Source organism: Oncorhynchus gorbuscha, linkage group LG24 (genome assembly GCF_021184085.1).
Source record: "Oncorhynchus gorbuscha isolate QuinsamMale2020 ecotype Even-year linkage group LG24, OgorEven_v1.0, whole genome shotgun sequence".
Classification (NCBI taxonomy): Eukaryota; Metazoa; Chordata; class Actinopteri; order Salmoniformes; family Salmonidae; genus Oncorhynchus; species Oncorhynchus gorbuscha.
The window spans coordinates 19,072,352-19,183,845 of NC_060196.1; the positions used below are offsets into that span (position 1 = coordinate 19,072,352).

Consider the following 111,494-nt stretch of genomic DNA (forward strand, 5'->3'; position numbering starts at 1 on the left):
AGTGCTACGGGTCGGTAGTCATTTAGGCAGGTTACCTTAGTGTTCTTGGGCACAGGAACTATGGTGGTCTGCTTGAAACATGTTGGTATTACAGACGCAGACAGGGAAAGGATGAAAATGTCAGTGAAGAATCTTGCCAGTTGGTCAGCGCATGCTCAGAGTACACATCCTGATTATCCGTCTGGCCCTGCGGCTTTGTGAATAATGACCTGTTTAAAGGTCTTAATCACATCGACTGCGGAGAACGTGATCACGCAGTCGTCCAGAACAGCTGATGCTCTCATGCATGTTTCAGTGTTATTTGCCTCGAAGTGAGCATAGAAGTAATTTAGCTCATCTGGTAGCCTTGTGTCACTGGGCAGCCCTTGGCTGTGCTTCCCTTTGTAGTCTCTAATAGTTGGCAGGCCCTGCCACATCCGACGAGCGATGGAGCCAGTGTAGTACGATTCGATCTTAGTCCTGTATTGATGCTTTGCCTGTTTGATGGTTCATCAGACGGCATAGCAGGGTTTCTTATAAGCTTCCAGGTTAGAGTCCCTCTCCTTGAAAGTGGCAGCTCTACCCTTTAGCTCAGTGTTAATGTTGCCAGTAAACAATGGCTTCTGGTTGGGGTATGTACGTACAGTCAATGTGGGGGCGACATCCTCCATGCTCTTATTGATAAAGCCAGTGACTGATGTAGTGTACTCTTCAATGCCATCGGAAGCATCCCAGAACATATTCCAGTCTGTGCTAGTGAAACAGTAGTTCAGCATCTGCTTCATCTGACCACTTTTTTATAGACCGAGTCACTGATGCTTCCTGCTTGAATTTTTTGCTTGTAAGCAGGAATTAGGAGGATAGAATTATGGTCAGATTTGTCAAATGGAGTGCGAGGGAGCATTTGTATGCCTCTCTGAGTGTGAAGTAAATGTGTTGTAGAATGTTTTCCCCTCTGGTTGCACATTTAACATGCTGATAGAAATTATCTCTAGGTAGATAGTGTGGTCTACAACTTATCATGAGATACCATACCTCAGGCTACTCTAACTCAGGCGAGCAAAACCTCAAGACTTCCTTAGATTTCGTGCACCAGCTGTTGTTTACATAAATGCGTAGGCCCCCACCCCGTGTCTTAGCAGAGGCTGCGGCACTTCTCCAGGTGTTCAATATTTTCTAATAATAATAATAATAATATATGCCATTTAGCAGACACTTTTATCCAAAGCGACTTACAGTCATGTGTGCATACATTCTACGTATGGGTGGTCCCGAAACCCACTACCCTGGCGTTACAAGCGCCATGCTCTACCAACTGAGCTACAGACTGTGTGGGAGAGCTTCAGAAAAGCAAAAAGCAAACTAAATCAAACTGAGTGCATATTCTATAGTCATAGTTGATGTGAAATGTCCTAAATATCAGTAGCTAATTTGAATCTGCCATGAATAAGAGAAAATGCCCTTTCCGAGAGCAGCACACGTATACACACTATAGCAAGAGAACAGGGAGGGGGCGAAAAAGTAGTCTGTGTGTCGTTTAGGATTGACATCACATTTATTGTAGCCTGTCACACAATGACTGTGTAATGCAAATGAATGATTACAAAGTGAAAGTTTGCATACTTTCAGCACTGCCAATTTCAGCGTTGCCTCAGAGCACAACCAATAGCCTGCATTGGTCATTGTCCCCAAAAATAACGCAAAGCTACAGTGGGGCAAAAAAGTATTTAGTCAGCCACCAATTGTGCAAGTTCTCCCACTTAAAAAGATGAGAGAGGCCTGTAATTTTTATGATAGGTACACTTCAACTATGACAGACAAAATGAGAAAAAAAATCCAGAAAATCACATTGTAGGATTTTTTATGAATTTATTTACAAATTATGGAGGAAACGTGACGCCATCCCTATAGGTGAAGCATGATGGTGGCAGCTTGTTTTTCAGCACCAGGGACTGGGAGACTAGTCAGGATCGTGGGAAAGATGAACGCAGCAAAGTACAGAGAGATCCTTGAGGAAAACTGCTCCAGAGCGCTCAGACTGGGGTGAAGGTTCACCTTCCAACAGGACAACAGCCCTAAGCACACATCCAAGACAGGATGTCTTTGGGACAAGTCTGTGATTGTCCTTTGGTGGCCCAGCCAGAGCCAGGACTGATCGAACGTCTCCGGGGAGACCTGAAAATAGCCTTGCAGCGACTCTCCCTATCCAACCTAACAGAGCTTGAGATGATCTGCAGGGAAGAATGAGAGAAACTCCCCAAATACAGGTGTGCCAAGCTTATAGCGTCATACCCAAGAAGTGTCGTGCCTGTAATCACTGCCAAAGGTGCATCAACAAAGTACTTAGTAAAGGGTCTGAATACTTATGTAATTGTGATATTTCCAGTTTTTTTTATACATTTGCTAAAATGTATTTAAAAAAAAAGGTTTTGCTTTGTCATTATGGGGAATTGTGTGTAGATTAATGAGGAAAAATATCAATTGAATCCATTTTAGAATAATGCTGTAAGGTAACGAAATGTGTAAAATGTCAAGAGGTCTGAATACTTTCCAAATGCACTGTATGTCTCAAATGTTAATCCATGTTTCAGTGCCAACACCATTTATTTGTTTTGCTCTTGGCAGTGCCCAGCCCTTTTCGGATATTCATGCTAATTAGCCATCTATAATTATTCAGCTCACCGCTTCCAAAAACTTAACAACGCTAAGTGGGTGTAGCCTATAGTGACACGGCAGAACTTTCTGTATTCTAAGAGGACTGGATTGAATTCTTGGACAGCCTCACAACTGACCATCACCCAATTCATACTGCAGATAAGAACCATGCGGGGTCCCGGTACACATCCCTGAGTAACTTCAACTGTTTGATCACTTGGCTTAAATCAGCACAGCAGTGCACTGGTTGCTGTTTTAGGGTTTTTCCCTACAGGAATTCTTCATTGATATTTCCAGGTACCTAAGGTAGGTCATATTAAATAAATAATAATGGATACTTCTAGTTGAAAAGAGTTGTTGTAAGTGTGAAAATTGTTTTGTGTTGATATTATCAGAAATAACAGGGCTGGAGTGACAATACATGGAGCAGTGTTATGTGGGGGAGAGGTAATAGTGCTAGTAGTGAAGTTTTTAGTTTTACAGTAGCAGTGTGATATTCTATTTGTCTATTTATTTATTTGGGTTTTCATTCAAGGTTGCTATGAAATTCAGACCTGTTCAGCTCAGGGCAGATATTATAAAGTAATTTTACCATTGGAAATGTAAATGTATAGATTAGTTATATGCATGGTCCGTGCAAGCAAAGTGTGTGCAGAGCCTATAGAGTATTTGGTATATACCTCAAGTACAATATGTGTAACATCATCAGAGACTTAAACGAGGAAATATGTACAATTACCTTTACACTATAAACTGAATCATAAGAGTTTTCAGCATGTTACTTGTATCTATGTGTATGTTTTGCATTTCACATTCATTTGGACCCCACATTGGGTTTTACATCAAATATTATATTATGTAATGAAGATAATGAGACATGATTTTTTAAAGTTTTGCGTAATATACTATCCCTTGCTGCTTTAATAAATTATATTTGAATGTAATATAAACATAACAAATCCATTCTCACCCCTTAATTTTATCTGAACGTTTGGACATCTTAGCCATGTACTGTTATAATCTCAACCCGACACAGCCAGAAGAGGACAGGCCACCCCTCTGAGCCTGGTTCCTCTCTAGGTTTCTTACTAGGTTCCTGCCTTTCTAGGGAGCTTTTCCAAGCCACTGTGCTTCTACACCTGCATTGCTTGTGGTTTGGAGTTTTAGGCTGGGTTTCTGTATAGCACTTTGTGACATCGGTTGATGTAAAAAGGGCTTTATAAATACATTTGATTGATTGATTGATCTTTAGAATCATACTGTAATTGTTAAATATCCACAAGTGTCTTAACAACTATGACATTTGAGATTTGTTGAGGACCTGTATGGTTCTCATTAGTGGGTGACATGAAGTGGTCTAATTGGCTGATGAGACCATGGAAATAGCTAATCCCCTGACTCCAAGCACAACCCCCCTCTAGGGGTCATACACCAGATTATGGGGTCACCACGGGGTCTCCACTGGTCACGGATGCTTATTTCACTTTGCCCTGGCAGGACGAGTCATGATACTGAGGGCATTGCCTTACTAGGTCAAAATTGAAGTCTTCTTACCGATGTAAGGAAGGAGTGCACCAACCTTGACCGTGGATCATGACAGTTAAGTGGTATCGCATTAATTACTGTTGAATGTGCTTGAAGGGACATTCCAGTCCAAAAACTATGCTTTTGAGAGATGATTTCAGACCTCCAAAGTGGTGTTCTCTAGAGATGTTGTATTTGAATGTATTAAGGATCCCCATTAGTTGCAGCTACTCTACCTGTGGTCCAGCAACATTAATGCAGTTATATACAATAAAAAATATTACATGACAAAATATTACATGACATTGCATTTCATAACACTTTTCACAACACATTAAGTGTCTGCCCCTCAGGCCACTACTTTGAAGATCTCACTCCAAAATCATGGGAAGGCTTTCCACTAGATGTTGGAACATAGTTACAGGGACTTGCTTCCGATCTGCCAATTTCTGTCTGTAGCGTCCGAAGAGTTTGGGCTACACATTAATGTGACCAGGTGAGACTCTCACGGACATGAACAGTAACAGTTAAAAGTTTGGACACACCTACTAATTCAAGGGTTTTTCTTTATTTTTACTATTGTAGAATAATTGTAGAATAATAGTGAAGACATCAAAACTATGAAATAACACATATGGAATCATGTAGTAACCACAAAAGTGTTCTTTAAATAACCACCCTTTGCTTTGAGGACATCTTTGCACACTCTTGGCATTATCTCAACCAGCTTCACCTGGAATGCTTTTCCAACAGTCTTGAAGGAGTTCCCACATATGCTGAGCTCTTGCTGGCTGCTTTTCTTTCACTCTGTGGTCCGACTCATTCCAAACCATCTCAATTTGGTTGAGGTTGGGGGATTGTGGAGGCTAGGTCATCTGATACAGCACTCCATCACTCTCCTTCTTGGTAAAATAGCCCTTACACAGCCTGGAGGTGTGTTGTGTCATTGTCCTGTTGAAAAACAAATGATAGTCCCACTAAGCCCAAACCAGATGGGATGGCGTATCACTGCAGAATGCTGTGGTAGCCATGCTGATTAAGTGTGCCTTGAATTCTAAATAAATCGCTGACAGTGTCACCAGCAAAGCACCCCCACACCATAACACCTCCTCCTCCATGGTTTACGGTGGGAAATACAAATGCGGATATCATCCATTCACCCACACCTCGTCTCACAAGAGACACGGTGGTTGGAACCAAAAATCTCCAATTTGAACTTCAGACCAAAGAACAAATATTCACCGGTCTCATGTTCATTGATTGTGTTTCTTGGCCCAAGCAGGTCTCTCCTTCTTATTGGTGTCCTTTAGTAAAACATTTTTTTCAGTAATTCAACCATGAAGACCTGAGTCACACAGTCTCCTGTGAACAGTTGATGTTGAGCTGTGTCTGTTCCTTGAACTCTGTGAAGCATTTATTTGGGCTGCAATTTCTGAGGCTGGTAACTCTAATGAACTTATCCTCTGCAGCAGAGGTAACTCTGGGTGTTCCATTCTTGTGGCGGTCCTCATGAGAACCAGTTTCCTCATAGCTCTTGATGGTTTTTGCGACTGCACTTGAAACTTTAAAGGTTCTTGAAATTTTCCGTATTGATATAATGTCTTAATATAATGATGGACTGTCGTTTCTCTTTGCTTATTTGAGCTGTTCTTGGCATAATATGGACTTGGTCTTTTACCAAATAGGGCTATCTTCTGTATACCTCCCTCTACCTTGTCACAACACAACTGATTGGCTCAAACGCATAAAGAAGGAAAGAAATTACACTAATGAACTTTTAACATGGCACACCTGTTAATTGAAATGCATTACAGGTGACTACCTCATGAAGCTGGTTGAGAGAATGCCAAGAGTGTGCAAAGCTGTCATCAAGACACTGGGTGGCAATTTTAAAAATCTCAAATATAAAATATATTTTGATTTGTTTAACACTTTTTTGGTTACTACATGATTCCATATGTGTTATTTTGTAGTTGTTATGTCCTCACTATTATTCTACAATGTAAAGAAAATCCCTTGAATGAGTAGGTCTTCTTAAACTTTTTACCGGTAGTGTATGTTCCCGAATGTATCTAAGCATGGCCAAAAAGATCATCAAGGACAACAACCACTCAAGCCACTGCCTGTTCACCCCGCTATCATCCAGAAGGCGAGATCAGTCCCAAAGCTGGGAACGAGAGACTGAAAAACAGCTTCTATCTCAAGGCCATCAGACTGTTAAACAGCCATCACTAACATTGAGTGGCTGCTGCCAACATACTGACTCAATCTCTAGCCACTTTAATAATTCATAATTGAATGTAATAATTGTATCACTAGTCCCTTTAAACTATGCCACTTTATATAATGTTACATACCCTACACTACTCATCTCCTATGTATATACTGTACTCTATACCATCTACTGCATCTTGCCTATGCCATTTGGCCATTGCTCATCCATATATATTGCACAAGCATTTCGCTACACTCGCATAAACATCTGCTAACCATTAACATCTGCTAACCATGTGTATGTGACAAATAAAATTTGGTTTGATTTGACAAAGGGAAGCATGATTTATGTCACTTTAGATCATGACCGCTAGAGGGAGCAAATGTAGAATGCTTTAAAAAATGTAAGGCAGTCAGTAAATTCGTATCACACATCATAGATACAAATTGTCATAAAAAACTGTAGCTTTACAAGGTATAACATGGTGTGTTACAGTATAATATCATAATAATAGTATCATTTATTTGTGTATTTGGATCCCCATTTACTGTTACGATCCCCCTTCCCCCCCAAAACATAACTAATCAAAACAACAATGAAACAATAACAATACACAGACAACAAAAAATGCTTTTTTTATAAACCCACGTGAGGACAAATTACTGATCAAAAAAAGGAAAACAATTATCATCAGGTCAACAGCTGAAATGAATGTTAATCAAATCTGTTTTGACATTGTTGTAGTAATGACACTGTGTGTACTGTGTCTAGGCCAAATTGTTGAAAGTAAATGAATGTGTTACTAGCCATGCCATAATTTTGAATTATTGGATAATTAGTGTGCCTGCAAACATGTTGTGTCATCTTCATAGCACAAAAGCAGTATGCATGAAAAGTGCTTCTTATTCCATTGAGCTGCCTTCTTTCTTTCACTGTTGTGGTCTTGGACTGTAGCCATGTGCCCCTAATTAGTTCCACGGTCCTGTTCAGTAGCAAAATGTTGTCGAATGTTCCAAATAGAAATACAATGATTCTTATTCTACATGTCAGAGAGGCATGTTTTTGCAACATGGCATATTTCTATTTGAATGTTCCAAAAAGTTGTGTCTTGCTGAACGTGCCCTTGTTCATCCCTATTTGAACATGGATCCCTTGCAAAACAACTCTCAACTCCATGGAAAAGAAAGACGGGTATCTTGACCTACTGAGAAACATTGTCATAGATCATATTAGAAATATGCTACTAGCTCGTGTCACAGACATCTCAGCGGCCAAGAGGTGGCTGCACAGTCGCGGCTTGAGGACTTAAATATCAAAGTATTGCAGTGAAGAGTAAGCACTTCTTAGGAAATACGAAAATATGCTTTATCTCAAAGTACCAGCTCTGTGGGGTGACTAATCTATCGCAAATTTTACTTCTGGGTAACTGAGATAAGAGGTGACATACTAGCTTTGGAGACCCTTAAATGTAGTCTACTGTATGTTAGTCCTAGTTAATGCTGATAGTGCAGTATATCTTAAACGGTTGGTGCAATGGTTTCTCTGTAAATCAAGGTTGATGCCATCAACTTTAGGCTTAAAGGTCCCTTACCATGGTAAAATGTGTAGCTATTGTTGCACCACTACGGCAATTGCGGACCATTCCACAAGGTGGGCTCAATGAGTTAAGTAAATAAACAAATAAAAATCCAACATAGAAGTTTTGCAGATGTTTTCAGACCTCCAGAGAAGTATTTTGTCTTGAAGAGTCCATGTCTCTGGCCATATGTCGTGCAGATCCATATTATGTCTCAACCCAAAATGTATGGAAAAGATAAGCACGTTTGGAAATGACATGGTACTTATATTTGCTATTTTGACATATAACTGGACATGGACTCATTTTGACATTAGAGTACTTTAAAGTGCTGAAAACATTTGACTAAATTAGAGTTTGGAGCATCATTTCCCTTTAAATCCTGAATAAGAACTGCCTTTCATGCTCTAGAAAGACAGCTCACACAATGTGTAGTTGCATCAGAATCTATAGCAACCTGGTGGAAAAAGTACCCAATTGTCATACTTGAGTAAAAGTGCAGATACTTTAATAGAAAATGACTCAGGTGAAAGTGAAACTTGCCCAGTAAAATACTACTTGAGTATAGGTCTTTAAGTATGGATAGCCAGGGGCACACTCCAACACTCAGACATCATTTCTGAGTCTGCCAGATCAGAGGCAGTAGGGATGACCATGTGTGTTCTCTTGATAAGCATGTGACTGGACCATTTCAAATCAAATGAAATGTTATTTGTCACATGCTCCGAATGCAACAGGTACAACCTTACAGTGAAATGCTTACTTACAAGCCCTTAACCAACAATGCTTTAAGAAGTTTTTTTTTTTTTAATTAAAAAATAAGTGTAAAGTCAAATATATATAAAGAAAAAATAGAAAATAAAAGTAACAAATAATTCAACAGCAGCAGCAAAATAACAAGAGAGGCTTTATACAGGGGTTACCAGTACAGAGTCAATGTGCGGGGGCAGTGGTTAGTCGAGGATTGAGGTGATATGTACATGCAGGTAGAGTTAAAGTGACTATGTATAGATTATAAACAGAGAGTAGCAGCAGTGTAAAAGAGGGGTCTGATTAGCTGTTCAGGAGTCTTATGGCTTGGGGGTAGAAGCTGTTGAGAAGCCTTGAGCTCAGTGAGGATGTTGCCTGTAATCCATGGCTTCTGGTTGGGGTATGTACGTACGGTCACTGTGGGGATGACGTCATTGATGCACTTATCGACAAAGCCAGTGACTGATGTGGTGTACTGCTCAATGCCATCGGAAGAATCCCAGGACATATTCCAGTCTGTGCTAGCAAAACATTCCTGTAGCTTAGCATCTGCTTCATCTGACCACTTTCTTATTGACTGAGTCACTGGTGCTTCCTGCTTTAGTTTTTGCTTGTAAGCAGGAATCATGAGGATATAATTATGGTCAGATTTGCCAAATGGAGGGCGAGGGAGAGCTTTGTATGCGTCTTTGTGTGTGGAGTAAAGGTGGTCTAGAGATTTTTTCTTCTGGTTGCACATTTAACATGCTGATAGAAATTTAGGTAAAACTGATTTGAGTTTCCCTACATAATGTCCCCGGCCACTAGGAGCACCACCTCTGGATGAGCTTTTTCCTTTTAGCTTATGGCTGTATACAGCTCATTGAGTGCAGCATTTGTCTGCAGTAGTAAATAGACAGAAAAATATAGATGTAAACTCCTGGTAAATAGGGTGGTCTACAGCTTATCATGAGATACTCTACCTCAGCCGAGCAAAACCTTCAGCCTTCCTTAGATTTCGTGCACCTGCTGTTGTTTACAAATATGAATAGGCGTCGCCTCTCATCTTACCGGAGGCCGCTGTTCTATCCTGCCGAAAAGCTTAATAACTGCTAGCAGTATGTTAATCATGTCTTCGTTCAGCCACGACTCAGTGAAACATTACAGTTTTTATTGCAGTTTTATTACAGTTTTTAATGTCCCGTTGGTAGGATATACATGCTCGTAGTTCGTCTATGCACATTGGCTAATAGGACTGATAATAAAGGTAGATTACCCTCTCGGCTACGGATCCTTAAAAGGCACACGGACCGTCGTTCACGATTCAGTTGAAGTCGGAAGTTTACATACACTTAGCTTGGTGTCATTAAAACTAGTTTTTCAACCACTCCACAAATGTCCTGATCACAAACTATTGTTTTGGCAAGTCGGTTAGGACATCTACTTTGTGGATGACACAAGTAATTTTTTCAACAATTGTTTACAAACAGATTATTTCACTTAATAATTAACTGTATCACAATTCCAGTGGGTCAGAAGTTAACATACACTAAGTTGACTGTACCTTTAAACAGCTTGCAAAATTCCAGAAAATTATGTCATGGCTTTAGAAGCTTCTGATAGGCTAATTGACATAATTTGAGTCAATCGACGGTGTTCCTGTGGATGTATTTCAAGGCCTACCTTCAAACTCAGTGCCTTTCAAAATAAATCATTCAAGATCTCAGAAAAATGTAGACCTCCACAAGTCTGGTTCATCCTTGGGAGCAATTTCCAAATGCCTGAAGGTACCACGTTCAGCTGTACAAACAATAGTACGCAAGTATAAACACCATGGGATCCATCATACCGCTCAGAATGGAGACGCGCTCTGTCTCCTAGAGATGAACATACTTTGGTGTGAAAAGTGCAAATCAATCCCAGAACATCAGCAAAGGACCTTGTGAAGATGCTGGAGGAAACTGGTACAAAAGTATCTATATCTACAGTAAAACGAATCCTATATTGACATAACCTGAAAGGCCGGTCACAAGGAAGAAGCCAGTACTCCAAAACCGCCATAAGAAAAGCCAGACTATGGTTTGCAACTGCACATGGGGACAAAGATCGTACATTTTGGAGAAATGTCCAGAGTCTGATGAAACAAAAATAGAACTGTTTGGCCATAATGACCATTGATATGTTTGGAGGATAAAGGGGGAAGCTTGCAAGCTGAAGAACAACATCCCAATCGTGAAGCATGGGGGTGTCAGCATCATGTTGTGGGGGTGCTTTGCTGCAGGAGGGACTGGTGCACTTCACAAATATATGGCATAATGAGGCAGGAAAATTATGTGGATATATTGAAGCAACATCTAAAGACAAGAAGTTAAAGCTTGGTCGCAAGTGGGTCTTCCAAGTGGACAATGACCCCAAGCCTATAGAAAATATGTGGGCAGAACTGAAAAATCATGTGCGAGCAAGGAGGCCTACAAACCAGACTCAAGTAACCCAGCTCTGACAGGAGGAAATGGGCCAAAATTCACCTTTATTGTGTTACGCTTGTGGAAGGCTACCCGAAACGTTTGACCCATGTTAAACCATTTTAAGCCAATGCTACCAAATACTAATTGAATGTAAACTTCTGACCCACTGGGAATGTGATGAAAGAAATAAAATCTGAAATAAATCATTCTCTCTACTGTTATCCTAACTGACCTAAGACAGGGACTATACTAGGATTAAATGTCAGGAATTGTTCATGTCAGGAATTGTTAAATGTATTTGGCTAAGGTGTATGTAAACTTCTGACTTCAACTGTATCTCTGTCTTTTCCTCCTGAAAATGACTGGGATAAGGGTTGGGTGTCTGCTGCCCTGATATCAAGAAGCTGTTTTTTCGGTCATAAGACATGGTGGCAGAAACATTTTGCACAAAATAAGTTACAAATAACGCGAATAAACATACACAATAACACAATTGGTTACGAGATCGTAAAATCGGCGGCCATCTCCTTAGGTAACATTATTTTCCTGTCCTGCTAAGCATTAAAAATGTAACGAGTATTATTGGGTGTCAGAGATTTGTATAGAGTAGAAAGTACATTATTTTCAATAGGAATGTGGTGAAGTAAAAGTCAAAGTTTTCAAAAATATAAATAGTAAAGTACAGATATCCCCCAAAATTACTTTAAAGTATTTTTACTTGTGTACTTTACACCACTGATAGCAACGTGTGCTCTACCTAGCCTCCTTACAGGGTAACTCAACTCACAACTCAATTCAAATGTTATCTCAACCAATCAAATCAAATACCCTCCCTCCTGTAAGAATTACATCACTCAAGATTTACTGAAACACAGGTCCTACTATTTACCCCATATTACCACAGATAACTACAAACAACCCCTGACAAGAAACTACCCAAAACAGCTTCCACAGAACTATGCAAAAACAAAAACTCAGCTTGGAGTAGCTGTTTGGGGTATTCTGGTATTTTTCGGATGTTTGAGGTAGTCTGGGGTGTCTGTTTGCTTTAGTTTCTAGTATTTTGGGGTCGTTTCTGGTATTGAAGATGTTTGCAGTAACTGTTTTGGGTAGTTTCTAATATATAGGGGTTGTTTTGGGGTAGTTTGTAGTACAACTGTTAGGGATTTTTTTGCATTTCTTACATATTACACTTCTACTGTGCCACAATATGAAAGAAAGTGCTCCCTTAATAAAACATTTTTAAAAAAGAGCTTCCTTAGCAACAGTACTATCAAATAAAGTGCTGCCCTTAACTGTAATTAAGTAGCAGTGGCTTTGTTGCTATTTAACTTTGAGACTTCTTTTTGGCAACACTTAATCAAACACATCTAGGATTTAGTTCTTAAATGGAAATGCCAGCAATCCAAATCCGCTCAGCCGAGTGATATGTTTGTATGGAGGAGTGGAAAAAAACTCCCTTTGTATAAATCATAGCTTGGAAAACCGCCTTGGATGTGAATGCTGTTTCCAGTGTGATATTGCATACCATTCCATTTAGAGTGGTGGCAGTGCTGAAGAAATTGCTGACGCAAGCCACTGCGCCTCCTATTAGGAATAAAGAATGCATTGATCACACAGTAGCTGAATTGCAAACTCAATTTCTTGTGAAACATGTGGCTAAACCAGCTGCACAAGTTAGAACTGTAGTTGCTCGTATTTGGTGTCATTGGCTAATTTAATTGAAACATCAAATATTAACTTGACTGCTTGAGATAGTTAAAGAAATACAGGCAGTTTTCTCTCATCAGAATTGACAATGATGGTGGTGTGTGTGTGTGTTATGTGCGTGTTTGTATGTACATGCATGCATGCTCATGTACGTTGATGCATGCACATGTGTGCATGTGTCTGTGTGCGTGTTCAAATCGTATCACATTGCTTTGCTGCTTTGTGTTTACAGCTGCAAGGAGATATTGTTGACATTGATAATGAATACTTAATACTGTACACGTGATCAATTTCTTAGTGGAAGGTCCCTGTCTTCTTATTTATCATGCTCTCTTGTCTTTTGTCTTGTTCTAAATGTTGCATTTGTTGCATTACATCCAGGACCCTGTCTGTGTCTGTAACATACTAGACATGGAGCCAGAAACAGAGGACCAGGAGAGCACTGTCATGGACTCTTGGTCAGTCTCTGATTACGGCCACTCCTCTGACGACCTTTACATCTCAGAGTCCCGGGATGGATCCTACTATGAAGAAAGGAAGAGTGATACAGAGCTCCCCATAGATCCGCAGCACACCCACATTAGACAGGCCGAGTCCCCCCATTCTGTGGAGTCCCCTGAACCATACACCAAGAAAGCCATGGTGGAACATCAGAGACCACCATCGAACTACAGCCCGGAAGAACGTAGCCTGGTCAGGGGACTGAGCCCCAGCAGAAGCCAGGAGATAGACACCTTATCACAGGGGCCAGGTAGCGTCTACCCTGGGGAATCCTTGAGCTCCGATGCCGAATCCTACCCAAGCACCCCTTCACCGATTCCCCCAAAGTCCCCACAAGCCCCCACCCCGAACCCCAACTTGTGTCAAATGTCAAGGCAACGGTCATCCTCCTCTTCCTCCGTTGGCCGGAGTGAGATGACCCTAACTCTGACCCATGGGCAACCCAGGGGGGACGGCAGGAGGCTGGGCTCTGGGACCGGGGCCAGGGGGAATGGGAGTGTTGAGTCTCTGGAGGAAGGAGGGCACAGCGAAGCACCTCCTGCTCATCTATCCTTTGGAATTTCAGCGCAGGGTGCTGAGCAGGCAGAGCAGTGGAACTCTGCGTCTGAGAGAGATCTCCCCAGTCCCAGCAGACACAGGGTGAGGCGCGCACGTAAGTAGCCACCCTCCTCCTCCCCCAACCCCCTCATTCATTTACTGTAGATCGTGTGCCAATGTAAGTCTGTGCAACTCAAAACTATGTGATAACTTTCTCTGTGTCGCATTCGGCTTATAATGAAATAAAACAATGTTAGAAATGTTATTTTCATACAACAATTTGAAAAGAAAAGGCATGTCAAAATGTAACTGGCTTGTTGTCACTTAAATCATGTTCTTTGTCACGTCAATGAACTGCTGTTATTGCTGCTACAAAGTACAGTGACGTTTATAAAGCAAAATAGATAATGATGCAATGTTTGAATTTGGACTAAAGGGCATGACTGCTAGGGTGTGTGTTTTATTTGAACTGGGCATATAGGCTGTCTCTCCTGTGCATTTAATAGTCTGAGTGGATCAGAATAAAATACGACCATGCCTCTGATGAGGCTGGCAGATGTTCATTTGACGGACACCAACATGTGTCATCCTGGCTTGACACCCGATCCCTTTCAAACCGTTAGCTTTGACTGTGTAATGGAAAGTTAGCTCCTCAATTTTCTTGCCTCATAGACCCCCCTAAGTTAGCTCTGAAATGACACTGGTGTTTTTATTGCATCTTGCAATGTGGACCTAAAAATAAAAGGACACCGTTGCAGAGTCGGCAGGTCCAGGTGATACTGAAAACACATTAAAAGTAGCAGTCCAACGTTGCTGAATGTTTACCCTCTTTGGATTTGCTGTCTGCTTGCTCTATGCACATGGCAAAAAACTTTGTTGCAAACACCGTGCAAACAATATATTTATTAAGTAGTCGATTTCGTTCTTTTTTCATTAAATGTGACGTTTTCAATGGGGCCACAGATGTTTTGATAAATATTATTAAATTAACACAAAGTGTCATTATGTGTTTATACATTGTTATTCTTTTTTAAAGTCTCAACTATATCAAATGCAATGAATAATTTGCGTTCATTCAGTCTACAACACTGGCAGATGGACAATAACAGAAAAACATGGATAAATCAGGTTGACCGAACATAAACTGGTGCTTCAAGACATTTCGCAATAACTTATTTGAAGTTTTTAAGTGAGAAGTTGAGTATTTTAAAATGTCATTTTAGATGGTTTTCTTTAAACCTCAGCTAAATTTAGCCACCACTAGCTAAAAACAATGGGAGTGATGGTGGCATGTGGTGCCTGTTAAAAAAAGCTGGATCACCTTCAAGTAACTTTAAACAAAATAACTTAGTTGATTTAAGTTGATTTGGCCATGAAAATTTAAAAAGGCACTGCATTACTTCCATAGATTTGTTGCTTCTGTATAGTATAATACTGAAACATCCCTTTTAAGATTTAAAGTGTTAATTTGACAACAATGTTGGAGTATAGTAGTTAACGTATTATTTTAATGTAAAGATTTGTAGTTGTAATATTGACAGGTTGTGTCTGTTGTCTAATGTTACATATCCTAGTATGCAAATTGGATGTATTTATCAGCAAAAATACATATCATATATTATCATACTCTAGTGAGCACTATAAAAACTTTATAGCTCTAAGATAAAATAAAATAAATTCAAAATGTCAACTGACTAAAATCTAACTTAAAAAGTATCATATTTCTATTATTTGTATTTGTTTGCTACTTATAAAATAACTATTTAAAAGTATTACTCGACTGCACAGGGTCTTTATATAAGCTACAGGTAATTGGCTAGGTAACTATAATGGGTTTAGCTAAAACTGTGCAGTCAGTTTATATGACATCCATCACGTCAATAGATGACAGTAGACCTTAGGGTGGAAGCTTCAAGTAAAGGGAAATGTTTGCTATAATACAATATGATAGGAAAGACATTTGTCAGGAGTCATCGTGACAAGATAATAAATAGAAGGTCTGGAATTACATTTCAAATCTCTAGCTCTCTATTTATTCCTTTATTTTGGAGATGTCTAAATGTTATGAAGAGAAAGGTTACTCTAAAATATTGGCCATTAATGTTCAAATGATTTGTAATACATTATGAAATAATAGAGCTTGTTGTTTCCAAAATTGTCTGCCTCCAAGAATTTTATTTATAATGTAGTAAACTAAGGTACTGTACATGATAAATTCCTTTCCTCATGAATCATGTCATGATATTAGCACTGTACATTCATAAACACTAACTGTTTTGCAGAAGGGCAAAGGATTAGATGTGAACCATACAAATTAAATTATATTCCAGACTAAGAAAGGCTAGATTTACCATAGGTGCTAGGATCAATAAGTCACAAGCAACTAAGTTGAACAATGTCAAAAGATTAACTACTTGACATTGTATAGTATTAATCAGATATTTCTATTCAATATCCATTATATTCTACAGCTATCACCATGCACAATGCATTCGGAAAGTATTCAGACCCCTTCACTTTGTTAACTTACAGCCTTATTCTAAAATGTATTCAATTGATGTTTTTCCTCGTCAATCTTCACACAATACCCCATTAGTTTTGCAAATGTATAACAAAAAAAACAGAAATAACTTATTTACATAAGTATTCAGACCGTTTGCTGTTTCCATTGATCATCCTTGAGATGTTTCTACAACTTGATTGGAGTCCACATGTGGTAAATCAAATTTGGAAAGGCACACACCTGTCTATGTAAGGTCCCACATTTGACAGTGCATGTCCGAGCAAAAACCAAGCCATGAGTTCGAAGGAACTGTCTGTAGAGCTCCGAGACAGGATTGTGTTGGAGGATTGGATCGGGGGAAGGGTATCAATAAATGTCTGCAGCATTGAAGGTCCCCAAGAAAACAGTGACCTCCATCATTCTTAAGTGGAAGAAGTTTGTAACCACCAGGACTCTTCCTAGAGCTGGCCGCCCAGCCTAACTGAGAAGGGCCTTGGTCAGGCAGGTGCCTAAGAACCCAATTGTCACTCTGACAGAGCTCCTCTGTGGAGATGGGAGAACCTTCCTGAAGGTCCACCATCTCTGCAGTACATCACCAATCAGGCCTTTCAAAAGCAAGGCACATGATAGCCTGCTTGAAGTTTGACACCTAAAGGACTCTCAGGCCATGAGAAACAAGATTCAAGATTGAACTCTTGGCCAAGCGTCACATCTGGAGAAAACCAGGCACCGCTTATCACCTGGCCAATACCATCCCTACGGTGAAGAATGGTGGTGGCAGCATCATGCTGTGGGGATGTTTTTCAGTGGCAGGGACTGGGAGACTGGTGAAGATTGAGGGAAAGATGAGCAGAGTAAAGTACAGAGAGATCCTTGATGAAAACTCCAGGGTGCTCAAGGCCTCAGGCTGGGGCGAAGGTTCACCTTCCAACAGGACAATGACCTTAAGCACACAACCAAAACAACGCAGGAGTGGCTTCGGGGCAAGTTTCTGAATGTTCTTGTGTGGCCCAGCCATAGCATGGACTTGAATCCAACATCTCTGGAGAGACCTGATAAAAGATGTGCCAAGATGTGACGTTTCCGCCGCCCGCCTGAAAGAGCTTGAGAGAATCTGCAGAGAAGAAATTGAGAAACTCTCCAAATACAGGTATGCCAAGCTTGTAGTATCATAGCCAAGAAGACTCGAGGCTGCCAAAGATGCTTCAACAAAGTGTTGCGTAAAGGGTCTGAATACTTATGTAAATGTTATATTCCGGGTTTTTTTTTTTATACATTTGCGAAAAAATCTAAAAACCTGTTTTTGCTTTGTCATTATGGGGTACTGTGTGTAAATTGACGAGGAGATAAAAGTGATGTATTGCCTTTTAGAATAAGGCTGTTACGTAACAAAATGTGGAAAAAGTGAAGGGCTCTGAATACTTTCCGAATGCATTTTAACTTAAATGGCAATTGAGAAAGCCACACCCTAAAATGAATCGGTTGATGACATTCTCAAGACACAGATCATTTGAAATGGGTAGACAGTTCTCTTGTAATGTACTGTATGTGGGCTACTTTTATGTGATACCTCCTCACATTACATATGCATCATTCTGAGGTAGCAAACAATTATAATTTATGTAATTACACTCTTTTTATCTCTGTCCTCTCTCCTCATCTCTCCCTCACAGGGCCCAGGCAGAGTGAGAGCCAGTCAGACAGGCAGGTGAAGGAAGCCAAGTCTAAATGTAAACGCATTGCTTTGCTGTTGACCGACGCACCAAATTCCAGAAACAGAGGGGTGTTAATGTTCAAGAAGCGTCGGCAAAGGGTTAAGAAGTATACACTTGTCAGCTACGGGACAGGTCAGCACCAGTTTGACGACCAAAGCGGCAAAGACGAAGAAAGTGAATACGGCAAAACGGTCAGGTTTACTTTGGCCACGAATGATTATTCAGAACTTGATGAAGACTACACAGTGAATGTACGAGACCGAGACGTCAATTTCAACTGGGAGAACCTTGGAATAGCCAACATATTTCACCGCCTGGAAGAGATGGAGCAACTGCCAGAGACAAAAGGCAAGGGCGTGGCAATGTTTGTGCAGCGCCGCCAGAGGATGGATGAGATTGCCCTAGAGCACGAGGAAATGAGACGCAAAGGCTTACCCATCAAAGGTATCGTAGAGCTTGAAGACACAGAAATGTACAAGTCTTACAAAACAGATGAAACTTATGTGAAATCCAATCACATTCAATACAGTGAAAGGCATGCTGATCAGATCTACATGGATGGTCATGGCAATCAACATCTGCAGTACAAAGACAACCAACAGGAGATGCAACAATATGCTCACATGATGAACAGTATGCCCAACCTCCTAGCTAGTGCCATACCAAAGCCTCTTGTGCCCAACAGAACAGCTAAGCCCTTCTTGGGATCCCAAAACAGAGTGCCTGTCCCATTTTCTCCTCTTAGTGGTGTCACTAGCCCAGTGAAGCACCATGAACTCAAATTCAAGGTATCAGTCCCTATACACACAGTTCCACTGGTCTGGTCCCCAACTGGGGACTTCATAGCTTCGCGTGACGAACGCATATCTGTACCAGCGATAAAGACGGGCATCCTACCAGACTCAAAAAGAAGAGGTGCTAATAGAGCGGCCTCTGATCAACCCTCCAACGCCTATATTCAAAACAGAGGGGAAAGAAGATCATATATTGAGTCAGGCGAAGAGGAAGACTACTTTAGTCTTGGTGCTGAGGCATGCAACTTTATGCAACCCCGAACAGTCAAGCACAAGAATCCCCCACCTGTTGCCCCAAAGCCTAGCATTAACCCAGTCTGTCCACCATGGTTGAAGGAGAGTCCCTCAAATGTGCTACTTCACCTGGCAAGGAGTCCAATCCCGGCATCTTTCCCAAATCCAGTGGGGTCTTCTCCTCAGCAATACTTCAAACAACAAGACTGGCTTTCGCCTCAGCAAACGGCGAACCCCCGGGAACCACCCCAAACTCAGTCACGACCACAGCCACCCATGAACACTGGGGCACCAGCCAACTCAACATCACCCTCTCAACTTCATCCAACCATAAATAGCTGGAGTCCACAGCCACCGCGGTCCCCAGTGAGTATTCAGGCCCCGAACCCAACTCACACGGCACCTCGCCAACCCACAGTCTCAAAGAATAAGTCCCCAAATCCTTCGGTGGCATCTTGCCCACCCCAACGAGGGAGCTCTTACAGCCACGCAGCCAAGGCACCACCTACTTCTTCAATGGGTCACATCTCTGAGGGCCATGTTAGTCCAGCCATAAATGGTCCAACTCTGAGGGGAAGAGGTGCCGAACTCTTTGCCAAGAGGCAGACCCGTATGGAGAAGTTTGTGGTGGATGCCGAAACAGTTCAGGCCAACAAAGCAAAGTGTCCTTCCCCCACCGCCTCCCTTCCAGGTGCTTGGAGATACTCTTCCAACATCCGAGCCCCACCTCCTTTGTCATACAATCCCCTTCATGCTCCTTTCTACCCCCCTGCAGCAGCTAAACAGCCCTATTCAACAAGTCCAAAAATCAAACCAAAGACCACTGTGAAAACCAAACCACAACCCTCCAAACACCTGGATGCCCTAGATGTCATGAAACATCAGCCCTATCAGCTGGACTCATCACTCTTTAGATATAACGTAGGCACTGAGGCTGAAGGCCTTAGCCCTAGCCTCAAAACGGCCCCCATCCCAACCCCTGAGTCAAACCCAACCTTGAGCACTAAACCTGCCCCTGTTGTCAGCCCTAGACCTGCCTTTACAATTTCTCCTTACTCTTACCCTGGCCATGACCTTCCCCCAGCAAAACAACAAAGCAAGCCCATAGCTCCTGCTAAGTCTACTCGATCGGTGAGTGTCCTATACCCTTTTGACTGTCAACCTACACAGTCAAGTGAACCACTCCCAGTTAGCAAGCAACTGGATTGGAAGCATAATGCTTCACCTGCTGTGCATGATAGCGCCAACAAAGCTCCCCAAGCTCCAAGCACCCACTGCCCTATACCCACAAGCACTCCCTGTCAGCTATCTCTCAGTGTCAACTCAGCATCTTTGTCTTCTATACCCTTTGATGCTGATGTCCTCTCTAGAGGTGCCATTCAAATGGCTCCTCGGCCTACATTTTCTGCCAAAAAACAAGCGGTAGCAACCAAACAGTGGAGGCATGTCGTTCTCCAACACTAGTTCCAACCCACTGCCCCATTTTGATGTTGCAGAAAATGCAGAGATTATACACTATTTCTTACCTTTTCTAAAGAACCATTTATTTTAGAAAATATATATAATTAGACGTGTCCTGCCAAGTATTTTTTTTAAATGGACTTGTTTTTGGTAATATCTTTGCATTGTTGCAGTGTCAAAATGTCACCCTATATCTTCTTACTTTCTGCTGTACATAGTATGCAAACCTAGCACAAAACATGTTAAATGACAACTTAGAACAACAAAACTAAACAATGAATTCAATCTTTAAAGAATGTGCAATATGCATGACAGGTCAACAAGGGAAAACAATGCTTTACCAAAATGTTGAAAGAAATAGCAGAACATTTACATTTATATGAAATTAACATAAGAAAACGAATGTCTCACTGAAGTCATTTTCCAGACCAACTATCTGGCTTATACCAGTGATTTTATACAGACAGAATATTTCAATAGATATCACTTCATATGGTTGTTATCATTAATTGGCCACCCCTCCTCGATCTACCTCTTTTGCTTGAGTTAACGCCCCACTTCAACTTGATAATGCTGTCTGTTTGCCTTATAGCTTGTAAAACAATGAAATTAGAGGCTATTGTAGCTGTACGTGAGTGTTTCTCAGCTGATTGAAAAACGATTGAGAATGAGAGACTATTGTAGGTGTTGTTAATGAAGATGTGAATGAAGCTAATGTTAGCTTCTGCTAATACCAATGAAGGTAATGGGTGCCAATGAAGATAGTTAGCTAATTTCGCTAGCTATTGATACACAGTTTAACAAGTCAATCCGTTAGGTAGCTGTTATTGTTTTCTGCAGCGCATGAGGATACAGATACTAGCAGGGGAAAGTGATATACACATTAGGCATAAGAGGCAGAATTCAACAAAAAAAGTCCCCTCCTTGGCTGAAGCTTTGGTCCCACTAGGGATACATCGTGTTGAGTAATTTCAGGAAAATGAGATCAGTTGTGTGTGCAGCTGAAAAGAGGAAACATTTCTCGTTTGTCTATGGTGCCTTGCCTCGCCTTTTTGTTGTTGTAAATTAATTTATGTTTAGGGTAGCCTGTATTCACCAGTGGTCTCATGACCACATGCAACATTACCATTATTGGAACAGTAATGTTCATACCCATAGGAAATGTAAAACAGTGTAGGTAGGTTGGATGCTACTCAAAATCATGTTTGCAATGTATGCAATGAGAGTGCATAGCATAAAAACAGGGGGGTTTGTCCATACTTTTATGATGACGATGATTGGAAGAGATATAATAATAGAAGAAGAATCATAGGCACTATATTTGGATGCAGACCTCTTAAAATTCCTTCAGTCTCATTCCAAACTATATTTAATAGTGTGATACAGCTCAACACTTTTGCTAATTGTGTTTTTAAAGTCCCCTCTACATCTTTGTGTTGTTGACAGTGTGGAATTTTGTATTTTATTGTCAATTATGGCCAGTTACTTAGTTGTTTTTATCAACATCTTCATTTTAACACTACATCAAACATGATTTATTTTCAGGTTAAACGCAATTGATATATATATATATATTACAAACAATCCTTCTTTAATTTCCAACCAGATTGCTGACTTTACCTTTCCTGTCCTTTGTTACATTTATTTTTCCTCTTTTATGTGTTCCACTGTATATTGCACTTCTTGTACTCGGCACAATCTTGCTATTAAATATCTTCCTTTAACTTTCCCTGTCTATGTTTTCATATTTCATTACTACTGCATGGACTCTTGCAATGTTTTCTTTTATGAATGCATCACGGTTTACTTATTGTACCACACTCTTTATTCATTTGTAATACCTCTTCTATTTTAATGTTGCTTATGTATTCATTAATGTTGCCAATTCTTAGTACCTTAAACATTATCTGGTTAAAAACAGTAATGATACAACAATGATTGCCTCACCGTGCATCATGCAGGTTAGATCACATCTTCTACTTTACAGCAAATTAAACTATATTTGAGTCATTTCCACCTGTATAAGATGTTTTGGTAAGTTTAAGTTTTCAATAAACCACAAGGCAATGTGTTACGTCCTCTAAACAGGTCTTTGTTGAAACCCAATGTTTGCATGGAGACCTGCTATGAGCACAGGGCTCATCTGTTTCCAAATATAGCTCAGACTCACCATCTTTAAAACCTGCTATCCCTTTCGAAATGTTAGCTCTGCTAAGCAGAGACCCGATAGGATCAACCCATGTCAAAGGTAAGTGCTGAAAACAAACTCTCTTCCCATCCATTGGTCTTAATTGGCCATGTATTTTAGGGATAAACGACCCCATTATGTCACCCAGATATGTTTGGAACATAAACACTGAACAAAATGTGCAGTAATGTTGCATCATTAGGTTTGAGGGCCGTTTACTACTGTGATTATTTATAGGTGTTAATCTCCAGGCAACAATGACACTGTATGAGAGAGTGATATGACTTCTATGTTGTGAAAAAATAGCAATAATTATGGGGAAATGTAATGGACGGTGATGAACACACAGTTGAGTAGAATTGGCCTGTGTCCATTTTGAAGAGTTTGAAAGGGGATAGCCTGCCCTTTCACGGGAGGCAATGCTCCCTGACACTGTGTGTGTTTCTGTGTGTGTTTTATTGGACCGCAAAATGAATAACCTAACTCCAGTGCACAGGATGAGAATCTTCTCCCCTTCTCGGCTCAATCCAGGCCAAACCAGGTTGTGGAGAACTACTGTTATTCTGTGTATTCTACCCCAAATTATTTGTTGGGAACAGAGGGTTACAATGTCATGAGCACATTTATTTAATGCCTCATAAATACATGTGCATTACAGTACATTTGGTATTTTATATTTTGACCCTGAGCCCCAGTGTGTACAGTATGCTTAATATTACCAGAATCACATCAATCCAGTACAATGTCCTTTTCTTCCAGGGACTTGGCAGAAGCTACTCTCTGTCCCTACCCAGACGGATGTGCTCCATGTCCTACATGCCCTCGCAGTCATCTATGTCCCCTGTGACCACCCCTGTGTTCCATCCATCTCTCGGGAGGCAGACCTCCTGGCAGGAAAAAGCTGCCCTCAAGCCCCCCAGCCCTTGGGAGGCTGCCTCCCGGAGCCCTCTGGGCCTGGTGGACGATGCCTTCCGATTCCAGAACTTCCCTCAGTCCATCGCCACTCACGTCAACTCCGCCGCCAACCGACGATCTCTTCCAGAACCTCCGGACGAATGGAAGCGCAAGGTGTCATTGGACGCCCCCAGTGTCAGTGGTGGTTACTATCAGGCTCCACCCCCAGCCATGCATACTAGGTCTATAAGCATGACCTCTGCCCCTGTCTATGGGCCTCCCTTCAGACAGGCCCAGCCTCTGTGGTCAGCGGTGAGTGCTAGCGCTGGACATATGGGTCGAGGCCCGGGCCACCCGTGTCAGTCCCTCTATGCTACCTTGCCACACACAGCTATGAGAAGGTAATCTCCTCAGCTAGAATTCAAACATATAAACAGTGCACTTCTAAGAACAAACGTAGAAAATAGAATTGGATGTACAGATGTAAACAATAGGGCCAGTATATTATAATTAACAATTTGATCAAGGTAGTGTTTATTTTTAAAGACAAATGTTTGGAATCAATGAGGAAATACTGACCCAGATAGTGATAACGGTCTACAGCAGCATGATAAGGTGAATTACACGTTTGAAGATGGATTCTGCAGGGAAACGGCGCGACTGTTTGCCCCACCACCATTGTTATTGTTTGAGGTGAGGAGCATTTCACAGTGTGAAAAAAACATTTGTAGTATTAAATCTGCTGTTCTATCATGCGTGCAATGATGTCAGAGGGGGGGGGGGACAGTATTAGTTGTTTTTAGTAACTTTGTTTCACCATTATGGAGTCCAGCTTTAAAGGTTTTCATTTCTGGGGGAAAGAAAGTACTGATGTTAATGGTCTTTGGTTTAAAATGGAGTTTGTTTTTCTATATGTGTGTGCATGTACAGTATTTTGGTTTGAGCATGGATTGTTTGTGCATTTTGTCCTGTGGCCACAGGGGGCAAAGAAGTGGTTTCTCGTTCTCCACTATAATTCTGATCAGTGAAGTGCATTCACACACATCTGTAGTATGTACTGCATCTTCCATTGAATGAATGATAGGCCTATTATTTATTTGCATGTGCATAAAAGTAAGAGGTTTGCAAGGTGATGAGTGAGACAATGACAGATGGAAGGGAAAAGAAAGTTAGATGTGTTGAACCTATAACTTGTTTTATTTTCCACATAATATGAAAACGAAATAGAAACATGGATTGAGTATTGTTATGTGATGTAAGCGGTAACATCTAAAATATCAATACAGTAGAGCGGATTTCAAATGTACTGCTATGGTTCCTTGATGGTTTGTGTAATATGTGCGATAGCATGTGTAGCAGGTTAGATAGTAAGTACCAAGTGCACATACGGATGAAAACAACCAATATTCAAGTTCACTTTCTGTTACTATGAAAATGAAGGACATTTACAAATGTCTTACATTTCTTAAAATAACAAATAAAATGTCAGATTTCATTGCTGAAATATAGAACATTAACAATGTTTTTGTTCATACCATTGTCAGTTTGCAAAACATAGGCACACACTATATTCTAGACCACGTCATTGAATACAGGTTGACGTTTCTGCGGTTGGTTTGGCACTTCCGTGAAAGGCATACGAAATGTGCCACACTTTTGAATGTGTTGAAGATATTGTCACTTTTATCACTTGATCGTGTTGTTCATTTGTTGCAGCACTGAAGATAAATATTGTACTCTTCCAATAAAAGGTTGTTGAGTACACCGTGCCTCTGATGTTTTACTTCACTAACATGTATGTAAGATTTGTCAAATGTTTTTTACACTTTGGAAATTGTTGGTTTACCTATTCAGAATGTGCGGTATGCTGAATTCGTTGAGAAACAAACAATTGCTGAATACCAATAAAACATGTAGTAATATATGAGATACATGTATATACATGGAGTGGAATGTGGAGTTAGGTAAGTAGAGAAAGTACTTTTCTAATGTTACACTCCACTGCAGCCAGTGTTTGTTTTGATAACATGTCAGGTTATTGCTCTGACATCCGTCACAAAACATCTCCACAAGTCCACCCAGGGACTAGTAACAAAAGAGACGGTTACATAATCACAGACTGAGCTATTGGGAGACGACTAGCGGGAGACTTTACACAGGAAGTTGAAAAGAGAAAGTTAAAATGTTAAGTATGAGAAAAAAACTCAAAATGAATCTCACTCATCTCATTGCCAAACATTTTTGTCGTTGTGAAGAGAGCCACATGACACCCCAACCAGTTAAATCTATAGTGAACAAAAATATAAACACAACATGCAACAATTTCAAAGATTTTTCAGTCTCAGCTCATTATAAGGAAATGTGTCAATTTAAATAAGTGAATTAGGCCCTAATCTATGGATTTCACATGACTGGGCAGGGGCACAGCCATGGGTGGGCCTGGGACGGCATATGCCCAGCCAATCAGAATGAGTTTTGCCCTACAAAAAGCCTTTATTACAACCAGAAATACTCCTCAGCACCCCCCTGTCCCCCACTGACAATCCCGCAGGTGAAGAAGCCGGACGTGGAGGTCCTCGGCAGGCGTGGTTACTCGGTCTACGGTTGTAAGACTGGCTGGACAGAAGCCGGACGTGGAGGTCCTCGGCAGGCGTGGTTTCTCGGTCTACGGTTGTAAGACTGGCTGGACAGAAGCCGGACGTGGAGGTCCTTGGCAGGCGTGGTTACTCGGTCTGCGGTTGTAAGACTGGTTGGACGTGCTGCCAAATTTCCTAAAACGACGTTGTAGGCTGCTTATGGTAGAGAAGTGAACATTCAATTCTCTGGCAAAAGCTCTGGTGGACATTCCTGCAGTCAGCATGCCAATTGCACGATCCCTCAACTTGAGACGTCTGTGGCATGTGTACAAGGTGCATGTGTAATGATCATGCTGTTTAATCAGCTTTTTGATATGCCACACCTGTGAAGTGGTTGGATTATCTTGACAAAGGATAAAATGCTCACTAACGGGGATGTAAACAAATTAGTGCACAACATCTTTTATTTTTGTACGTATTGAAAATTTCTGGAATCTTTTATTTCAGCTCATGAAACATGGGACCAACACTTTACATTTTGCGTTTATATTTTTGTTCAGTGTACTTTTGTAGTTTCATTTTTACTCTGAATGTTTTAATATTAAAATGTATTGACACAAATCTTCCAACAAGTCTTTGTATGAGGGTGGAATAACATGAGAAGAACCAGTCACTTCAGAAGTAGTTAGACAATTCAAGGCAGTAAGCTTGTTTCTTGGCAGCACTGTGAAAATAAATGATTTAGTATCTTGACAGCACTTATCTTAGAAGTCCTATGAACATACAGCTATTTCTATAACATTACCCCTGCAAAGTTGTTTGCTTGATTGCTACAACATAGTGTAAAAAATCAGTTCTATCTATGCAGTGGTAATTTTAGCATGTAAATCTTGGTGGGGAAAACTCCCCACTTTTTTTAGATGCATGCCAGCAAAGCCACAACACAACACTAAACAATACATTAATTGCACTATAACGGTGATAAACAGTGCCCACAAACTGTTAGTGCCAACATAAAGCTGTCCCAACAGCAGAGCTTTCTTTTCAACACCTTAGAGTGAATCGTTACCACAACAGTGAAACAGTTCAGCCTCATTTACTGACTTTAAAAAAAACATAACTGATATGGCTGACTTGCTTAAACAAATGTGGTTTCTACTGACAATTGAGATGTACACACTATGGCATAAGGAGAAGATGAGTGAATAAGAGGCAATCTGTAATTTCAATTAAGACAATGAGCGAGCTAGGATGGACTTAGTCAATAAACTATTTGTTCAGCACTTTTGAAATGTACAGCGACAGAATTCAGAACATGGGCCGTTCTTACAGTATTGTCCCTGTACAACAAGTCAGAACCGAAGGATATGTAAAGGGGGCATACAAGCAGACAATAAAAACTCTTACAATATTCAATGATGACATTTCTCTAAAACAGTATAGGCTACATGTTCACCATCAAGTCAGAACAGTAAGCTAAGTTATGAGGGGGATAGAGACTAAATAGTTAGGATGATGCACATGGACCACTAACAGCATACTATACAACATACACATAGTATTACTTTCTTAGCTACAGTATACATATCTCCCTGGCATATTACACGATTTATGCAGCAGCATACAATACATTTTTGGACTCACATTGTTGTGCTGTGATCTCTTGAACAGAGAGGTGGCGCGGCAGTCCTTGTGGGCAAATTTAGCCATTCCCTGGATTAATGTTGCTTTCAAGATAACCAGAAACTCTGAAAAAAACAAGGTTGAATCATGATGCCAGTGATATCCAGGTCAGAGCTTTAGAAAGAGGCCCAAATTCCCAACTTGGAATTTTCCCAGTCAGAGCTCTTTGTTTCCTTCCAGTTTCCAGTTGTCTTGAACTCACTGAAGTCTAAGGTTTCCCAGTTTTGACTTTCCAGTTGTTTTGAACGCTTCAGAAGTCATGCTGGATTGATAGCATGGCCAATGTATTCAACCTTTTCTGGCCCATGGTGTTGAATATTTATCCTTTTAAGATTGGAAAAGAGTCCCTTAAACACAGACTTGGACCACACACACCTTGCTTGGGCCAAGAAACACGAGCAATGGACATTAGACCGGTGGAAATGTGTCCTTCGTTCTGGTGTCCAAGTTTCAGATGTTTGATTCCAACCACTGTGTCTTTGTGAGACGCAGAGTAGGTGAACGGATGATCTCCGCATGTATGGTTCGCACCGTGAAGCATGGAGGAGGAGGTGTGATGATGTGGGGGTGTTTTGCAGGTGACACTGTCTGTGATTTATTTAGAATTCCAGGCACACTTAACCAGCATGGCTACCATAGCATTCTGCATCAATACTTCATCCCATCTGGTTTGCGCTTAGTGGGACTATAATTTGTTTTTCAACAGGACAATGACCCAACACACCTCTAGGCTGACCAAGAAGGAGAGTGATGGAGTTCTGCATCAGATGACTAGTACTCCACAATCACCCAAACTCAACCCATTTGAGATGGTTTGAGATGAGTTGGACTTCAGGGGGAAGGAAAATCAACCAACAAGTGCTCCGTACATGTGGGAACTCCTTCAAGACTGATGGAACTGCATTCCTCATGAAGCTGGTTGAGAGAATGCCAAGAGTGTGCAAAGCTTTGCAAGGCAAAGGATGGCAACTTCAAATAACACTTTTATGGTTACTACATGATTCCATATGTGTTATTTCATAGTTTTGATGTCTTCACTATTATTCTACAATGTAGAACATAAAGAAAAATCCGAACTTTTGACTGGTATTTCTTTTTCTTTTTTTTAGATCAGAGGAAAGAGTGCCTCCTACCGCCCCTCCAACACTACTTTCAGTGTCATGTCTTCCCTATACATACCTAGGGTTCAGGAAACACAAGGGCTCTTAAGGGGAGAGCCCTCCTTCGGTGTGGTTCCGGTGGCATAGGTCAGGTGCCCCATCCTCTCCCTCTCTCTGATAGCCTCCCCACGTCCCCATTGCTTTTGTGAGTGGTTTTGAGTGTTTGGCCTGCTAAATTTAGCCTATTGATGTAAGCTACATTCCATTGACAACAGACACAGAGACACCCCCCAACAGTTTGGCTTCAGTGGCCGGGAGTGTGAAGATCAGGTTGGATCAAAACTACCTAGGTCGACCCCTGAGCCTCCTTGCCTTCCAGTCAAGGATACAGGTCGTTTAAAAGACAGACAGGACACACACACACAGGTATGGACTAGTCCCATCAAGGTGTGCAGTTGTGATTCCGAGGTATGGCAAAATACTAGTGTCAATGTGTTGTTCTTTGACCATTCACAATAACTAACTCTGATTATGCTATTTTCTGTCGTATTCAGTCATAAAACCTTTGTATTAATCAATATCTCACATCCCTTACTAACAAACCTCTTTAATATTTTGTGAAGACAAAACAAGAAGCTACAAACAAAATACAATTACTAGGTTCTACTGTAATCACTCTGAAATAATGTTTCTATGTTTATGTTGTATGAAGAGCTGATTATGAACATTGTGTTCAATAACATCTCTATGTTCTAATTATATTTCTCAGGTTCAATACGTAATTTATTCTTGTAAATATTTAAAGCACTATAAATGATCTACATTTTAGTCATAACATTGAGAATAAAGATGTTGTACAACGTGTCTGAGAAACATAATGCAAATAGGAGAGGATATGAACATGATGGGGTAACATTGAGAGTTTAGTGAAAGTTGTGATGTGAATACAAAGGGCATTGTTGTTTCGTTTCATTTGTTTGCAAAGCAAAAACATCTACATTTTAGCGCGGTAACTTTTTTAGGACTGCTGCAATTAGATTTAGGGTAACTAGGCTATTATATTTGTCACGGAAATGTAATCTTTTTTTCTCTAAATGCCATTGTGCCCGAAGTAAAAATATGTATTTTGTCAAGATCACGTTAAGGATTTCCAGTGTCACATACTACACTGGGACACAATGTTCAGCCCTCACCCAACACTGATGATTCACAATGCTGAATGCCATGTGACACCTTAATGCGCATCAACTAGTATTCTTTACAAGGTTATTTTAAAGTAAGTGTTGACTTTGCTCTTCAAGCGCAAACAATGAATGACACCTGCCACCTGCCATGTAATGTTTTGGTTTGGGGTTGACAGAAACCCTGTCCTTGAAGTAAATGTCATAATGCTTACCTAATGCTATCATAAACCAGACATGAGGCCCATCATAATATTTTATGACCGTTAACTCACAGGACTTTAATGGCATAACATAATGTGGTCTAAACAACATGCAGTAGTTATCCGATAGGTCAACCAGTGTTGCACGTGCCATGTGAGCAATAACTCTTTACCACAAACCCTCACTAACAGTAATCTTATTTTATTTATAGCAGTACAGTCTCTAATGTTCAGTTCATATCAACACTATAACAAGGAAAACATTTTCTGCTGGGGTAGAACAGAAAATACATCCTGTGTCCTTTATGTGTTTCCAGTACCCAGGGGCAAATCGTGTGCCACCCTTCCCAAAGCCACAATGTCGCAATTCTGTACAATGCCAGCTGGAGAGAGGAAGATGCATGCAGCGGCTATTTCTCGAGAGGTCCACGGTGCCAATGGTATGATATGGGCCCGGGCTCAACAGCAAAGAGACAGCCTCAACAGCAAAGAGAATCAAACTTATTCTGGTGGAGGGCAGTTATTCAGATCCAGGTTGAACATGTCAGGGCCATTTCTCTAGCAGTTTCCATAAATAAGCTAATGAAGATTTTTTACTACCTATGGCGACAAATCCTTCTGTCGTTGTCCTTTTGAAAGTGCTATTTTGGGGCGGGTGAGGTGGGGAGTTGTGGAGGGCAGGGTAGGACAACTGTGTGTAGCCATTTAGGGGACCGTGAGTGTTTGCGACAGCTGAAGTACATTCTGTCTGGGTATAGCTCATCGAAGCAGCATCATGTTCAGCATACAATAAGTAAAAAGAACAATAACATAATAAAAATGGAATTCAATAAGAAATAATACATACAAAATTGCAAGACTGCATTTGTCTCAATCAGATTTGAAGAGTACAATCATAATCATAATTCACCTAGACTTTCTAGAACTTGCAAATAGTAAGTAGCATTAGCAGTGTTGAGTGCAAATCAATGGAAATTCACTAGGCTGTGGTTGCATTGTCCAAAGAGCATGCCTAAATCAACTCAATGCACAATTTTGTTTAATAACCATACAATGTAGAATTACTGAGAAACCAAATGATTACTAAACTATTCAGATCGAATCAATCAAATCACATTTATTTATAAATCCCTTCTTACATCAGCTGATGTCTCAAAGTGCTGTACAGAAACCCAGCCTAAAACCCCAAACAGCAAGCAATGCAGGTGTAGAAGCACGGTGGCTAGAGATTATAACAGAACATGGCCAAGATGTTCAAATGTTCATAAATGACCAGCATGTTCAAATAATAATAATCACAGTAGTTGTCGAGGGTGCAACAGGTCAGCACCTCAGGAGCAAATGTCAGTTGGCTTTTCATAGCCGATCATTAAGAGTATCTCTACCGCTCCTGCTGTCTAAAGAGTTGAAAACAGCAGATCTGGGACAGATAGCACGTCCGGTGAACAGGTCAGGGTTCCATAGCCGCAGGCAGAACAGTTGAAACTGGAGCAGCAGCATGGCCAGCTGGACTGGGGACAGCAATCATCTTCATGCCAGGTAGTCCTGAGGCATGGTCCTAGGGCTCTATTGCAGTATACTGTATATTGAGGCAACCAATCATTATTATATACATGCAACCTTTTATCACATTGTGATGCTTACTATACATCTTGTTTTGAAGCTACATTCATTGGATTTAGGCATGCTAATTGTCAGCAGAAAGGCATTTTGAAGGAACAAAATGTCGTTGATATTATCCCTTCAGATATCAGAATAATAATATGAATTAACTTCTCCTTTGATAAAGGTCTCGCTGTAATCATAAATGGTTAAAAATGCATGCTATGTACAGTATGTCTTAGGGAGAGTGTCAGAACAAAATATATACTGTATATCTTTAGGGAAACTATATATTTTGTGCAACTAAGACATACTAATAAAGTCTAGAGGGAATCTTGCACTATTAGCTCATCCTAATATGGACATATCTCAAAAGTGGGTACAAATTCCAAAGAACCAATAGTGGCAGATTTTGACAGATTTCAATTATGTTGTTATTTATGTCTGTCAACAGGAAGTTGTTCAACCGTGTTAGATGAAATCACATTGCTGAGTCTACCTTTAATGGAAAGTCAGTCAAAGGCATCTACTGAAACTTGTTTTGGTTCCTTTCCCAGGGGACACCATGGACCTGGGGATAAAGGTTAGCACTCCCAAAGACATCATGCTGGAGGAGCTGTCACTGCAATCCAACAGAGGCTCTCGTCTTTTCAAAATGCGCCAGCGAAGGTCGGAGAAATACACGTTTGAAAGTATCCAAAATGAGGCAAACGTGCAGCTGAGTGTAAGGACTTTTACATTTACATTCGTCTAATTTAGTCATCTACACGCTCCTATCCCAAAGACCAAACAATAAGTGGATGCAAATATGGAGACTCGAACCACCACAAAATACAACACACCTCACAACTCACATTCACCACCAATATCATACATCTGGGTGACGCCACAGCAGCCATCTTTGATAGACGGGTCAGATGGATAGTGCTGCAGGACGCTTGTTCCACCGCTGTGAGGCTGGGGCAGAAAGAGCTGTGACAGGCAGGGTCTTGTTTGTAGAGTTTCAGAAGACAGCTTCATTTTGGACTTACACTCAACTCCAGGACTGGCACTAGGACGAAATCCATGGGGTTGCACCTGAAATGAATGAAGGTCACAACTCGTATTACACTATAGCCCTTATAACACAAGGTAGATATTGGTCCCACTACGACATACAAGTGTATTCGAAATGTAGCCATAGGCTACACCTAAACCATACATCTTATTAAAGGACGACTGCAGTTCCTGATTTTGCCTCGTTTTAGACTTGGTGTTCATTAAGAATTGCTAACGACCATGACAGAATTCAAACGTGAGTTGGTTTCAGGGTGTGGTTTGATATCGGTGTCTCGTGTGTGTTCGCAAGTGGGAAGAGTAAGACAAGTTATTTTGCCAATTAGCTTCAGCCGGCTTGTTTTCAAGCCTAATTAGTTTGATTTTGGATAGCCTATTAAGGGGGTAGTTAGGGACCGGCAATACATGTAAATGAGAAAACATTTTCATGTTCCAAACCTTTTTTCTCATTAAATTATTTCAATATTTGTATATTCATTCGTACAATGTATTATTGGTCTGAGATTTTTAAGTCATTTAAATTTGGAGCTATTTTAAGGTATTGTCCCATGTAAATTGTGCCATTTACCGATAGTCCCTAATATCCAAAGGGATATCCAGAGTCAACCCACATTTACCACAGCCATTACAATCGGGTCATGTGCAGCTGCACTCCCAATTGATGATTAATTGTGCTGTTGGCATGTGCGCAGGATTGAAACAAACCCAAACTTAATTTACGTTGTAATGCAGTCACGATCAGTCTTATAAAACTCAGACTGACTTTATTACCAAAATCCTATTTACACATGCCCGGTTCTGCCACCCCCTAATGTCGGGCCTAATTATATCAGACACACAGTTATTATTGTATCTTGGACATTATGGGTTGAGGGCCCAAATCCTGGGATCATATTATTGGATCTCTGGACTTACGGATTTAAAAAGTATTTGCGATTCTTTTCATTTAGGGTACAGTAACATTATTTCATTGTTTACTTGGACCCAAAAGTGCTTTATTGCAACCAGATAACTGGATTTTAAATATGTTTCTGAGTGCCTAATGGTTGCATTAAGGATGTGTGCACCCCGACAAAAGTGTTAGAACACATGGGAGATATGGTGAAACATGTGCCTGGTGCCCTTTCCCTGCACCTACTCTGGCCAGAGGCTCCTGGAGCACTTTGCTCAAGAGTATCTATGCTGCTTATCAGTTGCTTGCTGATTGTGTGTGTGTGTGTGTGTGTGTGTGTGTGTGTGTGTGTGTGTGTGTGTGTGTGTGTGTGTGTGTGTGTGTGTGTGTGTGTGTGTGTGTGTGTGTGTGTGTGTGTGTGTGTGTGTGTGTGTGTGTGTGTGTGTGTGTGTGTGTGTGTGTGTGTGTGTGTGTGTGTGTGTGTGTGTGTGTGTGTGTGTGTGTGTGTGTGTGTGTGTGTGTGTGTGCAATAAGATTTCAACTCCTTCATTATGGCAAGCCTAAATAAGTTTAGGAGTAACATTTTGCTTAACACGTCACAAAATAAGTTACATGGACTCACTCTGTGTGCAATAATAGTGTTTAACATTACTTTTGAATGACTACCTCATCTCTGTACCCCACACATACAATTATCTGTAAGGTCCCACATTCGAGCAGTGAATTTCAAACACAGATTCAACCACAGAGACCAGAGAAGTTTTTCAAAAAATGACTATCCCTTTTTGCATGGTAAAGTTATTCATTTCACTTTGGATGGTGTAGCAATACACCCAGTCAGTACGAATATACAGGTGTCCTTCCTAACTCAGTTGCAGAGAGGAAGGAAACTGCTCATGAGCCAATGGTGACTTTAAAACATTTACAGAGTTTAATGGCTGTGATAGGAGACTGGATGGATCAACAATATTGTATTCACTCCACAATACTAACCTAAATGACATAATGAAAAGAAGGAAGCCTATACAGAATAAAAATATTCCAAAACATGCATTCTGTTTGCAATAAGGCATTTAAAGTAAATTTCTCAGTCAATGATTTTGCAGTTTAACCTGTCCTGAGTACAATGCATTATTGTATGTTTGGTGGCAAATCTAACACATCACTGAGTACCACTCTTCATATTTTCAAGCATGGTGGTGGCTGCATCATGTCATGTGTATGTTTGTCATAGGCATGGAATACAGAGTTTTCTTAGGATAAAATAAAAACGGAATAGAGCTAAGCACAGGAAAAATCTTAGAGGAAGACCTGGTTCAGTCTGCTTTCCAACAGATGCTGGGAGACAATAACCGAAAACACAAGGCCAAATATACACTGGAGTTGCTTACCAAGACGACATTGAATATTCCTGGCCTAGTTTTGGCCTAGTTACCGTTTGACTTTAATTAGCTTGAACATCTATGGCAAGACTTGAAAATGGTTGTCAAGCAATGACCAAAAACCAACTCGACAGAGCTTGAAGACTTTTTAAAAGAATAATGTGCAAATATTATACAATCCAGGTGTGCAAAGCTCTTAGAGACTTACCCAGAAAGACTCATAGTTGTAATTGCTGCCCAAGGAGATTTCATCATGTATTGACATAGGTGTGAATACTTAAAATGAGATATTTCTGAATTTTGTTTACAATAAATATGCAACAATGTCTACAAACATATTATCACATTGTCTTTATAGGGTATTGTGTGTAGATGTATGAGAAAAATATATATTTAATCAATTTAGAATTCAGGCTGTGACAAATGTGAAATAAGTCAAGAGGTATGAATAATTTCTGAAGGCATTATATGTTCATGCATTGGTTAGATGCCAGTCCACAGGGGGTATCTGTGGGGGGTCTGGTTGCAAATTACTGTTTTTACTTTTGGCAACTGTTCAAATGGGGCAACATTGCACATAAATTCTCAACAATGCAAACAAACATGAACTAGTTGCTATTTCAAGTCTTTTGATGGACATTTTGGCGGTAGCTGATCTTGCTTTGACGTTATGCCCAAGCTTTAGCTCAGTGTGCTAAGCTAACATGCTTGTAAAACCTGTGAGCGCCCTACCCATTTACCTAGTGGGCCTCATTTACGCAAAGTTAACAATTTGGTGCAGCTAATCCCCAAATGAATGAATTAGATAGGTTCAGAACTGCGCAAAAGGGGATAGTTTAGCTAATGACAAAATACTTTCTCATTTTTTCCAGAGCGATCTTCTAGCTGAGAATGCAGACAGTGCCGAAAACAAAGAGGGATCGAAAACACTTCCTTACACACCCACCCCAGGAAACCCAGAAAGCATTGCACCAGGTATGTAGCTACCACATCAAAACATACCTTCTGTTATTTTCAAAATGTATGAATGCCTATTAGGCAGAATAATACAGTTAAAGGGGATAATAAAGGCCTTATTGAAATATCTTTGTCATTATTACGTAGTATTATACATGAGTAATGCTTCACTTGAAGGGATACTACACAAGGACTTCATAACACAATCATAACTCGTACATACAGCATTCATAACTAAATGGTATTTTTCAACAACTACAAATTGATATGTACGCTATGTCTTGCAATTGTTGACTTTAGCATTTATGAACTGCTTATGTACTGCTTATGAATGGGTTGTGAATGTATTTTTAAGGCCTATGTAGATGCTCATGTTACCTCTAAGGACAAGTCTCATTCCCCATAGCGACTCAGCAGACCTCTGGCCTTTAAGCAGGATACATGAGAAGCATTTCCTTTCCCTGCGGTGCCTTGCTCTCTGTTAAATTGTCAGCAGGGGATCCCAACAGAACACTCTTGTAGAATCTGATATGAAGCAAGCATGGTGTCAACCCATGTCAAATGGACCAACCCGCTTTTCACACCAAGGATGAAAGCACACTTACGGTGTGCACTATTTTAAGACTTGAGATGATACAGATCGACAAATTGTGTTGAGTCTTCATCACTTTTTCCACTGCTCTAGTTAATACTGTTATTTAATGACAGTGGCTATTAATAAAACAGCACTGCCACAGTCATGTTGTCACCTATTTTGTTTCCCAAACAATAAAAACAGATAATACTAAACCAAAATGTATTTTTTGTTGTTGTTATGTCTTGATAAAATTAGCATGGATGAAAAAGTGGCAACAACTGAGGGACTAATTTGTTGTATTTGCTACCTTGCTCAGTCTACACCAGGGATCATCAACTAGATTCAGCCGCGAGACAGTTCTTTCTGGAGCGGATGGTCGGGGGGGCGGAACATAATTACAAATCATTTGTAGACTGCAAATTGACTGCATGAAGCTCAAGCAGATATAATGTTGGACTAAAACATAATAATTCAAACCTTGCTTACGTTTGTATACAATCCCGTGTTTCTCTATAATGCTTGAGAATACTTGGGAACAGATTTCTTAAATTAAAATCAGTTGGAGCTGAATACCTGTTGTTTTTACAGTCTTTTATGTCCAACAATGAAAATTCAACACAAAAAGGCCACCAGTTGGGGAACCCTGGTCTACGGGTTAAACCTCTCACAACAAGATACATTCTCAATGCCCTAGTACTTTCTTTATATTTCTTGTGAAAGGACAACAAGCAAGAAATTGCCAGTCATCATGTATCCCACCTAAGTCCAACCCCACAGATCTGCTAATGTGTTGATAGGATAAGTGAGTGTCTACACACTGCACTGTTGGTCTTATGATCCTGTCTTCTTGGTATGTGCCTCAGGATATGGAGGCCCCTTAAAGGATGTCCCTGCAGAGACATTCAACTCTACAGCTATACCCAAGTCCTACCATTCCCCTTGGGAGCAGGCTATCATTAACGACCCCAACCTGGCCGCGACCCTCAATATCAGGATGCCTGTCCCTGAGCCCAGACCAGAGGCTCCTGACTACAAGAGCTTTAACAGGTGAGGGTCATGTGAAAACAGGTGTTCTGAGGAGAGTTTTCAGACAACTGCTATTCAACAGCTCAAAATTTAAGCCATAGATTTGCGTGCTACTTGAACATAGTGCATCAGTCATGCACTTCTCTCATGGCAGATTTTGAGTTAATTAAGTATGCAAATCTGAAATCTGGGATAATACTCTCAGTAGAAATGATCATCAGTACATATAATGACATTGATATTGCAAACATTTCCATGGAATTAAATGGTTTTCTTATAACACAGTTCAGATTCACTGTTACATGGATGCACTACTATAACAGCCTATAAAAAGCCAGCTTTCTATATTCTACGTAACCGTCACATCTTTAGAGATTTTCTTTTTGATTTTGCATTCACCCTTGTATCACCACATCTGATTTACAGGGTGGCCACACCATTTGGTGGTTTCGACAAAGCCCCCCGGAGCAGCGGGATCACGTTCAAGCTGCCCGAGATCGACCTAAACCTCCACAACTACTCTGAGCTCCAAGACCCAGGGGTGAAAAGACCCACCTTCAACAGGGTCGCCCAGGGATGGATATCCGATGGCATCCCACTGATCCTGCCCACCGTGCCTCTGGAACCTATGCCCATCCCTGAGTCCGATGACCTCTAGATGACCTTTAGATGACCCATAATACCCTGGAAAGACAAGAGAGCACTCGTCTGACAAAATCCACTGCTGTCACCTCTAACCATACTGCCTGATCTGCGATGTAGGGGTTGGAGCTGAAGCCTAAATCATGATTTCTGATTATGTGCAACCGACGACAAACTGATGGTTTAAAATGGGGCTTCCATGCTGCCCTGTTTAAATTCTGTGCCATTTGCCTGAGTAATGATACTGATGGTTAGTTTTGCATTGTGTATTCAGAGAATAACATGTAAATAAATAGCACACATGGCTGAAATGTTATTTAAATGTCTAAGAGGAAAAAAAACATGAGCAATACATTGAAACTTCAATGCATCTGTTGGCTTATATTGGATATCAGATCCAAAAGTATCTTTGTCTTTTAATTATGTAGACATGTTGCCTATTAATCTTTTAGAATGGGCTTATCGATGTGCAAATAAAAAAGATCTATCTCTTTGTCATGACATTGTATAATGAATTGGCTTATGTAAATCAATGTGTGGTTTGGATATGTGGAACAAAGGAACCTGTACAGACTTGAAACACACAATCCTGCAAATGAAAAGAAAAGTAAGTGGGCTACTACATTTAAAGAAGGTAAACATAGCTTTGCAGCAGATGTACACCACCTCAAAAGAACTTCCAGAAATCATTTCACTTTTTTTACGACCAAAATCACAAATTCAAAGGAGAGGAAAATACCTAGAACCAATGTCATTATTGTAAGTCATTATGTTAAACAGTTGGGTTAAATTAGCCTATAGCTTTATCCATAGCAATGTTGTTAGTGTTAACTGTAGAATGTGACCTGCTCATTAGCCACAATGGCTGGCAAACAAATTATAGCAGGAAATATGGATCGAGCCATCAGTGTGAAAATTCTCTGTAGTCTGAGCAGTCTGAACACAGCACTGTAGGCCTATGTGTAATTTTGTAATATTTGAAAGTACATTCATTTTAAACAAGTATGCTGTTTTAACATTATAACAATAATAGTGTCTTGACAGTAGCAAGGTTTGTATCCAATTGGGGACAGATTTTTATTTGGATATTCCAGAATACACAGAATATATGTTCATTTTCCCACCAGTGGTACAGTATGTTTCTATCAAACAGACTTGTTGCAGATAAAAATCAGTGTGTGATGAGGTAGTGCACACAGAATTAGCTTTTTTGCTTAATTTTTCATGTACCAAATAAAAATCTAAAGTTCAATTTGTTTCCATTGCATTTTCAACAACAAGACCCTCTGTGCACTTTCACCACCCTGTGAAGTTCATCATAACTTATTTCATCTGTAGCCTAATAAACTGTGTGGTTTCCCTATTCGTAGTGTGAGGACCACAAACCATATCATCATGACTCCATATTTACTTTCATATATGAACGTAATTAAATCAATAGCTATCTATAAAGGCATTTCCACCACCATTTCCCGCATAATTAATTTTACCTACACAAAAAAAAGCCCATGTTTTATGTTGGCATTTATAAAATTACAACGAGACTTCCTGTTTCTGTACAAAGCTGTCATGATTAAAAAAAAATAAGATATGACTTTACTTGGATGACAAGGACCATGGTCTTCAGATAATTGCATTTTATAATTGCAAACGTCAAACATAGCTTAATATAGTAAACCCACAATATTGCCACGTTACATGCTGCAGTCAGCATTATTGTGAAACAGTTTTTTGAGTCATGTGATTTCTAGTCTCACCTCAAATGGGACAAACCAAACGGCGAATGCTTGTCTGCTCTGCGAGACAAGCAATTTGCCATCAAATGCGCCCATGCGGCCGAAATTTCTCTTTTGGAATTGCATTAGGCTACTGTACACTAGGGGCGGATTTTGACCTCGCAACTCTCAAAACATCACTAATCTGCGGATGACATTCAGGCATAGACCGCTGCTGGATTTATTTCCCGAAATTAATTCCGCTGTTGAACCGAAAACGTCAAAACAGCAAGATAATTGTCAGGCTAGAATAAGACAAGAGCTAAAAAGTCTTCGTGTATGACGGTTAAAATGCGGGTTGGAATTGTATCACTGCACTAACGTAGCAATTTATTGTAGCTATGCAGGCCTTAATACTGCATTTGCCCACAGATTCCATCCACCAGTACTACCTGACATCCACGAGCGTGCTGTCTGTGTAGTCTATTGCAGTCATTTTTGCTTATAGGATTTTTACGGGACAAAACGTGTGGCAATCTAATGTTGACAACTAAGCTGCTTTTGGAGATCTATTATATCGGCCAAATATTATCGACGAGATACGGTGAGTATTGCATGTGTGTTATGACATTTTGTATCGAACGGGTATGTTTTACTGTGATGCAGTGATGCGAGTTGCGGTAAATAAAGCGGTTCCCCCATAACACGCATGCGTCCTAACAGGTGTAAATTGCACGATATGCAATGGCATCTGAAGTAGCCCTATGCGTGGTAGAAAAGTCCCTCATGTTCGTGTAAACCCCTCGCTATTTCGATTAATACAGTGCATGCAAGGATGGAGAATTTTCGGCTAAATTAAATCATATGAAGGTTTAGGTTATAATTATAGGGCTTTGCTAAGCATCCTTTTTCTATTTGAAGAATATACCACATGTGCAGATAAACACATTGAATAATATTTGTTCATGTCTATTTGCTTGTGATTATTCAGGTTCATATGTATACTGTACCACTTTTTGGTCACAACATGGGCTGGATAACTAGCCTGGACACCAGGGTTGGGCTCAATTCGAATTGAAGGCAGTGTATCTAGTGTATCCAGTAAACATCTTGCACATTTTGTAAATATTTCATTCTTACAAGCAAAAACATATTATTTGCAAATAGCAAAAATATGGACAAACATGGGTCAACTACAGATGCAGTTAGATATTATGCTTAAGTCAGTGATGGCAAACAGAATGTGAAAGGATTAGTTCACAAAAAAAACACATCTAATTTCATGCATACCTAAAGGAATGTATCGATAGGTGGGATAATAATAATAATAAGATATGCCATTTAGCAGACGCTTTTATGCAAAGCGACTTACAGTCATGTGTGCATACATTCTACGTATGGGTGGTCCCGGGAATCGAACCCACTACCCTAGCGTTACAAGCGCCATGCTCTACCAACTGAGCTACAGAAGGATGTTCTGTCATGTTGCTTATTCTTATCCAAACCTTTCAGATCTGCATTAGTGCCTAACAGGTTGTTTCTGGACTGGGCTTATAGCTTTTTCAAACCAAGCTGCAGCCCTGTCCAGAAGCAAACATCCTCTAGCCCCTAACATCTAGGTAGTTATGAAACAATATCAGATGGAATGCTGGCGCTATTGCCTCTAGCTCTTGTATGATCCCTGAAGTAGGTTTGTAGAGCACTTTGGGTTGGGATTTATATGTCTTAATACAGGGCTTCTTGTTTAATACATGGCTATTAGTAGGAGCTATTGGCTGCATCCCAAATGGCACCCTATTCCCCATATAGTTCCGTATGGGTTCTGGTTAAAAGTAGAGAACTTCAAAGGGAATAGGGTGCCATTTGGGACACAGGTACAGTATTAATGGGAGGTATAATTCATCCTGCTCATTGTTTCCATGGCACATCTGAGATCTGACTACATTGTCAGACAGGAGGAGGATAACCATCTTTCAAGAAAAATGTGGCTGGTTGGACCCAGAAAATATTATAGAATATAAAATATTATGTGTTTTATAGCAGTGTCTTTATGGATTAGAAACATTAAAGTGATAGTCCATAGCCAACTCTTAGAGAAGAGGTTGAGAATAGCTTTACAGGTAACACTTCCATTATTTTTGCTCTTATACCTGTGTATTAACACTGTAATTACTACAATAACAACATTGTAATAACATATTATTTTAGTAATGCTTTACAATCACATAGTGATAGAGATGGAGTTCAATGTAGAATAAAGTGCAATTACAGTGTTAGTACACCCCTATAAGAGCAACCTAAGGTTTTGTAATGTGCTTCTGGGTTACCTACCTGTAGGCTATTAGGCTTATTACTTGGCCGAGGCCTAATCCTACTTCATATGGAATTAATTCTGTGGATTCCTGGAAAACATCATGACTCGGCAGCATCACAGCTCAGCAACAAGATCAACAACCTGTCCTGTCTGTAATGTTTGGGTGAATTTGAATTGAAGGCAGTCAATTCAGGAAGTGATTTAAATCAAATTAAATAAAAACAGTGATTTAAAAAAAATAATGTTTAAATACACTATATATACAAAAGTGTGTGGACACCCCTTCAAATTAGTGGATTCGGCTATTTCGTCCACAGATGTATAACATCGAGCAGACAGGAATGCAATCTCCATAGACAAACATTGGCAGAAGAATTTCTTGTCGTGATGTGTGTTTTGTCCTATATTTTTATTTAATTAATTTTATTATTAATCCCAGCCCCCGTCCCCGAATTTGTTCTTAACTGGCTTGCCTAGTTACATTAAGGTTAAATAAAAAATTGAAAAATGAATGGCCTTACTGAAGAGCTCAATGAGTTTCAACGTGGCACCGTCATAGGATGCCACCTTTCCAACAAGTCGGTTGGTCAAATTTCTTTCATGCTGGAGCTGCCCTGCTCAACTGTAAGTGTTGTTATTATGAAGTGGAAACATCTAGGAGCAGCAACGTCTCAGCAGCAAAGTGGTAGCGACACAAGCTCAAAGAATGGGACCTCCGAGTGCTGAAAGCATGTAAAAATCATCTGTCCTCCGTTGCAATTCTCACTACAGTGTTCCAAACTACCTCTGGAAGCAACGTCAGCACGATAACTGTTGAATCCGTCAGATTCGCCCAACATCAGTGCCCAACCTCACTAATGCTCTTGTGGCTGAATGGAATCAAGTCCCCGCAGCAATGTTCCAACATCTAGTTGAAAGCCTTTCCAGAAGAGTGGAGGCTGTTATAGCAGGAAAGAGGGGACCGACTCCATATTGATGCCCATGATTTTGGAATGACTTGTTCGACGAGCAGGTGTCCACATACTTTTGGCCATGTAGTGTATCTTCTGCTTTTCAGTTCATTGAGAAGTCATTGTAAATAGATGCCCTTTTTTCAATTATTCGCTTGGAATGTCAGTTTACTTCCAGAATCGACTGACTTCCATTCCATATTGACCCCAACCCTGCAGGGAGCCTCATTGGCCTAGTTAGCAAACTATATGTGCTGTTTTGGTATGGGGAGTATCCAGACCTTCACACAGTCCTAAAGTGATTAAATCATTTGATGAAATGCCAGGGTGAACTGTATTTTTCAGTGCTGTGACAACCCGTGACTTGAAAATGCAGCTACGGCCTGTGAACTGACTGTTGATTCAGTGTCCAAGTAAGCTATACAGTTCCAACATTGTCCACCCAGCTCACGTCAATCACAACACAGGGAAGCCATTGCAACTGTAGGCCTAGTCTCTATGGTCACTAGTATCTAGTATCTATAGTCACTCATATAACTATCATCATCAAGATTCTATTTAGGTGTATGCAAAATAAAATCATAAGACTTTGAGAAGGTCATAAACAATGTATTAAGGCATAGGATAAAACAATGGCAGTAACGCAACATAATAGCAGGGGCGATTAGTAGTGGGTTCGATCCCCGGGACCACCCATACGTAGAATGTATGCACACATGACTGTAAGTCGCTTTGGATAAAAGCGTCTGCTAAATGGCATATATTATTATTATTATATTAAGAAGTATTTTAATGGGGGGCCAGAGTGGGGACCAAGCACCAGTAAGGGGATCCATGGGAAATCAGGAAATTGTATCACAAATAGCATGGCTTAAACTATGATGTATTTTACTGAAGAACTGTTTCAACTGTTAATTTGTAGCTGTCCCTAATCTGTTCAAAAAATCTATTTGAAAATGAACACAGGGAAAATATTCAAGTTAGGTACATGAGAACTTAAGTGGTAACTCACTGCTATTAAATATTAGGGCAATGCAAAGGGTAACAGAGTGACATTGAGAACCAGATTTTTCACTTTAAAATGTATTTCAAACAAAAACCAATGACTACTACTTTTAACAATTCCTGCATGTTTATTTTTTATTTTTACAAAAGCACATTTACTTGTAGAACAGAGCAGATGCAAAGTTTGGTAACAGAATGATGCTTTGTGCTGTTTGTGCCGTCATTGCCTAAAGTTTCTTTCTTAAAGCCAACGATTTGTCCCATCTCTCTTTAGACTTGGTCCCATTGTCATTCAATGTACAATAGTGCTATTCCAAAGCTTCCCTATGGATGAGCCTGGGAATGACTTCAATGGATCTCTTTGGAAGTGCAAGGCAGGGATGTAATGGATTGGTCCCATGGCCTGCCAGCTCCCTCTTCCCAGTATGTCCAGCTGTGGCAAACCTCCCCCACTCTCCGGAGAAGGTAAACAACAGCTCCCATCACACAAGTCACTAAATCCTACCAAACCCAATGTATGATCATAACCAGTGGCCAAGTGCTATTTTGTCTCTAAGATTTGCATGGACACATAAGGACTTACCCCTCAGGATGTATTGTATGATTAAAGTGTTTTCTATGGATATATCTCATAACAGGGGTCTTAAACTCCTGGTCCAAGAGCCACATGTGTATATCCCATTGCTATTAGAACATAAAAACAACTGGTGACTACTCTCCCTCCAGGGTCAGGCTCTAACTCTCTGGCATGGGTCAAACTCTTCAAAAAGCCTGGAGGTGTTGGTGGTGGTGGGGGTCTGGGGAAGTCCTATCAGCCAGGGAGCATGTTGTCTCTGGCTCTCACCAAAGGCCTGCTGAACGAACCAGGCCAGAATAGCTGCTTCCTCAACAGTGCCGTACAGGTGAGTGCTAAACCTTGTCAATATGCAGGTTTATGCAATAGTTTAAACATAGCTTATTTCATAAGGAAGGCTAAGGGGCAAGATTACTACTGAATTAAGATGTATCCATGTTTTAAGTAAGACCTAGGTCTACGTTTCATGTAGAACTTCATGTAGGACTAAAACAGTAATAACATTTTATGTTACAGATTTTGTTTGATTAATACACATATAAATGTGATTTGAATATGACCTGTCTGTCATTTCACCGGAACAGGTGTTATGGCAGTTGGACATTTTCAGGAGGAGTTTGAGACAGCTTCCTGGTCATTTTTGTCTAGGGGATGCGTGCATTTTCTGCGCTTTAAAGGTTTGTATATAATATCATCATCACAATACATCTTCCACCTAGTTTGATGACTTATTCAAGAGATCACAAGATGTCCAAGTTCACCATACCACTCATTAAAATGTAGAATAGTTATTATGTTTCTATTTAAACAAAAATATCCATTGATATTTGTAGATATTTTAAACCCACCCACTGGGAACACACTGGTTGAATCAATATCGTTTCCACTTCATTTCAATAAAATAACGTTGATCCAACATGAAATAGATGTAAAATTGACGTCTGTGCCTAGTCGGCAGTGTTCCACATCTAGAATTAAGACTAATTCTGGACTGCATTGAACATTCTTTCTGGGTCCAGGAAACCGGCCCTTAGTGACTTGATAAGTAAGGCAACTTACAGTACTAAGTAATTCTCCACGATGCATTTTCCCCCTGCAGAGTATTTTCAGCCAGTTCCAGGAGAGCCGAGAGCGAGCGTTGCCTTCAGATAGCCTGCGCCACGCCCTTGCCGAAACCTTTAAGGACGAGCAACGCTTCCAACTAGGCCACATGGACGACGCTGCAGAGTGCTTTGTAAGTCAGAACTGTAGCGCTTTCTTTTTTAGCGGTCGCAATGTCATATCAGCTTTTTTTATTGAACTAAAGTAGTTTCCCAAAACTCTCCTTTGGTACCCCTTAAATTAGCTAAATTCCAGTAACTTTCCCCAAAGTAATTTTGCAACCCTAACCCAGCCTACTCTATGTATTCCAGTACAAATACACCTGATTCAACTAGTCACTTAACCAGTTAAGTCAGCGGTGATAGTTCTGGAATAAATCAAATAAGGGCAAACGGTTGGGGGTACTTTAAGGAGAGGTTTGGGAAACACTGAGCTAAAAGAACAGAAGCTAGGAGGTCAGAGGGTATTTTCTGCTTAGCTCCAACTGAGATATTTGGGGATTCTCCCAGAGCTGTCCAATGGTACCATCTTAGCTGAAGACCATAACAACCCAGGAAGACGCCAGGGGTAAGACAAGATGACATTTCTCCTATGCTGCAAAAAAAAATACATTTCAAATTTTGAGCAGTTGAGTTTCTTTTTGGTCAACTCTGTTAACATTGTTTCATTGATTACATAGTTGAAATGTGAATTCTTGCACAGTATATTAATAGTTCACCACTGAATCAGGATTGAAGTACTTGTTTAATATTTCTGTATGCTTACTTTGCATGTTAGCATTTTCAGGCTAACATCAGCATGGCCATTGATAGTCATTCAAATTCAACATAATATATCAGTGAACAGTCATTTTAAATGGATAGTGCCGAGATAAATTATTTAATATACACTGAGTGTACCAAACATTAGGAAAACCTGCTCTTTCCATGACATAGACTGAACAGGTGAAAACTATGATCCCTTATTGATGTCACCGCTTCAATCAGTGTAGATAAAGGGGAGGAGACAGGTTAAAGAAGCTTTGAGACAATTGGGACATGGATTGTGTATGTATTTGTATTTATTAGGATCCCCATTAGCTGCTGCAAACGGGTCTTCCTGGGGTCCAAGCACATTACAGCACTTACATTACACATAGATAAAACAGTACATCATATATACCACCACTACATATCTACAATACAAAATGTATAATACCACCATACAACAATATTAAAATGTACGTGTGTGGGGAGTGCGTGTGCTAGTGCCTGTGTGCATATGCGTGTGTCTGTACCTGTGTGTGTGTGTGTGTCTCTTCACACTCCCCGCTGTTCCATAAGATGTTTTGTTATCTTAAAAAAAAAATCTGATTATACTGCTTGCATCAGTTACCTAATGTGGAATATAGTTCAATGTAGTCATGGCTCTATGTAGTACTGTGCACCTCCCATAGTCTGTTCTGGTCTTGGGGATTGTGAAGACGTCTCTTGCGAGGTATTTTCCTAAGTCTCTCTTTGTGGCACCTGACCACACGACTGAACAGTAGTCCAGGTGCGACAAAACTATGGCCTGTAGGATCTGCCTTTAGTATTGTTAAGAAGGCAGAGCCTTGCTTCATTATGGGCAGATGTGTCCCATTCAGAGGGTGAATGGCCAAGAGGGAAGATTGAAGTGCCTTTGAACGGTGTGCGGTAGTTGGTGCCAGGCGCACCGGTTTGAGTGTGTCAATAACTACATCATGCTCAACAGTTTGCCGTGTGTATCGAGAATGGTCCACCACCCAAAGGACATCCAGCAAAATTGACACAACTGTGGGAAGAATTGGAGTCAACATGGACCATCATCCCTGTGGAATGCTTTCGACACCTTATAGTCCATGGTCTGACGAATTGAGGCATGGACTACAAGTGCAACTCAATATTATGAACGTGTTCTTAATGTTTTGTGTACTCAGTGTACACTGTTATGTTTTTACTCACAGATATGTGTATCAGGATAGTTTGGACTTCATATGCTAAGGATGTAATGGAAAACTCTTAACAGTAACTGACTTCAGATGTCTGACCTCATTTTGTTTCATTCTTGGTGCACAAGGAGAACATTCTGGAGAGAATTCACCTGCACATAGTTTCTGACACAGCGACTGAGGCCTGCACATCCAAGTCCTGCATTACCCACCAGAAGTTTGCCATGACACTTTATGAACAGGTAATGTGATGTATTTATTCCACTGTTGATTGGGAAGAGGGAAAAGGAGAGACATACAGACTATTGGATAACACTCTACTTAAGGGATATGGGTATAATGCATTATGATACGTATATAATGATTTATAAGTCTTGCCATCAGTATTTATGAAGTGTTTATAATGTGTTTTCATCATATAATGAAACTGCTATTTTCAGCCATTTTCAGTTGATACATTTCCACATGTAAAAAGATGTAGCATTTTATAAGTTCCTTTATAAAACAGTTATAAGGACTTATACATGCTTGTAACAAGTAATAATACTGTATGCCTTAAGTAAAGTGTTACCCAATAGTGAGATACTCACTAACAACAAAAAATATGATTAAACCAAGTCAATTCAATAGATCTTTATTGTCCCCGAAGGGCAATTCTTACGCCACTTAAGAAAGACATATACATGCATAAATAAAAGCATACCGGTACACACAGCAAACATACACAGATAAGGGAAGATGTTTTTTTTTTTAAAGCATAAATGAGATTTTGTCAAATATACTGTATATAGATGACCCGAAGGCCAATTTGATAAGGCCTATATACATATCGTCGGATTTCCAATTTCAACTTTCTCTATAGTTATTCTGTTATTTTAATTTGACATGAAACTTGTTTTTCTCCCCCTACAGTTTGTATGTCGTAGTTGTGGCGCCTCCTCGGACCCCCTGCCTTTCACAGAGCTAGTGCATTATGTTTCCACCACAGCCCTATGGTAAGTACTTCCTCTAAGAAACTTGTCAAACTGAACTGAATCTTTGCTCTAAGCCAAAATTGGATTCTCTGGTGAGATGGCGCTGCAGTGGATAGCTGCCGTCTTACGGGCTCCTAATATTTTGTGTTTTTTTACGCTGATCATAACTTATTTCCACCATCATTTCATGTGACCGAAAACAGCTTCTGAACATCAGAACAGCGATCACTAACCTCGATTTGGATGAAAATTTCTACTACAACGAGTCGGCAACTCTGGACATTATGCTTAGCCCGGACCATGCCCTGATCGCCAGGATTCGAAAGAGGAAGAGGTGGAGAAAGAGAGGCAAGCGAGGCAGAGTCATGATTAAGCTATGTCAGCGAGCAGCTTGTCAGGACCCAGTTACGAACCCGGGTCTCCAGAGTGAGAAACAGTCACTTAACCAACTGAGCCACGAATAGTCGGCAGAACCGAGAAGATGAGGCAGACACAGCAGTACTTGAGACGGTGTATTTAATGAAGTAAAAAGTGAAGTTCTTCAGGAAAACATGTAACTCCACAACCTCAAAAGGAATCCTACAAGAACAAAGGTAATCCTCCAAGACAAAAAGGTAAATCCACAAGGTGGAAGGAAAAGCACAAAAAGCCTCAAAACATTTACATTACATTTAAGTCATTTAGCAGACGCTCTTATCCAGAGCAACTTACAAATTGGAAAAGATACTCAAATAACAAACAAACAAGAACAAAAAACAGAATTCCACAAGAGAGTCCACCGGGATCAACAAGAGTTCTCAGAGTACTAGGGCTGGGTGCTAACATACAAACACAGAGCAAAGAACAGAGGAAAACAAAGGGTTTAAATACAATCAGGGGAAACGAGGCACAGGTGCAAATAATGGGGATCAAGGGAAAACAAAAGGTCAAAAGGCACAATGGGGGCATCTAGTGACCAAAAACCGGAACAACCCTGGCCAAATCCTGACACAGCTAGAACGTCATTGCCCTGTTTTGTAGGCGAACGTACAATCACTAGATAACAAACTGGACGAGCTCCGTTCGAGACTATCCTATCAATGGAACCTGAAGAACCGTAATATCCTATGTTTCTCGAAGTCGTGACTGAACAAGAACTTGGATAATATACACCTCGCTGGCTTTTCCATGCACCATCAAGATCAGACGGCAGCTTCGGGTAAGATGAGAGGGGGAGGGGTGTGTCTCTTTATTAACAACGGCTGGTAATCAATCTATAATGTTAAGAAAGTGGCAGATTTTTGCTCTCCTGAGTTAGAATACCTCATGATAAGCTGCACACCATACTATTTACCAAGAGTGTTATCATCTAGATTTTTGATAGCTGTCTATTTACCACCACAAACTGATGCTGGCACTAGACCACACTTAACGAGGTGTATAGGGCCATAAGCAAACAAGAAAATGCTCATCCAGAGGGGGCGTTTTTCCAGGGGGGGCACTTTTTTTTACCATCATGTCACCTGTGCAACTAGAGGCAACACAACTCTAGATCACATTTACTCTACACACAGAAATCCGTACAAGGCGTTTCCCTCATCTTCCCTTTGGCAAATCTGACCATAACTCTATCCTCCTGATTCCTGCTTACAAGAAAAAACTCAAACAGGAAGTACCAGTGATGCACTCAATACGGAAGTGGTCTGATGAAGGGAATGCTAAGCTACAGAACTGTTTTGCTAGCACAGACTGGAATATGTTCCGGGATTCATCTGATAATGTTGAGGAGTTTACCACATTGTTGCCTCGAAGACATCGTCCCCACAGTGACCATACGTACAGTACATATCCCAACCAGAAGCCATGGATTAAGGGCAACATCCTCACTGAGCTAAAGGCAAGAGCTGCTGCTTTCAGGGAGCAAGCTACTGATGCGGACACTTATAAGACATCCCACTAAGACCTTCTAGGAGCCATCAAACAGGCAAAACGTCAATACAAGACTAGTATCGAATCCTACTACGCCGGCTCTGACACTCGTCGGATGTAGCAATGCTTGCAAATTATAACAGATTACAAAGGGAAACCCAGCCTCGAGCTGCCCAGTGACACAAGCCTAGCAGACAAGCTAAATGCCGTCTATGCACGCTTCGAGGCAAGCAACACTGAACCATGCATGAGTGCAGAAGTAGTTCTGGACAACTGTGTGATCTCGCTCTCCGTAGCCGATGTGAGTCAAACCTTTAAACAGGTTAACATTTACAAGGCCGCGGGGCCAGATGGATTACCAGGATGCTTAGTCAGAGCATGTTCTGACCGGAAGGTTGCAAGTTCAAACCCCCGAGCTGACAAGGTACAAATCTGTCGTTCTGCCCCTGAACAGGCAGTTAACCCACTGTTCCTAGGCCGTCATTGAAAATAAGAATGTGTTCTTAACTGACTAGTTAACTGCCCTCTCCCTCCTGGAAAAGAGGAACATCTATTTGAGAATGCTATTTATTGACTGCAGCTCAGTGTTCAACACTTTAGTGCCCTCCAAGCTCATCACTAAGCTTAGGACCCTGGGACTGAACACCTTCCTCTGCAACTGGATCCTAGACTCCCTGAGAGGAGGTCTGTGACGGAGGTCTGTGACCTGGCAGTGTGGTGCCAGGAAAACAACCTCTCCCTCAACATCAGCAAGACAAACGAGCTGATCGTGAACTACATGATCAGCTCGTTTGAGAGCTTCAAGAGATTCAAGTTCCTCCGTGTCCAAATCACAAAGGAATTAACATGGTCCTTACACACCAACACAGTCCTCCCCCTCAGGCTGAAAAGATTTGGCATGGGCCCTCAGATCCTCAAAGTTCTACAGCTGAACCATTGAGAGCATCTTGACTGGCTGCATCACCACTTTGTATGGCAACTGCTTGGCATCCGACCGCAAGGTGCTACGCATTGCGATCCAGGACGTCTATACCAGGCGATGTCAGAAGAAGGCCCTATAAATTAACAAAAATTCCAACCACCCAAGTCATAGACTTTACTCTCTGCTACCGCACGGCAAGCGATACCGATGCACCCAGTCTGTAACCAACAGGACCATAAACAACTTCTACCCACAGGCCATAAGTCCTCGGGCCGACTCTTTTTTCTGTATATATCAATGATGTTGCTCTTGCTGCGGGCGATTCCCTGATCCACCTCTACGCAGACGACACCATTCTATATACTTCCGGCCCGTCCTTGGACACTGTGCTATTTAACCTCCAAACGAGCTTCAATGCCATACAACACTCCTTCCGTGGCCTCCAACTGCTCTTAAAAGCTAGTAAAACCAAATGCATGCTTTTCAACCGTTCGCTGCCTGCACCCGCACGCCTGACCAGCATCACCACCCTGGATGGTTCCAACCTTGAATATGTGGAAATCTATAAGTACCTAGGTGTCTGGCTAGACTGTAAACTCTCCTTCCAGACTCATATCAAACATCTCCAATCGAAAATCAAATCAAGAGTCGGCTTTCTATTCTACAACAAAGCCTCCTTCACTCACGCCGCCAAACTTACCCTAGTAAAACTGACTATCCTACCGATCCTCGACTTCGGCGATGTCATCTACAAAATTGCTTCCAACACTACTCAGGAAACTGGATGCAGTTTATCACTGTGCCATCCGTTTTGTCACTAAAGCACCTTATACCACCCACCACTTGTACGCTCTAGTCGGCTGGCCCTCGCTACATATTCGTCGCCAGACCCACTGGCTCCAGGTCATCTACAAGTCCATGCTAGGTAAAGCTCCGCCTTATCTCAGTTCACTGGTCACGATGGCAACACCCATCATTTCGCCTCCTTTCGTTCCAGTTCTCTGCTGCCTGTGACTGGAACGAATTGCAAAAATTGCTGAAGTTGGAGACTTTTATCTCCCTCACCAACTTCAAACATCTGCTATCTGAGCAGCTAACCGATCGCTGCAGCTGTACATAGTCTATCGGCAAATAGCCCACCCATTTTTACCTACCTCATCCCCATACTGTTTTTATTTATTTACTTTTCTGCTCTTTTGCACACCAATATCTCTACCTGTACATGACCATCTGATCACTTATCACTCCAGTGTTAATCTGCAAAATTGTAATTATTCGCCTACCTCATGCCTTTTGCACACAATGTATATAGACTCCACTTTTTTTTCTTCCTATTGTGTTATTGACTTGTTAATTGTTTACTCCATGTGTAACTCTGTGTTGTCTGCTCACACTGCTGTGCTTTATCTTGGCCAGGTCGCAGTTGCAAATGAGAACTTGTTCTCAACTAGCCTACCTGGTTAAATAAAGGTTAAATAAAATTTAAAATTTAAAAAAGACTACTAAATAGTTCAACAAATAGCTACCCGGACTATCTGCATTGACCCTCTTTGCACTAGCTCTTCTAACTACTTTGACTCATCACATACGCTGCTGCTACTGTTTATAATATATCCTGATGCCTAGTCACTTTACCCCTACTTATATGTACATACAATACATGGCCAAAAGTATGTGGACACCTGCCCGTCGAACATTTCATTCCATAATCAGGGGCATTAATATGGAGTTGGTCCCTTTGCTGCTATAACAGCCTCCATTCTTCTGTGAAGGCTTTCCACTAGATGTTGGAACATTGCTGCGGGGACTTGCTTCCATTCAGCCACAAGAGCATTAGTGAGGTCGGGCACTGATGTTGGGCGATTAGGCCTTACTCGCAGTCTGCATTCCAATTCATCCCAAAGGTGTTCAATGGAGTTGAGGTCAGGGTCAGTGCAAGCCTGTCAAGTTCTTCCTCACCGATCTCGACAAACCATTTCTGTATGAACCTCACATTTGCATGGGGGTATTGTCATGCTGAAACAGGAAAGGGCCCTCTTGCCACAAAGTTGGAAGCACAGAATCGTCTAGATTAATGTCATTGTATGCTGTAGCACTAAGATTTCCCTTCATTGTAACAAAGGGGCCTAGCCCAAATCATGAAAACAGCCCCATTATTCCCCCTCCACCAAATGCACCATGCATTGGGGCCTGTCACATTCTCCTGGCGCCTGCCAAACCCATTTGTCATTCGGACTTCCAGATGGTGAGGCATGATTCACCACTCCAAAGAACACATTTCCAATGCTCCAGAGTCTAATGACGGCGCACTTAGGCTTGTGTGCGGCTGCTCGGCCATGGAAATCCATTTCATGAAGCTCCCGATGAACAGTTATTGTATGTAGTGAGTGTTGCAACCGAGGACAGACAATTTTTACGCGCTAGGCACTTCAACATTCGGGGGCATTCCCGTTCTGTGAGCTTGTGACCTAACAATTTGCTGCTGAGCTGTTGTTGCTCCTAGACGTTTTTACTTGACAATAACAGCACCTACAGTTGACCGGGGCATCTCCAGCAGGGCAGAAATTTGATGAATTGATAACCTCAATTTGTCAGGGCATGGACTATAAGGTGCCGAATGCGTTCCACAGGGATGCTGGCCTGGATATCCTTTGGGTGGTGAACCACTCTTGATACAGAAGGGAAACTATTGAGTGTGAAAAACCCAGCAACGTTGCAGTTCTTGACACACTCAAACAGATATGCCTGGCAACTACTACCATACCACTTTCAAAGGCACTGAAATATATTGTCTTGCCCATTCACCCTCTGAATGGCACACATATACAATCCATGTCTCAATTGTCTTATGGCTTCAAATAATTCTTTAACCTGTCTCCTCCCCTTCATCTACACTGATTGAAGTGGATTTAACAGGTGATAGCAATAAGGGATCATAGCTTTCACCTGGGTTCACCTGGTCAGTCTATGTCATGAAAAGAGCAGGTGTTCCTAATGTTGTGTACACTTAGTGTCTAAGCAAGTTATCGTTACTCATTGTGTATGTATTCCTTGTGTTATTATTTTTTCTATATTTTTCTCTCTGCATTGTTGGGAAAAGCATTTCACCTGTTGTTTTTTGAAGCTTGCGACAAATAACATTTGATTTGACAACATTTGATTTGACAGTGCATAGGCATCATTCTACGATAACTATAAGGCAATAACCTATGCGAATGCCCTGTACCAGGTGTGTAAGCACAGCTAGTTATAGGATAGACCTACTGCTCTAGTAGGTCGTCCAACTAAACGTTTAGTTCCAAAGTACTCCAACAGCATAATGTGCTAGTGGTAGGTAAGACTTTACACTACAATGTTATTATAACTGTTTAACTTGTGTGTGGTAAGTACAGTGTGTCAGTACAGTGTAGTAACTATACAGTAACTGTACTGTACTTACAGGAATAATTACACAGTAATAAGGGCTGTAAGGCCCTAATGTAAAGTGTGACTGTACTAGCCTGCTAAGGGTCACTGCATACATTTGTTCCTCTTCCACTTGCTGTTAGTTTTGGATAAGGCTTATGTGATTTAAAGTGCAGAAAGACACCCCTATTATCCCGCCTCCTCTGTGTCCCAGCCAACAGGTGGGCCACGTCCTGGGGAAGAACGACAGGCTTCGGTCGGACATGTTCGGGGAATTGCTGCAGGCGGCAAACACCATCGGTGACCTACGGAACTGTCCGGTATGTTGCTGGCTCATTTTCATTGTGAACCATAGTTTGAAGTCGAATATCCAACGTGATGTATTTGTTTTTGACATGTGGCCATGTTGTTATTTATGCAGCCATAAAGTTGGTGCTGAACAATGTGACTGCAATGTGTCATTTAGAGGAACTCATCCCGGCTTTGAGCAGTACATGACTCCAATGGATTTTTTGAATGCTTTCTGAACTGTGTGAAAGTCCCTTACTGAAGCAATGTTCAGTATGAATGGATTCTACCAGCTATTCTATCAGTATCAAAAAAATTATGTGATATAAAATACAATGGGAAACATCTTCACAGTAAACGCTACTCATTAAATACTACAATATTGTTGTATTGAACTGAACCCTTAAAGTATGACCATCATAACAATATATTATAGCTACTGTACCTGCAGTATCCCAAAGCAAGTGAATGCAGATCCAGACATTATTTAATTCAAACCCGCATCGAGCTGATTTCTACTGTCTGTATTCTGCTGTGTGACATTATGATGGGAACAGGCCTGAAGGAGAGGCTGCCAGACTAGTGCTAGGGATATAAATAGCAGTTAAGGCTTATCCACTGTTGCTCTCTCATCTCGATTGGCTAGCACTGGTCTACCACTTCAATGTGCGTCAGCCCTGGTGAAAGTGCTATGTTCCATTAACCCTTTCTACTGTGCCTGGGAAAAATAAAATCATATCACACAGGATTCTTAAAGTTAGATATGAAAGCTATTTTTGTATTTTCTGTAATGAAAGTTGTTTTACATTTTTCATATTAACAACATTAAGAATAATTAACAACATGTAAATAATAATTATGAAGGATTAGTAAATAGTTTATTCATCATTTATTAATCATTACTCCATTTAAAATATGTTTCATGTATTTCTATTCATTAGTTAAGTATTTTTGCATGGCCTCGTCTAGTGTGGGCTATTTATACCTTAATAATACTTAATAAATATTTTGAGATACCAGTGTAATTTCTCACAAAAAGATGGCCATTGGTAGACATTCCAGCAGTACCTGATGCTCCTGAAGGTCTCAAAATGGCCCCTAGAACATATCAATGGTTAAACAATAAGCACACAATACTGAGGGTCTTTAAGAAAATACACTGCTCAAAAAAATAAAGGGAACACTAAAATAACACATCCTAGATCTGAATGAATGAAATATTCTTATTAAATACATTTTTCTTTACATAGTTGAATGTGCTGACAGGAAAATCACACAAAAATTATCAATGGAAATCAAATGTATCAACCCATTGAGGTCTGGATTTGGAGTCACACTCAAAATTAAAGTGGAAAACCACACTACAGGCTGATCCAACTTTGATGTAATGTCCTTAAAACAAGTCAAAATGAGGCTCAGTAGCGTGTGTGGCCTCCACGTGCCTGTATGACCTCCCTACAACGCCTGGGCATGCTCCTGATGAGGTGGCGGATGGTCTCCTGAGGGATCTCCTCCCAGACCTGGACTAAAGCATCCGCCAACTCCTGGACAGTCTGTGGTGCAACGTGGCGTTGGTGGATGGAGTGAGACATGATGTCCCAGATGTGCTCAATTGGATTCAGGTCTGGGCAACGGGCGGGCCAGTCCATAGCATCAATGCCTTCCTCTTGCAGGAACTGCTGACACACTCCAGCCACATGAGGTCTAGCATTGTCTTGCATTAGGAGGAACCCAGGGCCAACCGCACCAGCATATGGTCTCACAAGGGATCTGAGGATCTCATCTCGGTACCTAATGGCAGTCAGGCTACCTCTGGCGAGCACATGGAGGGCTGTGTGGCCCCCCAAAGAAATGCCACCCAAAACTGTTATGCAGGTGAATGAGGACCCAAAAGCGACTTTACCGAAACAGAGTTTATTCCAAGTCAAAACAGGAATACAGAAACCCTCTAGACAGTAGAGGGGAACAACTGAAGATGCGACCACAGACTGCAGGTCGCTTCGGGAAGGCGCAGGCCGTAGCTGATCAAGACACCTGCTCACACGCAGCATCTGAAGAAGGCAAAAAACATGACAGGACGGAACGAGGACAAGAACAGCGAACATCAAACAAGGATCCGACAAGGACAGAAGCGGAAAACAGAGGGAGAAATAGGGACTCTAATCAGAGGGCAAAATAGGGGACAGGTGTGAAAGAGTAAATGAGGTAGTTAGGAGAATGAGGAACAGCTGGGAGCAGGAACGGAACGATAGAGAGAGAGAGCGAGAGAGGGAGAGAGGGAGGGGGAGAGAGAGGGATAGAAAGAGGGAAAGAACCTAATAAGACCAGCAGAGGGAAACGAATAGAAGGGGAAGCACAGGGACAAGACATGATAATCAATGACAAAACATGACAAAAACACCATGACTGACCCATCGCCAAACCGGTCATGCTGGAGGATGTTGCAGGCAGCAGAACGTTCTCCACGGCGTCTCCAGACTCTATCACGTCTGTCACATGCTCAGAGTGAACCTGCTTTCATCTGTGAAGAGCACAGGGCGCCAGTGGCAAATTTGGCAATCTTGGTGTTCTCTGGCAAATGCCAAACGTCCTGCACGGTGTTGGGCTGTAAACACAAACCCCACCTGTGGACATCGGGCCCTCATACCACCCTCTTGGAGTCTGTTTCTGACCGTTTGAGCAGACACACACACACATTTGTGGCCTGCTGGAGGTCATTTTGCATGGCTCTGGCAGTGCTCCTCCTTGCACAAAGGCGGAGGTAGCGGTCCTGCTGCTGGGTTGTTGCCATTCTACGGCCTCCTCCACGTCTCCTGATGTACTGTCCCGTCTCCTGGTAGCGCCTCCATGCTCTGGACACAACGCTGACAGACACAGCAAACCTTCTTGCCACATCTCACATTGATGTGCCATCCTGAATGAGCTGCACTACCTGAGCCACTTGTGTGGGTTGTAGACTCTGTCTCATGCTACCACTAGAGTGAAAGCACCGACAGCATTCAAAGGTGACCAAAACATCAGCCAGGAAGCATAGGAACTGAGAAGTGGTCTATGGTCCCCACCTGCAGAACCACTCCTTTATTGGGGGTGTCTTGCTAATTGCCTATAATTTCCACCTGTTGTCTATTCCATTTGCACAACAGCATGTGAAATGTATTGTCAATCAGTGTTGCTTCCTAAGTGGACCGTTTGATTTCACAGCAGTGTGATTGACATTGTGTTGTTTAAGTGTTCCCTTTATTTTTTTTGAGCAGTGTATATAGTCAAACATCTGATGTCAGGACTTGAGGAAGCGTTGTAATGGAATGTTCTGCTTATGTTGTCAACCTCGCCAATGCAAAATAATCATAAAACAGGGAGATGTAGCCTACACACAACAGCAATTTTTCACTAGTGGATTTTTATTTATTCAATACTACTGATATATGATTGAGGTATACATGTTACATGTATGATTTGCAGTTAGAAATGTTACATGTATAAACTTCAAATGCCTACAGTGCCTCAGTCTTTTAACCGCAGACTATTTTCACACATGGCTTTGTTTGGCAGCACCTTTACATGTCTTTTCAAGGCAGTAAGATTTTTAACGTAATGGGATAGTTCATTGTTCCCTGGGCGCCGAGGATGTTGATGAATTAATGCAACTCTCCCCATCTCTCTGATTCAGAGGGGTTTGATTAAATGTGGCAGACACATTTCACTAAGTAGACCTTTTCATGAGGATAAATTCTGTGCGTAAACCAAATAATCTGTTCGCAGGAGTAGTTTCAGTGTTTGGGTTTTCGTCACTGATTATTTGGATGTACCAGGAATGGGTGAATGTAGTGCTTAAACGTTGACCGCTTTGTGCGTGTAGCGAAATAACCGGAAGGAGGCCAGGGGCTTTGGCGGAGAGTTTCCTTTTGCTTTGGCGGAGAGTTTCCTTTTGTTTTGGCGGAGAGTTTCCTTTTGCTTTGGCAGTAAGTTTCCTTTTGCTTTGGCGGAGAGTTTCCTTTTGCTTTGGCGGAGAGTGTCCTTTTGCTTTGGCGGAGAGTTTCCTTTTGCTTTGGCGGAGAGTGTCCTTTTGCTTTGGCGGAGAGTTTCCTTTTGCTTTGGCGGAGAGTGTCCTTTTGCTTTGGCGGAGAGTTTGCTTTGGCGGAGAGTTTCCTTTTGCTTTGGCGGAGAGTTTCCTTTTGCTTTGGCGGAGAGTGTCCTTTTGCTTTGGCGGAGAGTTTCCTTTTGCTTTGGCGGAGAGTTTCCTTTTGCTTTGGTTGAGAGTTTGCTTTGGCTTTGGTTTTGAGTTTGCTTTGGCGGAGAGTTTCCTTTTGCTTTGGCGGAGAGTTTCCTTTTGCTTTGGTGGAGAGTTTCCTTTTGCTTTGGCGGAGAGTTTCCTTTTGCTTTGGCGGAGAGTTTCCTTTTGCTTTGGCGGAGAGTTTCCTTTTGCTTTGGTGGAGAGTTTCCTTTTGCTTTGGTGGAGAGTTTCCTTTTCCTTTGGTGGAGAGTTTCCTTTTGCTTTGGCGGAGAGTTTCCTTTTGCTTTGGCGGAGAGTTTCCTTTTGCTTTTGTGGAGAGTTTCCTTTTGCTTTGGCGGAGAGTCCTTTTGCTTTGGCGGAGAGTTTCCTTTTGCTTTGGCGGAGAGTTTCCTTTTGCTTTGGCGGAGAGTTTCCTTTTGCTTTGGCGGAGAGTTTCCTTTTGCTTTGGCGGAGAGTTTCCTTTTGCTTTGGCAGAGAGTTTCCTTTTGCTTTGGCGGAGAGTTTCCTTTTGCTTTGGCGGAGAGTTTCCTTTTGCTTTGGCGGAGAGTTTCCTTTTGCTTTGGCGGAGAGTTTCCTTTTGCTTTGGCAGAGAGTTTCCTTTTGCTTTGGCGTAGAGTTTGCTTTGGTGGAGAGTTTCCTTTTGCTTTGGCGGAGAGTTTCCTTTTGCTTTGGTGGAGAGTTTCCTTTTGCTTTGGTGGAGAGTTTCCTTTTGCGAGGATAGACTTCGCAAACATAAACATGCAAGGTTTTAGTTCTGGGTTAACTGAGATTCGAATGTCTAAAGGAGTGACTGCAATCCACACTTTGGTTTTGGTAGAAAAGTCACTGCCAAAAAAAACACGTACAGTGCCTTCGGAAAGTATTCAGACCTCTTGACTTTTTTCACATTTTCTTACGTTACAGCTTTATTCTAAAATGTATTCAATTGTTTTTTTCTTATCATCAATTTACACACAATACTGCATAATGACAAAGCAAAAACAGGTTTTTAGACATTTTTGCTCATTTCTTAAAAAGTAAAAACAGAAATATCATATTTACATAAGTATTCAGACCCTCGGTACTTTGTTGAAGCACCTTTGGCACCGACTACAGCATCAAGTCTTCTTGGGTATGACATTACAAACTTGGCACACCTGTATTTGGGGAGTTTCTCCCATTCTTCTCTGCAGATCGAATGGGGAGTGTTGCTGCACAGCTATTTTCAAGGTCTCTCGAGAGAAGTTCAATCGGGTTCAAGCCGGGCTCTGGCTGGGCCACTCAAGGACATTCAGAGACTTGTCTCGAGGCCACTCCTGCATTGTCTTGGCTGTGTGCTTAGGGTTGTTGTCCTGTTGGAAAGTGAACCTTCGCCCCAGTCTGAATTCCTGAGCCATCTGGAGCAGGTTTTCATCAAGGATCTCTCTGTACTTTGCCCCCAGTCCCTGCCGCTGAAAAACAGCCACACAGCATGATGCTGCCACCACAATGCTTCACTGTAGGGATGGTGCCAGGTTTCCTCCAGACATGACACTTGGCATTCAGCCTAAAGAGTTCAGTCTTGGTTTCATCAGACCAGAGAATCTTGTTTCCCATTTCATCTGCCCAGTCTATCATAAAGGCCTGATTGGTGGAGTGCTGCAGAGATGGTTGTCATTTTGGAAGGTTCTTCAATCTCCACAGAGGAACTCTAGAGTTTTGTCAGAGTGACAATTGGGTTCTTCGTCACCTCCCTGACCAGGTGTGTGCCTTTAAAAATGATTTCCAATCAATTGAATTTACCACAGGTGGACAATTAAGTTGTGGAAACATCTCAAGGATGATCAATGGAAACAGGATGCACCTGAGCTCAATTTCGAATCTCATGAATATATGCTTGTGTAAATAAGGTATTTAAGTTTAAAAAAAATACATTTGCAAACATTACTAAGAAACTGTTTTTGCTTCGTCATTGTGAGGTATTGTGTATAGATTGCTGAGGATTTCTTTGTTATTTAATCCATTTTAGAGTAAGGCTGTAACGTAACAAAATGTGGAAAAAGCCAAGGGGTCTGAATACTTTCCGAAAACACTGTGTGTGCATATATTAGCATTTTCGTTATTTTCCTCAGCATTTGTATAAAGGTACACATCACACTATTACAGCAGTGTGACTGTTTTGGAATATAATTTTCAATATATTTTCTTAAAGATCCTTGGTGTTGTGTGCTTATTGTTTAACCATTGATACATTCTAGGGGGCATTTTGAGACTGCTGGAATATCTACCAGTAGCATATATTGTGAGCATTTATAAAGTATATATAGCCCACACTTTAGAGGCCATACTTTAGAGGCCACACAAAAAGACTTAACTAACGATTAGGAAATTATTAATTAAACATCTTATACATCATTATTAAATAATTTAGAAGTTGTTTATAAATGGTTACTAGGTTATTAACATTTACAAATGTGGAAGTAGTGATTAATACATTATTAAAATCCATAATGAATGCTTTATTTACGTGGAGTTATTATAAAGTGCTACCATAGTTCTGTATATATTATAGTTTATGATTCCAATATGATGCAACATGTTTCATGGCAAAGTTGACAAGGTTTCTGGAATAAAATACATAGATTTATAAATGAATTTCTGCTTTTAATTACCTCTCCTGGATGATATTTTCTCATCTTCTTTGCAGAGCAACTGTGGCCAGAGCATCAAAATCCGTCGGGTTCTCCTGAACTGCCCAGAGATCGTCACCATTGGCTTCGTGTGGGACGCAGAGCAGTCTGACCTTACAGAGGATGTGGTTAGGTCACTGGGTCCACATCTCAACCTCTCGGGGGTAAGAGTTAAAAATACACAATGGAAGTTTAGTCGCTACTTGTTTACATCAAATTTGGCTTGACGGTTGACTGACTGGTTCATATACAAGATTATTGAATATTAATAAATTAATTTAAAAAATAACAATGATAATAATACAGAATAAGATAACAATCATTATTCATAATAAAAACAATATACACGACCATTCAAAAGTTTGGTGTCACTTAGAAATGTCCTTGTTTTTGAAAGAATATTGTGAGCCGTCTGTTTCTGAAACTAGATACTCTAATCTACTTGTCCTCTTGCTCAGTTGTGCACCGGGGCCTCCCACTCCTCTTTCTATTCTGGTTAGAGCCAGTTTGCGCTGTTCTGTGAAGGGAGTACTACACAGCGTTGTACGAAATCTTCAGTTTCTTGGCAATTCCTCGCATCGAATAGCCTTAATTTCTCAGAACAAGAATAGACGGATGAGTTTCAGAAGAAATGTCTTTGTTTCTGGCCGTTTTGAGCCTGTAATCGAACCCACAAATACTCCAGATACTCAGCTAGTCTAAAGAAGGCCAGTTTCATTGCTTCTTTAATCAGGACAACAGTTTTCATCTGTGCTAACATAATTGCAAAAAGGTTTTCTAATGATCAATTAGCCTTTTCAAATGATAAACTTGGATTAGTTAACACAACGTGCCATTGGAACACAGGAGTGATGGTTGCTGGTAAATGGGCCTCTGTACTCCTATGTAGATATTCCATAAAAAACCTGCCTTTTCTAGCTACAATAGTCATTTCCAACATTAACAATGTCTACACTGTATTTCTGATCAATTTGATGTTATTTTAGTGGACCAAAAAAATTACTTTCTTTCAAAAACAAGGACATTTCTAAGTATTTGGTTTTGATATGTTATTAGGATCCAAGGAAATGTCTAAATGTGACCCCGTGTCTAAATGTCTAAATGTGACCAGACTTTTATCCAAAGCAACTTAGTAATTTTTGTATGGGTGGCCCCAGTGCCATTCGAACCCACTATCCTGGGCATTGCAAGCACCATGATCTACCAACTGACCCACACTGCACCCCAATACCATTCAACAACACAGTTCTTGTAACGAAGTTCGTCTGTTGTTTGTAGAGAGTCAGACCGAATTGCAGCGTGTAGGTTACTCATGACTTTTAATGAAGAAAATGCTGTACATGAAATAACTGAAAATACAAAAACAACAAACGAGTGAAACTAATTACAGCCTATCTGGTGACTAACACAGAGACAGGTACAATCACCCACGAAATACAACGCGCACTTAGGCTACCTAAATACGGTTCCCAATCCGAGACAACTAGAATCAGCTGACTCCTCAGCTGACGCCTCCATTTTGAAGAATACAACTTAAAAAATGAAGATGTTTTCATGAAAGAAAACAATAAACATTAAATGAAATATTTGCAAATTTGTGAGATATTACTCAATTGCTTGTATTCAAAATATAATAACAACAGATAAACAATTCAGGAAAAGCTGACATCATTACAATGGTGTTACTACAGTTATTACTGTGTAACTACATGTATAGGGGAACTTTAGGTGTAGTGCTATAACAGGTATAACAGATGTAGGTTATATGTTACAATGTGTGCCTACACTATAATTACACTGACTGCACCTGCCTACAGTATGTAGGTAGAATGTATTCATGCCACAATCAGGTATAACAATTGTTAGTAGTATGTAGCAATATGTCATTGTAATTACACTGTATCTGCCTTTGTAGCCTACCATTTAAATGCAAAGTTATTAGGGGCACATATTGTGAAGTATGATCCAAGAACAAAAGTATGAACACACTCCAAATAGGAAATAGCTCACACACAAAGAGACATGATTGTCCACTGTTTATGTTCACATTCCAGTCTGACTAAATCCTATCCAGGTGCTGTGAGATCTGGCAGGAGTCATGTTAAGGAACCAGACTGGATAGCTGTATTAGGGTTGCTTGAGTGTTAACTCAAGTGTCACAGTTGGTTGTAGATTGCTATCCTAATTGATAATATGTATCCATTGTTCGTGTATGCCATCTTTCATGTATGTCTTATTTCAGCTGTTCAACCGGGTCACTGATGAGAACGCCAAAAGGAGTGAGTTACGTCTCGTGGGAATGATTTGTTTCTCCAGCAAACATTACTCTGCGTTCGCTTATCACACCAAGTCCTCAAAATGGGTCTTCTTTGATGACGCCACCGTGAAAGAGGTGAGTGTTTAAATGAATGTGTTGGGGTCTGTTTCAAATGAATTGAGAAAAATGCTTCTAATATCTCATAGATTATCTATTTGTGCAGATGTTGCAGAAGTCATGTCAAAACATTGAAAACAACTTCAAAAGTGCTCTTATGTTGAGATAAGTCCCAGGCCATCAATTCAGCCGATCCAGCTCCATCAAATGAATCAGAACGTTAAGGACCAAATCATTTCCAGATCTTATTAGGTGCTTATCTTTTCCATTCATTTGGTGTTGGCATACAGATACATTGACACAATCCAATGTGGATTCAGCTTGATGTTAAGACTACATTTGAGGTCTAAAAACATCTGGCAACTGTTGATTTTGGAGTGTAATGTCCCTTTAACATAGCCAACGGCAAACATAATCTGTGTTTAATGAATGAAAGGAAGTAGGTTATTGATGCTAAATATATTTTTTGGACAAGAGCCATAAAAAGCAATGTTTTCCTTTTAACAGCTGGGCTATCCTTTGAGCTATCCTTGGGATCCTTAGTCGCGCAGCAGTCTAAAGCACTGTATTGCAATGCTAGAGGTGTCACTACAGACCCAGGTTCCATCCCGGGCTGTATCGCAATCCCATAGGGTGGTGCACAATTGGCCCAGCATTGTCTGGGTTAGGGAGGGTAGGCTGTCATTGTAAATAAGAATTTGTTCTTAACTGACTTGCCTAGTTAAACATTTTTTTTTTTTATAAAATTTTAAAAAGCTTAGCAATCAACTAAAGGCTCTCACAAGAGCTCTGCCAAAGTGTAATGATGAAACGTGAAGGCAAAATGGACAGGTTCACAAACGATGGAAGCCATTTTAACATCTTACTCAAACTATCCACCGTTAAGCTGATAGTTATACAAGGTCTATGCCTCACCAACAAAAACACGACACTAGACCTTGTTTCATTTGGAATCACCACACACGTACAGTACCAGTCAAAAGTTTGGACACCTACTCATTCAAGGGTTTTTCTTTATTTTGACTGTTTTCTACATTGTAGACACAGTGCTAAACACATCAAAATATATTTTATATTCTTTAAACATATGTGTTATTTCATAGTTTTGATGTGTTCACTATTATTCTACAATGTAGAAAATAGTAGAAATAAAGAAAATCCTTTGAGTAGGTGTGTCCAAACTTTTGACTGGTTGGTACTCTAGAAATAGACCGAACATTCTCTGTACTTCACATTATATGAAGAAAAGAAAAACGTCATGTATGTCAACATAGTAGTTGCTATTCTTTAGCGTTTAATCTCAAACATGTCAGTTACACATTAAAACATTATTTGCACTTTTACATTATTTTGATGTTCTTCTTAGATCGGATCCAAGTGGAAAGACGTGGCCTCTAAATGCATCCGGGGACATTTCCAACCACTGCTCCTGTTCTACACTAACCTGGAGGGGACCCCAGTCTCCAGCGAGGACGCACCCAGACAAACAACCATGTGTCCCCGCTTTAAAGCCAACATCAACGGGGAAGTGCCAGGTAAGACGAAACATTAACGGTGGGTTTACATGTGTGTCACAATGAGTCGTCACAAAAACAGTTGGTTTTTACCTGCCACACTGGACTCGTTACTTTTGCCATCGTGAGCCACTTTATGAAGAGTTTTTGGTCGTGTGCTGCACTTCAAATTCTTGAAAATAGAACCAGAGCATAATTTTATGTAACGTTTTGTAGGTTCTTGGTTATATTGAAATGAATGAGAGCGTCTCACGCTCAGCAAAAATTATGTGTCCAGTGTAGCAGACCTTTAATGGGAGGTGTGGGGCAGGTTAGGTTATGGTCGTTAAACGTTTACTTAACTTTTTCGGTCACTACCACCTGGTGCAAAAATGTTGGTAACACTTTACTTAAGGCATTTAAGTGGAATGCATTTGACCTAAATGCCTTAAGTAGACTTTGTTTCACAGTCGTCCTCACTGTCTTTCCACAATTTTCTTGCCCATACACAATGTTCTATCTTAATCACATATCCACCACCCACAACCCAGCAACAATACATTTCCCCTCAAATAACGTAGCTGTGGAAAGGGAATATGTACTATCCTGCTTCCACTACATGCGTAATACAGAGTCCTACAGTACACAACTAACTCTGCCGTCGCTTTGAGAAAAAAACATCCTTTCAATGTGATGGCGCCTGGCATTGTTTTTAAAACAGCTCCCTTGTCGTGTGCAGAGTTGAACTTGATATGAGGATGTCTGTGGCGTGCAGATTACTGCCCACGCCTGCCTCCCTGCCTAATCCCTGCTTCCCCTGCAATCCCTGCTCCCCAGGTCAAGTGCGCTTGGTAGCTTTCACTCCCTCCAGTGATCTCCCATGCTGCATTTGTTCCCATTCTAATATGCACTTGCTTTCGGAAATGGTGTCCTGCTCTTTGAAATGGACCGTTTAGCCTGGGCGTCGTATCCGGTCCCCTCTTTTGGAATGGGATTTGATTTGCATTATTATGTGGATAAGAGTAAGTAATTCAAGTGTTGTGTTTCGTTATTGTTTGAGGTAGATTATTGGTTTATATAAAGACATATATTTGTTATACTGCTTTTGGGCAGTATTGGCTGGATTATCGATGCTGTTGATAGTTTTTTTTTAGCCATTGTTAAACTGCCTTAGCAGTGCTCTTGTCTGAGAATAACCTTTTCCCGAATTGGCGATTGTGTACCTTGTGGGCTCGCCACAGACTACTCAGAGCATAAATACTTATTTTATGTTGAAATCCAATCAAATAAAAATACACTGTTACCATACAATATTTGGCTAATTATATAAAGTAAACAAAGAGTGCATTTTGTCTTTGATATCGCTACACCTGTAAAGCGGAAACAAATTGGGGGGGGACAATCAAACAGTGGACTACTAATCAACAGATAAAAGTGCTTTATTTTGGCCTTGCATGCCTTTCCATGATCTAATTGAAGCCTGGTTAACGTTTTTTTAAATGCATTGTCCAATGTTGCATTTTAGCTTACAGCAGTGGTGGCCAACTCTCCTCCTGTGCAGTTGGCCACCACTGCAGGATTTTATTCGAGCCCTTCTTTAACATACTTTATTCTGCTAACCGTTGGGAAACTCAATCAGCTGGGTTAGTGTCAGGCTAGAGCAAAGGCCTTCTATACATCTGCATTGCAGATGTTGCATTGGTTGTGTGCCACGTAATTGACTGCGCAGTTAAGCATCAGATTTCTATATCATATGATGTGGATAGCTGATATGTTAAACACCCATCCAAGCGTTCTGAGATCTGGCATGCATCTGAAATGTAGTCAGCCTGGAACATGGCCAATAGCTCTCACCTCATCTCACTGAATGCCTGTCTGATGTTCTGCTTCTGCAGCAGGGATGAAGAAGCTGGATTCTGTCCGGGAGAAAGCAGGCCCACTCCGCTCCAACCAGGGGCCCTATAAGCAGATGCTACCTCCACCCTCCACCTCAGGCTACAAAAGAGGTAAGATCCGGGTCAAGGCCAGTAGGCACAGAACAGTAAAGGCTTTGAAGCGTATTGAACCTAATTTTCTATTACATTTCAAAACTTTTAAAATCGTCGTACTTCGGGGTGCCCTGAAGAACATGACCCAGGCCCCTTTGGCCTTAGATGAAATACAGGAGGGTGAACAAGTATTTGATACACTGCCGATTTTGCAGGTTTCCCTACTTACAAGGCATGTAGAGGTCTGTAATTTTTATCATAGGTACACTTAAACTGTGAGAGACGGAATCTAAAACAAAATCCAGAAAATCACATTGTATGATTTTTAAGTAATTAATTTACATTTTATTGCATGACATAAGTATTTGATCACCTACCAACCAGAAAGAATTCCGGCTCTCACAGACCTGTTAGTTTTTCTTTAAGAAGCCCTCCTGTTCTCCACTCATTACCTGTATTAACTGCACCTGTTTGAACTCGTTACCTGTATAAAAGACACCTGTCCACACACTCAATCAAACAGACTCCAAACTCTCCACAATGGCCAAGACCAGAGAGCTGTGTAAGGACATCAGGGATAGAATTGTAGACCTGCACAAGGCTGGGATGGGCTACAGGACAATAGGCAAGCAGCTTGGTGAGAAGGCAACAACTGTTGGCGCAATTATTAGAAAATTGAAGAAGTTCAAGATGACGGTCAATCACCCTCGGTCTGGGGCTCCATGCAAGATCTCACCTCGTGGGGCATCAATGATCATGAGGAAGGTGAGGGATCAGCCCAGAACTACACACGGCAGGACCTGGTCAATGACCTGAAGAGAGCTGGGACCACAGTCTCAAAGAAAACCATTAGTAACACACTGCGCCGTCATGGATTAAAATCCTGCAGCGCGCGCAAGGTCCCCCTGCTCAAGCCAGCGCATGTCCAGGCCCGTCTGAAGTTTGCCAATGACGATCTGGATGATCCAGAGGAGGAATGGGAGAAGGTCATGTGGTCTGATGAGACAAAAATAGAGCTATTTGGTCTAAACTCCACTCGCTGTGTTTGGAGGAAGAAGAAGGATGAGTACAACCCCAAGAACACCATCCCAACCGTGAAGCATGGAGGTGGAAACATCAGTCTTTGGGGATGCTTTTCTGCAAAGTGGACAGGACGACTGCACCGTATTGAGGGGAGGATGGATGGGGCCATGTATCGCGAGATCTTGGCCAACAACCTCCTTCCCTCAGTAAGAGCATTGAAGATGGGTCGTGGCTGGGTCTTCCAGCATGACAACGACCCGAAACACACAGCCAGTACAACTAAGGAGTGGCTCCATAAGAAGCATCTCAAGGTCCTGGAGTGGCCTAGCCAGTCTCCAGACCTGAACCTAATGGGAAATCTTTGGAGGGAGCTGAAAGTCCTTATTGCCCAGCGACAGCCCCAAAACCTGAAGGATCTGGAGAAGGTCTGTATGGAGGAGTGAGCCAAAATCCCTGCTGCAGTGTGTGCAAACCTGGTCAAGAACTACAGTAAACGTATGATCTCTATAATTGCTAACAAAGGTTTCTGTACCAAATATTAAGTTCTGCTTTTCTGATGTATCAAATACTTATGTCATGCAATAAAATGCTAATTAATTACTTAAAAATCATACAATGTGATTTTCTAGATTTTTGTTTTAGATTCCGTCTCTCACAGTTGAAGTGTACCTATGATAAAAATTACAGACCTCAGACCTCTCAAATTGGCAGAGGAAGACAACTAAGATTTAAAAAAAATAATAATTGCATAAAACTAACAGCAGTGTTTTTAAACCTTTTTGTGGTATACATAATGATTTTAAATGTTTTGTGTGGTTGAATTGTGTTTTTAAATTGTACAATAAATCAAATCAAATCCAAAGAGCATATGTTGTAACTCATGTGTTATCCCAATCCCAATATCCCTAGTGAAAGGCCCACCTGCTAGTCCCAACACATTCCGGGATCCTTCCAAGGAGACTTCCCAGAGGGTGGTAGAAGGGATAAAGAAAGAGGCCGAAAGAGGGCATCGAAAACTAGATCCACACAAAGGTAACGTGCAGTACAGTGATTGTTATACTCACAAGGTAACGTTTTACTGTACTTTGAGGGGTACCTTGAAAAACAATGACGAGCGCTGATGACATGCATAAGAACCAGTATATTGTGTCCATAGTCTCTTGTCGAAACAGTTTTAGCTTAGTGGCAGTTAGACATGACTACTCACTGAATCAGAGGCAGTTACTTGTCACTGACTACCAAAAACGTAATGTTGCATTTACATTACATTTACATTTAAGTCATTTAGCAGACGCTCTTATCCAGAGCGACTTACAAATTGAGTGTGATGAGTGAACTATACAACCAAACAGTGCTTACAACCAAAGTCAATGTATACTTGACTGTGTTAACCTGAATGTAGATTATTAAGATGCAGCGGTTTTCTCCTCGTGTGTGGTTGTATGATTTTTCACACTGTTTATAGCCACAAATTGTATTTACTATAATGTGATATGATGATGTGGTGCACCTCCAATAGATTGCCTGATGGGTCACTTGGATAATGTTTTGTATCCTAATGTCAAATATCTTCGGCTTTTACGATATAAACCTTGGACCAAGTGTAGGAGATTCTCTTCTCTCAATCGAGCCATTCATTTTGTATGCTAAATTTATCCAATCCTGAGAGATATATTTAAAAACCACCTATATCAAGCTTATATGTAGATTGTAGGCCTAAATACATTTTACAATGCTACATATGTACAATATGCACGCTTGGCACACTAAAACAGAAATGCTGTTTCTTACATATGTAGGATCTTAATTTGATCACCCTGTTGCAGTAGAACTTTCCTGCAATCTAGGAAAATAAAAATGTGAAGTGTATTTGAGGTTTAGAATTTCTAAAGTTTGTAATTTCCACTTTGAAATTTCAGACTTGATCTGCCTTAATGTATCAACCCCTACAAAAATTTCCATTAATTATAATTATTCACATTTCCTGTTGCTGCAGGATTATTGTCCTGCTGTAGCAAACTGGCACAAATGAAGATCCTATATCTGTATGTCACTTCCTGTTTAGATATGGCCTATGCCAGATCCCCTTCTGAGGGCGGGCTGAGGCAGCACGCCGACCAGAGGTTGCGAGGCGGGAGTGGCGCCCGGGCTGACAAGTTGTCATCCTCCCACCAGAACAGAGCTTCCCAGGACCCACACTCTCAATCCTGTGCCCCTGGTGGACACAGTTGGAGACAGGAAACCTCCCCTGGTCGCCAAGAACAGGACGGCAGCCAGGATGCGTGGGAGAAGGATGGCGGGTCGGGAGCGGGCCGCAACAAAGCCAAGCCCTCCTGGAGGCCCATCCGGGAAGTTCTAAACGTTGACAGCGTCTTGAATGACCTTGAACGACGGCAACAACAGCAGCAGCACGGCGGCGGTGGTGGTAGCCCCCGGCTCTCTAAACCCTCCCGTCAGGAGAGGCCTCACGGCAGCGAACGGGACAACCGGGACTGGGAAAAAGAGCGGGAAAGGGATAAAGAGCGGGAACGGGAGCGTCTCAGGATAAGGGAAGAACGCAAGCAGCAGAAGTGCTTGATGACGATTTACGAGGACGAGCAGCGGCAGGAGACAGAGAGCCACAGCTCCCTCGAATCGGAGGGCAGGGCAAGTGGGCACGGAGACCAGGGCGGTGGAGGGGGTGGGAGCAGAGGTGGAGGGAGGGCCAAGGGTGGGCCCAAAGCCCTTTTGCGCAGCGACACCTGGACAATCCAGAGGACTGAGTCGGGATACGAGAGCAGCGACCGGCTGAGCAGCGGCTCCACCAACCCTGACTCGCCCGGGGTAGACAGCTTTGCCGGGAAGGAGCAGCAGTTGACACCAGAGGTGCAGTCTCAGAGGTATGTGTGACAGACTAGGTTTGAACCCAGATCTAGAGATCGAGCTTTAGCCTGCTGAGCTAAAGCCTAAGGGCATAGGTTAGTGCCAGGTGTGCAGTCACAAAGGTGGACTTTGTTTACATTCAAGTCTCGTTTAATCGAGTTCGTAGTTTGACACCGAATAAACTTTCCTTATATTTGTTTACATAGATTTTTTGTCTTTTCAGGGGACCCATGCAATGCAAATACAATGCATTTGACACTTTAAATATCACACAACGATAGTTGCACCACAATGTCCATCATAAGCTTCGTCGCTTGGGGCATCACAACGATCTTACTCTCTCTTTTTTCAGCAGGGGTCAACTTCACCCAAACAGATGTGATTCAAAACCTGACGCGGTACACTCCTCTTTGCATCAAGGTAAGTGGATGTTCTGAGCTTTCAAGAGTGTGTTTTTAATATAGAAGTTGTTGTACAGATGTATGATCTTATTTTTATCACTCTTTTGTTTCTGAGAATGGGCTTCATGATGTACATAAATTCACTGAAAACATGCAAACATGAAAACATGGTTATATTAACCGTATTGCACTTTTCATGTTGCCCAATTTTGGCCGGCTAATAGCCTAACCACTAATATAGCCTAACCACCGATCAAGCTACATGCTGCAGGATTATTTTTGCTGCGGCAATACTGTTCCAATTAAGATCCTACAGCTGTAGTACTGTATGTAGTGAAGGTTCATCAATTGTAGTTTAAACTGAAAGAAAGTCATGTTCTCTTTAAGGGACAGTTCGAAAATGTACTGGGGTGGGAGGGCTGCTCCAAAACAGGGGAGTACGTTTTTTCCCTGATTTACAGTCACCATTTTGCAGGTTTTCATGATTTATTTCAGCTTTTATTTCTTTCATCACATTCCCAGTGGGTCAGAAGTTTACATACATTCAATTACTATTTGGTAGCATTGCCTTTAAATTGTTTAACTTGGATCAAACGTTTCAGGTAGGCTTCCACAAGCTTCCCACAATAAGTTGGGTGAATTTTGGCCCATTCCTCCTGACAGAGCTGGTGTAACTGAGTCATGTTTGTAGGCCTCCTTGCTCGCACACGCTTTTTCAGTTCTGCCCACATATTTCCTATGCGATTGAGGTCATGGCTTTGTGATGGCCACTCCAATACCTTGACTTTGTTGTCCTTAAGCCATTTTGCACAACTTTGGAAGTATGCTTGGGGTCATTGTCCATTTGGAAGACCCATTTGCGACCAAGCTTTAACTTCCTGACTGATGTCGTGAGATGTTGCTTCAATATATCCACATAATTTCCCTCCCTCATGACGCCATCTATTTTGTGAAGTGCACCAGTCCCTCTTGCAGCAAAGCACCCCCACAACATGATGCTGCCACCCCCATGCTTCACGATTGGGATGTTGTTCTTCAGCTTTGCAAGCCTCCCCCTTATCCTCCAAACATATCAATGGTCATTATGGCCAAACAGTTCTATTTTTGTTTCATCAGACCAGAGGACATTTCTCCAAACGTATGATCTTTGTCCCCATGTGCAGTTGCAAACCGTAGTCTGACTTTTATATGGTGGTTTTGGAGTAGTGGCTTCTTCCTTGCTGAGCGGCCTTTCAGGTTATATCGATGTTGGACTCGTTTTACTGTGGATATAGATACTTTTGTACCTGTTTCCACCACATTCAAATAATATTACTAAAAATATTTATATTCATGAAATCACAAGTGCAATATTGCAAAACACAGTTTAGCCTTTTGTTAATCCACCTGTCGTGTCAGATTTTGAAAATATGCTTTACAGCGAAAGCAATCCAAGCGTTTGTGTATGTTTGTCGATCGCCCGACAAAACATTATGAACACCTAGCATCAAGTAGCTTGGTCACGAAAATCAGAAAAGCAATCAAATTAATCATTTACCTTTGATCTTCTGATGTTTTCACTCACGAGACTCCCAGTTACACAATAAATGTTCCTTTTGTTCCATAAAGATTATTTTTATTATTTTTATATGTTTGGTGCGTTATGTTCATAAATCCACAGGAAAGAGCGGTCACGACAACGCAGATGAAAATTCCAAATAGTATCCGTAACATGTCAAAGTTTTTTATAATCAATCCTCAGGTTGTTTTTAAAATATATAATCGATAATATATCAACCGCAACTGTATTTTTCAGTAGGAGAGGGAGAGACAATGGCTGCCCAAACTCTGTTGCGCTTACAAAACGCTGTTGGCACCCAGCCATAAAATGACACGATGTTATCATTCTCGCTCATTTTTCAAAATAAAAGCCTGAAACTATGTCTAACGACTGTTGACACCTTGAGGAAGCGATAGGAAAAGGAATCTGGTTGATATCCCTTTAAATGGAGCAAAGGCAGGCTATGGAACATGGAGTTTTCAAAATAGAAGCCACTTTCTGGTTTGATTTTCCTCAGGGTTTCACCTGCAATATCAGTTCTGTTATACTCACAGACAATATTTTGACAGTTTTGGAAACTTTGGAATGTTTTCTATCCTAATCTGTCAATTATATGCATATTCTAGCATCTGGTCCTGAGAAATAGGCCGTTTACTTTGGGAACGTTATTTTTCCAAACATAAAAATAGTGCCCCCTAGCTTCAAGAGGTTATTAACAAGAAATTTGTTGAGTGGTTGAAAAATGAGTTTAAATGACTCCAACCAAAGTGTATGTAAACTTCCGACTTCAACTGTAAGTATTCAACCCCCTAAATCAATACATATTAGAATCACCTTTGGCAATGATGACAACTGAGTCTTTCTGAGTAATAAGTCTTTAAGAGCTTTGCACACCTGGATTGTACAATATTTGCACATTATTATTTTAAAATATCTTCAAGCTCTGTCAAGTTGTTTGTTGATCATTGCTAGACAGCCATTTTCAGGTCTTGTCATAGATTTTCAAGACAATTTATGTCTAAACTGTAACTAGGCCACTCAGGAACATTCAGTGTCGTCTTGTTAAGCAACTCCAGTGTATATATGGCCTTTTGTTTTAAGTTATTGTCCTACAGAAATGTGCATTTGTCTCCCACTTTTGCCTATGCTTAGCTCGATTCCGTTACTTTTTTCCCTACAAACCTCCTTAGTCCTTTCCCATGACAAGCATACCCATAACATGATGCAGCCACCGCCATGCTTGAATATATGAAGAGTCAGTAATGTGTTCTGTTGGAGTTACGCCAAACATAACGCTTTGAATTCAGGACAGGAAGTTAATTTCTTTGCCACATTTTTTACAGTTTCACTTTAGTGCATTGTTTTAAACAGGATACATGATTTTGAATATTTTTATTCTGTCATGTAGGTTATTATTGTGGAGTAACTACAATGTTGTTCCATCCTCAGTTTTCTCTGATCACAGCCATTAAGCTCTATAACTGTTTTAAAGTTACCATTGGCCTCATGGTAAAATCCCTGAGAAGTTTCCTTCCTTTCCGGCAACTGAGTTAGGAAACCTTTACGGGATCGGTGTCTCTATACCGGGACGGTTGATGCTAACGTGTGCTAATGTGACTAGAATGACGTTGTAAGTAAGAGAACTTTCCAGGAGATACTGTAGACATGTCTTATATGGGCCGAAAGCTTGAATGCTTGTTTATGTAACTGCACAGTCCAATTTACAATAGCTATTACAGTGAAAACATACCATGCTATCTGAGGAGAGTGCACAACAACAAAACACTTTTATCACTGCAACTGGTTTGATACATTCACCTCTGAAGGTAAACAGTGTACTTACTTTCAGTAATCTTGCTCTGATTTGTCATCCTCAGGGTCCCAGAGATAAAATGTAGCATCGTTTTGTTTGATAAAATAATTTTTATATTCAAATGTAGGAACTGGGTTCTACAGTTTCAACCCCTGCTGTCTCTTGCTCCACACCCACCCTGCCCGGCCATCTAGATTTATAAGCTAATGATCCGTCATGTATGACATTCCTGGGAGTGTGTAAACTTAAATGTTGTATTTCCATAACATTTTTGTATGTTCTCTATAGTTATGTACTTGAAAATGTATCAATTGACCAATTCGGCACATTTGGGCAGACTTGATACAATATACTGTGCAGTATTGCAATGCTTCACTGGATGAATCTGAAACTTTGCACACATGCAGTGCTGCCATCTAGTGGCCAAAATCAAAATATAATCTAAACTGAAATATTATATTATGGCCTTTCTCATTTATTTCAAAGATGATGGAAAAAAAACGTTTTTTTGTTTGTATTATCTTTTACCAGATCGAATGTGTTATATTCTCCTACATTAATTTCACATTTCCACAAACTTCAAAGTGTTTCCTTTGAAATGGTATCAATAATATGCATATCTTTGCTTCAGGTCCTGAGCTACAGGCAGTTAGATTTGGGTATGTCATTTTAGGTGAAAATTGTAGTCACTGGGTATATTTATACACCATCCAAAGTGTAATTAGTAACTTCACCATCTTCAAAGGGATTTTCGATATATCTGCTTTGTTTTGTTTTACCCATCTACCAATAGGTGCCCTTCGTTGGAAGGCATTGGAAAACCTCCCTGGTCTTTGTGGTTGAATCTGTGTAAGAAATTCACTGCTCAACTGAAGAACCTTACAGATATTTGTATGTGTGGGGTACAGAAATGAGGTAGTCATTCAAAAATCATGTTAAACACTATGACTTGTTAAGAAAATGTTTACTCCTGAACATATTTAGGCTTGCCATAATAAAGGGGTTGAATACTTATTGAGTCAAGACATTTCAGCTTTTAGTTTTTACAAAAGCTTTTAATTTTTACAAACATAATTCCACTTTGACATTTGGGGTATTGTGTGTAGGCCAGTGACACTAAGTCTCAATTTAACCATTTTTAAATTCAGGCTGTAAAACGTCAAGGGGTGTGAATACTTTCTCTATGAACTGTATCTATTTTTAAATGGCATTCTTAGAATGTTCTTTGAACGTTAGTAATATTTTTTTATGGAAAGTTTTCTTATTGTGACTTAATATATATCACCATCAGGAAACCTGCAGAAAATAATATCCTGGAGTACTGAAATTCCCACAGAGGAATGTTGTTTTTTAATGTTCTGAGAACATGACTTTAAATAGGACCATGAGGAAACCTGTAGAAAACGTTCTGCTGAAGTACTGAAATTCTAACAGAATGACATTGTTTCTTAACGTCTCGGAACAATTTGAAAACATTACTATGAATAGAACCATGGGGAAACCTGTAGGAAATGTTATGCTGAAGTACTGAAATTCCCACCTAAGAAACATGGTTCTCAGAATGTTACACCACATGACCAAAGGTATGTGGACACTTGCTCATCGAACATCTCATTCCAAAATCATGGGCATTAATTTGGAATTGGTCCCCCTTTTGCTGCTATAACAACCACTCTTCTGGTAAGGCTTTCCACTAAAATTGCTATGGGACTTGCTTCCATTCAGCCATAAGAGAATTAGTGAGGTCAAGCACTGATGTTGTCGATTAGGCCTGGCTTGCAGTCGGCGTCCCAATTCATCCCAAAGGTGTTTGATGGGGTTGAGGTCAGGGCTCTGTGCAGACCAGTGAAGTTCTTCCACATGATCTCGACAAACCATTTCTGTATGGACCTCGCTTCGTGCACGGGGGCATTGTCATGGTAAAATGGGAAAAGGACTTCCTCAAATTGTTGGCACATCTAGAATGTCATTGTATGCGGTAGTGTTAAGATTTCCCTTCGCTGGAACCTAGCCTGAACCAGACCGTTATCCACCTCCACCAAACTTTACAATTGGCCCTATGCATTGGGTCAGATTCCAATAGTCCAATAGCGGCAAGCTTTACACCACACCAGCCTTCGCTTGGCATTGCGCATGGTGATCTTAGGCTTGTGTTCGGCTGCTCGGGCATGGAAACCCATTTCATGAAGCTCCTGGCAGCTTTTGTAGAGTTTTGAACTCGGTAGTGAGTGTTACAACCGAGGACATCTACATGCTTCAGCGCTCAGTGTTCTCGTTCTGTGAGCTTGTGTGGCCTACCACTTAGTGGCTGAGCCTTTGTTGCTCCTAGACGTTTCCACTTCACAATAATAGCACTTACAGTTGACTGGGGAAGCTCTTGCAGGACAGAAATGTCATGCAATGACTTGGTGGAAAGGTGGTAGCCTATGACAGTGCCACATTGAAAGTCACTGAGTTCTTCAGTAAGGCCATTCTACTTCCAATGTTTGTCAATGGAGATTGCATGGCTGTGTGCTCAGTTTTATTCACCTGTCAGTAACGGGTGTTGCTGAAATAGCCAAATCCATTCATTTGAAGGGGTGTCCAAATACTTTTCTATATATAGTGTATGTGCTACAGTAGCTGGGTATCCTGCACCATTCCCAGAATGTTTTGGGAAGGTTGTATGCAAAATAACCATAGGACAACCATGCACTCACCAAGCTCTAAGAAACATATGGTTCTCAGAACATTATGTGCTAGCTGGGTAGTCTACCAGTCAACTGTCTATACTGCCTTCTATCCATAGTGACAATCGTGGTATCTTTTGTCAAGATCTGCAATAGGTTAACTATCAATCACACCACACAAAAATATATTCAATTGAGTAAAATTCTACTCTGGGCTCTAGGCAAAAGCCCTGTTATTTGAATGTTTCATTCCATTCATTCCATTAGGATCAGTTGTGGGTCTACTCAGGACAGATTATAGAAAGGCACAGTAGCGGGACAGTCTGGCTGTATATTTACTTCTGGTACTAATGCGCTGTCTGTTGCCGATCATCATTCTCCGAAGTCGTCCTATATAGTGTCCACATAGGCCTATGCTCCCAGCAGGCCCATTATTCAGGAAAGTTGTCACGCCTGTCCCCGCTCCCCCTTTCTGGCGCTCGGCCCACCATTACGCACACCTGTCACCATCGTTACGCGCATCAGCGTTTCATGGGAATCTGTCACGGTCGTCCTCCTCTGCATCTGAAGAGGAGAGGCGAGAAGGATCGGAGGACCAAAATGCGGCATGGTATGTGTTCATCATGAATATTTAATTAAAGAAAGTACTGAACACTGAATACAAAAACAATAAACAAATAACGACCGTGAAGCTATAAATGAGTCCTGTGCTGACACAAACAACTAACATAGACAATCACCCACAAACAAACAGTGCACCCAGGCTACCTAAGTATGATTCTCAATCAGAGACAACTAATGACACCTGCCTCTGATTGAGAACCGTACTAGGCCGAAACATACAAATCCCCAAATCATAGAAAAACAAACATAGACTGCCCACCCCAACTCACACCCTGACCATACTAAATAAATACAAAACAAAGGAAATAAAGGTCTGAACGTGACAGAATCACCTGGACTCTATTGCTTTATTGATTGTCTCCCCTATATCTGTCACTTCCTCAGTTTCTTCTCATTGTCTGCATTAATGTTGTTTTTTCCCCCCTGTCCAGACGCTGTTCTTGTTTTGTTTTTGTCCGTGTATCTATTAAATCACTCCCTGTACTTGCTTCTCATCTCCCAGTGTCTGTCCTCACAATAATATAACAAGTGTTCTGCCGTCCGATCCGAGCGGATATTCTTTGACCTGGAACCTAACGCTTCAATATAGCCTAAATATTTGTAATTTCACTTTTTAAATGTATTACCTTTTATGTGTGGCATAAACACAACTAGTCACGGTGTTTTAATTTGATTAGGACACTTCACAAGTCTCCCGTTGGCTATCTTCTCACATTCATACACTCCACTTGAATATAATTCCATTATCCAAACTGCTTAACTGCTATCCAATTAATGTAAAGAAACTCTTACAAAACACACAAAAAATGCCATGACATTTGGAAATTGTCAAACGAAGCCTTCGATATTGATTAGGGAGGGATGCATTTTCTGTTTTTTCGAGACTGACATACTCTACTTGGTTACATTTACATTTACATTTAAGTCATTTAGCAGACGCTCTTATCCAGAGCGACTTACAAATTGGTGCATTCACCTTAAGACATCCAGTGGAACAGTCACTTTACAATAGTGCATCTAAATCTTAAAGGGGGGTGAGAGGGATTACTTATCCTATCCTAGGTATTCCTTAAAGAGGTGGGGTTTCAGGTGTCTCCGGAAGGTGGTGATTGACTCCGCTGTCCTGGCGTCGTGAGGGAGTTTGTTCCACCATTGGGGGTCCAGAGCAGCGAACAGTTTTGACTGGGCTGAGCGGGAACTGTACTTCCTCAGTGGTAGGGAGGCGAGCAGGCCAGAGGTGGATGAACGCAGTGCCCTTGTTTGGGTGTAGGGCCTTATCAGAGCCTGGAGGTACTGAGGTGCCGTTCCCCTCACAGCTCCGTAGGCAAGCACCATGGTCTTGTAGCGGATGCGAGCTTCAACTGAAAGCCAGTGGAGAGAGCGGAGGAGCGGGGTGACGTGAGAGAACTTGGGAAGGTTGAACACCAGACGGGCTGTGGCGTTCTGGATGAGTTGTAGGGGTTTAATGGCGCAGGCAGGGAGCCCAGCCAACAGCGAGTTGCAGTAATCCAGACGGGAGATGACAAGTGCCTGGATTAGGACCTGCGCTGCTTCCTGTGTGAGGCAGGGTCGTACTCTGCGGATGTTGTAGAGCATGAACCTACAGGAACGGGCCACCGCCTTGATGTTAGTTGAGAACGACAGGTTGTTGTCCAGGATCACGCCAAGGTTCTTAGCGCTCTGGGAGGAGGACACAATGGAGTTGTCAACCGTGATGGCGAGATCATGGAACGGGCAGTCCTTCCCCGGGAGGAAGAGCAGCTCCGTCTTGCCGAGGTTCAGCTTGAGGTGGTGATCCGTCATCCACACTCATATGTCTGCCAGACATGCAGAGATGTGATTCGCCACCTGGTCATCAGAAGGGGGAAAGGAGAAGATTAATTGTGTGTCGTCTGCATAGCAATGATAGGAGAGACCATGTGAGGTTATGACAGAGCCAAGTGACTTGGTGTATAGCGAGAATAGTAGAGGGCCTAGAACAGAGCCCTGGGGGACACCAGTGGTGAGAGCGCGTGGTGAGGAGACAGATTCTCGCCACGCCACCTGGTAGGAGCGACCTGTCAGGTAGGACGCAATCCAAGCGTGGGCCGCGCCGGAGATGCCCAACTCGGAGAGGGTGGAGAGGAGGATCTGATGGTTCACAGTATCGAAGGCAGCCAATAGATCTAGAAGGATGAGAGCAGAGGAGAGAGAGTTAGCTTTAGCAGTGCGGAGCGCCTCCGTGATACAGAGGAGAGCAGTCTCAGTTGAATGACTAGTCTTGAAACATGACTGATTTGGATCAAGAAGGTCATTCAGAGAGAGATAGCGGGAGAGCTGGCCAAGGGCGGCACGTTCAAGAGTTTTGGAGAGAAAAGAAAGAAGGGATACTGGTCTGTAGTTGTTGACATCGGAGGGATCGAGTGTAGGTTTTTTCAGAAGGGGTGCAACTCTCGCTCTCTTGAAGACGGAAGGGACGTAGCCAGCGGTCAGGGATGAGTTGATGAGCGAGGTGAGGTAAGGGAGAAGGTCTCCGGAAATGGTCTGGAGAAGAGAGGAGGGGATAGGGTCAAGCGGGCAGGTTGTTGGGCGGCCGGCCGTCACAAGACGCGAGATTTCATCTGGAGAGAGAGGGGAGAAAGAGGTCAGAGCACAGGGTAGGGCAGTGTGAGCAGAACCAGCGGTGTCGTTTGACTTAGCGAACGAGGATCGGATGTCGTCGACCTTCTTTTCAAAATGGTTGACGAAGTCATCTGCAGAGAGGGAGGAGGGGGGGGAGGAGGATTCAGGAGGGAGGAGAAGGTGGCAAAGAGCTTCCTAGGGTTAGAGGCAGATGCTTGGAATTTAGAGTGGTAGAAAGTGGCTTTAGCAGCAGAGACAGAGGAGGAAAATGTAGAGAGGAGGGAGTGAAAGGATGCCAGGTCCGCAGGGAGGCGAGTTTTCCTCCATTTCCGCTCGGCTGCCCGGAGCCCTGTTCTGTGAGCTCGCAATGAGTCATCGAGCCACGGAGCGGGAGGGGAGGACCGAGCCGGCCTGGAGGATAGGGGACATAGAGAGTCAAAGGATGCAGAGAGGGAGGAGAGGAGGGTTGAGGAGGCAGAATCAGGAGATAGGTTGGAGAAGGTTTGAGCAGAGGGAAGAAATGATAGGATGGAAGAGGAGAGAGTAGCGGGGGAGAGAGAGCGAAGGTTGGGACGGCGCGATACCATCCGAGTAGGGGCAGTGTGGGAGGTGTTGGATGAGAGCGAGAGGGAAAAGGATACAAGGTAGTGGTCGGAGACTTGGAGGGGAGTTGCAATGAGGTTAGTGGAAGAACAGCATCTAGTAAAGATGAGGTCGAGCGTATTGCCTGCCTTGTGAGTAGGGGGGAAGGTGAGAGGGTGAGGTCAAAAGAGGAGAGGAGTGGAAAGGAGGCAGAGAGGAATGAGTCAAAGGTAGACGTGGGGAGGTTAAAGTCGCCCAGAACTGTGAGAGGTGAGCCGTCCTCAGGAAAGGAGCTTATCAAGGCATCAAGCTCATTGATGAACTCTCAGAGGGAACCTGGAGGGCGATAAATGATAAGGATGTTAAGCTTGAAAGGGCTGGTAACTGTGACAGCATGGAATTCAAAGGAGGCGATAGACAGATGGGTAAGGGGAGAAAGAGAGAATGACCACTTGGGAGAGATGAGGATCCCGGTGCCACCACCCCGCTGACCAGAAGCTCTCGGGGTGTGCGAGAACACGTGGGCGGACGAAGAGAGAGCAGTAGGAGTAGCAGTGTTGTCTGTGGTGATCCATGTTTCCGTCAGTGCCAAGAAGTCCAGGGACTGGAGGGAGGCATAGTCTGAGATGAACTCTGCCTTGTTGGCCGCAGATCGGCAGTTCCAGAGGCTACCGGAGACCTGGAACTCCATGTGGGTCGTGCGCGCTGGGACCACCAGATTAGGGTGGCCGCGGCCACGCGGTGTGGAGCGTTTGTATGGTCTGTGCAGAGAGGAGAGAACAGGGATAGACAGACACATAGTTGACAGGCTACAGATGAGGCTACGCTAATGCAAAGGAGATTGGAATGACAAGTGGACTACACGTCTCGAATGTTCAGAAAGTTAAGCTTACGTAGCAAGAATCTTATTGACTAAAATTATTAAAATGATACAGTACTGCTGAAGTAGGCTAGCTGGCAGTGGGTGCGTTGTTGACACTACACTAATCAAGTCGTTCCGTTGAGTGTAATAGTTTCGACAGTGCTGCTATTCGGGGGCTAGTTGGCTAGCTAGCAGTGTTGTTTACGTTACGTTGCGTTAAAAGAACGACAATAGCTGGCTAGCTAACCTAGAAAGTCGCTCTAGACTACACAATTATCTTTGATACAAAGACGGCTATGTAGCTAGCTACGATCAAACAAATCAAACCGTTGTACTGTAATGAAATGAAATGAAAATGTGATACTACCTGTGAATGCGACCGGGTTGTTGAGTTCTATTCAGAAGACGTTGGCTAGCTGTTGGCTAGCTATTGGCTAGCTAGCAGAGTCTCCTACGTTAAGGACGACAAATAGCTGGCTAGCTAACCTCGGTAAATTAAGGGTTAGGGTTAGGGATAATCACTCTAAGACTACACACTCTAAACTACACAATTATCTTGGATACGAAGACAGCAAAGACAGCTATGTAGCTAGCTAACACTACACGAATCAAGTCGTTCAGTTGAGTGTAATAGTTCTACAGTGCAGCTAATCGGTGGACGTTAGCTAGCTGGCTAGCTGCTGGGCAGAGCAGGGCAGAGCAGTGAAGACTACGTTAGGACGGCGAAATACGATAATTACGCAATTATCTTTGATACAAAGACGGCTATGTAGCTAGCTAAGAAGAAATTGCTAAGATTAGACAAATCAAACCGTTGTGCTATAATGTGGTGTTGAAGACACAAACCATGATGATGAGTGCTTGAAGTTGGTAATCGGTATGCAGTTATTTCTTTCTTATTGGTTGTGTGGTGCATTGGCATAGAAACCTGTTGGTGGAAAATTAATTTCATATATTTTATATCATTATAAATATAGCATCAAAATGTTGAAAATATGATTCCCCCTACAGTAGCTGATCATTGTCTGCAGCTGGCTCTTGTCGTAGTGTAAAGATACAGGCAGGGAGAGTGAGCTTGTCCGTGGTGGTCGGCCCTCAACCTTCTAAAGACGATATCCACAAGGTCGCTACAGTTATTGTTATTTATGGTGGTAATAATTTAATTTTCAGGAGGATTGTGTGCAGAACATTTTACAGTGCAAGAGGAGGGTCATGTGAAAATATTTTTTTCATATTTCAAACTGTCCCTAAAGAGTTGCATTCATAACAAATCTCTCAGAACACTTAAAAATGTTTATTCTTGCAAAGATCTAGCATTATAACTGCAAAATCATAGTAATAGTTCTAAGTCAATACAATACATAATGTATCTTCTATCTATATTGTGATGGAAATGTTTTACTTCATTTCATTTCAAACTATCATAGTTCAACCCTTGGATCAAATGTTCAAACTGTAGTATATATAAGATGACTTTGTATTTACATCTGAGCAAAGTCAAAATCCTCAGTGTTTTGAAAAGAGATATATCAGTATTATCTTCCCCTCCCCCATAACAATGTTTCAGGGAAACATAGGCTTTAAAAAAGAAGGAAAAGCAGATTAAGGGACTTTTCATTTTGATCCCCTGATGTAATGGTGCTAGATTATGGTGAACTGAATATAGGGGCAATAGGCCCTAATCGCAAAAGATTTTTGTCAGGATTGCACAGCCCTGGTGAGTAATGCAAGACCAAGCCCTTCAAATCTCTTACGTTCTAATCTGCACTAGCTATTTAAAAAACATTATGATTTCCGAGAAGAAAACGCTAAATAAACCCAGCGTGGAAATAGATTTTGAGCCAAACTAACAAATGGCCAACTGTTGCTACTGTAAATAGCAGTACTGTAAGTGTCACATCAAAATCTATCAGACATGTGTCGTGTACAGTAGGATATGTGTTGTGTAGTACTGTAGGTTTCTAACTATTTCCCACACGGAGAATGAGGCTAGGCAAAATATAAAAATGCAGTAACATCCTGACTATAATTTGTTGTTGTCATGTTGAGAGCTTGATCTTAGTATTGAGTATGGCATTTTAGTTATGTTTTATCCTGTGTGTGTTCAGAGGCTAAAGAGGACATTTTAGTCACAGAAAAAAAATGAAAACACAGTATGGGGTGAATAAATGTAAAACAGAATGTCATTTTGGATTGGGCGCTGGTTGTCTGTATGTCTCTAGAATGTCCACCTGTTGATTTAACCTGTTCACCCACAAAGCCCCTCCACATTCATTAATCTGACAGTAATCCCCAAATGCTTGTTCAGATGCCGCAGCTGGACTTCACTGTTTCCATCTTAGTCATATGTTAGCACTGTGTGCTCTAGTAGGATATGCTCCCCGTAAAATATATAAAAGCTAAGCTATTGAAAGCTTTTATTGTAACTGAATCAAGTGAGTGCTGGCTCCTTTTTCAATTTTCATGTGATCGAGTGTTGACTGCAAGCACTCTTTCATTGTTTTATGCAAGAGCATAGAGTTGAACATGTTTTATCCCTTTATCTGAATGCGTTAGCTTATAGCAATGCTTCCTTCTACAGTCAAGCCTGTGTGAATCGAGAGCCAAACCGTCTCCCACAGCTTTTATCCTTGCATGGACCTCTAGGTCAGTGGGGGGAAAAAATGCGCTTCTATTTTTAAAGTGGATGAATTTAGCATGCATACTGCCTCCTGCTGTGCTGGCCCGTCTGCCGATTGGTCGATCCGGTGGCAGGGACAATGGCGGTGGAGATCAACACTGTGCTGCCACCGTGCTTCAGAAAAACATAAATGCTTTTACTCTCCCAACTCACTGGCACTGTGAGAGAAATAGGCTATCTCCCTGAAAATAGGCCATTCCCTATTTTTTTCTCTCTCTCTCTCTCTCTCTCTCTTTCTCTCTCTCTCTCTTTCTCTCCCTGTTTCTGTCTGTCTACCTGCCTGTCCATCCCTTTCTTTCTTTCTCTCGCTTTCTCCCTCGCTCTAATGTCTCTCCTGTGTGTTTCTCTGTTTGTTATTTCTCTGCGATTAGGTGTCAGTTTCTATCTGTCTCTAGAAAATGGAGGTTTAAATGAAAATGTCAAATACTTATTCCTAATTTAGAAATCATGAATAAATAGACCTGATTAACTGTTGATTGAATTTATTCAATGGAATCACCCCCAAGTTGTATTACTTTTCCCTTTTGGACAAAATATCAAGAATTACTGTGGGGGGAAAACTATCCATAATGTAAATAAATAACTCCATTAAATGTTGGTGGTTGCATGATTTGGGGGTTTCATTTGAATTTTGTCCTAAGCAGTGAGTCAGCTTTGTCTATTTGTTTTCTAGGCAAACATCAACTGACAACTCAGGGAAAGAACTGCGACCATCAAGTTTCACATCTCCTGAAAAGTAGTCCAAGTTCAAGGTAATGTACCAACTTGGATATTGTTATTGTTATTGATATGTTTAGTGTTGTTAATTGTCAATGTGTACATCCATATTTTGTGCACTTAAAAAGTCTATTGTATTCTATTCTACAGGCGAAAATGTAGATACAGCTCTGGCAGTTCTAAGAAAGGAGCAGGTCTAGAGAGGGACGCAAGCTCCTCAGACAACAGGAGTAGTCACATGATGGGATCGCCAGAGATGAGTAACAACAACAGAGGTGGTCACCATGGCGACAGCCCTGCCGTGCGGCGCTTGGGTAAAACCAGCAGCTCGGAGTGGAACAACTCTGACGACCTGGCTGGAAATCTCTCGGAACCAGAGGACAGTGCCTACCGCTCCAGCAACATCAAGCCCCCTCTGTCCGAGTCTCCCTGTCCCCCCCACCACCTGGCCTTCCACCAACCCCCCCATATCGAACTGGAAGAACCCTCATCTCAACATCAGCCCTCCATGCCGTCACTGCCTCACCCTAAAGCCGCCCAGCGAGCTTCCCCTCACCAGGGGGATGTTGGCCGCCATTGCTTCCGTCCCAGGCTACTCCAAGAGCCTTCCCAGACCAGCCCCCGGCCCAGCGTCCGGCCCACCCTGGCCTCACATAACCCCAGCCCCAACCAGAGGTCGGAATCCAATGGCCCTCTGCAGAGGCCCTCGTCGAGTGCCAGCTCCAAGTCGGGCTCGGATCCAGAAAGGAGCAACCCGTCGTCGGGCGAAAGCGAGGAGAGGCTCCCCATCTGCAGGCCATCTGGAGCCGAGTCAGCGGCAGCCCAAGGGGTTTCCCTCACCACGTACTTCAGCGTGGACAATTGCATGACAGACACATACAGACTTAAGTACCATCACCAGCGACCCCTCCTACTCTCAGCTATCATGCCCAAAGCACCAACGGAGCCCGGAGAACACCCCAGCCACCACCTGCACCCTGCAAACACACACTCCATGCTAGACCCACCCAAAACCAGGCCTGATGCAGGTAAGCTTGGACAGTCACAGCAGCTTGTAAAAACACCTACGGGCAGTCATGTACAGTAAGTGCACTGTTCCAAAACGAGTGGTAGCAACAGTAAACTTAAAACTCTAATTAGAAACATAAAGCATCCAAATATTTTAAATGCTGGCATCTGCCCAAAATGAGCTTTGGCGTTTATCTGTAAAAAAAATATATATATATATATATTTCATGTGTGTTTTTGCATTGAGTTCATCTATATCTATATTGTTTTATTTTTTCCACAAAAACAGGCCATAACAGCAATAAGCCCACTGCAAAATGGAACCCAGTGACAGCCAAAGGACTGGATGAGCGTGGCTATTTGTGACGATATTACCTGGTAAGTGATACGCTGTGACCTTTCAGGAATTGCCATGCATCACAGTTCCTCTTATCAGCACCTTTTTGATGGCTCCGCGACCAGATCCTTTTATGCATACAGATGCAGTTTATTTTGTGCATTACAGCATGATATGCTGCACTCGCCTGGGTCAAAATCAGTGAGAGAAGGGCAGGCACAAATTAATTTCATTTCACTGGTGATGATGAGGACACATTCATTTAATGCAGTAAAAAATCTCTCTCTATATATTTACATATATGTATACATATATAAATGTATATATGGTTATGGATGTGTCACTGCAACCTTAAAGGTCCTCAATGATGTCACCATTGCCCTTGAGTCGAAGCAACATTGTGCTGCTATTTTTATTGACTTTATTGGCTAAGGAGTATTGATGTCTCTGAGGGGTCTTTGGCCTGGTTTGCTAACTACCTCTCAAAGAGTGCAGTGTATAAAGTGAGAAGATCTGCTGTCTCAGCCACTGCCTGTCACCAAGTGAGTACTCCAAGGCTCAATCCTAGGCCCCACGCTTTTCTCAACTTACATCAATAACATAGCTCAGGCAGTAGGAAGCTCTCTCATCCATTTATATGCAGATGATACAGTCTTATACTCAGCTGGCCCCTCCCCGGATTTTGTGCTAAATGCTCTACAACAAAGCTTTCTTAGTGTCCAACAAGCTTTCTCTACCCTTAACCTTGTTCTGAACACCTCCAAAACAAAGGTCATGTGGTTTGGTAAGAAGAATGCCCCTCTTCCCACAGGTGTTATTACTACCTCTGAGGGTTTAGAGCTTGATGTAGTCACCTCATACTAGTACTTGGGAGTATGGCTAGACGGTGCACTGTCCTTCTCAGCACATATCAAAGGCTAAAGTTAAATCTAGACTTGGTTTCTTCTATCGAAATCGCTCCTCTTTCACCCTAACTGCCAAACTAACCCTGATTCAGATGACTATCCTTCCCATGCTAGATTACGGAGACATAATTTTTGGATCGTAAGGGTGCTCTCGAGCGGCTAGATGTTCTTTACCATTCGGCCATCAGATTTGCCACCAAAGCTCCTTATAGGACACATCACTGCAGTCTATACTCCTCTGTAAACTGGTCATTTCTGTATACCTGTCGCAAGACCCACTGGTTGATGCTTATTTATAAAACCCCCTAAGGTCTCACTCCCTCCTATCTGAGATATCTTCTGCAGCCCTCATCCTCCACATACAACACCCGTTCTGCCAGTCACATTCTGTTAAACGTCCCCAAAGCACACACATCCCTGAGTTCGCTGCAGCTAGCGACTGGAACGAACTGCAACAAACACTCAAACTGGACAGTTTTATCTCAATCGCTTCATTCAAAGACTCAATCATGGACACTCTTACTGACAGTTGTGGCTGCTTTGTGTGATGTATTGTTGTCTCTACCTTCTTGACCATTGTGCTGTTGACTGTGCCCAATAATGTTTGTACAATCTTTTGTGCTGCTACCATGTTGTTGTTATGTTGTGTTGCTACCATGCTGTGTTGTCATGTGTTGCTGCCTTGCTATGTTGTTGTCTTAGGTCTATCTTGTTGTGATGTGTGTTTTGTCCTCTATTTATATTGTATTGATTTTATTCCCAGGCCGCCGTTCCCGCAGGAGGCCTTTTTGCCTTTTGGTAGGCCATCATTGTAAATAAGAATTTGTTCTTTAACTGACTTGCCTAGTTAAATAAAGGTTAAATAAAATAAGTAAATATATTCATCTGTATACTAGAATTGAAGCTGTTCAATACCACTACTCAGGACAAGCACTGACTTTGCTACTTATTGAGGAAATGTTTGCTTACAGTAACAATGTTTTCCATCCACAGCTGTGATGGGAGCAGTTTCGATACAATTGTATAAATGCCGACCGATAATGTGTTTGTTCGAAGAGTGAATTTTTGTGTCTGTAAAATGTCGGTGGAAAAAGCCTTTATACACATATATTGATATAATAACCATCGTATCGAAGTAAACTTGGAGTCACGCGATGATATGGTGTGTGGCCCTCCCACTACGACTCGGTAAACCAAAAGAGTTTAGGCTATATATAATAAGTTATGATGAACTTCTTGATGCTCCTTTACGATAAATATCGAAGGTCTTATTCTGGTGACATGATGATTGACATTTGACAAATAAAATATTCTAGCTAAATTTTTGTTTTGAGAAGTTAATTTTGCTAAAAAGCTATTTTTGCCCATTTTAATGGAAATGTATTACTGTAAGGTACTTAATTGTTCCCCAGAAACGAGTTGATATTCATATATAAACAGCTGCATTGGGCCTTTAAGATAAATGCACTAATTAAGCTGCTCTGAATACAAGTGTCTGCTAAATTACTAAAATGTCAACTTTAACAAGCAAAAACAAGAGCTGAAAAATGCACAACCAATAAACCAGACTTAGATCAAATACAGGTTGAGTAGTTTAAATACTTTAAAATATCTGTTAATCAAAAATATATAGTATGTGTGATGCACTTCTAGTATTATTGCATTGGTTTCATTGTACTCAACCAAATGAAATGAAACTCCATGTATTTGAAAATATTTGACATTGACAGATATTGTACCCAGGTCTGCAATACAAGAAGTGTGTAAGGACAAGAAAGGTTTTTAGCAACAAGCTCTATAACACACATTAGTAATGCGGTCCTCTGTTGCTCAGTTGGTAGAGCATGGCGCTTGCAACACCAGGGCAGTGGTTTCAATTCCCACGTCCACCCATACGTAAACAATGTATGTATGCTTTGGATAAAAGCGTCTGCTAAATGGCATTTCTTTCTTAATGTAAACAGTGAAAATGTTTTCATGGCGCACACATAATCTACTGTCATAATAATCTACTGTCCTCTTCTTACTCATAGGTCTGATGTCCATATAAAATAAGCTATTGAACTGGATGCCAAAGAGTCTGCTGGCTGGAAAAGTGTTGCTCCCAGAACTTCAACTGTAATCAGTGTCAAATGTCAAATCACTGATGCACTGTGGGTTACTGAAGTACTTCTATGTATTTTAAAGTAAGATACAGTTTGATAGTCCACTGTCAGAGAAAAAAATGTATCTATGTCGATAGATGAGTTGGAAGTTGGAAAGGGCAGTCCAAGTCATAATACAGTCAAATATAAGGATTACCTGTTGAGTATAAACTCTTTACCTTTTGGTTTAAGGTAATGTGCATCTCTGATTGTGTAGCCAACACAAACTCTTGTTTCCGAAATATAAGCGGCAAATTCAGCAATCTCATAATACAAACACTATCATTGTGTTTGTATACTTGTTATCCTGCTGAATAGACAACTGTAATAATGTTAGCCAACCTGCATGAGGACTTATAAAGAGGTAACAATAGTGATGTGTACAGTATGAGCATGCGCATGGCATACTTTACATTTGTATCCAACCAACATCCAAATTCCAATTGGTTTATGTTATTGGGTCTACTTAAATGATATCTACACTTTTTTGACCTGCCTCAATTTTTCCACATACAGTACCATGCAAGTACTTTATAGGGCAGGAGAGACATCCGATTTATTTCAACCACTGCTAACTTGACCAACTTTAGCCACTGCTAAAGTTTAGCCACTAACCAAAAAGTGAAAGGAATGATAGGGTAAAGTTCACTATGCTCAATCAAATATCTTTATAAATACCTTTTTACATCAGCAGATGTCACAAAGTGTGTATACAGAAACCCAGCCTAAAACCCCAAAACAAGCAATGCAGGTGTAGAAGCAAGGTGGCTAGGAAAAACTCCATATTGCAGCATAGATACTGGAGACTGAGACGGGGGGTCGGGGACACTGTGGCCCTGCTCGACGATACCCCCAGGCGGGGCCAACCAGGCACGATGTAATCTCACCCACTTTGACAAAGCACAGCCCCCACACCACTAGAAGGATATCAACAGACCACCGACTTACTACCCAGAGACAAGGCGGCGTATAGCCCGCAAAGGTCTCCCCCACCACACAAGCCCAAAACCGGACAGGAAGATAACGTTGAGTATAGCGAAAAAAGCCTTGCACGACGTGATGTACCTCTCTTAGGGACGGAATGGGAGAGCACTAACAAGCCAGTGTAGAGGGGAGCCGGCCAGACAGAGACGGCAAGGGTGGTTTGTCACTCCAGGGGCCTTGCAGTTCACCTTCGCACCAGTGATTTGAAGGTATTTGAGTTGATTTGGTCGTGCAATTTTGAACATGGTGAGCTTGCCCCTATCACTCCAATTGTTAATAGTGGCTATTTAAACAAATCAAACCTGTGGATGACAGTTTCTTTGGCCCCATAGACTACTTTCAGAGTAAGTGGAAAAAATAGAGGTAAGTTTGAAAACAGCAAAAAAAAATCCTTTAAGTTGTTATTATTTATTGTATTTATTTAGGGAGAAGATAACGGCAGGGATTCAATATGATCGCGAGTTATAGCTATTGCAGCTTTTAAAGCCAATGTTTCCACATTCACGGAGATCCAATTTACGGTAAATGCTGCTAATGTTGTCTCAATCGGGAAATAGCGTAAGTCTGAAAAAAGCATAGTGTTCCAAGGTGTGGGATACTATGCTAGCATGATTGTGTCAATATGTTTTCATCAATGTCTATAACCTACGATCGGATTGAATCCGGGCCAAAGTGTCGGACACTATGTAAGCATGATTGTGTCAATACGTTTTTGGCAATGACACCCATAGTATCACAATTTAAGGTGCAATTGATTTAAATGTTGGTAAATCTAGATGTTTCTGAATGAAGCCAAACCAATATCATTCACATTAGAATTAATTTCATAATGTTTTCATTGGATAGGTCAGGGGTCATTTCCCTGTCAAAAACCAGGAACCATAACTTTTACCATAACTTTTTTACATAACATTTTCACATTTCACATTGTTAAAGGAAGAAAGGTATTAGGTAAATAACCCAATGGGAGATGGCTTCAGTTTTGGTGATCCATAAAACCATTCAGATCATGCTAATGTGTAGACTTTAAAGGCCCAGTGCAGTCAAAATCTTGTTCTATATATATTTCCACACTATGAGGTTGGAATAATACTGTGACATTGTGATAATGATGAATACCATTTTAGTGTAAGCTGTTTGAAAAGAGCATCTGAAATTTCTGCCTGTTTTGGTGGGAGGGAGTATTGGCCTTCCATGGTGACATCAACATGCAGTAAATTAGTTAATAGACCGAGAGATGAGTCGAAGATACGAGAGTTCCAAACCTCTCCGCCATTAACAGCAAAAGCTTCTTTTTTTTCTTCTTTTTTTTTAGTTTTCCCCTGCTCAAATCACTCCCAGGCAGTCCTAGCAAAAATTCTTGCTCGAGAATTTGCCATTCCTAATAAGATATTTTTGAAAATGTTTGAAAATTTTAATTGAAAACAATCAAAGTAAGGCACTTAATTGTTACCTAGAAATGATTTGATATTGAGATAAAAACAGCAGCATTTAACCTTTAACACTTCACAGTATAACACTTTGTTGGTGACAGTTTGCTTGAGGAAACTATCCGTAATATTTTATATTTTATGTTGCAATTTTGCAGCATTTGGAAATTGCCTTGGATCATGTGTCATTACATATTTAAAATGTTATGGTTAGTTTGCTGATGCAAAGTGCTTCTTTGTGAGAGGAAAATGTCTCTTGAAAACTTTCCAGATATCTCAACTCCATTGCCTGTTATAAAAAAATTGCAACAGAGCTACATTGTAGTTTTATGGTATTTAAGTCATCAATAGGCAAAACTTAATTGCGGCTAACTGGGGATACGTATGTAGATTCATTAACGTAATGACTTATTTTAATTGCAATGTTCCTCTATCCATTTGTAATGTGTGCAAAGAACAGGTAAAGCAATTATGGTTGGGAAGAACCAAAAACAAAACATCTGAATCTTGCCCCATGTCCCATGTCCCAGAGGACCCTGCTACTTTCAGAAGAAAAAAATCATTTAAAGGGATAGTTCACCCAAATGACAAAATTACATGTTGGTCTATGCAGTCTATGGACAAGGTGAGACAGCAATCCGTGCTTTGGTTTTGTTTACCTGGCCACTGTCTCCAAATGCAAACTTTTTACCATCTAATGGCACAAATTCAATGCAAGTCAATATCCCCGATATTAGAATATTTTACATTCATCAGCATAAAATGTAGTGCTGCGTCTATGTGCACAAATCTTTAAGAGAAAAAAGCTATTGACAACTTAGCATCTTGGCTGTCCTTTTTCAGTTATCAAAACAAAATGTAATCCAATAGTGATCCGTCATTTGATTTTTGTAATTTATTTAAATCCATGCTGCTTCAAAATTAATGGTTTTGCCATTATGTCTGGTAAATTTCATTTTTTGTTATGACATTTTGGCATTCAAATCATTTGGGGTAAGACTCAACAAACCGGGACACTAACAACAATGGATGTCATAGTATTTGCCCACTAATGTTCCTAGGCTGTTGATATATGAATCCTCTTTAATCTTTTAAGCTCAACATGAAACTGTGTTCCCAGTTCTCACTGGTAAGAGTTTTTATTTGCTTGTTGTAAAGTTGGTTATTTCAATGCTTTACATTAATATATTCATGTAATATACAGTTTATTATTTATTTATGTAAGTCTTGCTTCAGCGGAAAGGTTTTAATTGTTTTTCTCACTGGGTATTTTTGGGAGTATGGATTTTGTATATATTGCTCTGCTGTTATATCTGGAGTGCCTTTGCATTTTTTCCATGAGAAGGTTTAACATGTTCCATTTGAAAAGAAACATGTACAGTATAGCTGACTGTGTACACTTTATATTTTTGGAGATGCCTATGCATTTATTTTTATTCATTGTTTAATAAACTTAAAATTATGCAATCACTAAACGTTTTTTGTATGCCTCTGGTTTTTGCAGTCACTTGATTACCATTGATGATTGACAACAGTGAGTCACAGTCATTGGCAATTGTGTATTGCGCTAGTGTGCTTGCACTCATCTAATCTTGAATATTCAGAAATATCTGTATACATTTTGTGGACATTGAGAAATTCAGAAAATCACTCCATAAATAATTCAAAAAATGTGTTTACTTCTTAAAATATCAAAACTTGAAGTGCAAATAAAACCTGCTTTACACATTTCTATTACAAACAGTGCATCTTGTACAGCTAAAAATTATGTTGGCGTTACAAAGACCTAAAGTGGTCCAGTGGCTTCAGAAAGGTTGTAAAATGGTATCATTCTGGTTTTGAACGTAGCTCTTCTTGGTCTTAGTGGTTGGATTGTTTGATCGGTTTCCTCTAACCCCTCTTGAAAATTCTCTTGGCTTCGACTCCATCATAGCTGTAGCTCTGTTGGAGGAAGAGTATATATTTTATTATGACAACAAAAATATCCTACAACCAGACCTGGTTCAAATCCATATCCATGACAAATACGTCTGTCAAATGCTGCACTTGATTTGGTTTGCCCTGTATAATTAAACCAATGGAATTGTCCCAACATAGCAAACTCCAAAGTAAATCAAGCTAGCTACTTTCAAGCATTTGATTTGTACTTTGGCCAAGGTCTGCTGCCTCTTTTCTTCTTCAGAAGTGTAAATATGTTTTCATTTAGGGTGTGTAAAACAGGGTGCATATATTCTTTTTTCACATGCAAATAACATTTTCCTTAGAGGGAAACTAACCTGTACAAGTTCCTCTCCAACAATGGCTCTGGTAGTTGTCAGCACCTTTCCATTGTCCTTTCTGGTGAATGTACCTTTCATCATGTCTCCTTCCATGCCCCATGATCCCTGAGGGGTGAAAGGTCAAATAATTCATCATGATACTGGTCCAAGAATCAAGTGGCAACACGCCAGGTAATCTTTTTTTGCAGTCATGCTGCACATCGAAAAAGATTTCCATATCATATTCATCTAGTTGCTGAAAGGTTTTATACTTCATCAGGCTTGTGTTCCTAAATGTACAGTAGCAAACTGTACATAATGGAGAAATGTATTGTGAATGTGTTTTAACTGGTATCCTAGTGTGGACATGTTGGAAGAGTGCCAATGTGACTGTGCCCTGTACTTTGCAACTCATTATCAAGTATTGAATAGCTTCGAGCGCAGAAAAATAATGCAATAAACTTTTGTTATTGGAAATAACAGATAGGAATCAAATCTTTGGAATTGTGGTATGCACGAATTCAATTATGTTGTTACCAATTTCTTCTGGGAATACACTATGCATCAACATAAAAACTAAGCCTAGGCTCTACCACAGCCATTGTATGTATGGCTGCAAGAATATAATACTATATAATACTGTATAAATGCTTTGCTTACTGATAGCATTGTCCCATCTGCAAGAGCATATTCAAAGGTGACTCCCAGGGTAAATTCCAAATCCAGCGTGCGGAAAGAACTGGCCTCCTTCACGACAAATTTGTCTCCAGTTTGTTCAAGGGTAATCTTGAGGTTATCGTGAGCGGCCAGCTTCCTCTTGACCATGTTGACACCTGTGAACAGAGACACAATCCATGTGTCCAACTCCAAATCGAATTGAACCATGCGTAAACGACTATACAAGATATTTCATTTGGATGTACTACAGTGCAGCACCTGGCTAGATATTATGCAATCATTTTACAGTGCCTTATGTCAAATGTCAGAAAACATACATAGTCCTCTAATCTAAAGGCATTTAATGCATTAAAAATCACTTTTATACAAACACACCACTGAATTGCCTGTGGTACAAAAAGTGAATTGACTTTATTTGCATTAAATGCACTTTGTATGCCTGTTTATGTAAACATGTTGTAGGCCTACTTGTCTTTGCTTTCAACATCCACCAAAAGGCCATTTGTGCCGAAGTGTCTTTCCCCCAAAACTAATTTTCCAAAAACGATTGATCTCTTACCCATCTGCTCCATGAATTTCTCATAGTTCTCGCTGCGGTCTACTTTCCAAGTGCCGTTGTAGGTCATGGTTGCTGGAAGGGTTGGACTGGCTCTACTCTAAGGAGTGACCTGCCTTAGCCTACCACCTGGCCTTTTAAACCACTGCCTGTGTTAGCTCACTCTCTTATCGCTCTCCCCTATCTCATATGCTGATGTGGTGTGTAAAGCTCATATTTCCTCAAGGCTACACAAGTCATTATCTTCCACTGTGTAGTGCCAATAGCTGTGTTTTGGGACAATGGTAATTGTCCCTTTAATGATCATACAATATGCAAGGTTATTGTTTCGACATCCTTTGCCCTTTACTATCACATAGTTATTTGTGGCCGCATATAATCTGTGCTGTGCTTCGGATGTGCAGGATGGTTCCTTTGTTATAAACAATGAGTCACTGTTTTCCAACTATTTAGTAGAGCAGTATTGCTGCTGCTCCTACTCCTACTACAAGTTGTAGTAGTAGTAGACAAGTAGTAGTAGTAGTAGTAGTAAATAGTAGTAGTAGTAGAAGTTGTAGTAGTAGTAGTAGTAGATAGTAGTAGTTAGTAGTAGTAATAGCAGTAGTAGTAGATAGTAGCAGTTAGTAGTAGTAATAGCAGTAGTAGTAGCAGTAGTAGTAGTAGTGCATTAATAGTAGTAGTAGTTGTAGTAATAGCAGTAGTAGTATTAGTAATAGTACTAGTACATTAGTAGTAGTATTTTATTTATCCATTATTTTACCAGGTAAGTTGACTGAGAACACGTTCTCATTTACAGCAATGACCTGGGGAATAGTTACAGGGGAGAGGAGGGGGATGAATGAGCCAATTGTAAACTGGGGATTATTAGGTGACCGTGATGGTTTGAGGGTCAGATTGGAAATTTAGCCAGGACACCGGGGTTAACACCTCACCCCTACTCTTACGATAAGTGCCATGGGATCTTTTAATGACCTCAGAGAGTCAGGACACCCGTTTAACGTCCCATCCGAAAGACGGCACCCTACGCAGGGCAATGCCCTGGGGCATTGGGATATGTTTTTAGACCAGAGGAAAGAGTGCCTCCTACTGGCCCTCCAACACCACTTCCAGCAGCATCTGGTCTCCCATCCAGGAACTGACCAGGACCAACCCTGCTAAGCTTCAGAGGCAAGCCAGCAGTGGTATACAGGGTGGTATTCTGCTGGCCACAAGTAGTAGTAGTATTTTATTGTTTTATTTAACCTTTATTTAACCAGGTAGACTAGTTGAGAACAAGTTCTCATTTACAACTGCGACCTGGCCAAGATAAAGAAAAGCAGTTCGACACATACAACAACACAGAGTTACACATGGAATAAACAAACATACAGTCAATAATACAGTAGAAAAAGTATATATACAGTGTGTTCAAATGAGGTAGGATGAGGGAGTTAAGGCAACAAATAGGCCATGGTGGCAAAATAATTACAATATAGCAATTAAACACTGGAGTGGTATATGTGCAGAAGGTGAATGTGCAAGTAGAGATACCTGGGTGCAAAGGAGCACGAAAAATAAATAAATACAGCATGGGGATGTGGTAGTTGGATTGGCTATTTACAGATGGGCTATGTACGACCCTGCCTCACACAGGAAGCGGCGCAGGTCCTAATCCAGGCACTTGTCATCTCCCGTCTGGATTACTGCAACTCGCTGTTGGCTGGGCTCCCTGCCTGTGCCATTAAACCCCTTCAACTCATCCAGAACGCCGCAGCCCGTCTGGTGTTCAACCTTCCCAAGTTCTCTCACGTCACCCCGCTCCTCCGTTCTCTCCACTGGCTTCCAGTTGAAGCTCGCATCCGCTACAAGACCATGGTGCTTGCCTACGGAGCTGTGAGGGGAACGGCACCTCAGTACCTCCAGGCTCTGATCAGGCCCTACACCCAAACAAGGGCACTGCGTTCATCCACCTCTGGCCTGCTCGCCTCCCTACCACTGAGGAAGTACAGCTCCCGCTCAGCCCAGTCAAAACTGTTCGCTGCCCTGGCCCCCCAATGGTGGAACAAACTCCCTCACGACGCCAGGACAGCGGAGTCAATCACCACCTTCCGGAGACACCTGAAACCCCACCTCTTTAAGGAATACCTAGGATAGGTTAAGTAATCCCTCTCACCCCACCCCCCCCTAAGTTTTAGATGCACTATTGTTAAGTGACTGTCCCACTGGATGTCATAAGGTGAATGCACCAATTTGTAAGTCGCTCTGGATAAGAGCGTCTGCTAAATGACTTAAATGTAAATGTTAAATGTACAGGTGCAGTGATCTGTGAGCTTCTCTGACAGCTGGTGCGTATAGCTAGTGAGGGAGATATCACCAGCTTCAGTGATTTTTGCAGTTCGTTCCAGTCATTGGCAGCAGAGAACTGGAAGGAAAGGCGGCCAAAAGAAGAATTGGCTTTGGGGGTGACCGGTGAGATACACCTGCTGGAGCACGTGCTACGGATGGGTGCTGCAATGGTGACCAGTGAGCTGAGATAAGGCGGGGCTTTACCTAGAAGAGACTTGTAGATGACCTGGAGCCAGTGGGTTTGGCAACGAGTATGAAGAGAGGGCCAGCCAACGAGAGCGTACAGGTCGCATTTGTGGGTAGTATATGGGGCTTTGGTGACAAAACGGATGGCACTGTGATAGACTGCATCCAATTTGTTGAGTAGAGTGTTGGAGGCTATTTTGTCCGTTTTATGAGGGTATGTTTGGCAGCATGAGTGAAGGATGCTTTGTTGCGAAATAGGAAGCCGATTCTAGATTTAATTCTGGTTTGGAGATGCTTAATGTGAGTCTGGAAGGAGAGTTTACAGTGTAACCAGACACCTAAGTATTTGTAGTTGTCCACATATTCTAAGTCAGAGCCGTCCAGAGTAGTGATGCTGCAGGTGCGGGCAGTGTTCGGTTGAAAAGCATTTATTTAGTTTTACTTGCATTTAAGAGCAGTTGGAGGCCACGGAAGGAAAGTTGTTTGGCATGGAATGGCTCGTTTGGAGGTTAGTTAACACAGTGTTCAAAGAAGAGCCAGAAGTATACAGAATGGTGTCGTCTGCGTAGAGGTGGAACAGAGAATCCCACCATTGCGACCTGTATGCTCTCATTGGCTGGTCCTCGCTACATATTTGTGGCCAAACCCACTGGCTCCAGGTGATCTATAAGCCTTTGCTAGGTAAAGCTCCGCCTATACTCAGCTCACTGGTCACCGTAGCAACACCCACCTGTAGCACGCGCTCCAGCAGGTATATTTCACTGGTCATTCCCAAAGCCAACACCTCCTTTGGCCGCCTTTCCTTCCAGTTCTCTGCTGCCAGTGACTGGAATGAATTGCAATTATCTTGGCCAGGTCACAGTTGTAAATGAGAACTTGTTCTCAACTGGCCTACCTGGTTAAATAAAGGTGAAAAAATAATCATAAATAAACTTCACATTTTAGAGTGGCCTTTTATTGTCCCCAGCACAAGGTACACCTGTGTAATGATCATGCTGTTTAATCAGCTTCTTGATATGCCACACCTGTCAGAAATGCTAAAAGGGATATGAAACAAATATGTGCACAAAATTTGAGAGAAATACGCCTTTTTTTGCGTATGGTACATTTTGGGGATTTTTTATTTCAGCTCATGGACCAACACTTTACTATATATATTTTTCAGTGTATGTTTTGTTGTCTCTCAATATTTACCAGCAGCCATCATGGTAGTGATAGGGCAACTGCCTTTGAGAGCTTTTAAGTTAAAGGTGTGATTTCTTATGTAATAGTAAGATGGTTCCTTACCCTGCAATCAGCCTATGAGCCAGGATATACTTGGTTTATGGGATCAAATGGAGGGAGGATACACCACAAATGTAAGATTGCAGTGAAAGATCAACTAAAATCACCTCAAATCAACCGAGAGATTTGGTTTTCTCCTGACATTACCACAGAGTTGGAGTTATAACCTAGGATCCCCCCCACAGAAACACCCAACCCCAGCATCTCACCTTACTGCAACCACTTTCAAATTTCCTTGCTGCAACCACTTTCAAATTTCTCTCTTTCAAATCTCATCTGGTGGGTGATACCCCGGCAGCCATTTTTGCACCAGAAAGTTCACCACTCATCTAACACTCACAAAAATGGAATACTAAAGCAGTTCTTATTTTGGGAGTGGTAATAAACATGTGTATTTTTGTGTTTAGTTGTTGTGTAGTGAAATTTCTGCCGCAAAAATGGCTGCCGTGTCATCACCTACCAGATGATATTTGAAATACAGAAATCTGAAAGAGAGACTAATGCACTCAGATGCCTTCTGTTGTTAATTTGTAAATTTGGAAGAAAACCTTGTATCTCCACAATGGGAACTTTTCAGGAAATGGACAGCACAAGAATGTAGGTGAAAGATTGATGAGTTATTTCCTCCCCCCTAGTCACATGAACTCTATCTGGAGTTGGATAAGATTCATGGCCACGTACAAACTGAAGCCCTGTTTTTTCCTGGTGCTCACATGTGGTTGTCGTCATCCGATCAAGAGGATCCAATCACCATAATCTGATCAAAATTTGCCACGCCTACAATTGGCATTAAAATGTGTCTTTTATCAGTCACTGTGTACGCATTGTGACCAGATTTTGCGAGTACAGGGTCATCTTTTGGTTACACTTAAAAAATGGTTCTATAAGCATTTAATCCATAATCTAATAAATAACTGTTCATACACAGGAACAGGAAGAGGCACCATCTTCGGTGGGATTCGTGACAGTACCCCCCCCCCCCCGGTACCCAGCACCTCTCCTCCGGACCGTACCCCACCCAGTCCATGAGGTACTGCAGGCCCCTCACCCGGCGTCTCGAGTCCAGAATAGCTGGTACTGTGTACGCCGGGGACCCCTCGATGTTCAGAGGGGGCGGAGGGACCTCCGGTACCTCACCTTCTTGTAGGAGACCAGCTACCACCGGCCTGAGGAGAGACACATGAAACGAGGGGTTAATGCGATAGTAAGAGGGAAGTTGCAATCTATAACACACCTCGTTTATCCTCCTCAGGACTTTGAATGGCCCCACACACTGCGGCCCCAGCTTCCGGCAGGGCAGGCGGAGGGGCAGGTTTCGGGTCGAGAGCCAGACCCTGTCACCTGGTGCGAACACAGGGGCCTCACTGCGGTGGCAGTCAGCGCACTTTTTCTGCCATTCACTGGCCTGCCTGTCATGTTTTGTCATATATTGTCATGTCTTGTCCCTGTGCTTTCTCTTCTATTCGTTTCCCCCTGCTGGTCTTATTAGGTTTCTTTCCCTCTCTCTCTATCCCTCTCTCTCTCTATCCCTCTCTCTCTCTATCGTTCCGTTCCTGCTCCCAGCTGTTCCTCATTCGTCCTAACTACCTCGTTTACTCTTTCACACCTGTCCCCTATTTTGCCCTCTGATTAGAGTCCCTATTTCTCCCTCTGTTTGTGCGTCTGTCCTTGTCGGATCCTTGTTTGATGTTTGCTGTGCTGTGTTCTTGTTCTGTCGTGTTTTTGCCTTCTTCAGATGCTGCGTGTGAGCAGGTGTCTATATTAGCTACGGCCTGCGCCTTCCCGAAGCGACCTGCTGTCTGTGGTCGCATCTCCTGTTGTTCCCCTCTACTGACTAGAGGGTTTCAGTTTTCCTGTTTGGACTTTACCTGTGATAGTATCCAGGATTATCGTTTTGTTAAAGACTGGAATAAACTCTGTTTCTGTTAAGTCGCTTTTGGGTCCTCATTCACCTGCATAACAGAAGGATCCGACCAAGAATGGACCCAGCGACTACGGATTCTCTCTACTCTGCTGTCGAGTTCCAGGGAGCGATGCTAGGCAGACACGAACAGGAATTGTCTGCTGCTCGACATGCCGTTGAGACCCTGGCCGCCCATGTCTCCGGCCTCTCGGAGGAGATTCACAATCTCCGCCTCGATCCACCGGTTACCTCCTGGGCTTCCGGGTCTCCGGAGCCCAGAATTAATAACCCACCGTGCTACTCTGGGGAGCCCACTGAATGTCACTCGTTCCTTACCCAGTGTGATATAGTGTTCTCTCTCCAGCCCCACACGTACTCCAGGGGTATTGCTCGTATCGCCTACGTCATATCTCTCCTCACTGGACGGGCTCGCGAGTGGGGCACGGCTATCTGGGAGGCAAGGGCTGAGTGTACTAACCAGTATCAGAACTTTAAGGAGGAGATGATACAGGTTTTTGATCGTTCTGTTTTTGGGAAAGAAGCTTCCTGGTCCTTGTCTTCCCTATGTCAAGGTAATCGATCCATAACGGATTACTCTATAGAGTTTCGCACTCTTGCTGCCTCCAGTAACTGGAATGAGCAGGCGTTGCTCGCTCGTTTTCTGGAGGGACTCCACGCTAAGGTTAAGGATGAGATTCTCTCCCGGGAGGTTCCATCCAGCGTGGATTCTTTGATTGAACTAGCTATTCGCATAGAACGACGGGTAGATCTTCGTCACCGAGCTCATGGAAGAGAGCTCGCGTTAACTGTGTCCCCCCTCTCCCCGACACTACCATCTTTCCCCACTGACTCAGGTGTTGAGCCCATGCAGCTGGGGGGTATTCGCATCTCGACTAAGGAGAGGGAACGGAGAATCACCAACCGCCTCTGTCTCTATTGCGGTTCCGCTGGTCATTTTGTCATTTCATGTCCAGTTAGAGGCCAGAGCTCATCAGTAAGCAGAGGGCTACTGATAAGCGCTACTACTCTGTCCTCTCCGTCAAGTTCCTGTACTACCTTGCCGGTCCATCTACGCTGGACCGGTTCGGCAGCTTCCTGCAGTGGATTAATAGACTCTGGGGCGGAGGGCTGTTTTATGGACGAAGCCTGGGCTCGGGAACATGACATTCCTCTCAGACAGTTAGGGGAGCCCACGGCCATGTTCGCCTTGGATGGTAGTCCTCTCCCCAGTATATTATGTGAAACACTACCTTTAACCCTCACAGTATCTGGTAACCATAGTGAGACCATTTCTTTTTTGATTTTTCGTTCACCTTTTACACCTGTTGTTTTGGGTCATCCCTGGCTAGTGTGTCATAATCCTTCTTTTGATTGGTCTAGTAATTCTATCCTTTCCTGGAACGTTTCTTGTCATGTGAAATGTTTAATGTCTGCTATTCCTCCTGTTTCTTCTGCTCCCTCTTCACAGGAGGAACCTGGTGATTTGACAGGAGGGCCGGAGGAATATCATGATCTGCGCACGTTCTTCAGTCGGTCTAGAGCCACCTCCCTTCCTCCTCACCGGTCGTATGATTGTTGTACTGATCTCCTCAAGAAGCGTTTTGCATCCGCTCCTATCCTTGTTGCACCTGACGTCACTAAACAGTTCATTGTCGAGGTAGACGCGTCGGGGGTGGGCGTGGGAGCCATTCTGTCCCAGCGCTCCCATACTGACGATGGGGTCCACCCTTGCGCGTATTTTTCTCATCGCCTGTCGCCGTCGGAACGTAACTATGATGTGGCTAACCGCGAACTGCTCGCCATCCGTTTAGCCCTAGGCGAATGGCGACAGTGGTTGGAGGGGGCGACCGTTCCTTTTGTCGTTTGGACTGACCAAAAGAACCTTGAGTACATCCGTTCTGCCAAACGACTCAATGCGCGTCAAGCTCGTTGGGCGTTGTTTTTCGCTCGTTTCGAGTTCGTGATTTCTTATCGCCCGGGTAATAAGAACACCAAGCCTGATGCTTTATCTCGTCTCTTCAGTTCTTCTGTAGCGTCTACCGACCCCGAGGGGATTCTCCCTGAGGGGCGTGTTGTCGGGTTGAATGTCTGGGGAATTGAGAGACAGGTTAAGCAAGCACTCACTCACACTCCGTCGCCGCGCGCTTGTCCTAGTAACCTTCTTTTCGTTCCCGTTTCTACTCGTCTGGCCGTTCTTCAGTGGGCTCACTCTGCCCAGTTAGCTGGCCACCCCGGCGTTCGGGGTACGCTTGCTTCTATTCGCCAGCGTTTTTGGTGGCCTACTCAGGAGCGTGACACGCGCCGTTTTGTGGCTGCTTGTTCGGACTGCGCGCAGACTAAGTCCGGTAACTTTCTTCCTGCTTCTGCTCCTGACCTTGCTGGGTCTCAGTCTGTCCCCAGCCACCGCATCTCTCCTGCCCTTGCTGTGTCTCAGTCTGTCCCCTGCCACCGCATCTCTCCTGGTCCTGCTCCTGCACTTGCTGTGTCTCAGTCTGTCCACAGCCACCGCCTCTCTCCTGTTCCTGGTCTTAGCCTTGCTGTGTCTCAGTCTGTCCCTAGTTGTTACTCTCCTGGCCTGTTTGGTCCTGATTGCTCTAACGCTTATAGTTCTCTACCTGTGTCTCATTTTTATAAGAGTTATTGCCCTAGATTCCCTCTTCATCGTCTCCCGTTACGGTCCGGAGGAGAGGAGTTGGGTTCTTTCTCGGGACGTGCTGGACCGTTCGTTGATCAATGATTTCCTCCGTTGCCGCCAGGGTTCCTCCTCGAGTGCGCCAGGAGGCGCTCGGTGAGTGGGGGGATACTGTCATGTTTTGTCATATATTGTCATGTCTTGTCCCTGTGCTTTCTCTTCTATTCGTTTCCCCCTGCTGGTCTTATTAGGTTTCTTTCCCTCTCTCTCTATCCCTCTCTCTCTCTATCCCTCTCTCTCTCTATCGTTCCGTTCCTGCTCCCAGCTGTTCCTCATTCGTCCTAACTACCTCGTTTACTCTTTCACACCTGTCCCCTATTTTGCCCTCTGATTAGAGTCCCTATTTCTCCCTCTGTTTCTGCGTCTGTCCTTGTCGGATCCTTGTTTGATGTTTGCTGTGCTGTGTTCTTGTTCCGTCGTGTTTTTGCCTTCTTCAGATGCTGCGTGTGAGCAGGTGTCTATATCAGCTACGGCCTGCGCCTTCCCGTAGCGACCTGCTGTCTGTGGTCGCATCTCCTGTTGTTCCCCTCTACTGACTAGAGGGTTTCAGTTTTCCTGTTTGGACTTTACCTGTGATAGTATCCAGGATTATCGTTTTGTTAAAGACTGGAATAAACTCTGTTTCTGTTAAGTCGCTTTTGGGTCCTCATTCACCTGCATAACACTGCCTGAGAGACTCCTGGACTGCCCGCCAGGTCTCTCTAGGGCGCTGTACACACTCCTCCACCGCAGGAGTTTGGTCTGACTCTGATGCCACGGAGCTAGGACCGGCTGGTAGCCCAGTACGCATTCGAATGGCGACATGTTCGTGGATGAGTGACGAAGTGAGTTCTGGGCCAACTCTGCCCACAGGACGTACCTCGCCCATTCTCCTGTGAGAAAATCTACAGAGAGATGAGACCATGGCCATTGTGGAACCGGAAGGGGTTGTAACTTCCCTCTAGGCAGATGCGTAGGAGCGTTACTCTGAGCACATACCGAACAGGAATCCACCCACCAGGAATCCACCCACCCAATCAATCCACCCACCATCCACCTCCACTATGAATGCTAACGAAGGGTCCGGATGCGCCAACACGGGAGCTTCAGTAAACAGCGCCTCGGCCGACCACCGTAGACGCACCGGCCCCCCCTTCAGCAGTGAGGTAATGGGCGCCGCCACTTGGCCAAAACCCCGGATAAACCTCCGGTAGTAATTGGCAAACCCTAAAAACCGCTGCACCTCCTTTACCGTGGTCGGAGTCGGCCAATTACGCACGGCGTTAACGCGGTCACACTCCATCACCACTCCCGAGGTGGAAATGTGATAACCCAGGAAGGAAACGGCTTGTTTGGAGAACACACATTTGTCAGCCTTGACGTATAGGTCATGCTCCAGCAGTCGCCCAAGGACCTTGCGCACCAGGGAGACATGCGCGGCGCGTGTGGCAGAATAAATCAATATGTCTTCAATATATACTACCACACCCTGCCCGTGCAAGTCCCTGAGAATCTCATCTACAAAGGATTGGAAGACGGCTGGAGCATTCTTCAACCCATACGGCATGACGAGGTACTCATAGTGGCCTGATGTAGTACTAAACGCTGTTTTCCACTCGTCTCGTCTCCTCCCCGAATACGCACCAGATTATACGCGCTCCTGAGGTCCAGTTTTGTGAAGAAACGCGCTTCGTGGAATGATTCCACCACCGTAGCGATGAGAGGTAGCGGATAACTAAATCCCACTGTGATCGAATTGAGACTTCGATAATCAATGCACGGACTCAGTCCTCCCTCCTTTTTCCTCACCAAAAAAAACTTGAGGAGACGGGTGACATGGAGGGCCGAATGTACCCCTGTCTCAGAGCTTCCGTGACATATGTCTCCATAGCCAACGTCTCCTCCTGTGACAATGGGTACACGTGACTCCTGGGAAGTGCAGCGTTCTCCTGGAGGTTTATCACGCAATCCCACCGTTGATGGGGTGGTAATTTGGTTGCCTTTTTCTTACTAAAAGCGATAGCCAAATCGGCATATTCTAGGGGAATGCGCACGGTGGAAACCTGGTCTGGACTCTCCACCGTCGTGGTACCGATGGAAACTCCTATACACCTACCTGAACACTCGTATGACCACCCCTGAAGAGGCCCCTGTCTCCAGGAAATGAGGGGATTGTGAATAGCTAGCCAGGGAACCCCCAACACCCCTGGAAACCCAGATGAATAAATAAGGTAGAATCTGATCTGCTCCCTATGATCCCCATGCGTTACCATGTCCAGTGGGATCATTGGCCTCCCTGACCAGCCCTGACCCTAACGGTCGGCTATCTAAGGAGTGCACGGGGAAAGGTGGGTCTATCTGCACCAAAGGAATACCCAATTTATGGGCGAGTCTGCGATCCATAAAACTCCCAGCTGCGCCTGAAATGACTAGCGCCTTATGCTGGAGAGAGGGGAAAAAACGCAGGGGAAAAAAAGCATGTGACCAACAGGGAGCTCTGGGTGAGTTTTGTGCCTACTCAGCTGGGCTGGCCGAGAAGTTTTCCGCCTGCCAGACTCCTAGAGGGATTCCTCCAGCACCTGTCCGAAGTGTGTCCTCTCCGGCCACAGTAGGCGCAGGAGGAGCCTCCTCCTCCGGTCCCCCTAGATGCAGCTCCTCCCAACTTCATCGGAGTTGGAGCGGGAGGGCTGGCAGGTGGAATTGACAGGACCCCTTCTGAACGCCCGCGGGCATCAAGCAGTCGGATCGACATGTCGGATCGACATGTCTATAAGTTCATCGAGGGAGAGTGTGGTGTTCCGACAAGCTAGCTCCCAGCGGACGTCCTCCCGGAGGCTGCATCGGTAATGGTCCATCAGGGCCCTGTCATTCCACCCCGCACCAGCAGCCAGGGTCCGGAACTCCAACGCGAAGTCCTGCGCCCTCCTCGTCTCCTGTCTGAGGTGGAACAGTCTCTCACCCGCCGCTTTGCCCTCTGGTGGGTGGTCGAACACAGCTCAAAAACGGCGATTGAACTCCGGGTGACCTGTGACAGGTGCGAGGAGCGCGCAGGACTTTGCGCTAGAGTTCCGGACCTTGGTCGCCGGGGCGGGGTGGAACGACAGGGCCTTGATGGAGCACTATCGCTGTAGCCACCGGGAGGACGGGAGGTCTGTGTCTGTACATTGATTATAGAGGTCTAAATTCCATCACAGTGGTGTTTAGTTACCCTATACCTCTCATCACCACAGAGGTGGAATCATTTCATGGGGCGCATTTCTTCACAAAACAGGACCTTAGGAGTGCATATAATCTGGTACGTATCCGGGAGGGAGATGAGTGGAAGACCGCGTTTAGTACCACATCTGGCCATTGTGAGTACCTCGTCATGCCGTATGGGTTGAAGAATGCTCCAGCCGTTTTCCAATCTTTCGTAGACAAGATTCTCAGAGACCTGCACGGGCAGGGTGTGGTGGTGTATATCGATGACATACTGATGTATTCTGCCACACGCGCCGTGCACGTGTCTGGTGCTTAAGGTACTTGGGCGACTGCTGGAGCATGACCTGTACGTCAAGGCTGTGAAATGTGTGTTCTCCAAACAAGACGTTTCCTTCCTGGGTTATCACATTTCCACCTCTGGAGTGGTGAAAGAGTGTGACCGAGTTACAGCCGTGCATAATTGGCTGGCTCCGACCACGGTAAAGGAGGTGCAGCGGTTTTTAGGGTTTGCCAATTACTACCGGAGCTTTATCCGGGGTTTTGATCAGGTGGCTACTCCCATTACCTCACTGCTGAAGGGAGGGCCGGCGCGCTTACACTGGTCAGCAGAGGCGGGCAGAGCTTTCAGTCACCTGAAGGAGCTGTTCACCAACGCTCCCGTGCTGGCTCATCCGGACCCCTCTTTGACGTTCATAGTGGAGGTGGACGCGTCCGAGTCTGGGGTGGGAGCCGTGCTATCACAGCGCTCGGGCTCGCCACCAAAGCTCCACCCCTGCAATTTTCTTTTGAAGACGCTCGGTCCGGCAGAGTGGAACTATGACATGGGGGACCGGGAGTTGTTAGCTGTAGTCAAGGCACTGAAGGTGTGGAGACATTGGCTTGAGTGGGCCAAGCACCCTTTCCTCATCTGGATTTACCATCGTAATCTCGAGTATATCCGGGCAGCGAGGAGATTGAATCTGCCTCATGCCAGGTGGGCCATGTGCTTTACCCGTTTTCGTTTTACGATTTCATATCGGCGAGGCTCCCAAAATACGAAGGCTGACGAGATGTCCCGCCTCTATTACACCGAGGAGCGGCCCATCTAGCCGACTCCCATCCTCCCAGCTTCATGTCTGATGGCACTGTTGGTATGGGATGTGGACGAGGAGATCGAGCGGGCGTTACGGTTGGAACCTGCACCCCCTCAGTGTCCATAGGTTACAGCTTCCTACTTACTATCATATTAACCCCTTGTTTCATGTGTCTCTCCTCAGGCCGGTGGTGGCTGGTCCCCTGCAGGAAGGTGAGGTGCCGGAGGTCCCTCTGCCCCCTCTGGACATCGAGGGGTCCCCGGCGTACACAGTCCGTGCTATTCTGGACTCGAGACGCCGGGTGAGGGGCCTACAGTACCTCGTGGACTGGGAGGGGTACGGTCCGGAGGAGAGGTGCTGGGTACCGGTGGGGGACATTTTGGACCCCTCACTACTGAGGGGCTTCCACCGCCTCCACCCGGATCGCTCAGGATCGCTGCGGGAGATGCGCGTCAAGGGGGGGTTACTGTCACGACTCCCACCGAAGGTGGCTCTCCTGTCTGTTCGGGCGGTGCTCGTCATCGCCGGTCTACTAGCCGCCTCCGATCCCTTTTTCCTTTTCTGTTCGTTTGGTCTTATTAGTTGCACCTGTTCCTTATTGTGCTTCTTGATTTTTGTCTGTTAGTTTGTGGGTGTTCGATGGTATTTTATTTTTCCAGACATTTTGGGTCCTGCATATGGACCGGTCAGTTGATGCGCCTTGTGGTTTTAGCTTGACCGTTTTATCCGGTAATAAAATATACATTTATTCGAACCCTCTGCTCTCTGTGCCTGACTCCAAACCCACTGTTCTTAAAGGACTCTGACACATGTCATACACTCAATCCTGTTGAAACAGATAACCTCATTGGGGTCATAACATTCATGCACCGATAACCACAATTTAGCTACCTCCGATAAGTGGTTATCATACTGAAATATAACCCACAGACATTGACCTCAATGAAAATCATTTTTAGACTTTGTCCCCCCCAGAGTGGACCAATGTGAAATGTGGCCCTCTGGCACATGTCTTATATGGGACAATAAAGATTTTAAAAAACATTCACCATGAACTTCTTGCCTTTTGATCGTGCATAGATAGCGCTGCCTATTTTTTATTTTGTGTATGGACGTCAAATTATTTTCCACACCAGTTCTTTGTAGCAGACTGAGTGCACCATAAGAAGTGCATCTCCTATAGAACAGTAAAGATGTCAGGATAAGGACAGTTATGTGTTAGGGACTGGTTCACTTCGGTGGCCTTGGATCTTAACCATTGCCTCTCTCTTGCCTAGCTTTATTTTATTTTGTATTTTTTATTGAACCTGTATTTAACTAGGCAAGTCAGTTAAGAACAAATTATTATTTACAATGACGGCCTACCCCGGCCAAACCCGGGTGACCCTGGGCCAATTGTGCACTGCACTATGGGACACCCAATCACGGCCAGATGTCATCATCTGCATCTCTGATAAAGTTTGGTTCTATAAAAGACTTTAATCTTAATCTTCCCACTACTTGACCTAAAAATTACGACCTTTGTAGATGTCAGTTAATATTGCACAGGGATAGTGTAAGCCCTAACAGATAACGTATTGTGACATCTTTAATGTCTTATAGGAGAATAGCAGATTATATTTTCTGTTAAAATTCCCTCAATTTAGGTGGTCTGCCACAGAAAAAGCCAATGGGGAAATAATCTGATATGTACGAGAACATTAGCTGTAATGAATGGATTGGCGTTTATGTGGCACTGGGTTTCTTTGTTTCTACTGTTTATTTCTACAAATCTGTGTA

General features: G+C 42.3%; 4 protein-coding genes across 7 annotated transcripts; 3 read left to right on the forward strand and 1 right to left on the reverse strand.

The window, feature by feature from the left end:
- Positions 1-13,249: 13,249 nt before the first annotated feature.
- On the forward strand, positions 13,250-25,442 carry LOC124012852 (synaptopodin-2-like). Its single transcript, XM_046326855.1, has 3 exons — positions 13,250-14,006; positions 18,068-20,268; positions 23,546-25,442. The coding sequence occupies exons 1-3, from the start codon at positions 13,265-13,267 to the stop codon at positions 24,083-24,085; spliced, it is 3,483 nt and encodes a 1,160-aa protein (XP_046182811.1). The 5' UTR covers positions 13,250-13,264; the 3' UTR covers positions 24,086-25,442.
- Positions 25,443-29,306: 3,864 nt separating this feature from the next.
- On the forward strand, positions 29,307-39,058 carry myoz2b (myozenin 2b). 2 transcript variants are annotated; one of them, XM_046327683.1, is made up of 6 exons: positions 29,307-29,465; positions 30,741-30,863; positions 32,583-32,749; positions 36,228-36,330; positions 37,753-37,936; positions 38,342-39,058. In XM_046327683.1, the coding sequence occupies exons 2-6, from the start codon at positions 30,782-30,784 to the stop codon at positions 38,571-38,573; spliced, it is 768 nt and encodes a 255-aa protein (XP_046183639.1). In that variant the 5' UTR covers positions 29,307-29,465; positions 30,741-30,781; the 3' UTR covers positions 38,574-39,058. The 2 variants fall into 2 exon arrangements, with proteins under 2 accessions (XP_046183639.1, XP_046183640.1); XM_046327684.1 differs by having other exon boundaries at positions 29,363-29,507.
- Positions 39,059-40,361: 1,303 nt separating this feature from the next.
- On the forward strand, positions 40,362-95,049 carry usp53b (ubiquitin specific peptidase 53b). Of its 3 annotated transcripts, none has more exons than XM_046325621.1 (19): positions 40,362-40,876; positions 44,816-45,006; positions 45,268-45,443; positions 45,700-45,792; positions 46,215-46,349; positions 48,293-48,406; positions 49,077-49,159; positions 55,588-55,693; positions 62,561-62,707; positions 64,786-64,935; positions 66,284-66,452; positions 68,306-68,416; positions 70,331-70,453; positions 71,487-72,300; positions 72,636-72,703; positions 86,729-86,807; positions 86,923-87,800; positions 88,070-88,158; positions 91,056-95,049. In XM_046325621.1, exons 2-18 carry the CDS (start codon positions 44,940-44,942, stop codon positions 88,144-88,146), a joined length of 3,390 nt encoding a protein of 1,129 aa, XP_046181577.1. In that variant the 5' UTR covers positions 40,362-40,876; positions 44,816-44,939; the 3' UTR covers positions 88,147-88,158; positions 91,056-95,049. The 3 variants fall into 3 exon arrangements, with proteins under 3 accessions (XP_046181577.1, XP_046181578.1, XP_046181579.1); XM_046325622.1 differs by having other exon boundaries at positions 72,639-72,703; XM_046325623.1 differs by having other exon boundaries at positions 68,309-68,416.
- A 190-nt stretch (positions 95,050-95,239) lies between these two features.
- Positions 95,240-97,232, reverse strand: fabp2 (fatty acid binding protein 2, intestinal). The gene is made up of 4 exons (XM_046325625.1): positions 97,076-97,232; positions 96,499-96,671; positions 95,857-95,964; positions 95,240-95,521 (listed from the first exon to the last, which is right to left on the reverse strand). The coding sequence occupies exons 1-4, from the start codon at positions 97,140-97,142 to the stop codon at positions 95,471-95,473; spliced, it is 399 nt and encodes a 132-aa protein (XP_046181581.1). The 5' UTR covers positions 97,143-97,232; the 3' UTR covers positions 95,240-95,470.
- Between the last annotated feature and the right edge of the window lie 14,262 nt (positions 97,233-111,494).

Excerpts from the sequence above, each read along its gene's own strand:
- LOC124012852 (XM_046326855.1), top strand. The coding sequence starts at position 13,265 with ATGGAGCCAGAAACAGAGGACCAGGAGAGCACTGTCATGGACTCTTGG. Across the intron at positions 14,007-18,067 it reads ACACAGGGTGAGGCGCGCAC|GGCCCAGGCAGAGTGAGAGC; the intron begins GTAAGTAGCCAC and ends TCTCCCTCACAG. Across the intron at positions 20,269-23,545 it reads CTGCTAAGTCTACTCGATCG|GGACTTGGCAGAAGCTACTC; the intron begins GTGAGTGTCCTA and ends CTTTTCTTCCAG.
- myoz2b (XM_046327683.1), top strand. The coding sequence starts at position 30,782 with ATGTCGCAATTCTGTACAATGCCAGCTGGAGAGAGGAAGATGCATGCA. Across the intron at positions 30,864-32,582 it reads AGAGGTCCACGGTGCCAATG|GGGACACCATGGACCTGGGG; the intron begins GTATGATATGGG and ends TTCCTTTCCCAG. Across the intron at positions 36,331-37,752 it reads CCCAGAAAGCATTGCACCAG|GATATGGAGGCCCCTTAAAG; the intron begins GTATGTAGCTAC and ends TATGTGCCTCAG.
- usp53b (XM_046325621.1), top strand. The coding sequence starts at position 44,940 with ATGGCCTGCCAGCTCCCTCTTCCCAGTATGTCCAGCTGTGGCAAACCT. Across the intron at positions 72,301-72,635 it reads CCAGAGGTGCAGTCTCAGAG|CAGGGGTCAACTTCACCCAA; the intron begins GTATGTGTGACA and ends CTCTTTTTTCAG. Across the intron at positions 87,801-88,069 it reads CAAAACCAGGCCTGATGCAG|GCCATAACAGCAATAAGCCC; the intron begins GTAAGCTTGGAC and ends CCACAAAAACAG.
- fabp2 (XM_046325625.1), bottom strand. The coding sequence starts at position 97,142 with ATGACCTACAACGGCACTTGGAAAGTAGACCGCAGCGAGAACTATGAG. Across the intron at positions 96,672-97,075 it reads GAAATTCATGGAGCAGATGG|GTGTCAACATGGTCAAGAGG; the intron begins GTAAGAGATCAA and ends CTCTGTTCACAG. Across the intron at positions 95,965-96,498 it reads CAGATGGGACAATGCTATCA|GGATCATGGGGCATGGAAGG; the intron begins GTAAGCAAAGCA and ends TTCACCCCTCAG.